Here is a 144,179-nt window from a genome sequence, read left to right as displayed (position 1 = left end):
GTCTACTGCCAGCCCTGCTTGGCAGACCCCCTAAAACCGGCCCGGTTGAGAACTGCTGGTGTAGAAGACCCCACCAACTTTCCAACAATCCCACCAGGCAGAAAAACAGCCTTTGCTTGCCTGGTAGGTTTAACAGCAAAAGAGCCTTCAGGAATTTATACGGGAGCAAGCCCAGGTCTGGCAACAACTCCCCCAAAGTCTGGCGAGTCCTGTGACAGGAAATGGAAACCAGGCACAGGAGATCAGACTCTGTAAAATGGGACCTGCGAACAACCCTGATCTGGTTTTGGTTACTCTTAAAGGAGCAGCGGTGAGACCTCATAGGGACAGAACAATGTGGGCCTTTCGACTGACACCCCATTTAACTGGGGAAGCACATATATGGCTCTTAGTGATTAGCGGGCAAGAGATTAGAACATGATTAAGGCAGCCATGCTGGATGAGGTGGGGCCTGTCCACAAAAGTACTGCCAGAAATGGAAAGTTGAAAGATGGATTGAGGATTATGCCTCTGTGCATTTGGATAGAAATTGAAAGATTGCGCCACTCACTGGTAAGGCCAGGTACTCAAACTGGTGGTGGGGGGGGAGATCATGGACTGCATGATTCTGGAAGTTTCTTCAGAGTTTCCCTGAGCATACCTGAGTATAGGTTATCCCAGAGGTAGGATCAAAACTGAATATGTACATGGGGACAATACATTTTGCCCAATGGCAGAGGTGACTCTGGAAATCAAGGGGAAGTTTAGGCAGAAACATGTAGGGGTAGTGGATGGATTGCCCCACTGCCTTCTCCTGGGCATGGACTGGGATCCCTTTCTGACAGGGACACCAAGGCATGTGTGGAGGCCCAGGAGGGTGGAAGTAAAACCTGCAGGGCCAGGTAAAGAGGAAATATATGTAAAGGGGCTGGAGGAACCTAGACACAAAAGTACAAGCCACAGAGAAGGTGAGGATGGAGAAGTCCCCTGAGAGACAAGAGGGAGGAGAAAGAAATCAAAAGTCAAGAGTAAAGGTGACTTAAGATCATCCATTAGGGTCAAACAGTCAGAGCCCTTACCACCAGGATCTCAGGAGCAGGCATCCTAGAACACTTTGGAGAGACTCAGAGCAGTCTGTGTTCATGGAAGAGGCTGGGGCACAGCATACCACCCCGTCACATAGAGGTATCTAAAATGGGCCTGCGCATAGGCCAACAGCATGAGCAGAATATACACTTGTGTCTGCAGCACCAGAATTCACATAGCTAGGTACCCATCCATCGGAACAAATTCAAGTTTTGTGGACAAAACTTAGGCACCCATGCTTGAAAACCTGACTCACTGTGGCCACCGCATAAGATCAGCCTTACTGAGTCAGTCCAATGGTTCATCTAGTCCAGTATACTGTCTTCCAACAGTGGTCAATGCCAGCTTCTTCAGAAGAAATGAACAGAACAGGGCAATCATGAAGTGATCCAATCTCTGTTGTCCAGTCTCAGCTTCTGGTGGTCAGAGGCCTAAGGACACCCAGAGCGTGGGGTTGCATCCTGACCATCTTGCCTAATAGCCGCTGATGGACCTGTCCTCCATGAACTTATCTAATTCTTTTTTTAAACCCAGTTATACTTTTGGCCTTCACACCATCCCTTGGCAATGAGTTCCACAGGTTGACCATGTGTTGTGTGAAGTTGTACTTTCTTATGTTTATTTTATACTCGCTGCCCATCCGTGAACAGAGTTTAGATCCTGGTTTCCTAGGAAAAGTCAGAGACATTATAAAACCAGGAAGTCTGTAATTTGAGCACCTTGTTGGCACGGAGTAAAGAAACACAACAATAATAGAAACTGTTGTGAGATTGGTGGGAAATGTACATTAATGGGCTACCAGATCTGAAGTCCACTGATGACTCAGGAATCTCTTAGTGTTAACTGGTGAGGGGCACAGAGTGGGTGCCGAGGGTGTGGTATGTACATTCTAGTTCACTAAAAGATTGCCATATGAGTCTCAAATAAAAGCTCATGTCACCAATATCATTGTGAAACACATCTACAGATGCAGTGTAAAGAGCCATGTCTATGCATTGAAAATTACATTCTTATGATCTGTGTCTAGGGACTAGTCACCAGGAAAGGTGAAAAAATGGTTTTCTTTCAGGCAAGAAATGTTTCTCCATCTGTTTGTTTACATGTAAATTAAGCATGTAGGGTTCACATTCGGTTCAGAAGGACTGTGAGAACTTCAAAGAAAGAAAAGTAACAGGAAGTAGGCAGGGGGTGGGGACCCAATTTTGGGGTACACCTCAAAGGTTTGCTCTAGTATATTTGGGCGACAAAGAAGACACCCTGGCATCTTTCACTTAGGAAGTAGATGGACAGCGAGACAGACAGCGGGTCGCTAACAGGCTTGGTTGAGAACGTTGAGTGAGAAACATCTTTAGACAGGTTAACCTGTTGGTTAAATTTAGTCTCTAGGAGCATGTTATGATTTCATTATACATGTAACCATTTTTGGCTTGCATTCTTACTCACTATCATTGGAATCTCTGTTCTTTGATCATCTCTGCTCTTGTTTGCACTATAAATATATCCAAGTGCTCTGTGTTTTGCACTATAGAGTACAAGTAATAAAGTATAGAGTCTAAAGTAGAAGTAATAAACTGGTGTGTACTGTTCCATTGGGAACAGCAGGCCTGGTAATTCTGTGAGTGTTCAGTGGATAAAGGTCTGGACACTATACGGAATGGTCAGAAGACTCGGGGGTTGGTGTGTGCCTATCATTAACCTGTACAAAGAGACTGGGGTCTGAGGAGGCCTGGATGGCAGTGCTTGTTTTGCCAGAGCCTGGTCATTTTAGGGAACTGACCCACAGCAGACACAGACAAGACTTCCTCACTCTAAGGGCAGGCGATGGTAAGGTGCCTCATAACCCTGGAAATTCCTGGGGAGTGTCACACAACTCTATTGGAATTCTCTTTGTTTCTCTGCATTCCTTCTAATTACCAGCAAGGGTTGCCCTCAGTATGTTGTTGGTCTTTTCGGAATAGGCTCCGGCTTCTTATCACTGGCAAAGGCATCTTTTGTCCTAAGGTTCGGCTGACCTGCTGCAGGAGAACAGGAAACAGCTCTGGGAGCAGCTCCTGCACAGCTTCGCTTGACTGCAGTGATGACACCACCTCAAAGATGGCACATGTTGCCTGAAAGGAGAGCATGGTAAAAAATGAGATCTCCTCCCAACACCATCACACCCTCTCTCCCCTTCTGATATCTGCTGTACTGAATTCTCACTTCTGCCAGTAACTTGAATGACTGCGAGCAACTCCCTTAACTCGTGGCTCAGTTTCCCACATCTATAAAAATGTGTATGACCTACCAAGGCATGTTGTGAGTCCTAAGGAATATTTGCAAAGCACTGTGAGAAACCTGGTTCAAAGACTTTCTAATTGCCAGATTTATTAAGTAAATCAGCCACGTACTCTAAACTTGCCCTATTTGTTCCACAGACAGCAGAGCTGGACTCAGGGAAACAATACATCAGAGGAGAAGTGCCCACACAGCAATATTCTACCACTCTTCTAGCTTTCCAGCAGCAGGATTGTCACAGGGCAGAGGAAAGCCTGAAAGGCGTGTCTGTCATCTAACTTACTGAGAGAGGTTCAGCAGCTGCCAAATGCCTGTCAGTTTCAGTCTCTGAGGTGACGCTTCCTTCTTGGCTTGTTGAAGTCTTTATTTTTTCTATTAGGACCTGTAGGACTTGAGTGGCAAGCAAGGGGTCTCTCCCCAGAGATCTCCACAGCTCAGTGGTGTCACTGCAATTTAATAGAAGTTACATGTGACCCCTGGACTCTTTTGTGGCTCAGATTGAATGCGTCCTATTTAAGTAAAGACCAAATGTTCTCCTTGCCTATGATGAGAAAGTTAGGAGTACTGTCCTCCTCTAATGCTCCTCGTGTATAAATATTGAGTTTCCCGTGACAGAACTAGGTTAAGTGACCTAGTCTTACTGCAGCCTAACCATTAATACTAGACTTCCGAAGGACAAGACACAGAGCGCCAACCTCAGTTCCTGTTTTCCCACTTCCCAGTAAATATGGACTCATGAGCATGTGGCTCCCAAAGATCCAGGGTTTGGAAGGCAAGTTGATGAAAGAAAAGCCACATTCCTACTAACTGGACATACAATTATGAGAATGAATATTCATGGCCATCCTAGGTCCCCTTCACAAAGGGTGTCCCGACCCTCTGTTTGCCAGAAGCTGGGACTGGGCAAGAAAGGATGGATCATTTGACATTTATCTGCTCTGTTCATTCCCTCTGGGGCACCTGGCACTGGCCACTGTCGGAAGACAGGATACTGGGCTAGATGGACCTTTGGTCTGACCCACTATGGCCGTTCGTATGGTCTTAGATTCCAGCACTGATAATTGATAACTCAGTTAGGGATCTTTAAATGAAATGATGGATCTGCTTCCAGTCCAGTTTTAAGTCCCAAGGACGGCAACTCTATTCTAGCAGCCACACCCTCACCGATACCAAGCGGTGGTCTGATGACAATATTGGCCCTATTCTTTGTAATCAGCCAGGGATTGGACTTGAAGCTGTCATGCTACCAGGAAATCAACAGCAACTGCTAATTTCCAAAGTGAGGTCAATTCAGGTGTCTAGAGAGCCAGGCCGGTTCCAGGCACCAGCCCAGCAAGCAGCTGCTTGGGGCGGCCAATGGTGAGGGGCGGCACGTCTGGGTCTTCGGTGGCAATTCGGCAGCTGGTCCCTCACTCCTTCTCGGAGCAAAGGACCAGCCACCGAAGACTGAAGCGGTGGTGGTAGAGCTGCACATTGCGATCGCAGTTTTTTTGTGTTTTTTTTCCTTTTTTGCTGCTTGGGGCAGCAAAAGCCCTGGAGCCAGCCCTGCTAGAGAAGTAGATGTTTCCAACAATACACTCCAGTTATACCAGTGAAGTTAGGTCTTTAGGATGTCAAAGCAGTTATGAATTAATGGAAACAGAATGACACTTAATTTCTCTCCACACCCCACCTTAATATGCTCTTGGACCTTCCTGGAGAAAGACCCAGGCTATTAACCATCAGGAATTATCCCAAAATGTCTGCTGCTTAAATAAAGCCCTACATCTCCCAGTAAAGCTGTGGGATCCATGTTTTACCAAGATGAATGCAATCGGTAGCGGTATATACCTGTCCATCGGCAGATGGTTGCTGAGTAGGCTGGAGATCACTGCCTCTAGGTGATGGTGAGCTAGAATAGACACTGCCTCCAGCAGGAATTGCCTCAAGCTGCCCTCCAAGATAGTAGCCATGTGGCTATATATTATATCCAGAATAGCTGGCACCTGGAAGGAACAAAACCAGAAAGAAATGTCCCTTTTTCTTTCTCTCCATTCATTCTACAGAATCAAAACCTTTATTTAGACATTTGCTGCTTTTTTAGAAATTCCTCAAGAAACAAATGTTCAGATATGTCTATGTAACTTTAACCCACAACAATTGCCCACACTTGGCTGTAAAAATTAACACTGACACACACATATACAGCGAAACCCCGCTATAACACGATGATCGGGGGTCCAAAAAATTGGATCGTGCTATATGCGGGGTCGCAGTATAGCGGGGTCTACCATTTCAAGCTGGTCAGTTTCAAGCTGGTCGATTTCTCTTGGGCAGAAAACTACTTTCATTTGCGAACTACCCACAGCAGTAACTGAAAGGGTGGAGCTCCAGCAGTGGGGGCTCTCAGCCATGCAGTGAGAGAGGGAAACACTTGGGGAGAGCAGGGGAGATGTTCAACAGGCAGAGGAAGAGCGAGGAGCAGCCGGGGAGCGAGTGGCTCTTCTCATCAAAAGGGTAAGCTGGGGCAGGTGGGAAGAGGCAGTGGGGAAGGCACATTCCATTTTTTGCTTTTTTTTTTTTTCTTCGGGGGCACTCCAGCCTCTCTCCCTTCACAAAGCCTCTCTCTCTCTTTGTTTTTTTTTCTCTTTTGCGCTTCCGCAGCACTCCAGCCGCGTAATTTATTTATTTAGTTTGCGCTTCCATGGTGCTCCAGATGCTTTTTTTTTTTTTTGGCCTTACAATCGCGTTATACCCGAATTCGCGTTATTGCGGGGTGCATTATAGAGGGGTCAGGGGCGGCTCTAGCCATTTCGCCGCCCCAAGCACGGTGGCACGCAGCGGGGGGTGCTCTGCTGGTTGCCGGTCCCGTGGCTCCGGTGGACCTCCCGCAGGCGACTGGCAGAGCGCCCCCTGCGGCATGCCTCCCCAAGCATGCGCTTGGCGTGCTGGGGCCTGGAGCCGCCCCTAAGCGGGGTTTCCCTGTACATACCAGGTAATTTAATGTGGTGGTGCCCAGCTATGCATTAAATAAACCAGCTGGCATGCACAAAAGAAGGCTTTGCTTGCCCAGATTTTGCAGGTGTGATTTAAGCAGCCAAATGCAACCATTTGCCTCGAAGGATGCACAGTTCATAAACAACCACAAGCACAAAATATGCAAGTGCTTTAAACACAGTGTGCAAATGCCTGGGACTATGAACAGGTGACGACCTCTCATATTCATTCCTAGCCCTTCACATCTTCAAAACACTGTGCAAACGTGGCAGTTCTGCTGCAAGGGTTCCCTGTCCTGAGGCCTTTCACCTGCCTTGATAGACGATTTGTGGAGTGCTCCTTTCATCTAGCCCTACCGCAGTGGGCTCCAGAATAAGGCATATAAATAGTGGATCCCAAAAACACTATAGTTTTCTCCCTCCCTTCTTCTATTCTTAAAGGGTGCGTCTACACACCAAAAAAATCCCTCAGCAGTGAGTTTCAGAGCTCAGGTCAACCTGGGCTTAAGGGGCTTGCACTATGTGGCTAAAAGTGTAGCTGTTCCTGCTCAGGCTGCAGCCCAGGCTCTGAAACCTGGCAAGAGGGTGGGTCTCAGAGCCCAGGCTCCAGACTCACTGGGAATGACTACAGGGCTATTTTTATCCAGGTAGCCCTTAGCCATGGGCCTCCTAAGAACTGGATGCCTCCAAGTGCCAGTCATTCTGTCTTCTTGTCTTTTCCCCAGAGTCTGTTTTTTCAAGCCTTTCTTGGCTGAATACTGTGGCAACAAGCCAGACAAATAAATAACCAACCATCTTCCTTTTCCCTTGGATTCTCTCTGTCTATTGCTATTGATTCTGCCATTGCCTAGTTTAGGGTGGGAACAGAGATGGAATCGACTCTATGTCCGAGGGGGAGAAACAGCAAGCTTTTTGTTCATTACACATGAGGGCAAAGATCTAAAAGCCTCGAGTTTAGGCAGAAAACCTCTCCAGTTTCCCGTTTTACCTGGTCCAGCATGGCATCTCCACACTCCTTCAGTATAACCTTCATCCACAGTTCAGCTGCCGTGGCACAGGTGGGGCTGGCAGACAGCATACCTTCCACTGTGGCCTCAATAAAGTCTGTGGCCTGTTCTGGGAAAAGTACTCACTAACAACCTGGGAACAAATCAAAAATAGGAGAGACTGCAATGATGTTTGGCTCCAGCACTTGTAAAAATGGAGGCCTAATATCTCTATGGAAAAAGATCTATGCATCAGCAAATTGCATCCGATGAAGTGGGTATTCACCCACGAAAGCTCATGCTCCAATACGTCTGTTAGTCTATAAGGTGCCACAGGACTCTCTGCTGCTTTTACAGATCCAGACTAACACAGCTACCCCTCTGATTAATTAACAATTTGTTAATTAGCCGCATGTCCAGCTAGCCATTTGGGATTAAAATTCTCTCCATAGTCTATATACTACATTTTTGTATTCTACAATAATGAGATCAGGTTTGAGGCAAAGCCTCTGTCACACAGTTAGCACAACATTGTACTGGATATGCAGGAGGTAAGTTTCCAGTTTGTATTCTCTTAGATACACTGCATCTTTATACAACATATAAAATTAAGTCAAGAGAGGCATGCACACAAATATAGGTTAAAGCAAACCCACAAGGTGACAGAATGAAGACTGGATGGGTTCTCAGCTTGATGTTCCACTAATACAGTCTATTCACATGGATAGCTGTATAGGTACATGTGTGTGCATCAGCGTGTGCATTTTCATGGGTGTGCAACATTCTGTAGCATCTGGATTTACATGGCATTCATAGTACACATCTATGAAAAGCATCTTGCTGGTTACTAGCAATGAATGCCCGCTCCACAGCTCGCTCCAAGTATGGAAAGGCATCATGAAAGCGTAAATGTAAAATGAACGGTGCCTGGTCACTAGAACATCCGCACAAGTTTTTTGAGTCAGTTACCCTGGCCATTTTGGAAGATGCCTGAAACAGAGCCTCGGGGTCTGGAGCTGCTGTTAGTTCTTCACGGAGACATCTCAGCTCCTCCTCCGCTGACCCCAGGTTCATGGGCTGGCCTGGAGTGGAGAAAAGGGGAAAAAGTACTGTAACGACTAATGAAACTGAACCTCTACTGCATGGATATTCATACAGGAGGATCCATGTGCTAGGCTGTTATCAGCATAGTGTAAAACCTTGGCCCCATCAAAGTCAATGGCAAAACTCCTGTTGACTATAATGGAGTCGGGATTACACCCTAAATGTCTAAAAGTTAACAGTAGTGGTATGTTATTGTGACTGATACAGGATTGAACAAGCACCGTATTCAGCTTGGAGCAGCTTTCTGGGGGTGTCTGGTTTCAGTAGCCTCTCTGCTCTCAGTATTTACATCTAATCTCACATTCAAGTACAACTCATGCAGGTAGATGGGAGGTTCCAATGTAGAGGTGAATCCCTCCACCAAACTCTCAGTGTAAAAGAGATGGGGCTGGACAAAACCTTCGGCAGGAAACCCAGGCTCATCCATCACTTCTAAACAATGCTGGGATTTCTATGTTGTACACTCAAAGACTGGAGTCCCTTATTCTGTTTCTGAATCACCAACACTGTTTTTTAGGACTGATTAATAATAATTAGAAATAGGGTGACCAGATGTTCCGATTTTATAGGGACAGTCCCGATTTTGGGGTCTTTTTCTTATATAGGCTCATATTACCCCCCACCCCCATCCTGCATGAGTTTCACATTTGCTGTCTGGTCTCCCTAATTGGAAATGGCCTTAAATGATAACCAAGATCTATCCCATTAGGTGAAAAGAATATCCTACTCCAGGGGTCGGCAACCTTTCAGAAGTGCTGTGCCGAGTCTTCATTTATTCACTCAAATTTAAGGTTTCGCGTGCCAGTAAGACAATTTAACATTTTGAGAAGGTCTCTTTCTAGAAGTCTATAATATATAACTAAACTATTGTTGTATGTAAAGTAAATAAGGCTTTTAAAATGTTTCAGAAGCTTCATTTAAAATTAAATTAAAATGCAGAGCCCCCCGGACTGGTGGCCAGCACCTGGGCAGTGTGAGTGCCACTGAAAATCAGCTTGAGTGCCACCTTCGGCCCCCGTGCCATAGATTGCCTACTCCTGTCCCACTCTTTCACAAAGGGGAAAATGGCCTACACTTACTCCAATAGCTTTGAATGCTCATGACAGAGGGCTGCTGCAAGAACTTTTTGTTTAAAGAATTATTCCAGGAAACCCCTCCAATACAGCCAGTGGCAGGGTAAAGAGAAGGAAAATGTTTAGTACCAAGGGCTTGTCTACATGGAGATAGTCAAGAAAGCTAATCCAAATTCATTTTCAAACTGCATTAGTTAAACTTCATTAAACACCTCTGGGGACACACTTATTTAGAATTAAAGGGGCCTTTTTCAGGTTAGTTTAATTCATGTAATTCACTAAAATTAAGAAGGGCCATTTTAATTCAGAATCAGAGCATCCACACGTGTTTAATGCCACTTTAAAATTTACACCTTTAGTTCATTTGGATTAACTCTCCTCAGTGTCCCTGTGTAGAGAAGCCCTAAGGAACTGAGCAGTTATCTACCTGGTGCAGACCATTTATTATTTGTACAGTTCCCAGAAGTGTGCTAGACTCTTTACACATCATAATCTTCTCTTCTAATGAGCTATTTACAAGATGCCCACCACTCTGTTATCTAAGTGCCAACAGACAGGACAGAAAGAACTAGACAGGCAGAAAAATGGACAATACAACAGTGAAAGAAGGTGAAGAATTACTTATACCTGCTAATGGTCTCCTCACCTTGTATACAGAGAAGGCAGCTGATACAGTCAACCACCCACTGACGAGATGTGGCCAGTGAATCACAGCTGTATGGTGCTATTGCTCCAATCAGAGATCCAAACTGATTAAAAGTTTCCTGAGTCTAATTAAAAAAGAATGAAGAATGAACGTTCTCCAGCTGTACTAGACTTCACTTGCCATCTTTATTGTTGATACCAGTCAGCTCTGTGTTTTGGGGGGACCAGGGCATAGTATCTAGCTTGTGTGACTCATGAAGGACACCCCCAACCCCCGTCTCTGTTTGAACCAAAACAGATCAGAGAAAAGGCTTGCAGAGAACAATGAAGGGTTTGGGAGACACACCTAGAGGCCTCCTGACAAGGGTGACAAGATTAAGACATCTCCATTTGCATACAGAATGAAGATCAGAGACAACTCCCCTAGCTTCAACTGCATTAAAGAAGGTATAGGGTATAGCATAAAGAATGAAGAACAGAGAACCGCACTGAACTCTGGGACCAGAAAGCAGGGACACACTGAATCATGGGAATCCCTGCTCCAGATGCTAATGAACCTATGCGTGCACACACCCAGCTCAGTAATTATCAGACCAATTCAAGTAATAAATCTTTGACTCATATCCCAAAATACTGAAGCAGCCTAGTTGCCTTGTGAGCTCCCTGGAAGAAAACAACACCCATAGCCAAGAGTGATCAGCTCCTATTGTCTAGCCTAAAGAAAACCCTTGAGCCATCAGTTTACCCATAAACAAATCTAGTGTTCTCCCTTGAACCATTGTATTTTCTCTACAAAACCCCTATGTATGCCCAGGTAAGGGTTCTGATGTATAGACCCAAACTCTGCATCATTTCCACTGGGATTCCATCTCCTGACTGATCGTGCTGGGGGCTCTGCCTGTCTCCAGCACTCAGGACCCTGAGCTACCACCATCACCTGGGAACCCCGACCAGTTCAAGCCTCATGGAGTGGGTGAGATCCATCTCTCTCTCTCGGTTTTCTTTCCTACCTCAGGTATTAACCTTTAAAATGTAGCTGTTACGTTTGTTTAGCCCTCCTTGTGTGGTTATCACTATGATTCAATCAATAACTGTTATGGTTCAGCTGGTTGCTTCTCTCTCTCTCTGAATTTTACTCTTTTGTGTTTTTAGCTTCCCCCATTTACTGTGCAGCGACGCTTCTAGTACCTAAGCTAAAGATCCCTGTAGTGCCCCAAAATACTGTGGGGTTTGCTCATCAAGTGGGTTACTACCAGTACAATTGTAATGTGAAAGTGTGATAGGAATGTGTTAAACTTGCGGCACATAAGTGGGGGCAGGGAGCAGCTGAAAGTGCTGCTGAACCCAGCCCACTGAACACAGGGACCTATGAGGGGATCAGCTGGGGAGTGCTGATTGACTTGCTCTGCTAGTGTGTGCGCATGTTCGTCTAGTTCTAGTTATTAGCCCTGGGGAACCTAGGACCTGCAGGAAAGCTCCATTGGGAGGGGACTTGTGGAAGGAAGGAGTAGAACACACAAGTGACATAAGCAACACATTAATAGAATTACAGAACCGCCCCTCCCCCGCACAGAAAAGTAACCCTAATTAATGAGCCTCCGTCTGGTAACATTGTGCCCCTGATTCCTGTTCTGACCTGGGTAACGCACATTGGAAAATATAATCCCAATTATACATACAAACAGATGGGGCCTAAATTAGCTGTTATCACTCAAAGAAGAGACCTCAGAGTCATTGTGTACAGTTCTCTGAAAGCATCTGCTCCACCTGCCGTCAAAAACGCTAACAACATGTTAGGAACCATTAGGAAGGGGATCGATAATAAGGCAGTAAATATGATTATGCCACTATAGAAATCTACAGGACCCCCACACCTTGAATACTGAGTGCAGTTTTGCTCATCTCATCTCAAAAAAGATATGTTAGAACTGGAAGAAATACAGAGAAGAGTAACAAAAATTATTAGGCGTATGGGACAACTTCTCGTACAAGGAGAGATTAAAAAGACAGGGACTTTTCAGCTAGGAAAAGAGACGACTAAGAGGGACTATGGTAGAGATCTATAAAATCATGACTGGTGTAGAGAAAGTCAATAAGGAAGTGTTATTTAGCCCTTCACATATCACAGGAACAAGGGGTCCCCCAATGAAATTAATAGGCAGCAGGTTTAAAACAAAAAAAAAGGAAGCATTTCTTCACACAATGCAGTCAACCTGTGGAACTCATTGCCACAGAGAGGTTGTGAAGGCCAAAAGTATAACTGGGTTCAAAAAAAATTAGATGAGTTCACGGAGCATAGGTCCATCTCTGGCTATTAGCTAACATGGTCAGGGATGCAACCCCATGATCTGGATGTCTCTAAACCTCTGACTGCCAGATGCTGGGGCTGAGACTGTCCAACAGGGGATGGTTCACTTGACAATTGCCTTGTTCTGTTCATTCCCTCTGATGCATCTGGCACCCACCACTGTCAGAAGACAGGATACTGGGTAGATGAACCATTCTTCTGGGGGATCCAGGATAGCCACTGTTATGGTTTATGTTCTTAGCTGATTACACAGAAATTCAGCTTTAGCATCCTGGGAGCATAAGAACCAAGAATGCATTTTTGTGACACTGGCAGACCAGTCAACCTGTGTATGACCCATAATAACTTAACAAGAGGCACTTCTACTGTATCAAGACAGTTCACTTGCATGTGAATTTCAAAGAGATGTATTAGACTAGCAATCATCAACTCATTCAAAAATGAACAATAGATGCTAAGTGTACTTGTCTGTGATTATCTATACCTGGTTAGAAGTTTCACAATGTAACTAAATTAGCTTGTGGATGCTAATTCCCTTTCATGGCTTAATTGCCTTAATTATGTGTGCAAGGTGTTCAGTTAACCTTAAAATCAACGATGTAAGACACTTCAGGAAACCAATCATTTCTACATTATCTTCAGCTTAACTTTCTGTTATAATGGAAGAATGGCTAATTACCTTATGTGAATGAATGTAACTAGTTTACTGGGTATGCACAGGAAATAGAAGATTATCTTCAAAGCAAAGTACAAGAGGCCATCTGCATTGGGGGAAGGGCCTTCTGTGACAATTTCTGTGAGGTAGGCTTGTCAGCCTGGTAGAATAGCTATAAAAGAGAAGGCTCGGGCCTGATCCTATCATCTCTAGTCTGCTTAAACGTTGAACAGGGACAGTGTAAGCCATAGGACAGAGATCTTCCAAATAATCATTTGGAAGAACCTGGGAAATGCCTGGAAAAACTAACAGACTTTACATCTAAGCTGCCTTTGGATTCTGATCTGTTGGGATGATTCCAGAGAGACTTTTACAAACCAGCAGTTTATTCCATCACTGTTGTGATCCTGAATTATGAACATTGAAAGTCACTTGTCTGGATATTGATCTTTTAACCATTTGTAACTCTCTTCTTTCTTTTAACAATAAATCTTAGATTTAGTTATTAAGGATTGGCTGACAGTGTGATATTTGGGGAAGACCTGAGATTCACATTGACCTGGGGATAAGCATCTGGTCCTTTATGATCAGTGAACCCCACATATGGTGAATCAGGTTTCCAGTAACCCCTCGCTATATTAGACATAGAATATCAGGGTTGGAAAGGACCTCAGGAGGTCATCTAGTCCAACCCCTGGCTCAAAGCAGGACCAATCCCCAGACAGATTTTTACCCCAGTTCCCTAAATGGCACCCTCAAGAATTGAACTCACAACCTGGGGTTTAGTAGGCCAATGCTCAAACCACTGAGCTATCCCTCCCCCCTCTTCCAAGATGTGGATGTTTACATGGGAGCCAAGGTCTGGAATACCAAAAGAAGACCATGTTTGGCATCTTGTTAACTAGGGTGGAAGCTCTTTTGTTGTTGACTTGGTGAATCTAATGATAGAATAAACCATCAGTTTGGGGGTTGTCTCCCTCTACTTCTTGCAGTCTGCCACACAGTGTGGTCACAGCATTGTTGTGTAAACCTCTCTCTTACGGAAGCAGAGGGATGTTCGTCACCTTGAGATCCCAGCTGCTGTCCTGGAAGAGTTTTTCATGCATTTGCGTTGAGTGTCAGTTCTGATGTAAGCAGGGAAGTCAGCTCAAGGAAGAGTATGGCTATACTCACTGTGCTATGAACTGTCTCTTGATAGATAGTCAGTAGCTGGGTGCTGGCCTGCAAGGCCCTCTCTCTCTCCCACTCCTTCCCTGAACTGAACCATGTCCTTAGGAGCTGTTGGTAGAGCAGAGGAATGGACAGAGTTAGTACCAGAAAATCCCTCCCAAAAGTTCCTCTTAAACAGGTTTAATTGTCACTAAAATCCCTCTCCAAAGCATCTGACCTCCATGTAGCAAAGGAATTACACCTATATCTAAGGGGCTCTTCCATTAGACAAGTCCCAGGGACCAGATTCACCTCTGGTGTACTGTAGCTCGATTGAAGCCAAAGGAGTTACACGAGAGATGAATCTGGGCCCGTGTATGTGATGTCTGCTGTAGACTGTCTGATGGGAGCTGTCTAGCACATTGCATGCTGTTTGATGTCTGCTGTTGTGGTCTGTTTCCTGGGCAACTTCTCCCACATTGAGTGGCAAAATGACAGAGAGGAGCATTTCTTTTTATTAATTTGAATAAGAGCAGAGAAGTTCCCCCAGCCAAGCTCCTTTTATAACCTCACTTTTATACTGAAGATGCATCAAACTCTCCACCCCTCAGCTCTTCACGATATTCTGTTCATATCTGAGGAACAGCAAGTCTGCTCTGAATGAGTTTCCATACACAGGGCTTAACTCAATATTCATGAATTCCTCTTAGAAGTCATCAGTTTCAACGGGTTCTCTTGGATTTGGCTACTGCAGTGGTGATTTTCTTGCCGCTCCAAGTAATGTCAACAACACTATAAGAACTTGGTGCCAATCCAGCCCTGGCATAAAATGGCACAGCTTCCGTGGATTTCAATGGGGCACATGCCCGCTTATCCCAGGAAGAATTTGGTGCTCTCTCCCTAAAATTCACTCCGTTGTGGAAAATTCCTCCACAACTGAAGCTTGACCCCCTAAATCTCTGACTCTTCCCTGCTGTAACACAAGAAACAATCTCCACCACGGTTCAATGGTCTACTCACTTCAAACATTTCCTGGAACCAGTCTGCGGTTGGTGCTTCCTCCAGCAATGTCTCCATTAGCTTGCAAAGGGCTTCAAAGGACCTCACGTAGATTGCCTGAAACCGGAAGAGAAGGAGTGAGGCTCAGTACAGATCATTTGTGTGTGGGGGCCGGGGAAAGCTAACCATAAACTTGCCAGGGAGGCCATGTGTGACTGCCATCACCCAGTGCCTGCGGGGCAGAAATACAGTGGATGGTGCCAGAGGAGAATTGTCGTCACGTACTTGTATATGCAGAGCATCCTTTGCTGTCTCACATTCCTCTTTCATCTTCTCCAAGGGAGGAAGGGGAAATAAACTTTTGAAGCACTGATCAAGCAGTTCACGGTTTTCCTCCATTGTCAGAGATGGTTTGAGTTTGCTGGCAGAAGAAAGATAGAGAGAAAAGTCATGCATTAGACTCAGTACCACCTCCAAGTGAAAGAAATGGGTCCAATGACTAGAGATTGTCCCAATCTAGAACCCCAAATGCGAACAACCCTTCACTTTGCACCTCTCTTAAGTATTGGCTCATCTAGAAGTAAAGCTAAAACATCAAGTCTCCTTTTTAGAGAAACCCACAAGCTTTCTTCCCCCTGCCAGCTAGCCAGACACCTCCCTCCCCATCTGAACCTCTGCTCCATTGTACTGCATGCCCCACCAACCTCCAATCTTGTGTCTTTCAAGCACAAACCCCCAAATGGACACATTCAAATCCTTAAGAATTAAAGTCCTGCTGGTGAGCAGCATGGGAGCCACACGGCCATGGCCAGAGGAGTCAGGGTGAATTGCCGCCGAAGACCCGGAGCAGAAGAAGCTCCGGGGGCCTGGGCCCCGTGAGAGTTTTCCAGGGCCTCCGGAGTGAAGGACCCCGCTCTAGGGGCCCTGAAAAAAACTCTCGTGGGGGCCTGGGGAAAATTGCCCCACTTGCCCCTCCCTCCCCCCGGGGAGGTCCTGGTGAGCCAAACCCTGCAGGCATTAAACTGCTCCCTACCTGACACTCATGAATTTACAAATAAGAAGGCATCACAGTGCCAGGAAATATGGCAGAAAATAGCCTACCTCAGATGTCCAATGGCAAGAATTGCCTTATAGCGAACTGGAGATGCCAGGGAATCCAGTGGTTCCTGTTTAATGAAGTCCTGAAATGCATGAAGGGGGACATCAAAAATGGGAAATGGATCTGAAAGGCAGAGAGGCCTTCCTCTCACACCCTGAAACAGGGCCATATGCCAGACCTGGAATAAACAGACGCCGTGCCCAGCAGGCTCTCTGCCTCAGCAATGGACCGTAGGGCCATCTGCAGGCTATACAGAGGACAGAAAGAGAACTCACAAGACACAAGCCATTCCTTCCAGTTACAGCCCACAATATGTCAGCATCCCTGCCAAGCTCAGAGTGGACCCAGCATTCTGGGTGCCATGCAGGTTGCTCATGAGACTGCAGTAGTACAGTCACAGCAAATGGATAAAATATCATCTCCCTGGAAAACCAGTCTCAATACATTACAACAAACTCTCTTGTACTTCAGTCCTCAAAGCTCCTAGTCACTCACCAGCATGTAGCCAAGGAGCTCCAGTTTGTAGGAGAATTCGAACTCCTGGGAGTCTCTGGTCTCCAAGATGGCACAGCTAATCTCCATGACATTGTGGATGAGGGTTAATTTTAGGTTCATGTCCTACATAATCCAGAAGGAGAAACAAGAGTATGTAGATGAGAAACAGAGAAAAGAACCAGAGTCCAGACGATAAAGATCAGGAATTAAATCTAGCCTCAGGGAAGGAGAGAGGTGTCCCCAGACCCCAGAAGGTAGAGGACTCTGGCTCTGCACCCACCTCAGAAGAAGAGAAAACCCAGGTTCATCAAATAAATCCAGGTCCACTTACACCAGAGCAGCCAGGACTCCTGCTTGATGTAGCAAGGAAACCAAGCTTTGTGCAATTTAAACAAGCAACTTGTGTATAGAAAACGCAAAAGCAGAGGGCAGATTATTTAGAATGTACCTTGTTCGCAACAGTGATGCCCAGCACCTGAAAAATGAAATGCAAAACAGCTATTAGCAATGTAGATAGTCCCACATAACACACAACCTCAAAATGTCCTGGCTGGTGACTATGGAGCAGAGAGAAATCACTATTGTTAAATCTTCCAAAAGGCAGGAAAGGTATCCAGAGGGGGAGTTTTCCAGAGGTCAATATCAGGGGCCATCCTCCGTAATATTTGCATTTGTGAACTACTGGAAGAGCTCAGTTTGGTTCAACTGTTTTTGGCAATGCCTAAGTGAGAGTCTCAGTTAGACAAGGCAGAACTGAATGGCAAAGTGACGTGAAGAGGTGGCACTGAGATGAGAGTCAGGACCAGCAGTCAGGCACCTGGGGAACAGAAATAACGGAGCACACAGACAAACAAGACGACAGATAAGAGGTAAGGGAAGTAGTGAGTCCAAGAAACAGCGTGACAGCAAATCAACTAAATACAGGCTAGCACTAGTCTCTCTTGGGTAGCAAAAGATAGAGCTAGATACACATCCATATGAGGGGAGTTAGAGTGTTATTCTGAATAGCCTGAGTGTCACTGCATCTGAATTACTGTGTAGCTGGGGTCTACAGAATTTCAGAAGACTATAGAAAAACCTAGAGAAAATACAAAGAAGAGCAACAAAAATGATACAACATGTGACAGCTCACACTCCGTCCATTACAGTTTTAAATTTGAGTTATGTGACACTTATCACGCAAAAGCTCTTACCTGACCACTGGCTCTGTAATGGAGAAGGATGTTCCCTGTGATGTCTGCCTCTACTCGGGAGAGAAGCTGATCTTTTGGAGCATGGACAGCCACGTTGCTGTAGGTCAGCATCAGGGTGCTGCGAGTCTTGCCTCTTCTCCCATGGTGGTAGTCCTAGACAATCAGAAAGTTCTTCTGATTCCTTTTGCTTTGGAATTCTGATCTGCTGCTGACCGAGGAATTCCTCACAGCAGCAATAGCAGCTTGCATTTGCAAAGCTCTTTTCAGCCAAAGATCTCAAACCACTTGCAAAAAGTATTTAAGCAATATAATAACGGTGAGGTGTGGAGATATTAGTATCTCCATCATTCCCACTAGGTAACTCTGACACACAGAGCCTAAAATGCTGAATCTACAGCAGTGAAGTACATGGGAGCTTAGTCATTGACACTGGTAGGTACAAGATCAGGCGCTAAATGTCTTGCCTAAGGCTGCACAATGAGTAAATGGCAGAGCCAGCAGTGGAAGCCCAGAGGCCTAGTCTCCTGCTCTAGCCTCTAGATCAGTGGTTTTCAACCAGGGCTACTTCTGTACCCCTGAGGGTCTGCAGAGGTCTTGCAGGGGGTTTATCATCAACTCATCTAGATATTTGCCTAGTTTTACAGCAGACTACAAAGAATGCAAGTACAATATTTATATTCCAGTGGATTTATTTTATAATTATATGGTAAAAATGAGAAAATAAGCAATTTTCAGTAATAATGTGCTATGATACTTTTTAATAATTTTATACCTGATTTTGTAAGTAGTTTTTAAGTGAGGTGAAATTTGGGGTACACAAGACAAATCAGACTCCTGAAAGGGGTACACTAATCTGGACAGGTTGAGAACCACTGCTCTAAATCACAGGTTCCATAATTGTCATCCGTAGCCCACTGATGGTCTACCTAAAGCAGGTTGGTTGGCCACATGTTGCTTGCAACCCCTCTTCATTTCCAGCCACTAACTTGGATTAAAAAAAAACACTAAAAATACCTTAAATGCTTTTCCATGCAAGCCACTGAGGTAGTTTCCACACATTGTGCATGGGAGGGGCGCTCAAGCCATGAGGTTTTTGATGATAAAAATCATTTGAGAGAACCCCAGCTCCAGAGTGTGCTCCTCTCTGCTTAACTGCAGGCATCACGTAGAACGCGCACACTGGGGGACAATGCGAGCTGAGCAGAGCAGACACTACCCCGGGGCTGCTGCCCCTGCTATAGAGGGAGAGGAAGTTGGAGAGAAGCCCCTGGCTCCTTTACCTTCAGGCGGCTGATGAGCCCAGAAATCTTCACCTTGCTCATTGCAGCCCCAAACTCCTGAAGTGCGTTCAGGGTGAGGTCCAAGTGGCTCTCAGCACAGAATGCGAGGATGGAAATGACTCCCTGTCACCCAAGAAAAATACTGGTTAGGATCTAACCCACGAGTCCCTTCCTTTCAGCTGAAGCGGTGTAGAGCGCCAGTCAGGCGTCAGACCCATGGGCAGCGGGAGCTGAGTGAAACAGCAATGAAGAGGATATGAAGCGAAATGGCATCTGTCCCAGGCCAGCTCAGAGCTGAGCCCCACAGGCAGCATTCAGAGATTACTTGGTAAAGTGGAGAGAAGGACAGAGTCCTCACCTGTCTCTCAGGGGCTTCCATATAATCTGTTGTTGTCAAAAATTTATGAAGCTGGGATTTAACGTGGCCCAGGTCCTGACAAACTGCTAAGGATGTTCCTAGCGCCTTATACAGGAATCTCTGAAAGAAAGAGACCGGCACTGAGATACCAGTAACAGAACGTGCCAGTCAGTACAGACCCAGCTCAGCAATACTCAGGAAAGAACAAGATAGCCAAGTCCAAGCACCCATACTGCAGAAACATCCCATCATCTAGCCCAGCCAGAGAACCAACAATGCAGCACAGACAAGCAGCCTGTCCAAGCAAATATTGGAAGGGCAGGGGGGCAAGAGAGCAGGGAACAAGTAAAAACAAATTTTATATGGAGAATAAAATATAAAGTAATGAAGCCTTGAGAGAAGCCTTATGCAGCCCCCCAATCAGAATTTCAAGGGAAATTAACTAGAAACTAAGCCTTAACAGAGAACAAACCTTCTCACGGGAGGGGCTGGTATAGCTGGCCATCTGCTGATTCAACTCAAGGCTTATCTGGCTGCTCCAGGCACTGTCGTCTATCATCGCCAGAGATGTTCTTAGGAACTGAGTGTAAAAGAAGAGTTAAAGCAGATAGTTAATTGCAAGAATTTGGGGGTTGTTGTGGGGGTTGTTTGTTTATTTGTTTGGTGTTTTTTTTTCTTCCTTGTTCTCTCTTGTAAACTCTCCAATATTCAGGTGTCATGGGAAGGTAATTCCCTGTTGAGAACTATAAACATCGACAGCCCAGACTTCCTCTGCTGTTGTTCTTTAACCTTTGTCTGATGATTCCTCTCAGTCCCCAAACCCAGATGGACAGTGAATTGGAGAATGAGATAGAGCCAAGACATCTGACCATTGAGGAGTGATTTTATAGTGGATGGAGGATGGGCCTAGTAAACTTTGAACAAAGGGCCCTGGACTATGAAGGACCAGGCACCTTCTCTGAAGTGCTATGGACCCTTTATGCCACCTCCTGAGGGTCTCCAGGGTTGTGAGGTACCTCACTACCACCTGCCCTTAGCATGGAGGAAGACTTCTCTGTGCTCTGCCAGCCACAGGAAATACAAGCACGCCCTTCTCACCCCATTCAGGTTCCACTATCCTTCTACAGATAAGCAATCGGTATGGTCCAACCGCCGAGCCCTCTCTGCAGCCCCACAATGTCCAGCCCCTGTTCCAGTGGACACTCACAGAATTCATAGGTTTGCTACACACCACCTTACCAGTTTCACCTCAGCTTCACTGCTCCATTTCACACACTTAGATACATTTATAGTGAAAACAAGCAGAGTTCAATTGACAAAGATCAGAGAGTTGAGAAGCAGCAAGTAAAATAAATGTAAACAAATGGTTACGTAAAAATAAAATCATAACACACTTCTAGAGCTTAAACTTAGATAACCAAACATTCCCCTGTCTCACAAAGGATAGCTCCCCCAAATCTTTCTCCCAGCATGAAACACCCAGACCAAAGGTCATCCTCCATTCATAAGACAAGCCAGCTGGCAGTTCGTCCAATAGGTGAAGGATACCTGGTGCCGGATACCTCTGGACCTCCAGATAGGGTTCCAAGCATCCATTGTCTTCATTTGTAAACAGGGTACCCCCTATTGTTTGTTTTTCTTGTATCAAATGTCCTCTGGAGACTTCACAATCACTTGATTAGAATTTTCCTCTATTGATTAGCATCCACTGTGAATAATTACTCAATCTACATACAGCCATTCAGGCAGATAAGCATCTCCTGCCTGAAATAAACTTGTTTATCATTTTCTGGTGACCAGCCCCAACTCAGACCTTAAAAGCATCAATTTCAGTATGGAACCATAACACCTTATCTATTATCCATCCAGTCACTGTGCAATGATTATGATGAGGCGTGTGGCACGGGTATCCAGTAAAGGCTTTACATCACACCCTTTGATTATATAGAGATCAGATCCAGGGAATCCTGGGAATCCTGTGGCCTCAGCCAGTTGGCACCCAAAGGACCCAGGGTCACACCCTCAACTCCCATTGAAGTCAGCCAGGGGTTAGTAACTCTCAGCACTTTGCTGTTTCAGGCCCAAATTTTGAACAGCAGCCAGGAAATATCAGAAACCTCACAAGAAAACCTAATCTTATTTGATTTTTTAGCCCAAAGAATTTCAGAGGAGGCTGGATCTGGAATGGGGAACTCTAGAGTGTAATCCAACCCCAAATGGAACTGCAAACCTTCTGGCGCGTATTTGTCACTAGGTCCCTTCCTTTCATTTTCAGCACTCGCCATCAAAGTGTTCCTTGTCTGGATTTACACGAGGCTGCAAAGAGCTCTTTCTGAGCAGAAAGGCTTCTCCCTGAGATACAGTCACCAAACCCTGTCTTGTCTCTTTTCCTTTTGGGGTTTCTCACAGCAAATTTTCTTTTGAGTGGCAAAGAGAAAAAAAGAATCCTTTCGATGTCCCTCAGTGGTGCATTAGCACCATGAGCATGCTGGTTTTCTGGTTAAGTTGTGTGTTGTTCCCAGTGGTAACGCAGAGTTATTTATAACTGGTTGAACAATGCTAAGTCCATTTCACAAAACAAGTGGAATTTTTTTGTTTTGTTGATTTTTCAACACACACATGAAAAGTGAAAGAAAAAATATTTTGCTTTTCAAAATCAAAAATGACCATTATTCAGTTCTTTGTTTTCCCCCTTTCCTTCCCTTTATCCCTCGTCCCCAGGCCTTTCCTCCCCTCTTCCACTTTGTGACTGAAAAAGCCGGGAGGGGGGTTAGGGGGGCAGGGGGAAGGAGACAAACAGGAAAGCAAATGAAAAAAACCCAAAAAATCAACTTCAGTTTAAAAAAACTGAACATTTTCCGGTTGGGTTGGGTTGTTTTGTTTTGTGAAAAAAAAAATTGAAAATGTCCCATGAAAATAAAAAAGGCCAGTTGTCACTGAACAAAATGAAATGGTTTGACCATCTCTGCTTATAATTAATAGTTTATCATTAATATTTTCCCCAGCTGATACATTTGGAGGGGGGAGGGAGGGCTGTGACAATACAGCTGAAAGCCATCTTTTACCTGAAGCAGCATGTGCTCCCACCGCGCATGGTCAGGAATTTTCTGTGTTTCCTATGAAGCAGGAGGCAAAACATGATGTCAGCTAGGTTAGCAAGAAGACTCGTCCCAGGAATCTCCTTTGCAATCAGTCCTTCAAAAACCCCTGCTCTGCCAAGCTGTAACATACCTGGGCTTTCAAAGCTAAATGGGACCTACGCCAACATTCTTTCCTGGACCAACAGAAAGTATCATATTATGTACCCTGCTGGCATTTTTATTCAGGGTCAGTCAACCCACCAGGAGTGAGATGCTGAGCACTCCCAATTCCTTTTGACTTTAATGGGAGCTGAGGGTACTTAACGTCTCAGAAAACTGTTCAGCACATCAGAAGACTGGGTTTAATGTGAATACAAACTTTTCCTGCATAATAAGGGATTCTGGACTTGATCCTAACTTGATGTAAATCGGTGTAGCTTCACTGAAGTGAATGGAATTATACTGATTTACATCAGCTGAGAATCTGCCCCTGTTTCTGAATGTCCAGCTCTAACCTACCCTTCTTTAATGTCGGCACAAGGCAGTACTGGGGACTCTGTACAGCAACAACAACTAGGGAAGATACAGCTCATTTTTTAAATCTTTTTTTGACTATCAAACCCACTTGAACATTGTGGGGTCCGACCTTCATCAGAAACCTATCGGGTTTGTGCTCCACGTAGGGTCTGTCATACTCCACAGAGACTACAATGGCACAGCCACGTCATTGGAGCTCTGCTGGCATAACCCCATAGTGTAGACGCAGCCTACACTGACTGAGGAGGTCAATAGATTCATACCACCGTAAAATTGCTGAAAGACATTATTAGGCCCACAATACCTAGAGTCTACATAGGGCACCCACTTGGCCAACCTAGCTTTTATGGCTCAGGTTTCCTTACAGAAAGAAAAACTCTGGGTTTTTAATTGAATCATCCTTGAAAGTAAACATGGGGGTTAATTTTCAGAAACATTCAGTTTGCAAAATCAGACTATATATGTAACCCCAAAATATTTCACTAACCTCCAGCTTCATGTGTAATTCACCTTCCCAAACATTAACCTAGCAAAGGTGTGGGGGGAACTGCTGTAAAATTTCCATTCAGCTGAAACCTTCCTGGCCTGATTCTGCCCGGATTGAATTGGCTTCAGTGGTTTAACTCTAGATTTACCGCAGTGGTTCACAGTTATCCAGATGAAGGAAAAGTGAGGGCCTAGAAGCCCAATTTCAATTCCCCGCTCTTCCCACATACTGCAACAGGAAGGGCACAACACATGTCGATACGAAGCTGCATTTTCTGGCTTCCCTTCTATGCTCCATGGACCGCACTCCTCCTAACTAGCACTTTACCTTCAATGTACTGCAGCAGAGATGGGATCTTTACTACCCACGTCTCACCCACTGCTGCATGGATATTTTGGTGCAGGGCCTGTAGTAACTGCAAGGCAGCACATCCGTGTCCTTCTCCTGCATAAGGGGACGAGGCTACTACCTGTCAGTGAGACAGAAAGAACAGGCTAAGTTTGGTCAGCACAATACCAGTTTGTTCCTGAAGGAGGGAATAGTTCAGACTCTCTCACTGTGGAGACCATACAATAGAGTTGTTGATTCTACTGCAGTGCCTTCCTGAAGAAGAAAGCATTCTAGCTAGTACGAAGATACAGAACAGTGCGTCTCAGGAGAGGGCAGAGACAGAGAGATCCAATCATACACATTCCTCAGCCTGTCTACAAGCATCTAGCTAGAAAACCCATTTTATAGTTAACTGTCCCACTTCACATTCCATGAAAACCTATTCTCATGGTCTACTCACCAGAAGTCGTGCCAGCAGCCCCTGGGGTGTAGGGAGTTTCACTAGGGAAAGAAAGAGAATATCATTAATTCTGCCAGACTTTCAGAGAGTCCTGCTGATGTTATTCACCTAGCCATTTCCAACATGTCCACCAATGTTGAATGCAGCTGATCATAATTTGCATTTCCATAGTGCTTTCAGTCTGAGCTTCTCAAAATGCTTTACAGACATGAATGAATTCCATCTCACAGCACCTCTATGAGGTTGGCATTAATTACTCCTTCATTTCACAAGTGGGGAAGCTGAGAGAGAAAGATCAGGTGATTTCCACAAGGTCACATCAGAATTTTGGTGGCAAGCTGGGAACAGAACCCACATTTCCTAGCTCCCTCCCATGGCCATGTTGTAATCACAAGACCATCCCTCATTTTAGCCTTCTCATTGCAGATGAGAGAACTGGAGCAGACTGAACCTGTTCATTGCATAGTGTGCCTGGAGAGAATAAATGAAAGAGTTCCTGTTATAAACCTGGTCCACCGTAGTCGAGGGAAGCAGCTTCTTCTCCTTCCTGCTGCTTTTTCTCAGCCAGCTCCCTAAGGCATCTGCAGAGAGGCTTCAAAGTACCAGTGTACTGAGCTGGCACCACATATTCGAGAAGCCTTGGCCATAACACCTGCAGAGAAGAGCAAGACTGTTCAGTACGCAGCTATTTCCATTCCCCCACCTCCAGTATCCTGCTGTCGGAATCCCTCCCTCTCATGTAGCTTCTCCTTTTATTCATCACTGACCCTTCCCTTACCTATCACCTCATCTCTCTCTCCCCATCATCTCACTCCACCTGTCCAATGCCCCCTCACTCTGTCTTTTAAATACTCTGCCTTCTTTGGTGAGCAATTTGGCTCTCACCCAGAGATGAATCCTCTTTCCCTGCATTAGAGCATTATGGAGCTATTTAGATGGCACCATCAACTCACCCAGAACTTTACAGACCTATATAAGGCACAGTCCCAGCCCCAGCATTTGTTCAAATCCAGGATCACCAAATCTAAATGTCAGAAGTATTCATGGGGGACCTAAGGGGCAGTTGCACTCAGACAGTGGAAAGAATGAAGAGAAGATCTCTGCAACATGATTCCTTCCAGTTCAGTTGCTTTCTATCTTTTCTCTAATGTGAGCCACTTACTCCGTGATGAAGGGGTCACATCCCTGACATGAATTTGACATGCTGTTCCTCCATTATGCTGACTGTGCAAAAAGCTTCCTTGTGGGGAGGTACAAGGAAAGTAAGGAAGAATGTCCCTATTTCAAGAAGCAGTAGCAGCAGGTCACTTACTTGGGTCATTCCAGTGACTGAGGTGTCCAGACATTGCAGGATGTCAGTGCACAGGGTTTGGATAGTGTTTTCTTCCGGAATAGCCTGGGTGAGAAATGTTGTACCCTGCTGTGAGACAGCTCTATAGAACTTATTAGCTAGTAGCAAGTCACTGGCTAGAGAATCAGTGTCCTTCTCTTACAAAGCTATCTTGAACATTGACCTATGCCTGCTTTTATATTGCACTGGAAGTGCACAAACATCTGAAGGGAAGAGAATAACGAAAACTCTTAACTGGTGGGTCAGATCCCAGGCTTAGGAAAACCCTAAAGTGAAGGGAATGATTCTCTGAACAGAAGAGTTTCCCCAACAGGGTTAATTTTCTTTAAATTTGAAAAACTGTTTCATCTTTTTATCTCAGAGGAAAAGCATTCAGACTATGCAGAACCAGGGGGATCCACTCTATTTGTTTTGATGCCCCAACCAGCTTGGTCATTTCATGTGTAGTGAGTGTGATTCTATCAACAGGCCTAATTCTGCTCTTACTTACTCCGGAGTAAATATTGATTGACTCTACTGATTTCAGTGTAAAGGAGAGCAAAACTGGCCCGAGGAGAACAAGCAGCCTTCCTTAAGATGGGGGGGGGGGGTGCGTGTGTGTGAAAAAAGGCCCTTGGAGAGTATTGCCACAAGCTCCAACTTTGTAGAAAAGGGGCCAGGCAGAGCTAAGATCTTCAACAACTTACTGTAAAGTTGAACTGTTTATGTTAATACAGATCATGGATCCAATCCTTACCAGTTTGCTGGTGGACACACTGAACTCCCTGAAAACATGTGCTACCATATCCCATGCTGCACAGTTCTCCACACTTTCTGAGCTGAGCAGCCTCCGGATGAAATGAAGAACTGCCTTCCTCACCTGAAAGGGTAGAGATGTCACACATGAGTTATTGTTATCCCTTCTGCCTGAGATAGGAGATAGGATATGAGAGTCCTTATGCTTTTGATTTGATCTCCTTGGCTTATAAACATGGATCCATTTAACACAGGCAGGAGAATGACATGCCTTCTCTAGTCTGCAGTCTCTCCTCTGGATCTGAATGAAAGCTCCACCCAGATGTCCATTCATCCCATATCATTGAAAAAAATTGAAATATTTCACTGCTCCACACACAATCTTACCGTAGCATTCTGATCACTGAAAGTGGATTTCACTGCCTTCACAATCAGCAACTTTTTCAGTCTTGTCTCGGGCACTGAAAGATAAGGAGAGGTGTACAGTACTTCTTTGTTCCACACACTCACTTTCCACATTGGAATGAATCCTGGTTTTCAAAAGGCCCTATTTAAGAATAGTCCCAAGCTTCTCTCATACACAGAATCAATGGGGAAAAGATAGGACCAGACTCTGGTCTCAGTTACACTAGTGTAAATCTAAAGTAATTCCAGTTCTATAAATAGTGCCATCATACTGCCATGATGGAAATAGTATAAAAGAATTAGATAGACTGAGGTCAATCTGTGTTTACACAGTATAACAACACAGAATCTAGTCTATAGTGCCTAATACTGACGATTATCGAGTCAGGGTATTATTTTATTTTTGATTATTGTTAATGTGCATTAGCCCCAAGTCAACTTCTGTATCTGAAGTTGAAAAATATCTTGGGCTACATTCAGCATAGTTGAACCTGTTGATTTCTAGGTGGCCATAGGGGGGTAACTTAGGGCAGCATTTGATCCCTTAGTGGATATCCAGGCCACTGGTGACTGTGTGTTATAGAGATTCTGTGTCCCATTCGCAGAGGCGATGAGTCTGTTACAGCCCTGACATGCCTACAAAACCTTGGTTCTTTAGCTCAATCTACAGTAGCTCATGCTTTTAGCTCTGGATCAGGGCTGGCTTTAGGCCGATTCCCCTGATTCTCCCGAATCAGGCTCCGTGCCTGAGAGGGCCCGCACATAACAGGACCCGCGCCCAGTGGCCTTTTAAATTTTTACTCACCCGGCAGCACTCTGGGTCTTGGCGGCACTTCAGCGGCGGGTCCTTCACTCGCTTTGGGTGTTGGCGGCACGTGAAGGACCCGCTGCTGAAGTTCCACCGAGACTCTGAGCAGTGAAGGACCCGCTGCGAAGTGCAGCCAAAGTCTCAGGGCACCGCCCGGTGAGTACAAGCCCACAAATCAGGCCCCGCACTTCCTAAAGCCAGCCCTGCCCTGGGCATCCCCAACTCAACCCTCAGCATGTCGGCCAAGAGGGCAGCTGGCACAGTTGCTCCTGTGTTACTTACAGTCAGCACCAACAATAGCTCTGAGCAGATTCAGAGATGCCACACGAACAGCCTCATTCTCAATCTTCAGCTGAGAGTGCAGAAAGGCTATCAGATCATCAGGAGAAGAACGGGCTGCAAGGCAAGAAATCACGTCCTCACTGACGACAGAACTCTTATTCTTACCATACCTTACAAAGGAAGTTACAAGGAAACCACTGTGTAACTCAGAGTCTCTTCCCCTTACCTAGCTGAACTATACAATAGACCAGCTCTGTGTGATTTTCCATGCTGAGCAGCTTAGCTTGAGAACAGAGCTGTGGGAAGAAGGGAAATGGTCAAAGAAAAAAAACTAATCAGAACCAATTGAAAAGAAAACGTTCAATTAATTTCGAAGCTTCCACTTCCTACTTGTCCAACTGGAGGTCTGAACCCCAGGTGGATGGTACTGAATGCGCAGCAAGAATCAAACACAATGTCCAATACATTAGATAAGAGAAGCTAAAGTGTTTTGAGCAGCAGAGCTCATCGAATCAAGACACAGCCACAGTGTTTACTGTACAACTCTAACTCCCCTGATAATCGACATGGTAAAATTGCTTTACAAACTGAGCTGGATATTAGCTAAGAAAATGAGACCTCTACCTGCTTACTCTTGAGCCTGCAGAAATCAGTAAGGCATGAGGCGGTCCCCAGGCTCTGCACTATCATTCCATATATTTTGATTGTTAATATGCTTCAGATCTGCTGTGCCTAAGCTCAAGGGATCCAAGCAAAACCACCCCTCACCTGGTTGTGCAGAGCACTGCAGATGGCTTGAAACTTCCCGTCAGGGAGAGGGATCTTATATTCACCCGAGACCTCCAAGAGCTGGCTCAGACTCTGCAACAGAGGATGAAAGTCAGATGGTGGCACACACAGGAGCAATATGTAGTGACTGAAGCAGATTCAGGGGATTCGTGGATTCCAAGGCCGGAACAGATTATTGCCATCATCTTGTCTGACCTCCGGTATAACACAGGCCACAGACCTTGCCCAGAATAATTCCCAGAGCAGAGCTTTTAGAAAAATATCCCAATCTCGATTTAAAAACTATCAGTGAGGGAGAATCTGCCTCAGCCCTTGGTAAATGGTTCTAATGGTTAATTATCTCGCCATTAAAAATGGATGCTGTATTTCCAGTCTGAATGTGTCTTGCTTCAGTTTCTAGCCATTGGATCAAGTTACACCTTTCTCTGCTAGACTGAAGAGCCCGTTATAAAACATGACTCCCTCATGTAAGATATTATAGACTGTCATGAAGTCACCCTGTCACAGGATAGGTCCACCCCGTCAGGTGGTACCAGGTTGTGGAGGAACTGAAGTAGATCTTGGGCGGCCCAGCTGGCCTAGTCTCCCTAGCCACCGCAGCAGTCCTGGCTCCTAGGGCAGCATAGCCTAATGGTTGGGATCAGCGCAGCAGCCCTTCGGTGAGGGTTCATGGCCCAACAGCCTGAGTCACTAGCGCTCCCCTTCTAGGTATGGCAGTGCGGCCTAGTGGCCAAAGTCATTAGAACCACCTTTTGTGGCAGGGAAGTGTTGCCTAGTGACCAGCCCTTCTCCACTGGCTCCTACCTATTCCAAAGGTCCCAGCACAGGGCCCTGTCTTGCTGTAGAGGTATCTGCCACCAAATCAGCGGGGATCCTTCCAAAACATGCCAAGTCAAAGCCCAGTGCCTCAACTGGATCAGTGCTTAGTCTACCTAGGCTACTTCCCACTCAGGGATTCTGTGGTCTCTCCTCCATCTCTGGCATTGGGTGGCTGGGGGTCGTTGGTTGCAGCCACAGTCCGGCTGGCCTCTGAATCCTGGAGCACTGGCAGTCTCTCTGCAGGAGCCTGCAATGCACCTCTGCTCCCTTCGGCAGCCATCCCAGACTGAGCTGAGTGGTTCTCTTTTATATCCTGGTTCCAGCTGAAGCATGCCCAGCAGAGATGAGGGGCCATGGCCTCCTCGGCCCACAAAGTAGGATTAACCCCTGCTGAACCAATGTGGGGTAGGTAAACCCCATCACACACCCTTTTACTTTCTGTTTGTTAAACTAAATAGATTGAGTTCCTTGATTCTACCACTGTAAGGCATGTTTTCTAATCCTTTAATCACTGTGGCTCTTCTCTCAATCTCCTCTCCAATTTATCAACACCCTTTTTGAGTTGTGGGCACTAGAACTGGACAAAGTATTCCAACAGTAGTCACACAAGTGCCAGATTTAGAAGTAAAACAACCACTGAACTCCTCCTTGAGATTCCCCTTTTTATGCTTTTCAGCTTTTTTGGACACAGCTTGAGTTCGTGTTCAGCTGATTATTCATCATGATCCCCACAATCTTTTTCAGAGTCACTGCTTCCCAGGACAGCATCCCCCATCATGTATGTATGGCCTAAATTCTTTGCGCCTAGATGCTCACATTTACATTCAGCCATATTTAAATGCACCTTTGTTTGCACCCAGTTTACCAAGTGATCTAGATCTCTCTGAATCTGTCCTCTCCATTTTTTACCACTTCCCAATTTTTATCTCATCTGCCAACTTTAGCAGGGAAGATTTTATGTCCTCTGCCAGGTTATTGATAAAAAAGGTGAAAATCAATTCCTTCCTGCATCTAAACACTTTTCTCCTTTGCTGCTTCAAGCTTCCAGAATGTCTCTGATGCCATCTACAGATTTTACTATATTGAAGCAGTTCTGTAGTGCCCTGATGCTATCAAACAAGTCCATGATGCATTGGTTCCCTCCAAATCATGGGTATTTCAACCCCAAAAGTGACCACATACTCTGTACCAGAAAGCTTCAACCAACAGAGATGGTGAGTAAATATCACTACCAAGAAGTTGTAAATGAACTCACGAGACAGCTATAACTGTGTAGCCCCACTGAAGACAGAATATGGCCCCTTACTTCTTGCTCATGTGGTACTCAGGGTCGATGAAATAGAGAGACAAGGGGAGTGAGTCAATATCTTTAATTAGATTATCTCACCCACCTTGGCGCTCTAATATCTTGGGACCAACATGGCTACAACAGCACTGCACAGAACGGGAGATGAAATAGACAGGCAATGCTTTTAGATCCATCTAGTTCCATAATCCAAAGCAATGACTCTCAAGCCTCCTTAGTATTAATTTTCAACCAATGACAGTTGTCTTGGTACTGACCAGAGACAACATATGGCAGCCCCTGCTCTGAGGAGCTTATGAACTAAAACAGAGACGCAGAGTTGACAGGATATACTGGGAAATCTCAAGGAGGGAGGATCTTTTTGGAGTGGGGGGGGTAGGTGTTTTGTTTTCTATCTCCTTATCATCCTCCCCAGGAAACAGAGGATGCTTTTCATAAGAGGCATTTACCTACAGATCTTGTTGCCTGGCTCACCATGTGTACAAACCCAGAGCTTGTGTGGATATTTATTTTCTAACAAGTCACTGTCTCAACCAGGAAACCCCACTGGCAGCAAATTCCTCATGCAGTTCATATATGCAGACACATAGACAGTTACCTTAAGGAGCGGTACCTCACCTTGGTGATGTGAAAAACATCAGTGTTCTCCTTATATTGCTCAAGGAGCCATGAGATCGGTTTAAATAGCTGATCTTGATGGCCTTCTTTGTGTAGCAGGAGGCTCATCATGGGACCAAGGGCTTTGATGATAGCCTGCTTGAGCTGCATAGATGAGACACAGAATTTATGTTCCTATGAATTCATTCAATATCATTCAATGGGCACACCTTTTCTACTTCCAATGAGTGCACCTTCCCTTGTTCCACTGTAGGAATGGGCCTATCAATATTTCCTGGTAAGAACCAGGACTCGTAGGGTTGGTTTTCAGGATTATATCCTAATGCACCTCACAACTATACCAGGTAAAATATTCCCCAGATTAATATGCATTCTAGGCCAACTCATCCCTGCTGGAACTCCACTGGGGCTGAATGGAGGAATTAATTTAGCCCACTATCCCGCGTTCATCTGCACGTTAGGTGCATAAAACCAGAATCCATGTACACTGCGTACAGACAGAATTTCCACGTTGTGGTGACATTATAAATGTTTGGATTTTAGATGTTTTACATGACACTCTGTTCCATCCAAAAGGACCTACCATTAAATGTCATCATCACAATGAGTGCCAGACACATAGAATTTAATGTTACAATTTCTGCTAAAGGTTTAGAAAGCCAGCAATTCTCACCTCCGGCTCCTCACAGGTCAGCCAGTTGCTGGTCACATGAGCATAAATAGGAAGAATTGGATCGCAGAATTGCGATGCATCCATTCTGCGGAATGAGCACTTTTCCCAGTTAGTGAAATAGAAATTTACTGCTCTTGACCATTTTCCAGAACTGCATGGAAGGAGAGAAGACAGGCAATGTGAAAAGGACATATTGGTAACAAGGAGAAGTTGCTTTATCAGTGAACACACCCAGGCCTAAAGTTTACTACAATTCCATGGCAGCTACTGCTTGGTTCAGGAATAGACGCTGAAATCCAACATCAATTTTGAGCTATTTCTCTTCCCCCACATTCCGTGTCTTGTTTCTCAAAAGGCTTTTTAATTTGCAGATCTCTCAATCTTATTTCAATTACCATCATTTGAAGACAAATCTTTTCTCCCTTCCTTGTTACCTCTTAATTAGAGCTGGTTGAAAAAGCAGTTTAAATTAAATTAAAAATCTTTACGGATAGTTGTTTTTTTCTTTCAAAATTGCAAAGTGTAAAATCATTTCTATTTTTCAAATATCTGAAAAATTCAGTCACCTCTTTAGATGCTCCAAAACACTGGGCACACTTCCTAATCAAAATTGTCATGGTCATTTTCAGGTTTGTTTTTCATCAAATTTGGGGGGAAAATTATGGAAAATATAATTAAAAATCAAAATATTTCAGCAAGCGCTCCTGTAAATGACTCGTGTCCTCTGCAGTTATTGTTTATTTAACCCTAACACTGTATGATTTCATCCTGAGTTACAGTTTGTCTGAAAGATGTTGAGTGCCCCTAACTGCCATTGGCTTTACTGGGATTTGAAGGTAGTGGGAGCACTTTGCCTAAAGGTAGGTGTATCTAGTGTCCTTGCTAAGAAGAATTAGGGCCCAATCCTGTTCTCTATGAAGTTGATGGCAAAATTCCCATTTACCTCAAAGGCACAGGATTAACCCCTTACTGAGCATCACCTGAAAAGCAAAGGAAGAGAGAAGTGGAGAGGAAGAGAAGACAGAGAAAGAGGGTGAAAGGAGATGATGATAAAGAAACTAAGGGGAGAGAATGGGTGAAGGAGTGGGAAATGGGATTTTTAAATGTACAGTATTGAAATCTGCTCCCTTCACCTCCTCCCCCAGGAGACTGCTGGCAGATGGGCAGCTTCAGCCTTTGTGTCTGTTTATTTTAAATTATATCCATGAGTCATAAAGGGCCTGAACTTACAAATGCTCAGCGCCTCCTGCAAAGTACAGCGCACTCTCAACTTCACTGAGTGCCATGGGAGCCAAGGAACACAGCACCTGGTGCAACCCAGGGCAGGGAGCACAGTGCAGGGCCTGTTTGCAAACTTGGTCAGTCACTTCAATTGTACCAAAACCCCCTAAGTATCCATATTGGGCACCTATAGCAAGTTCTGGCACTTACCACCACAAAATGCTTGTCTCATCCTGCTGTCGTTGACTAACTCCAGCATGCAGTCCATATCATACAGGGTCATTCTCACAAAACGGATACACTTAAGTGCTGCAGAGAAAGGCCAGAAGAGAAGGAAGACAGATAATCAGCTGCTCTCCGCCTTCTTAGAACACACTTAGAAACACTGTGGGGCAGGATGCTATGGGCTCCTGGGCCATTTTGCACTGTGTAAGCAGAGCAGGATGGCTTTACAGCAGCCATTGATACCCAGTGGGGGATTCACCCTGAAGAGGGGAATCCTCCACCAGTGCACAGCTGTGCCTGATGCCCAACTCACTCCCAGCGTAAGGGGAGAGCGCACTGGGGCCGGGTGGGAAGTGGGGTGAAGAAGAGCTCCACTGGACCTGATCTTCCACTCATTCCCATCCTTAAGGAACTTCAGTCAGGGGCAGAAGTTACAGCTTGCACCTCTGTCTGGATAGCTCATGATCTGGAAGCCAGAACTAGCAAGAGCAGTGAATCCTGTGTCTCTCCACACACACACACGCATGCACACACTCAAGCAGAGCTCTGTTTAGCTGTAATATTTTTAGGTAGAGAGTAATCCCTGTCCTTAAATGAAAGACAATAACTTTGAAACAAAAGATGGAAGTTACCATACCATAGGCTGATGACAGGTTGCCCAGTGTAACTAAAATAAACTCTTCCGGCAGGTTCAGATGACTCCGCAGCTCAGACATCACATCATTGAAATAGCAGCGTGCCAGCATCACCAAGGTGTTACTAGCTGCCACTTTAAGTTCATTTGTTACTTGCTAAAAAAAAAAAAAAAAAAAAAAAAAGAGAGAGAGCGAGAGAGACTGAGGTGACTGAAGCCGGCTGCACTAGCCAGAGTTGTTTAGATGAGTCAAGTCCTAATTTCTGTGCATAAGTTGTGAATGAACCCACCCAACTTTATGTGGATAGAGTCATTACTTATAAATATTCATTGAATCAAAACAATCTTCAGCCTTTGAGTTGCTTGCAAGCTGCTTGGTTAGACTATTCACTAGTAGCTCCTTGTGGTGGATGACTGGTCACCATAGTCACATGATATTTTGCCCCGCCCTTCCCTAAGGAGGTAGTAAGAGACAGACTGGGCAGCTTCAATGATATTCAGAGAGCTTTCCTGGAATAAACTGTCCCCCAAAAGGAGGCTGACTTCCTTTGGAACAAGAGAGGGATTTTTCCATGGGTTTTCCTGCTGCCAAACTAGATTCTAAATCCAATGCTGCTGGTTTTGGAGATAGCTCAGATTCTGTCTGTTTTAGGGCTTTATACTGCACTTATCGCTATAGTATCAGAGTACCTCCCACATAACATCAGTATAAAAAATGAAATCCCTAGTAGACTTTGGGAAAGATGTGCTCATTAAGAAACCATAGGCCTGTCTCTGTGTCTGATATCATGTGTCTCGGGTTATGATCCTGCAAAGCACTTAAGCACATGTGTAACTTTCACATGTGAGTTTTCCCATCTTATGCATGTGCACAGGTGCTGTCTAGGACCTGGGCTTTGGTCTGGAGGAAGGTGTGGGCCTCTAACAGAAGAATACATTTTCATTTCAGTATATAGTTTACTCTGCCCCCCCCCCCAAAAGAGAGTTTTAATTAGTTAAAGCTTTGGATCCTTTGATTAGTAGCTCAGGAGAACTAACTTACCCGAGTCTCTCTCATCTGCTCTGAGGCTAGGCTTATAATTTTGTACACTAGCCTTCTCTCTAGTCACCCGGTGTCCTGCTCCAACACATTCTAAAGGATATAGTAAATGTCTATTTTGTTTTGCTGGGGACAAACCAGAAAAGAGAACAAACAATTGGGAAAAGTTTTTCTTGATGACCACACAGTAATTTGACAAATAAGCCCCTGCCCTAAAGAGCTTCCAATCCAAACATGAAATGATTAGCCCAAGTCTTATCAGAACAGAGCAGGTCCGTGGCCAGGAAGAGAATCCATGTGTCCTGAGTCATTATCCAGAGTCCTATCCACTAGGCCACACTGACTCCTCAGCCAGCATGCTCACACAACTAATCCCTTGGCTTAACTGGTGTCAAACATGCCATGCCCTCCACAATCACCACATTAGCAGCACTTCAGAAGCAGCCGAACAATTGACATATTTTAATCTTCCTGCAGAGAAAAAAAGCCAGAAGAAGCCTCCTTCACTGCCCCCTTCTTGAGTTTCATTTATTGAAAACAAACAATAAAAAGGAGCCCCTTGCCCTTGCTCTAGCCAGTCCAGACAGAATTGGTAAATGTGTAATTACAAAATACCCAACTCCCGCAGTAAGTCCTCAACAGCTCCTAGGGGAAATTATCTCAGCAGTTAGATCTTCATTGACAGTCGCACACTCAAAGGTGTCTTTTATGAGGCCCATCAGTGTAGAAATTCACAGATGATACTAAATATGTGGGAGTTTAGTATCAGCTGGGACAGAAAAAAAATAAAGAGGGAAACAGAGAAATTAAAAACCTGAGCGAAGAACAAGATTATTTTCAGAAAACTGCAAACTAGCACATCTGGAAAGGAGGTAACTGACATAATGGGAGGAGAAAAGTGGGAAGCAACAAGCGCCCTGGGGGTGACAGTGAAAAAGCAAGTCACAGTGTCTATGCAAGGGGTGATGGCTACCACAAAGAGCCATGTGGGTTGGGTCTTTTCCACACAGGGATCATGGCACAAAGCAGGAAGACGACAGTTCCTCTGTTCATCTAAGGTGTGACTGTATCTGGATTATTGCATTTTCTAGCACCACATTCCCAGAGAGATCAACAAATTGGAAGTAATTCGTGGGAGAGCAAAAAAGAATGCAGGGGGGGTGGCAGAATTGACTTCTGAATAGAGCCCTGCAACCTGACCCAAATCCTATGGGACCTGACTACAGGCATCAGGCTCAGGTTGGATGAGAAAACAACTGACTCTCTTGGGCTCAGGTCAGCTCGGCTCTCCTCCTTTAGCCCATGGGATCGGCACAACAGGGGGCAGCGTCAGAGGATGAAGCCATTGCTGAACATTGTTGCCGCTGCACCGGCTCCATGAACAGGATGCGGTGGCAATATCCGGTTTGAGGGGAAGGGTTGGGACCAGGATGGAAAATTATTCAACCCTCTCAAGGTGAGGTGAGTGGGCTTGGGGCCAGTTCAGGTTGGGCTTCAAAACTGGGCCCGAGCAGACCTCTACTTCTGAAGACAGACTGAAAGAACTGTCTACGGCAGATGCGGCCAAAGGATGGCTATGAGGGAGACATGATAATACCATACAACTATGTGAAGCGCGTGAACATCAAGGAGGGAGAGGAATTTTTTAGTATAATACATTTAGGTAAAAGTAGGAGTAATGGGATTAAACTAAAAAAAAGACATACAGTTTAGACTTTAACAACAGGAAAAATGCCTCACCTGTGAGACAGGTCTATAAGGTTATGACATAGTCTTCCTAGGAAAATAGTGGAAGTTCAGTCATTAGGGGCTTTTAAAATTAGTTTAGCCAAACCAGTTGAAAATGGCCATTTGGAATGGTTCTGCATTCGCAGGGAAATGGACTGGATGATCCAATAGGTCTTTTCCATCTCTGTCTCCTGGGAGTCTCTAAATCTAGGTAACCTGCATGCCAAGGTCATAAAGCCCTTTGGAATGTTCAGAGCCAATCAGATCTCTCGATTAGCTAAACATTCCAGGGGTGCTGCTTGAAAAGGAGGCTTCTGCAAACTGCAACCAGAACACACAGCTCCACTGGGGAGAAGCTCCTTCCATTCATTTTTAAATGTCAGGAGGATTTGTTTAATTGAAAATTGTCACTGATAATTTATGAATACATAAGCACTACGTAATACAAGTAGCTCTGGATTAGGCAACAATTTTATTCTTTAAAACCAAGAGATTCATAATTAATCAAGTAATTCAAATAATTAAAGTACTAGGAGGCCAAGACAAGCAGTTCAGTTCTGCTCATAAGGGCTAGTGGGAGAGGGCAGACTGGGGGAGGGGCTGAATGGGAGTGGAGACCCAGGGTTACAGGGCAGGAGGGAGGTTCAGAGACACACAGTGATGGGGGAGGAGGTGCAGAGCTACACAGGGACAGAGGGTGGTTGGGTGGGGCACAGAGCCACATGGGGATGGGAGGAGTGGGTGTCTGAGCAGGGGTGGAGGAACACATGAACAGTGGGTGCAAGCACCCATGGGGGTGCAGGAACACATGGAGACAGGGGCAGATGTGCCTTACTGAATGGGAGAGGTTAGGAGTCAGCCAGGGTCTACATGGGGGGAGCTCCCTAACAATTCCTCCCCACCCCTCCCAAAAAAACCATTTCATACTTTTCCCACCCATACCCAGCAACCCTCCAAGTTCACACCCAGGCTTCTTCCCAGCAATTTACCTCCCTCTCCCTCAGCTCCTCCATTACCCTGACTCTACCAAGCCTTTGCACTGCAGCTGAGGGGTGACAGAAATATGGTTCTGTAGTGAGTTTAAATGAATTATTACTCAGAGTTCTGTATTAATATGCACAGTAAGGAATCTATTTGTCAAAAAACATTTCCTCAATCCTTTTTGTTGTCTGTATTGATACAGACATACTTGCTGACAGGGATTTTGAAATACATAATTTGAACTGGTGCAATTATATTGTATATTTGCAGAAATGTTAAAATACTGTGCACATCATTTTTATTTTTTTGTTGCAGAATTCTCCCAGTAGAAAATATATAGATAAGGTCCCTTCAGTGCTATAATCTCAATAATATGTCATCATAAGAAAGGAGTGTTGGTTAGGAATAAGAGCAGGGAATCAGTTCACTTGGGTTTTATTCACATTCTTTTACTAACTTGCTAAGTGGTGTTGAGCAAGTAACTTAATTCCCTGTGACAAATCATCTGTAAATGGGGATCGTGCTTACCATTCTCACAAGGGTGCTGTGAGTCTTAATTCACTAGTATTAGGTAAGTGCTTTGAGATTTTTGGATGAAGATGCTAAAGAAGGGCACAGTATTATTAAAAAAGATTATTGCTAGTCCTATAGTGTACTTTTACTATATACAACCCATGTACTCCACTGTGTGTAAAAGGACAATGCTCTCTTTATAGAGCATTATATCATCCTGATCTATAATAACAGCATTTTGCATGATGAGTTCATGCCTGAGGACAGAAAGATTAATACTGATGGTGCACCAGACCAAGTTCTGTACTGAATTACCCCCATGCATTCCCCCAGGAAGTCAGGCAGAATTTGGTGTGGACACATGGAAAGCAGATTTAATTTCCTGAAACTGCCCTACCTCATCCTGTTGCAGTTTCTCCAGCAGAACTCTCACAACACTAGCCAGCTTGGTCTTAGCTATAGAGGCAATCCTGAGGGCAATTTTGTTCTTATTTTGGTCAGCCATATGTGCCAGGAGGGAAACAACCTCATTATAAACACCTGAAATTAAATAAAAGGATTCAGTTGGTTACCATTGATGGTACAAATTGGTGCTGGCCTCTTTAATTCACTATCCAGTAAAGATTCTGCAGGTGCCTAAACACTGTGAGGAGAAGACAACCTGGGAATCATGTAAATTCTCTTCCTTCCTTCTGATGACCAGGTTTGTGTGCTGAAGGACCCAATGTGTTTGGGGGGAAATCATAATGAAGAAAATTTGCTCCTTTCAGTAGATCCCGTGTAAAATAATCTTCCTTTCCCTCTTTACTATCAATTGATGAGGTTTGATAGCATACAGAATAATACTTTATGGCCCAAATTTTCAAAACTGGTTGCCTAAACTTAAGCTCCTAAATCCATATTAAGGCACCTACACCCTGATTCAGCATCCTAATCACATGCTTAACTCTAAGCCAACAAAGAGACCTAAAGTTAAGCACATGCTTTAAGAGTTTTGCTTAGTCAGGGCCTCATTTTCAAAAATCCTGAGCACCCAGATAACAAGTTTTTGGGTTCAGTGTAAGGCTACTAGGTGAAATTTAATGATTTGTGAAATCCAGGAAGTCAGACTAGATGATCTAATGGTCCCTTCTGGCCTTAAACTCTATGAAACTATGAAATAGCTGATGTATTAAAAAATCAGGATTTTATCTCCCATGTATCTCTTAGCTGTGGGCAGAAATTCTCCAGGAGCCTTAATATTTAACAAGAAATCTGAAATGCCATATGTATCTGTCTCCATGGTAACAGCATTCCAAAGCATGAAGGAGGAACTGACAAGATTTCCCCTTCCTGGAAAGACTGCTTGAGGTTAGGTGATTGCCCATCCTTTATGCAAATTGCATCCTTCAGTTCTAACACCCAGATGCAAACTGAATCCTAACTGTAACCTACACTGCCCATCTAGCTGCAGTAGTGATAGTGTGGGATTAGGAGCACTAGTGTTGCTAAGAAGTGTGACCCCCATGCTTTCTTATCCTGCATTTAAGATATTAGCAGAGCTTCATTTAGACAGCCAGAAGAGAAGTCCCTCTGCATTTTTTGTTCTAGTTTCCCCCATCTCTGAGGATTCCACAGCTAGATCTTGGCTCCATGGATGCAGAAGACACAAAATGATAATAAACATAATAAACATAAAACACCTGGGACAAAAGTAGGGAGACCTTCCCCATAACATTCAATACAAACTGAGATTCTCAGGAAAGTTTCCAGCTCCAGAGGCTGTAGGCCAAGTCCTGAACTGGTGTAAATCAACACAGCTACAAGGAAGACAACTGGTTTACATCAGCTGAGGTTCTGGTCATAGAAATGGAGAACATTACAACTAATCTATCTGTATGTCTATGCTTTCTGAATGTGTGTGTGAATATAGACTGGATCTAGAAAATACAGTGCTGACCCTTACCTCTCTCGGTTACCTCCTGCTCAGTCACAAATTTATTCATGTTTTAGTCTTTTCAACACTTCCTCCAGTCCTTTCTCCAAAGAGCTCCTGTACTGATAGGCAGCTGGCCTCTCAATCTGTCATGGCCAGGATAGCCAGTTCAGATTATGCAAGCACTATTATGACATCAATGTGACTGTGGCATACCACATAATCTCCTGCTGACCAGGTATGTGCTGTAATTACATGGACAAGATCCTCAAAGGTATTTAGGCTCCTAACTCACACTGAAATCAGTAGCTCTTAGGAACCTAAATACATTTCAATATCTGGGCCCATACATGTAAGCAGTTCAATAGGAGGCTACATTTGCTCCAGTGTAGAATTTCTCATTCTCTCAACATCATTTTGAATTTTGGTTTGGTCCCTCTCTGTTTACCACACTTTCCAATATTGGTTTTACCTGAAAATCTGCTCCTGGTTGAATTTATATAAAATAAAAGCACCAAACAAAGAAAGAGAAGAAACTGCCTTGGAGAATGCACAGTGACCCTTGAGTGTGGTTGGTTGGTTTCCTTTGCTTTTTAATTTGGTTGATCAAAAAGCCTGATGAAACCTTATTGAACTGTATTACAAATATTGATTTTATATTATTTTACAATGAATTGAAATGTATACTTAATTTCCATGTCCTGCCAAACAAATCAACTACATTAATTTTTATTGTGTTTGATACAGTGTGGTGTCATATGTAGGGCCATATGTAGAGCCAACTCTTGATTTTGGAAGTTATGTTGCCTTTAAAGCATTCAGAGTGATGACACACTTTGCAGTAAACCATATGGAAAAAGAATTCCAATTACATTTGTCCCTTGCTATGTATAACTGATTTTGTGCCTTACCCTTTCTGATTTTATCCTTACACGTATATGCTATTCTTTTCTATTCCTCCTTAGTAAGTCGTCCGTTTCACATTTTGTAGGATTTCTTTTTGAATTTCAGCTCATTAAAAAACTTACTATTCTTCCTATCTTTCCTTTGGATTGGCAGTTGTGCCTTTAATATTGTCTCCATGAGAAACTGCCAGCTTCCCTGAACTCCTTTATGCCTTAGATATTTTCCTTATGGGTGGCTACCTACCAATTCTCTGAGTATATTGAAATGTGCTTTTGGTAGTCCTTCTTCAGTCATTCTCACTCCTTCCTTTCCTTAGAATCATGAAATCTATCATTCATGATCACTTTCACCCAAATCACCTTCACATTCACAACCAGCTCCTCCCTGTTGGTCAGAATCAAGTCTAAAATGGTTGTCCCTCAGGTTACTACCTCCATTTTCTGAAACAAAGCATTGTCCCCAGTACATTCCAGGAACTTACTGGATAATTTTGTTTTTTGCCATATTTCTTTCTTAACAGCTGTCTAGGTAGGTAAAATCCCCCATTATTATCATCAGGATTTGTGTTTTGAATATTTCTGGGTTTTGTTCTAGAAATGCTTCATCTCCCTCCTCTTCCTGATTTGGTGGTCTGTAATAGACCCCTACCAGGACATCACCCCTGTTTTTTCCCTATTATCTTTACTCAGAGACTTTCAACTGGTCTGCTTCTCACTTCCTTCTGGACCTCAGAACAAGTGTACAATGCAATACGTCCTCTCTTTTTTTTCCTGCCTGTCCTTCCTGACTAAGCTATAATGGGAGGGAGGGAGGAATAGCTCAGTGGTTTGAGCATTGGCCTGCTAAACCCGAGGGTTGTGAGCTCAATCCTTGAGGGAGCCACTTAAGGATCTGGGGCAACAATTGGTCCTGCTAGTGAAGGCAGGGGGCTGGACTCCATGACCTTTCAAGGTCCCTTCCAGTTCTAGGAGATTGGTATATCTCCAATTATTACCTTTACCCTCTATACCAATATTCCAGTCATGAGATTTAGCCCATCAAGTATCTGTGATGCCAGTTAAGCTCAGTTATGACTTATGTACTAAAACTCCCAGATTTTACTGTTTATTCCTCATTATTATTACTCCTTCCATTTGTGTATAGACAGCTAAGATGTTAAGCAGATACCCCCATGGATTTCCCTTTTGTTACTCCTATAATTCTACTACAATTTTCCACATCTGCTTTTCCCCAAACATCTAGTCCTCTATTAAGGTCACCTTTTTTTACCTGGTGCCTTTTTTGACCTGCCCCCTCTGAACTTAGTTTTAAGCTCTTCTCATAAGGTTGGTGAGTCAGTGCACAAACAGGAAGCCATTCTGTAAGAAGCTAAGGGCATGGTCAGCACAGAGAATTTGCCTGTCTCTGTCCTTATGTTATGCACTCCTCACTATCTACACCTGGCTCCATAAACTTCGGCCTTTCAAGAATGCAGCATTGTGTAGGAGCATGGGTAATTGTAATAACGCTTGTTCATTGCAGCTGTTAACATCAGGGCAAGGCATCCACATATAAATCCACTACACATGAACCAGTGATAGGAAGAGTGTTCATGCATGTAATGCCACAGAACAAATTAAGATCAATAACAGAACAACATTATGTGTGGCAAAGCCATGACAAACACTGTGCAGGCATCAAGGAGCTCAGAAATTAGCACATCATCACCCGAACACTGCCTCAGCTTGACTTAGATCTTGGGCAACAGTAGACCCTCAAAAGGAGGCCACAGCTTTACACCCATGGTCACTGTGGTGTTAATTGGCTGCATTTTACAAGAGCTGGATCATAGGTTGACTCTGAGTGTGTTTACAGGGGGCCAGGTTTGAACAACACAAGCCTTGTGCGTGCACACACACACACACACACACACACACACACACACAGTGTTCTGCAGCAGTGCAAGTTGAGCTGCAGCAATGAGCAGTGGGATACTGCCCGTAGCAGGTCTTGGGCTTGTAATTCATATACTTCTCTCACTAATGAGGATCAACAGGTCAATCCATATTGATTGCAGTTTGACAAGACACCATCACTTCAACACATTACAGTCAGAGAGGATGATAAATATTCCATTTATACACATTATGTACAAGGCCCAAAATGTCTGAGGATGCAAGAAAACAAGGGTGGTAAATACAGAAAATGCATTACTGCAAAAATAGCCAGCAGATTAACTCCTGCTAACAAGAAGCTTCTGTACAATGTACAGTAAGATACTGGGCTTAACCCATCTCAGTGCTAGGTTGAATTAAAGTTAGTCAAAGTTTTGTCTGAGTAGGGTATGAGGCCCAGATCCTCAAAGGTAATTAGACTCCTAACTTCTGCTGAAACCAATGGGAGCTAGGAGCCTAAGTACCTCTTAGGATCTGAGCAAGGACTGTAGAATTTACCCAATAACAACAACAATAATAATTTGCATTTCTAGAGAGATTTTCTTCTTCAACACATTTTACAAAAACGTTTTCTAGCTCTCTGCTTCAAATAAAAGCCATTATTAACAGACAATTCTATTTTTCTGTCACAGCACAGACAAATAGGAGAGTGAAGGTAACACAATTTATTAAAGGGAATTTAAGCAGGTTTTTTATGGAAAAAAATTAAAGATCCAGCACTCTATAGATGACTCCGCTTAGCTGTGTGCCTTATGGCTGAAAGCAGAATTCCAAGAACATTACTGCGCTTTTTGAAATAGTTTCTCAATAAATGACAACTCAAAATATCTGCTTCCACCTAGTGGTGTGGATTTGCATAACGTCTTATTTATAGTCCGTTTTTAAAGATATCTTTGCCTAAAGGATAAAATACATCAGAATCTACTGAGACAATTCACGCTTCTGCACAAAGCCGCAACAGCACTAAGAATGTATCTACTTGTTAGCAAATAGGATCACTGGGGAAAAGGATAATCTCAGAAAGAGTCTTTTTCTCCTTCACTGTATTCTATATAGGTTTTTATCCTGTTATCGTCAATGCAGTATCTGAGCAGCTTCCCCTAGTACATTAATGATATGACTAACATCTGTCATGGTAATATCTTTTATTAGACTAACTTCTGTCGGTGAAAGAACTGCAGAGTTCTTCAGGTCCTTGAAGGATTATTTCTTTCACCAACAGAAGTTGGTCCAACAGAAGATATTACCTCAGCTAGAGTGACCAGATGTCCTAATTTTATAGAGACGGTTCAGATATTTGGGGTTTAGGTGCCTATCAATCCCATCCCACTCCCATCCCGATTTTTCATACTTACTATCTGGTCACCCTATACCTCACCCACCTTGCCTCTCTAATATCCTAGGAATGACCCAGCTACAACAGGATTGCAAATAACATTTATCATGTCCAGTTCATTCTCTCTCATCCTCTTCTCATGGGGAGAATTGTGTGTGCAGTTTTGTTTTGGTAGGGCTTTGATTTTTGGTTTGTTTGGGGGTCAGGTTATGTGTACACATTTCTCTGTATTTATATTAGGGAAGCCAGGTTGAAGTGGAAAAGAACTGCAAGAGATGCTGTTTTTCGACCTTGTGTTAGCTAAGACTAGAATGCAGACTGTAGCAGAAATTGCTGAGAAAAAGGAAGATCTCAGAAAGGAAGATGTATAAACAAAATGCAGTTGTTGATCATTACTGTATGGAACAAAAGGTATAAATACTTGCCTTCCTTGTTTATCTTTTGGGATCCCTGCCGTTGTGCACTCTCCCACTTGCAATAATGCTTGAGAATGAACTGCCTCTGACATGTTGCAACCAACCTAAGAGTGAAGACTGCGTTATTCTTCCACACCTAAAAACCATGGGCTGAATGAAGATACTGGATTTATGGCTTATTGCAATAATTTATAACCCCCCTCCCCCTCCCTGCCACCTTTCCTCCCTTTGACTAGAGGGGCATTAACAGACCGCTTCACCTTGAATGCTCCCTTGAAATATGTGTTCACTACTTGTGCAACGATCTGTTCCATCCTTTAACAAGAGTGATGTTAGAAGCTGTAATTTACCCTAAATAGCTTTTACCATGACTTTTACACTCTCTGCACAAGTTATGGGTTTACCTTCACCTGGGCTCACAGTAAAAGCATTTACATAAAAGGCGGAAATGTTGGGGTAAATTTGGATACACACAGAGAACTGCTTAGAATCAAACAAAATATCAACATTATTACAAACTGGATAGATTTTATCCCCATCTTTGCTGTTGAGGGGAGCTGGCTGTCCAGGATGATACAGTTCCTGTTGTTCCTTTATTCTCATGAGTTGGAGCTTCAGTCTGTCCACTTTTGCCTTAGCTTCTAGTTCCTGCAATCGAATATCTGCCATTCTTTGTTCATGTTCAAAACACAGGTGTTGTATTTCAGAAGCTTCTCCTTCCATATCAGCTTTTTTTTTTGCTTTTGTTCAAGTTCTAGCTGCTGGTTTCTCACTGCAAGTAGTTTTGCCAGGTGGACCCAGCAGCAATAAGGGCCAGGTTCAGTATCTAGAAGTTCCTTTTCAATAATACAACACAAAACCGGCTCGAGCCCTCACCCAGTGACCTGGGGCAATTACACACCACCCCCTGGGTGCCTCTAAGAGGCAATACTTCCCCTCTCACAAGCACAGAGTCTGAGGGTAACAAAAAGCTTTTAATAAAAGAAGGGAATTAACTCAGCATTAATTTGGGAAAACACCACAACTAGGGTTCATAAACACAAGCCATGAGCAAAAGACCCACCCTCAAGTAAGTTGGGCAGTGGCCTTTTCCCCTCAGGGTCTTAAGTCCAGCAATCCAAAAGTCCCTTTAATGTGCCCATCCCTTCTCCATACCCCATTCATAGTTGCTGTCCTTGGCCAGCGTAGCCCCACAGTTCAGAGGTTCATCCGCAGAGTTAACCTCCCATCCTGTGTGGAAGGCAGGGGTGGGTAAGGAGGCACCTGAAATGCCACACTGCTCCAACACTTGCTCATTGCCCCAATGGTTGATTGCCATGTATCGGCAGGGCTCTGCTCTGACCCTCTCCACCACCAATTATCCTGGCCTCTTGCCACACCTCTCCACCAGCTGCCCTGGTAGCTCCTTGCCATGCTTCTCTGCCAGCTGCCCACTCACCAAGAGGTCTTCAAGCCCCTCTCCCACAGCTCTCAGTGACTTCAGCTGTTAGTGTGAGAGCCTCATTGCTGGTACACACTAGGCAGTCTCTTACAATAGAGATGCTGTTCTAAAGTATGTCTAATGCTTTGACCAAGGTATCAATGACTTCAGTTCTGTAGCATATAACAAAACCCACAATTGAGTCTAAATTAGCTTTTATTACACATGGGTCAAATGACATCTAGAACCCTTAAACACAATAAGCCCATTCACCCTACTCCCATTGGTCTTTGGAACCCATGTCCCCTGCCTAGTGAATGTTATTCAGTTGAGGGTGAGTCCCTCCACTGGGAGATACCAGGTACAGTTTTGCTGCCCTTGGTTCACACAACAAGGGTAACAGCCCTTTATTACTCCTGCCCCAATAACAAGGAGACTGGGGATCCAACACCAGCTAGAAGTGATCATTTGGGCAAGCAATCCCATCACACCGAGCACCTAGGCAGGGTGGGTATGTCCATGCAAACGAGATCAGCTTCTGAAGTCTTTTTCCATAGCTCACCACTAGATGTCAGGGGAGAGCTCATTCAGACTCTGCTTACATCTGTAAATACATCAAAACACAAACATTATCTCTCCACATGTCTTTGGAGGGTTATTTATTTTGCAGGATGTTTAACCCTTTCTTGGCGTGCATCACAATCCCCACGGCACTTTACCCAGCATGCCTTGTCAGACTCTAACTCCCATGAATCTCTCTAGATTAGAACTCCCAGAATCCCTCTACGCAAGCAGGAATGGGGCAGAGCTGGACCTGAAGCCTCTCTTAAAGGGCCACCCAGCATAACATGAGCTGCTCCCATTTGCAGTAGATTTGCTGGTCATTTGTAGCTGGGAGCTGTGAATCAGTCCTTATGCTGAATCCCATGGCATCTATCTTAGGGTTACCATCTGTCTGGTTTTTACCTGGACAATTTGGTTTTTGGCTTCTCTGTCGGGGGCTATTAAGGGTTGTCAGGTGACTGGTTTTTGGGACCTGGCAACCCTAAATGGCACCCAACCCAAATACCTGGTTACTGCAGGGCAGGGGGAGGCACCAGGTCATTAACTGTGACCAGCCCCTGCTCAGCCAGCACCAGCTCCTGCTCAGCTGGGCAGCCTCCTATCTGCAGACGGGCTCCTTGAGAGGATCCAGCGTGCGATGGGGGGCGGGGGAAGGGAGGGAGAGGAGAAAGTGATAGGGATGGGGCCTTGGGGAAGAGGCAGGGCAGGGGGCTTTGCCATAGGGGTTCAGTTATCAGCAATTAGAAAGGTGGCAACCCTAACAGCATCCTTCAGGCTGGAGTGCAACGTCACAACAACACAAAGCTAAACAGTAGAGGGCAAGGAAGATATAAGAATCCCTAGTGCTTCTATAGTGCTGTTCATCCGTGGATCTCAAAACACTTTGCAAGGAGGGCAGTATCATCATCCCCATTTGACAGATGGGTAAACTGAGGCACTGGGAAGTGGAAATGACTTGCCCCAGGTCCCCCAGCAGGTTAGTAACAGAGCTGGGGATCAAACTCAGATGTCCCGAGCCTCAAGCCAGTACTTGGTCCACTAGCCCACCCTGCCCCCTTCACACATTGCTCAGTTCTGTAGGTTTGGTGCCCACTCCCCTCTGGGGGGTTCTGCTGAGCAGTGGTTGCCCTGAAGCATTTCAGATGAACACTTAGGGGTGAGCTTTGATGGTTTAATTAGCACTGAAGCAATTAAAAACCCTTCAGAGTGATCCATTTTTAAAGAAACACGAACAGAAAACCGTTTTGTTACCAATTCTCAGGTAGCTGGTTTGTCTGCCCAGGCTGTCAAAGCCCTATTTGGGGTCTTTAAGTAGGACGTAAGCAGCCTGGTACTGTCCCCCTGCAGTCCTCTAAAGGGACCAATCCGGTGTCACACTGGGCCACACTGGTGGTGTGCAGGGGATGGAAATTGCCCCTGCCCTGGGTAGGGGGAATCACAGATTGGTGTGGAGCTGGCGTCAGAGCCCTGCACCCGCCTGACTTCCAGCCCCTGGTGTAAGGGATGGATCAGGGGCTTGGCTGGAGCATGCTGCACCATGGTTATTCCCTGCTTTCCAGAGTCAGCAGAGAGGACGTTAGAGCAGCCCGAAGGCTGCTCTGACTGTTGCCAGGAGCCCAGGTTCCAGGCATCCCAGGGGAGACTTCGAGCAGGGCCCATGGCGCCTGTAAGCAGCCCAAAATTGTGGGCTGTGCAGGAAGCTCTGAGATGACAATGCTGCACTTTGGCTGCTAACCTGCTTTCCTCCACCAGTCCAGACGCTGTCCATCTTTCGGTGTCTGGGGAGCTGGCCGCTGTGAAGGAGTCTCACAGTAAAATGCAAGAGGAGATCACGGTGTTACAGAAAAAAGTAGGTGAGGAGCACAGTGCCAGCTGCTGTGCCCATGCGAGGGCTGCAATTAGAGGGAGGTGGCAGCAGACATGGGCCCACAGGGCCAGATGCTCAAGGGAGCTCAGCACACGGCAGCTCCCATTGCAGGATTCTCTGTTGTTCTCAGTGGGACCTGCAGGGCAGGGGATTCTTTAAGCCAATCTCAGGCCCACCAAGGCTGTTGGCTACAACCATCCCCTGTGGATCGCTCTCCATATGTCTACATGAGACCTTGGAGGGTTTGTAAGAACAGGCTGGACAAACACCCATCAGGGCTGGGTTCAGTTTCCTTGGTCCTGGCACTGGAGGAGGGGCTAGGTGACCTCTCGGGGTCCCTTCCAGCCCCATATTTCTAGGACTCCCTGTGGAGTTTTTGCCATTTCTCTTGGGAGGGAATTGCTGGGATGTTTTCAAGCGATCAGCCGGACAAACCTACCGTGGCTCCACCCTCAGCCCCTGTATCTTCCCCCGCCACTAGGGCATGTTTCCGCCAGGCCACAATCCCCTAATCCCCACAGGAGCGCCGGCCCCACACCCCCCCTTCAGATCTTTTATTGCTCAGGAGTGAGAGCTGGACTGAGACCACCCCCACTCATCAGCCAGGAACAGCCTTCAGTTCCTGCTGGATTTGAGATGGTGACACATCTATGGCATTTAAGCTCCTCCCCCAGCATTTCACACTCTTCAATGTTGTTATCCCGCTAGCGCCCTCAGGGCTAGGGCTATTGTTCAGTTGGGGGAACTGAGGCATAGAGAAAGATGCAGGGACTTGACCAGGGCCACACAGGGAGTCAGTAGCAGATCTGGGACTTGAACCTGAGTCTTCTGAGTCCTAAGCCAGTGCCCTGCCCACCAGTCCATCCTTCCTGGCACTGGTAGAGTACGTGGCCTGTCCCCCACCCATTCACCCCCTTAGTCTGCTCTTGTCTATTGCAGGCGTTCTTGGTGAAGAACTGCACGATGTCCTGGTTATCCTGGCTGGGGCTGAGTGACCAGAAAGTGGAAAATCAATGGCTCTGGGTGGATGGCTCCCCTCTGAAACTCAGGTGTGTGGGGTAAAAGGCTCCATGCCCCCCTACCCACCCCTTGCTCCCCGCTGTGGTCTCCATGGGGTTTTGCTCTTCTTCACAGCTTCTGGAGCACCAGGGAGCCCAATGACTCCAGCAACGAGGACTGTGGCACCATGGCGATCGACGGGCGCTGGAACAACATAAACTGCTACAGGACCGACTACTGGGTCTGCGAAAAGCCCTGATTCTGCTAGAGCCTGGCTCAGCCGCCACCCCGCACCCTTCCTGAACCACAGGCTGACCCGTGGGACCAGGCCCTGCCTCCTCCAGATCAACAGTCTCCCCAAGCTGTGTTCTCTTGGTGATGCTACCTGTCACACAGCTCTTTCTGGGAGCTAGGAGTTGATATTTCTGCAGTGTGTCCTAGTGGGTAGGGCATCAGGCTGGAGCACAGCAGACCGGGGTTACATTAATAATAATACATGGAGATATACCAATCTCATAGAGCTGGAAGGGACCCTGAAAGGTCATCGAGTCCAGCCCCCTGCCTTCACTAGGAGGACCAAATGCTGGTTTTGCCCCAGATCCCTAAGTGGCTCCCTCAAGGGCTGAACTCACAATGCTGGGTTTAGCAAGCCAAGGCTCAAACCACTGAGCCATCCCCAACATTTACATTAAATGTAAAATTAATTACATTAAATGTCTTTTAAATTCAAATTAAATGCAGTTTTATTTTTTTAAATAAACCTACTTAAATTTACATTTCAAATTGACAACCTATTGTGACAGTCAGCAGCGACCCCCTAACAGCTAGTAGCCTTATAATAGCTGGCAACCATTAAGGGAAATTGGACACCTCATGGACACAGTAGCCTGAATTTTTGAACTGTCTTTCCTTATCGGTCTTGAGGCAGTTGAAGCTGGTCCTAAGCCGGTTTTTGCAGAGCAGATTGCAGAAGTGCAGGGTCTGCTAACCACCAATCAAATGCTAACACGACCGAAGCCTGTGTGTGAGTCTGTATAAAAGATTCCTAGTTTTTATATGGAATAGAGTTTTTTTGTACCAAGGTACAAAACTCTTCTTTCTTCTGCAGAATAAAGCAACCTTTCCTTATCCCTGTCTGGCTGCCACTGGCTCTCAGCTAAGCGGACCCGACACTATTATGACATTGATGTGACTGTGACATCACATATGCTGCTGTAATTACATGAACTCTCTTCCTGTGCTGGAAAGGACTATGGTCAAGATCCTCAAAGGTATTTAGGCTCCTAACTCACATTCAAATCAATAGATGTTAGGAACCTAAATACATTTCAATATCTGGGCCCATACATGTAAGCAGTCCAATAGGTGGCTAAATTTGCTCCAGTGTAGAATTCTCATTCTCTCTAAATCATTTTCAATTTTGGTTCGGTCCCTCTCTCAGTTTGCCACACTCTTCAATATTGGTTTTATCTGAAAATCTGCTCCTGGTTGAATTTATATAAAATAAAAGCACCGAACAAAGAAAGAGAAGAAACTGACTCGGAGAATGCACAGTGACACTTGAGTGTGGTTGGTTGGTTGGTTTCCTTTGCTTTATAATTCGGTTGATCAAAAAACCTGATGAAACCTTATTGAACTGTATTACAAATATTGATTTTTATATTGTTTTACAATGAATTGAAATTTATACTTCATTTTCCTGTCCTGCCAAACACATCAACTAAATTAATGTTTATTGATGACAGTCTTTGCAGTAAACCATATGGAAAAAGAATTCCAATTACCTTTGTCCCTTGCTATGTATAACTTATTTTGTGCCTTACCCTTTCTGATTTTGTCCTTGCACGTATATACTATTCTTTTGTACTCCTCGTTAGTAATTCCATCTTTTGAATGATTTTTCTTTGATTTTCAGGTCATTAAAAAACTTCTGATGGAGTCATATGGGCCTCTTACTATTCTTCCTATCTTCTCTTTGCATTTTATCTTTACTCAGAGACTTTCTGCTGGTCTGCTTCTCACCTCCTTCTGGACCTCAGAACCAGTGTACAATGCAATACTTCCTCTCTTTTTTTTTTCCTGCCTGTCCTTCCTGAACAAGCTATAGCCCTCTATACCAATATTCCAGTCATGAGATTTAGCTCAGCAAGTATCTGTGATGCCAGTTAAGCTCAGTTATGACTTATGTATTAAAACTCCCAGTTCTTACTGTTTATTCCCCATTATTATTACTCCTCACAGAATATCAGGGTTGGAAGGGACCTCAGGAGGTCATCTAGTCCAACCCCCTGCTCAAAGCAGGACCAACCCCAACTAAATCATCCCAGCCAGGGCTTTGTCAAGCCTGACCTTAAAAACCTCTAAGGAAGGAGATTCCACCACCTCCCTAGGTAACCCATTCCAGAGCTTCACCACTCTCTGAGAGAAAAAGTTTTTCCTAATATCCAACCTATAGACATTGTGAGAAAGTTCCTCCTCTACTTTGGTGGGCCCTGCGCTTATTGGCAGATTTGCTCACCTCAGTGATCTTCCCCACAGTCTGGGTCAACTCCTCCTATGTCTGATCAGGAGTTGGGAGGTTTGGGGGGAACCCAGGCCCACCCTCTACTCCTGATTCCAGCCCAGGGCCCTGTGGATTGCAGCTGTCTATAGTGCCTCCTGTAACAGCTGCATGACAGCTACAACTCCCTGGGCTACTTCCCCATGGCCTCCTCCAAACACTTTCTTTCTCCTCACCACAGGACCTTCCTCCTGGTGTCTGATAACGCTTGTACTCCTTAGTCCTCCAGCAGCAGCACCCTCTCACTCTCAGCTCCTTGTGCCTCTTGCTCTGAGCTCCTCACACGCACTTCCTCTCCTCTGGCTCCCCCCTGCCTGACTGGAGTGAGCTCCTTTTTAAACCCAGGTGCCCTGATTAGCCTGCCTTGATTGGCTGCAGGTGATCTAATCAGCCTGTCTGCCTGAATTGGTTCTAGCAGGTTCCTGATTACTGATGGGTCTGCCCAGTTCCCCAGGTTACACGGCATCGGCTCCTCAGCATTGGGACACTGTGCAGCTACATGTCCCCACTCCCCGCAGGCATAACATCTGTATGGGGCCTTAGGCATACGCCGGTCTCTTGGTTTGGGCAATCTAACATCATGATCCTCTTCTCTTTCAGTCCTCCAACTCTTTGTGGCTTCTGGTGAGCCTTCAGCCCCTCTCTTTTTCCACCTGGGCCCTCCTGGTGGCCTAGTCACCCGAGCTCTAGAGCTTGGTCCTGCTAGTTTAACCCGGGGTGCCTCTTCCTTAACTGGTCGGGTCAGCTCCCTCGCTGTCCTTTTCCTCTCTACCAGTGTAACAACCTCATGATAGGTGGAGGGTTCGTTCTGGCTTATCCAGGCACGAAGGTCTGGCAGTAGTCCCCTCATGTATCGGTCGATGACCAGAACCTCTAGTATCTCTTCCAGACTCTAGGACTCCGTTCGCAACCACTTTCATGCGAGATGGATGAGGTCATAAAATTGGGACCTCGGGGTTTTGTTTTCCTGGTACCTCCACTCATGATATCGCTGGGCCCGCACTGCGGTCATTACCCCAGATCTGGCCAGGATCTCTGGTTTCAATCTCTGCCGCCCGTAGGACTGACTCAGGGTCCCTATCACACACAGCTGCTCTAACATGGTCAGGCACAATGTCTAGGAACTGTTCCAAAGTTATCAAATCCAGCAGTTTTTCAAAACTCCCTTGTGCCTTTGCTCCCATAACCCACTTTTTAACAAAACCCATCAGCTTATGAGCACATTCTACAAAAGTACAATCCTTAGACATTTTAAACTCTCTAAATTTAACTCTGTAAGATTCAGGAGTAACCTTGAACCGCCTTAACACAGAATCTTTAAACCGCTCATAATCTAAGGCTTCTTGTTCCCTCAATTCATTAAATACCTCCCTGGTTTTTCCAGTCAGTCTGGTCAGCAGGACAGGCATTCGCTGACCTTCTGGGATCTGGTACAGATTGCAGAGGCATTCAAAGGTAGACAAAAACTCCTCTATATCCTCAGTATCACTGTAAATGGGACACATCCTTTCCCAGTTTTTCTCATGGTGGTGGGGAAGTGGAGTACCAGGGGGCGATGATTTTCTCCGCTCTTCCATTACTTGGAGCTGAAGTTTGACCGTCTCCTGTTCTATCTTGTGAGTCTCCTGTTCAGCAGCCAGCAGCTCCAGACGCCCCTTACGAGCTCTCTCTTCTCTCTCATCAGCCTCCTTCTTTCTCTCATCAGCCTCCTTCTTTCTTTTATCAGCTTCTTTCTCTCTCTCATCAGCCTCCTTCTTTCTTTTATCAGCTTCTTTCTCTAGTTTAGCTATTTTTTGCTTCTCAAGCAATCGAAGATCTGCTAGATTCCGTTCATGCTCAAGTTGCAGTTTACTTGTCGTCTTTTGCCCTCTAATTTTTTCTGCATCTTCTGTATCCTCAGGTAAGGGCTGCGCTCTTGCCCCCTGATCACTGGCCATTAACAGATTTCTGAGTTCTTGATTTGTTGCTTTCTTTCTAAAGCTTATCCCCTTTTCTGAACACAAATTTTCCAGGGCTTTTTTGCCAAGTCCCCCATATACTCTTTGCTCAGCCATTGCAGCAGCTCTTTAACCAGTCAAACTCTCAAAACCAAAATTCAGATTTGGATAGTGTGGGGTTATGACCCAAAGCTTAATTGACGTGATTCTGTGGATCCAAGCACGACTACGCCACTATGACAGTGCTGGTTCTGGCGGGACCCCACTGAGAGTGCCAATTCAGGACCAATTGCTTAAACAGGGTAGTTACAGCCCAAGGCTGGGGTTCTTCTACCTCTAAGGCAAACCAAACCAGCCAAACAAAGAGGACTTTGGTCTCACCCCACTGGTTAATCACAAAGGGGGAAGGATAACTCAGTGGTTTGAGCATTGATCTGCTAAAGCCAAGCTTGTGAGTTCAATTCTTGAAGGGGGCTATTTGGGGAACTGGGGTAAAAAATCCAGGGATTGGTCCTGCTTTGAACAGCAGGTTGGACTAGATGACATCCTGAGGTCCCTTCTAACCCTGTGATTCTAAGTCACAAACAATTTCCTTAGACACTCCAGTATCACCACTCATTCTGGGGATGCATGGTTAATGAAAACCAACACCCCAATAAAAGAAAACAGTTCTCTTGATCCCAAAGAATCAAGCCCCAGACCCAAGTCAATATACAAATCATGCTGTTGGCCAATCCTTTAGAATCTAAAGGTTTATTCATACAAGCAAAAAGATGAGAGCTAGAATTGGTTAAATGGAATCAATTACATACAGGAATGGAAAAGTTCTTAGTTCAGGCTTGTAGCAGTGATGGAGTAAACTGCAGATTCAAATCAAGTCTCTGGAGTACATCCCCCACATGGATGGGTCATCAGTCCTTTGTTCAGAGCTTCAGTTTGTAGCAATGTCCCTCCAGAGGTAAGAAGCAGGATTGAAGACAAGATGGAGATGAGGCATCAGCCTTTTATAGGCTTTTCCCAGGTGTAAGAACACTTCTTTGTTCTTACTGTGGAAAATTACAGCAAAATGGAGTCTGGAGTCACATGGGCAAGTTCCTGCATACTTTGCTGAGTTACAAGGCATATCTGCCTTCTCTCAATTGGTCAACTGTATAGCTGATGGCCCTTAATGGGCCATCAAGCAGGCTAGGCAGAGCTAACACCAACTTGTCTGGGATGTTTCCCAGAAGCACAGCACAAGTATGAAATACAGACAGTACAGAGCCAGTACTCATCACTTGAACTACAAAATGATACATACATATAGACACCATAATGATAACCAGCAACCCATAACCTGGTCTTCGACACCTTATATGACCCCCTTTTACATAAGATTTGGTGCCACAACAGGACCTTGGTTGCAACCATGTTCTATATGGTCCCAGATTATATCAATAATGTCACACCAGGATTTCACTCCAGTTGCCTGGAAGGAATTCTCCATTCTGTGTCCTATGGAGGTTACTCCCTATTCTCTCTTTGCAGCTCACTGTGGTTGTTCTGTGAATTAGCTGCTGGTTGTGTTGTTCTTGTATTGCAGGTGTGGAAGCAGGGAAAGAAAGAGAGTGTTTAAGTGCAGGCATTTAAGTGTCAGAGACGGAACAACTATTGAGCTAAGTCTTAGCCTAATATCGTGAGACCTGTAGAAGCAGGGCTCACGTCAGAAGCGAGTGGAAAACAGCAGAATAGTCAGTGTGACCTAGCCTTGAGATGACAATGTTTTGAATAGAGCAAGTGAGAAAATACTGGAATAGATAGCAAATAATGTAAATAAAATTTAAATGTTTTTAATTAATGCACATCACAAAGAGGTATAAATGCTTGTGTGATTTTGCTTGTACTTTGGAGAAACTGAGGCAGAGATGCTCTCTGCCAGCTGTATTCTTCGCCTGCAATTGCTTGAATAAAGCTGTCTCTGATTTGTTGCCTCCAGCCTGAGAGTGGAGTTTTGTTTCTTCCACATGGGATATATGTATTCAAAACCAGTAGAGGGAATTTACAATTCTGTACTTACACACAATAAACACAAACTGAGAATATTCTTAATTTGTTAAAACTTAAGCTCTCTTTCCATGCAGCAGGAAAGTGAACATTTACTTCTCCCTAGATGATGCCGGACAGTAGTGCAACTTGTGCATTTTACAGTTGCACCTCTTACTGTAATATAAAATTCACCTGTTATCACTATAGGTCTCAGTGAGAACATGCACAACTGGTAAGTTGTGACTCTTACTGATGCATGTTGTCTCCATGTTTAGCACTTCAACATGCAAGTTTTACACTAAGAGAGCACACTTTTGCTGGAAAAAATACAAGACATGCTTTGCTGCCAACTTCCACCTAGGATATGCAACATCTATACTGGTGCATACCTGTTTAACTGGAATATGCATGCTAATGCAAGCTGATTACTGTAGCATTTAATATTTGCACTAGTACAGATCCTGCTCAGAAATATGCAAAACCTTTCTTGGTCAAATGAGTCCTGTACTAGTTATGAGGTTTTTAGGCTTCCAATTGGATTTCTTAGTTCCACAAATCTTTTAACTAATATAAGAACCTAAATTCAATATTGTCTACTCTTAATCAAAAAGGCAATATCTTCTACTTTATTTAAAAACAAACGCTTGAATGATGTTAATGTTATAAAAGGTGTCTGTCAGGATCTGCTGCATGCTTAAAGTGTTTGAGGAGATGAATATCTAATGAATGAATAACTTACTGTGACTATTAAATCACTGTAGGTGATTGACATCATGAGGGTGAATGTGGACAAGGTTTTGGAACGAGAGCTGAAGCTGTCAGAGTTGGATGATGCACTGCGTGCGGAATTTGAGACCAATGCTACCAAGCTGAAAAAAAGTATTGGTGGAAGAACTGTAAGGTAACCATGACTTGAGTATTTCCAATGCAAATTAATGTGACTAAGAACTATAAGTTGTTGAATACTCCATAAAGGGGAAGAAATCCAAATAACTTTGGCCAATTTCTGCAGCGTTTACTCATGGTGAATAGTATTTAAGATTACAACATCTGGTCCTTAATGAGCATCTGGATAAGTGAAGTAGATGAACTTTCCAAAAGTTGGGTGTCCTGGCCAAGTTCCTTTACACAAAACATTCTCCAGGACAGAAATGTGGCTAAGGAGAAATGAATGTACTAGTTGAAGGTGTTGGAGATCTAGGAGGAAGAAATTCAGTGGTATGGATTGAATGACGACAACACATACAACAGCACAAAGAACCTTTAGTCTCTGACAGTCACGTGTGCTAATTACAGGAAGGCCTGGAAGCCTACTCTTTATTTGCTGAGAAGCCAAGACAGAGTGGAAAACATTAATTTGTAAGGCAGGGGAGCAGTAGCTGAGTCTAGAGAAGAAGCTTTTGCCCTCTTTTAAAAATATCTAAGTGAGCTGTTTGTACTAAATTATGTGCTTTTTTTAACAGAAATGAGCAGTATTGATAGCATTTGTTCTCATTATCATCATCAGTGGTAAGTGTTTAGCTAAAGCACTATTTTGTCAGTAGGACTAGCGAACACGGGGCATAAGCTGTAAAAAGAAGTTATTAACGTAACACACTCTGGTTGTGACTGCTAGTATGTAGGTCATAATATTCAAAAGTTGAGGTTCACACACCCTCTTCTATTAGGGGGAGGGATAGCTCAGTGGTTTGAGCATTGGCCTGCTAAACCTAGGGTTGTGAATTTAATCCTTGAGGAGGCCACTCAGGGATCTGGGGCAAAAATTGGTCCTGCTAGTGAAGGCAGGGGGCTGGACTCAATGACCTTTCAAGGTCCCTTCCAGTTTTAGGAGATTGGTATAGCTCCAATTATTACCTTTTAATCCCCAAATGGGTACTCCAGCCAATCAGAGTCCCCTTGCTGTCTTCCAGCCCAGAAGTCAGGCAAAACAAAGAACAAAAAAAGTAGGGAAGCTTCATATGAGACTCTTTCTCCAATCCTCAATAGTTCCCAGATAGCAAGGTAGTTAGGCCAGGTCTACATTGTAAACTTATCCCTGCATGCTATTGATAGAACTATGTGTGAAAAATCCACACCTGTGAGCAACGCAGTTACACCTACCTAACCCCTACTGTAGACAGCGCTATGTGGCCAGGAGAGCTTTTCCCCTCAACATAGCTACTGTCTCTCATGGAGGTGCATAAACTATGCCAATGGGAGAAGCTGTCCCATCAGGGTAGTATTGTCTTCACTGAAGCACTACAGCAGTCCAGCTGCACTGGTGCCACTGCAGGTCTACACTTAAAACCCTGCCCTTAGACTCAGTTCAGGCAAGAGCCTTGATCTGACAAGCCTCATTTGAGTGCAGGAAACACCACTGACTTCATGCACTAGCTTCCCTGCTGGAGCAGAAGCCTGGGAGAGGAGGAGGACAGGCAGTTCTCAAGGATTCATCACCGGTGAACAAGCTGTTTAAACAGAAGTGTATTGCAGTAGAAGCTGTAAGAGAAAAGACATTCATGCTCCCTTGTTTGATATCCAGATTTCACTTGTCCCAATTTCTGAATGTTGGCAGATGTACCCGTATGTATACAACAGCCACAAGCCCATCATTTTAACTGGTAACAGACCTGTAAATACAAATGCAAGTGGAGATGTTTCTGGTGAGTGCAAGCAGGGCCGGCTCCAGGTTTTCTACTGCCCCAAGTGGCGGGGGGGTGGGGAAAGCCAATCGGCGGCACTTCGGCGGCAGTTCAATAGTGCTGCTCCATTCTTCGGCAGCACTTTGGCAACGGGTCCTTCACTCCCTCTCTTCCTCTTTGGCGGCACTTCGGCGGCAGCTCCAAGAGGAAAAGTGGGACTGAGGGACCCGCCGCCAAATTCCTGCCAAAGACCTGGACTTGCGGCCCCAACAGTGGACGAAGTGCCGCCCCTTTGTATTAGCCGTCCCAAGCACCTGCTTCCTTAGCTGGTGCCTGGAGCCAGCCCTGGGTGTAAGGAAGACTGGATTCATATTCTGGTCATAGCAGAGCCAGGGAGCTTATGACTAGTTACACTGCTTGGTGTTCAGCTGTTTGAATTTGTGATGTAGCTGTTAACAAGCTTTCCAGCAGAATTAATTTACTCTCCAGCTCTGACAGCATATTCATTTCTCATCTTTGGGCCTGTTTGTAACACAATCTACAGCAATTAATTGTGATGCTACAAACAGAATTGTGACCATAGGTGAGAAATACCCAGGACATAAATTCTAAAAGCCAATCCCGTGCAAGAATGAAACTATGGTAAAACAAACACAGGAAATGATTTAGAATTTCCTTTTGTTGAATATGTTGAGTGTTCCGTAGCTTAAGTCTTTAAGTTGCAGAATTGTTTTATGCCTCTTTGATGTGGGGCAAGAGGACTGTTGCTTTTCCAGTCCTTATTTTTCTGTTATAGTCTGGAGTGTATCCTCATGAATTACAAGAAGAAATGCAAACCAGTGGAAGCCATCTCTCTCCTTCAAACCTGCTGTATTCTCAAGCTCTCACCTACTGATGTATAAAGCAAAATGATTTGGATTAGTCATGTGATAACTTTCTCTCATTTATAGGAAATGTGCCTTTATTTAAAAGTTACACTCCTAATTTAAAAACACTAATAAGCACAGGCCACACCTTGCACAGTGCCTTGGTAATCTTAAGTATGAGCTGGTGAAGAGGATTTCATGTTTGCATTTCAGAATCTAGAAGCAATGTATTATTGCCAGTGACTACTGCGTTCTAGATAAATTTGAAGAGTATGTTTGGGTATCTGTCCTCTTCGCTGTCTCCTTCATGCCCCAATTTAAAGGTGTCTCTTCTGACACACTACTAAGGGATGGGAACCAAATCTTAAATTTGTGCCTTCTTGGAAGAAACTCTTAACACATCTGCCATTTGAACAGACTTTGCCTGCCTTGCCTTACTCCATTAATGCCTTCTGACTAGTTGTGGAAGAACCTGCCACCCTTTATGAATATGCATTTAAATTCTATTATTGAAGTTCTAAATATTGGAGCACTGAACCGTTAGTGCTGCCTTGTGGTATTTCTGATTAAACACTTCTCTAGAAGGTGTTTACATTCTCTTCAAAAGACACTTTTTGGTGTCAGTTTAATCTGAAAGAGTATCTTTAAAAATGTTTAGTGTTTGTAATGTAGACACTTACCAAAGTTGGTTTTGTTTGGGTTTTTTGTCTTTCGCCAAAAAGTAGTTCAGTGAAAACTTTTCTCTGTAAGCCAGCAAGATGTTTCCAGTGTAGAATCAGTGCCAAAGGTAGTTTAAAAATGTATATATATTTATATGTAATCTGTTTGCATTACTTCACAAATTGTCTTCCCTCTAAACTAGTCCTCTGAGTGAGTGTTCCCTTAGGACTTCAGGAAAGGCTGGTAACAAATGTTGTTGCCTCTTCCCTCTTCTCGACAAACTTTTTCGGTATGGCTGACTACTCTCCATGAGGAGGGAAAGAAATAAGTTGGTGTTTCACCCAGAGTCACCACTGTGTGTACCCTCTAATCTGTCTGTTTCTAATTTCTTTCCAGTCCTTGTTTCTACTTCCTCTGTATAGTTTTTCCTTTCTCTTGTCTCTTTTTTCCTCCCTTACTTTGCTCTGTTGGCTTATAATTAACTATCTGAGGTCTTGCCTGTTTCTTTGAGGATGAAGAGGGAGAGAAAGGCAAGGATTTCTTTGCCTGCTGAAGTAATTTCTGTTTTATCTTCATCACTGCAGTGACTTCTTTGAATGTACAAAGTCTCTTAGAAAAATAACTCGACTGTATAAATGCACCATGGACCAGTAACAAAGCTAACAGTACAAAAATGTAATCTTATTTACTCACAATTAAGAATTTTTTTATTATTATGTTTATGCTGCAGCTTTTAAAGAAATATCAACTCTCTGTACTAGTTCCTACGCTGTCAGAGGTTTCTAAGTGTATGTCACCAGGGAGGTGTGTGTCCCTGCACTGTGTTGTTGGCCTTTGTAACTTTTAATAAAGCAGCTGTTGAAACTACCATGTGTTCCTCAGCGTGTGTGTGTGTTGGGGGGGGGGCTGTTAGGAAGAAAGGCCTCTGCTGCCTTGCGCTGCTGGGGAGGCGGCTGCACCTCCTGGGCGGGCGTTGAGGGCAGAGTGGCCCATGGATGGTTGCCGCGCTGGGCCAGGCTGTAGCCCCAGATCCCCACCCTGGGTGATGGGTGGGGGGAGGGCAGGGGGAGCTGGGTGCTGAGGCGGCGGCTCGAGCCCCAGCCAGTAGGTGGTTCCGTCTCTAGATTTAGCCCCTCAGGGGGTTGGGGGTGGCTGCGTGCGTGTGTTCCCTCTGTGTGCTGTCCCAGCTCTGTGCACACAGCTGACACAGCAGATCTCGAGAAAACCCCCAATGACCACAGACTCTAGTAAGAAACGAAGGCACGTCGGCCAGGTTAATTGTCGAAGAAAAACACAGTCTCCAGCTCCCCGGCATAGAAGTCCAAGGTGCTGCTGAGGTGTGGCTAGCTAGTACTTATGTGCTCCCTGACAATGGACTCAGCTCAGTCAGTGGTGGGACTTTCCACTGCCCCCGAGGCTGGCCAAAGACACTGCCCCAGGGATGCATTCTTATACACCGGTACAAACATGTTACACATCACTCCTGACGTATTGAGGTGCAACCCCTCTACCTAGCAAGGTACAACCCTTCTACGTAGTAAGGTGCCGCCTCTCACTTTGTACATGTTGATTCGAACAAAACAACTCTCCATCATATTACCCTTTTGGCCCTGTCATTGGGATGGGTCAACCTGTTCCTTGTTATCTGTGAGGAGTATACAAGTATGCAAATGTTCTGATAACTGGTGTCTCTTTTCGCAGCATCAGCCCTTTTCTTGCCAGCTTCTGAGAACAGGGCCTGCCTCTGGCTCACAGCTTAACTTTGCTTTATGTTAGTAAAGTCTTGACCATTACTTTAGTTCAAGCCTTAGGCCTCATACTGGGCCTCTGATAAGGGTTTATCTTTCAGGACCTCCTCTTACTACAGGGGCTCCCTGACAGCCGCTCTGCCCCGCCGCACTCGTATTGCCCTATGGAAATGCGGGGGGGGGGCGCCCAGGGCCCAATGGGAGGCAGCTGTGTGGTGAGTCGGAGGCCGAGCCTGCTTACTGTGGGGCTGTGTGAGGCTCTCAGGAAGGGGGAGAGAGACCCCGCTAGTGGCTTGACCCTGGGGAGTGATGGGGGAGCCCGAGCTCTAGGGGTTCTACCTAAAGAACCACAGGGCTGAGGGCAAGAGCTGTAACTCTCTGGCCTTCGGGGAGCTCAATAAGCCCTCCTACAAGCTGGGGTGCAGGTGAGGGGTTGCAGTGGCTCTATAACAACCACCCCCGGGCAAAATGAGACATGGACTTACATTCACCCTGTACTGAATTGCAGCCACTTCTGGGGTGAAGGGCAGTAGCTGCATAACAACACACAGCAAAACTGCACAGGGATTGCCTGCCCAGTGCTGAAATGCAGATATCTCTGGGGTGGAGCGCAGCAGCAGTGTAGTAACACAGCAACACTATACAGGGATCACTCACCTGGTACTGAAATGCAGACATCTATGAATGGAGCACAGCTGATGTGCAACAGCTGCAGCGGCACAGCAGCCAGCAAACAGAGCTGTAAACAGGGGAGTTTCACTGGGAGTTCTGTTGGAGGAGCAGGTATTTGTATTTTTGTATTTTGTGTAGTTTGTATGTGTGGAGGCTGCTAGGGGCAGGGTGCTGGGAGAGAAGCTGAGCCCTGCTTAGGGGGCAGGGCTTATCTGCCTAGGGGTCCTATAAAGGTAGCCAGCCAGTCAGGCAGCGGCATAGACAGCTGCAGCAGCACAGCAGCCAGCAAACAGCTGTAAACAGGGGAGTTTCACTGGGAGTTTACAGGGGAGACCTAGACCGTGGCAGAAGAACCAACAGGTTAGTGAAGGGTGGGGGTGGCGGTCTGCCAGTGTTCTGGTGCCTGTTGGGGGTTTGTTTTGGTTTTTGTTTCTTTGACTAACAGGTTTTCAGTGGGAAGGCTATGACCGATACAGAGGCAGCAGTTAAAGTCACAATGAGGATGACCAGATGTAGAAGTTGCGGCATGTACATGATCCTGGAGCGCTTACCTGAAAAGAGTTTCATCTGCATGAAGTGCTGCCTGATAGAGCAGATGGAAGAAAAGATCTGAGGACTGGAGGTGCAGGTGGAAACTCTGGTCGAGTCTAGAAGGGGGTTCGAGCAGATAATGGAGCAAAGATATGAGGCGGCTGAAGGGATACTCTCAGACTTGCAGATGGAAGCAGGGCCAAAGAATTCTGAGGGGAGACTGCTGGGTGAGGAAAGTGGATGATGGAAGCATGTAACTAAGAACCAGGCAGAGGAAAAGATGGGCCAGTGAAGGAGAAATAAAGCTCAAGAACAGGTTTGCGGAGTTGGAAAATGAAGAAGGGACACAGCAGGTGGTCACTGAAGGTGAGAGGGCAAGGAAAAAGAGAAGAGCAGCTAGCCCTACAGGAAGAGGGGAAGAGTCAATGGAGACAACACCAAATATGAGCCCCAGGAGATTACAGGATGGGTTGCGGAGGATTGCAAGGGTGAACAGGAATCGAGAGGACTTGCGGCCAGTGGGAGCAGGGGATAGACCAGAGAATCATACTGTCACCAGGAAAAGGCAGGTCTGCGTGATTGGGGACTCCTTACTGAGAAGAATAGACAGGCCTGTAACTAGAGCTGATCCGGAGAACAGAAGGGTGTGCTGTCTGCCGGGTGCTAAGATACGGGATGTGGACCTGAGGCTGAAAAGGATCTTAAAGGGAGCGGGAAAGAATCTGTTGATTATCCTTCATGTGGGAACGAATGATACGGCTAGGTTCTTGCTGGAATGTATCAAGGGAGACTATGCCAGGCTGGGGAAGACGCTTAAGGAAATCGAGGCTCAGGTGATCTTCAGTGGGATTCTGCCTGTTCCTAGAGAAGGGCAACAAAGGTGTGACAAGATTATGGCAATCAATAGATGGCTCAGGCAGTGGTGCTATAAGGAGGGCTTTGGGATGTACGGCCACTGGGAAGCATTCATGGACAGAGGACTGTTCTCTCGGGATGGACTTCACCTGAGTAAGGAGGGAAATAGACTTCTAGGATGGAGGGTCGCCCAACTGATTAAGAGAGCTTTAAACTAGGAATTTGGGGGGGATGGTTGGGAGATGTCCAGGTGATCTCCACGCCGGAATTTAACACCGAGAGGGAAGAAAACAAAGTAAGAGAGGATACAGCCACGAGCAGAAGAATGGACATAAGGAGGAAGGGTAGTGTAGATACCAGTCTAATAGGTGATACTGGTGGTAGAATGTCTGTGCCTAACCGGATAAAGAATGTCAGTGAAGCCAAACGGCAAAAATTAAGCTGTTTGTACACTAATGCGAGGAGCCTAGGAAACAAAATGGAGGAACTAGAGCTACTGGTGCAGGAAGTGAAACCGGATATTATAGGGATAACAGAAACATGGTGGAATAGTAGTCATGACTGGAGTACAGGTATTGAAGGCTATGTGCTGTTTAGGAAAGACAGAAATAAAGGCAAAGGTGGTGGAGTAGCATTGTATATCAATGATGAGGTTAACTGTAAAGAAATAAGAAGGGATGGAATGGATAAGACAGAGTCTGTCTGGGCAAAAATCACATTGGGAAAGAAAGCTACTAGATCCTCCCCTGAGATAGTGCTTGGGGTTTGCTACAGACTGCCGGGATCTGATTTGGAGACGGATAGAGACCTCTTTAATGTTTTTCATGAAGTAAACACTAATGGGAATTGTGTGATCATGGGGGACTTTAACTTCCCAGATATAGACTGGAGGACAAGTGCTAGTAGTAGTAATAGGACTCAGATTTTTCTGGATGTGGTAGCTGATGGATTTCTTCATCAAGTAGTTGAAGAGCCAACAAGGGGGGATGCCATTTTAGATTTGGTTTTGGTGAGTAGTGAGGACCTCATAGAAGAAATGGTTGTAGGGGACAACCTGGGTTCGAGTGATCATGAGTTAATTCAGTTCAAACTAGATGGAAGGATAAACAAAAATACATCTTGGACTAGGGTTTTTGATTTCAAAAGGGCTAACTTTAAAGAATTAAGGAAATTAGTTAGGCAAGTGGATTGGACTGAAGAACTTACTTCAAGTCAAAGTTGCAGAAACTATCAGAAGCCTGCATCCCAACAAAGGGGAAAAAAATCATAGGCAGGAGTTGTAGACCCAGCTGGATGAGCAAGCATCTCAGAGAGGTGATTAAGAAAAAGCAGAAAGCCTACAGGGAGTGGAAGATGGGCGGGATTAGCAGGGAAAGCTACCTTATTGAGGTCAGAACATGTAGGGATGAAGTGAGACAGGCTAAAAGCCATGTAGAGTTGAACCTTGCAAAGGGAATTAAAACTAATAGTAAAAGTTTCTATAGCCATATCAATAAGAAGAAAACAAAGAAAGAAGTGGGACCGCTAAACACTGAGGATGGAGTGGAGGTTAAAGATAATCTAGGCATGGCCCAATATCTAAATAAATACTTTGCCTCGGTCTTTAATAAGGCTAATGAGGAGCTTAGGGATAATGGAAGGATGACAATTGGGAATGAGGATATGAAGGTGTGACATTATGAGTGTGATATAATATCTCATTGAAAGGTGACAGGGCCAGAAAGAGTTAATTAACTCATAGACTGACCTGACCCATGGGTGAACCTTGAGGACTGGTTAGGAAGATATGTAAATGACTAGAGCTTTGAAATGCAAGTCTGCATTGTTAGAGGTAGAAGGGGAGATGTTTGCTCAGGTCTTGTGATGTTAGCAAACAAGTCTCGTCTATTGCTATAGTTTTAATTCAAAGATAAAAAAGAAATATTAACATTTATAATGATACTTGAGTAAAATAGTATTATTGTCTATGTGTCTCTTTGAAGGTTGTGCTAACCTGTATCTGAACTGTTTAATGGATAAATTACTCTGTGCTAATTGCCAGGAGATTTGGGAGAAGGAGTTAAGCCTATTGTTTTCTCAGGCCCAAAGGCTGCTGGAAATGTATAAGAAGCCTGGGACACGATCCTTCTTCATCTCAGATCTGCTTTGGGTTTCAAGAGGGGGAAACCTTAAGCCACAAGGATTGAGATCCCCAGTCATTGACTGGAGCCACCCTGAATATGGAAATTGGACTGTAACCTATGGACTATTTCTAAAAGAACTTTTGGCAACTACAAGCTCATCTCTACTGTGTATCTGAACCTCAAGAATTGAATTCAAGTCTGTATGTATATTGATCTTTTAACCAACACTCTCTCTCTTTTCTTTTTTAATAAATTTTAGCTTAGTTAATAAGAATTGGCTATAGCGTGTATTTTGGGTAAGATCTAAGTTATAATTGGACATGGATATGTGGCTGATCCTTTGGGATTGGAAGAACCTTTTCTTTTATATGATGAAGTAAGATTCTCAGGAATCATCATCATATCTGACAGGTGTGTCTGGATGGAGGCCTGAGGCTGGGTACTTAAAGGGAACTGCGTGGTTTGGACTTCTAAGTGACCAGTGAGGTACTGTAGAAGCTGTTTTGTGCTGGCTGGTAAATCTAAGTATTGGAATAACCACCAGTGTTTGGGGTTTGTCTGCCCCGTTTGGTTTGCAGTTCACCCTAATTGAGTGACCTCAGCTGGCTCCCACGGACAGCACCGTCACAGAAGGTAGATATTACCACATCCGAGGTAGAAGCCAAACTCAAACAGCTTAATGGGACTAAATCGGAGGACCCAGATAATCTTCATCCAAGAATATTAAAGGAACTGGCACATGAAATTGCAAGCCCATTAGCAAGAATTTTTAATGAATCAGTAAACTCAGGGGTTATACCGTACGACTGGAGAATTGCTAACATAGTTCCTATTTTTAAGAAAGGGAAAAAAAGTGATCCGAGTAACTATAGGCCTGTTAGTTTGACATCTGTAGTATGTAAGGTCTTGGAAAAAATTTTGACGGAGAGGGTAGTTAAGGACATTGAGGTCAATGGTAATTGGGACAAAATACAACATGGTTTCACAAAAGGTAGATCGTGCCAAACCAACCTGATCTCCTTCTTTGAGAAAGTAACAGATTTTTTAGACAAAGGAAATGCAGTGGATCTAATTTACCTCAATTTCAGTAAGGCATTTGACATGGTTCTACATGGGGAATTATTAGCTAAATTGGAAAAGATGGGGATAAATATGAAAATTGAAAGATGGATAAGGAACTGGTTAAAGGGGAGTCTACAACGGGTCATACTGAAAGGTGAACTGTCAGGCTGGAAGGAGGTTACTAGTGGAGTTCCTCAGGGATCAGTTTTGGGACCAATTTTATTTAACTGTTTTATTACTGACCTCAGCACAAAAAGTGGAAATGTGCTAATAAAGTTTGCGGGTGACACAAAGCTGGGAGGTATTGCTAACACAGAGAAGGACCGGGCTATCATACAGGAAGATCTGGATGACCTTGTAAACTGGAGTAATAGTAATAGAATGAAATTTAATAGTGAAAAGTGCAAGGTCATGCATTTAGGGATTAATATCAAGAATTTTAGTTATAAATTGGGGACACATCAGTTGGAAGTAACAGAGGAGGAGAAGGACCTCGGAGTATTGGTTGATCACAGGATGACTATGAGCCGCCAATGTGATATGGCCGTGAAAAAAGCTAATGCGGTTTTAGGATGCATCAGGTGAGGTATTTCCAGCAAAGATAAGGAGGTGTTAGTACCGTTATACAAGGCACTGGTGAGACCTCATCTGGAATACTGTGTGCAGTTCTGGTCATGGGCGGCAGGTTATATATTTGTGTGGGGCCCGGGCCCCAGCAATATTCAGGGCTGGGCGCCCTGCTCCAGCAATAGTTGGAGCTGGGTCTCTTCCCGCCCCCTGGTCCTGCCTGGATCGGCCCCGGCCACCGCAGGTCTCCCCCCGCCGCCGCGACCCTGCCTGGAGCAGGTCCCAGCCCCCGCCTGCCACCCCCCCTCCGCGTGTTCCCCCCCCTCCGCCGCGTTGTGTTGCGTCCCTGCCTGACAGAACGCAGCGCGCTGCTGCCCGGAGGGCTCCCAGCAGATTTGCTGTCTGCTGCCGCAGGGTCCTAGTGCCTGCCCTCCGCCAGTACTGGCAAGGCAGGCTGCCCTTACCCTGAGCCTCTCCAACCCCAAACCCTCAGCCCCAGCCAGAGCCCTCATTCCCCCCGCACCCTAATCCTCTGCCCCAGCCCTGAGCGTCCCCACATCATGAACCCCTCATCTACAGCCCTCACCCCACACTCCAAACCTCTGCCCTAGCCCTGAGCCCCCTCCTGCATCATGAACCCCTCATCCACAGCCCTCACCCCACAGCCCAACCCTCTTCCCTAGCCCTGAGCCCCCTCGCATCATGAACCCCTCATCCACAGCCCTCACCCCACAGCCCAACCCTCTTCCCTAGCCCTGAGCCCCCTCCTGCATCATGTACCCCTCATCCTCAGCCCCACAGTCCTCACCCTGCACTCCCTCCTATCCCCAAACTCCCTCCCCCTTCCCACACACCCCTTCCCAACCCCAAACTCCATCCCAAAGCCTGCACACCCACCCCCTGCCCCAGCCCAGAGCCTGCACCCAGCACCCTTCCTGCACCCTAATCCCCAGCCCAGGATCTGCACCCCAGACCTCCCCCGCAGAGCCCCCTCCCAGAGCCTTAGGCAGGTGGGGGCGGAGTTGGGGGGAGGTTCTGGGCCCCACCAAAATTTTTACAAACTTGCCACCCATGTACTAGGGAGCAGGGAGATGGGGCTGGAGGCCTGGATAAGGGCTTAGGGGCTCTTTTATATACACAGAGAAGGAGGGAATTTATTCTCCACTTTAGACAAACTGTTCTGTCTACAAGCAACATGCAGGAAAAGCTTCCTTAACCGGGGGAAGCAGACGGCTCACTGCTCTATACAAAGTCCCAATATATGGTGGTGCTGCTGTTATTCCTGCCCCTCTGGCTGTGCTCATGCAAGGGCAGGACTAGTGCCCAACCTGAGTGAGCTCAGCATTAGTTCCTTCCCCAAAATAGACCCAGCCTGTCTGGCTGGAGCTCCAACACCTTCAGTGGAATCAAAACCAAGCAACCGTCCTTACTGCTGTGACTTTACCCAGCAGAACAAGGCTGATCCTGTGCATCAGCCCGTAGTGCAATGATTCATTAGGAAAGATCAAATATGAAGCACAGGTACATTCTATAGGTCTCTGGGAAGCCCTGCTAGACTGGATCCTCACCACACCTTGGCTAGAAAGCTGGCTAAAGCTTTCTATGACCAGCTGCTCTATTTGGGCATGTTAAGGGTGGTTACCACACACTTGGAATAAGTCCTTCTGCTTTAACTCACCCTCAACCAATCCAATGTACACAAACACCTCTGAATTCATCTCCAGTGTGTGTTTATCAATGCTGTGACCTTCAGGCACTGAGCTAAGCCATTCCCCCTTCCTCTCAAGTATCCTTCTCAGAAAACCTCATCTCACAAGATTAATGTACTAGAAAATCTAATCAGATACAGGTGCACACACTTCCATGGTGACCTGCCCATACAGTGACAAGACCAATTGCAGGTTTTGTCTGTGAAATGTTCCAGTACCTGTCCAATGATTCCAGGTGGAGAGTCCACATGTAGCAGGATACCTACTTTCCAGCATCTGGAAATGGTCTATTATTCCATAAAACAGCCAGCCAGCCCACAGTGATGACTGTAGCAAAAGCTGATGAGCCATTGTTTTTCCAAGTACCAATTTCCCATCCATGCACCTCTGCATTAAAAAAAAAAAAAAGCAGAGGACTGCCAACAATGCATCCTCTACTCCCTAGACACATGCACCAAACAGGTTTTATTGTGAAATTGGTACAATATCCTGGGCTGGCTGGCTTTTTAAATGTGGGAGGTGATTAAGCATCTGGTTATACCCAACAGGTTTGGTTAAAAAGGAGTCCAAAAGAGGAGTGTTTTGAAGGCAAAACGCAAACTTCACTGCTGCTCTAAGTACATCCACTTAATGGGGCATTTTTAAAGTATAGTACTGGCTTGAAAAATCGAGGATATTAGACAGTTCCCTTTACTCTGACCTGCTACTTAGGTGTATTTGTTTGTTATCTTTCTGCTTACTTTACTGACCAAACTATTTCTGTTAGCACTGCAAAGCCAGCACAGCTGAGAGTGAGAGCTGGCTTGTGTACAGCCAGATTAGTCAAACTGAGTTCCAGGTGCAGAATTTCTAATTCTTGGCATGCACAAGCCAGCGTGACTTTCAGATTCTTACTTGGATTCTAAGCTCTTTGGGGAAGGGACTGTCTTTTTGTTCTGTTTGTACAGCCCTTAGCACCATGAGATCCTGGTTGTAACAATATAAATAATATCACCATGAATTTGCAGGCCTAACAGCTGGGGAAACCACATTTCTTGGGAATTAATCACATCTCTCTCAGCTCCCTTCCCCCATAGCATAGTGTATTATGATTTTCAGATTTTTCTTAAATGAGAGTATTACAATCAGACTGTTAGACATTATGCTTTTGAAACGTATTCATCACTCAACACTTCAGAGTTACAGTTTGACCTGCTAGCTCAAAATACAGTGATAAAAATAAAAGGTGCGAAAACTACAGAAATAAGCTTCACACCAAGCCCCCATTTATGTGGAGTGTATTTTGCACTGCAAATAACTGCGCCCACGATGCTGCATCCTCAGTTCATTCATGCTTTTGCCTGGCAATTTACAGCTGGTATCAAGTAACGGGTGTACTTCAATGGGGATCTCCTGCAAAGTGGAGGCCTGCTTTTTTTAAAACTGGCCAATTCCTACTCAAAGCGTTTTAAACCCTAATAATGCTATTTTGTGCTTCTCCATCACCTTTCATCTGAGGATGCTTCATAAGTTACATGTTGATCTTCTCAGATAGCTAGTAATACTTAGCTTGCAGGGTGAGTATTACTGTCCCTCCAGTCTATAGATGGGGAAACTGAGGCACAGAGAGCTTAAGTAACTTGCCCAAGATCAAGGAGACAGTCTCTGTAGCTGGTGGGGCTCACACTGGAAACAGATGCCCACATCACAGAAGCTCTGTCAGATACTCAGAAGTAAAAGACCATAACCCCCCCCCCCTAACGTTTAAACTAATGGCCACTTGAAAGAGAGCAAGATATTGCAAGAGAATTCCTTTGAAGCCTCAGGCATCCCCAGAAGAGGACAGCTTTATGGCCAGGACGTCACAGCTACAGTTTGACAAGGGGACCAAGACAAACGCTCAGTGGGTCACACTTCCTTCCAGTTAGTGCTTGCTGCTGTCTAAGGGGTAAAAGATTTTCAAGTAAGTACAGGGCGAGTACATGAAACTCCCTCCATAAGATCCAAATGGCATGGAATACAATGAGGCGGTTTAATAATAGTTACCCTGAACTCCATGCTTTGGGGAATAAACAGAACAGAGCAATTATGGAGTGATCCACCCCTCTCTTCCACGCCCAGCTTCTAGCAGTCACGGGTTTAGAGTCACCTAAAGCAAGGGGGTAACATCTTGGCTAATAGCTATTGATGGATCTATCCTCCACGAACGTATCCAATTCTTGCTTAAACCCAGTTACGCTTTTGGTCACCACAACACCGCAAGTCAATGAGATCCACAGGTTAGTTGTGCACTGTGTGACAAAGTACCTCCTTCTGTTTGTATGAAACCTGCTGCCTATTAGTTTTATCAGGTGACCCCCTGGTTTTTGTATAATGTGAAACGGGAAATAATGCTTCTCTATTCACTTTTTCTACAACAATCATGATTTTATAGGACTCTATCGTAACCCCCTTAGTCATCTTTTTAGTCTCTCCTTGTATGGAAGCCATTCCAGACCCTTGATCATTTTTGCTTCTCTTTTCTGAACCTTTTCCAGTTCCCACAACCTGACATCAGTTTCAGAGACCCCCATCCCCTCCACTGGCATGATGTGTAGCTGACAGGAAAGTAGGACAGCCATGCAGCAAAGGGCTGAGATAGGGCATTCACAGTAGGGCATGGAGCTGAAGCCCAGGGTCAGACTCTGGGAGGGGTGTAAGCAGTGATGAGCTGCCAAAATCTTAACAACGGGTTCCCTATAAAAAGTTCTGATTTAACAACGGGTTCCCTATAAAAAGTTCTGATTTAAGGGATGTGCGACAGCATGTATTTTTTGTACCAATAGGGTTACCATACGTCCATATTTTCCCAGGAGGTGATTAAGAACCAAAAAGCCTGACATGTCCAGGAAAATACAGATGTATTTTAACCCTACCTAAAGTTCTTTTTTAAAAAGATGGGGCTGAACTAGAAATGAGCTCCGTTTCACATGTGTGGGTGGTGATCAGGGACAGTCTCAATTTTTGGGTCTTTTTCTTATATAGGCTCCTATTACCCCTCACCCTCGTCCCGATTTTTCACACTTGCTGTCTGGTCACTCTAGGGTGTGCACATGTGTGGGTCCCAGCTGCTCCCTGCCCCCCCCCCATTAAAGCAGGTGTGCAGGGTTACTGCCCTGGGAACTGCAGGGCACCAGTGGATGTGGGGCTGGCTGCAGATAGGGGCGTGGGGCAAGGCTAGCTGGAGGCAGGGAGTGACACGGGCTGGCTGTGGGCAGGTGATGCAGACGGGCGGGCTGCAGGTGGCTGTGGGCAGGGGGTGGCTGCGGGCGGCTGCGGGCAGAGGCTGGCTGCGGGCAGGGGGTGGCTGTGGCAGGGGCTGCGGGCAGAGGGTGGCTGCGGGCAGAGGGTGGCTGTGGCAGGGGCTGCGGGCAGAGGGTGGCTGCGGGCAGAGGGTGGCTGTGGCAAGGGCTGGCTGCGGGCAGAGGGCGGCTGTGGGCAGGGGCTGGCTGCGGGTGGCTGTGGGCAGGGGTGGGGCAGAGGGCGGCTGTGGGCAGAGGCTGGCTGTGGGTGGCTGTGGGCTGTGGGTGGCTGGGGGCAGGGGCTGGCTGGGGGCAGGGCTGGCTGCAGCCACAGGGCGGCTGCGGGCAGGGGCTGGCTGTGGGTGGCTGTGGGCAGGGGTGGGGCAGGGGCGGCTGTGGGAAGGGCTGGCTGCAGGCAGGGGGGTGGCTGGGGGCAGGGGGTGGCTGGGGGCAGGGGCTGGCAGGGGCTGGCTGGGGGCAGGGGCTGGCTGGGGGTGGCTGGGGGCAGGGGGTGGCAGGGTGCAGGGGCTGGCTGGCTGGCTGGTGGCAGGGGCTGGCAGGGGCTGGCTGGTGGCAGGGGCTGGCTGGGGCTGGCAGGGGGCAGGGGGTGGCTGGGGGCAGGGGGTGGGGGCAGGGGCTGGCTGGGGGCAGCTGGGGGCATGGGCTGGCTGGGGGCAGGGGCTGGCTGGGGGTGGCTGGTTAACCATTGCCAAGTTAGCCAGGTCACAGATGAATTACACCTACTCCAATCTCTCAAGACACCCCCCCACACCAATATTCCATATAACCCTCCTGAAACATTATACCGAGAATTTTTTTCTACACAAGACTCAGCTGCCTCCCACACCAATGCACATACAAGGCCACGAGGAATACGTCGTCCATGAAATCTTGGATGTTAAGAGATTGTGGCATAAACTTCTTTACCTAATTGACTGGGAAGGCTTTGGCCCTGAAGAGCATATGTGGGAGCCAGGAGAACTGTTCACACACCTCCCCTAATAGAAGCCTTCTAGAGGAACCGCCCTGTTGGGAATATTTTGCTAGCTTGGCAGCTGGTAGTGTGGGAAGTTAAGATGTTTAGGTTTTTAGGATGGGTTAATTAGGCTTTGAGCTTTGTTTTGAGAAGTTGGCCTTGGCTAGTTCTATGAAGTCACAGCTGCGGGTGTGTTAATTTTGTTAACCAATTAGCAACTGCTTGCTTGCCTGCTTCAAGAGTATAAAGATGTATGCGGGAGAGAAATAAATGACTTTGCTGCCAATCAAACTGACTGAAGAGCTTTGTTCATATACGCCTGCGATGCAACACCGCCCCAAACCTATGGTGCCTGGGTCTGTGGGTGGGGATCTGTGTGGTAACCTTCTCCTATTCTCTACCCGTCAGCTCATAGACAGCAGCTGGGACTGGAGCCCATGATGTCCAACTGTGCTTAGGCTATGGCTGGGAGAGATCCAAGGCTCCTGATTGGGCCATAGTCCCTGTGATAAATGGGTGGGGAGTAGCTCCCGTTTGTGGACACCCAACCAGCCAGTTAGCTATTGAATCCCTCTTGGTGGCTGTTCTCTACTTGCTTTACCTGTAAAGGGTTAAAAAGTCTGACTGCGTGCACAGGTAAAGGGAAGTGAGTGGCACCTGACCAAAAGAGCCAATGGGAGGGTTAGAACTTTTTAAAATTGAGGGAAAAAATTCCCTGTATCTGTCTGTGGTTGTTCTCCGAGGGAGGGGACAGAACAGACACAAGGCTGAGACTATGCTGTAAAAAGCTTTTTGCCAGGTATGGAAATCATCAGATCATACCTAAAACTCTTCATTTGAAACCCCAGATATGTAAGTAGATCAGAAAATGTCTAGAAAGACGGGATTAGGTTTATTCCTGTTTATTTCTTATTTGCTTGTGGACTCCTCTGTGCTTGCCCCAAATGCTTTTGTTTTGCTTGTAACTTTTAAGCTGGACCTCAGGAAGATTATTCCTGCTGTTTAATTTCTGTAAGTGGTTTTTTAAAATAGCAAAAACCTAAGCTCCAGATGTTTTCTTTTTTTTGTTTTTTAATAAAATTTACCTTTTTTAAGAACAAGATTGGATTTTTGGTGTCCTAAAAGTTTTGTGCACGTTGTTTAATTAGCTGGTGGCAACAGCTGATTTCCTTTGTTTTCTTTCTCAGCAATTCCCCAGAGGGGGGTGAAAGGGCTTGAGGGTACCCCACAGGAAGGAATTCCCAAGTGCGCCTTCCTGGGCTCTAAAAAGTGGGGGGTTGCACTTGGGTGGTGGCAGCGGCTATCATCCAAGGTCAGAGAGAAACTGTGACCTTGGGAGTTTAGTACCAGCCTGGAGTGGCCAGTATTAATTTTTAGAATCCTTGCAGGCCCCCACCTTCTGCCCTCGGAGTGCAAAAGTGGGGAATCAGCCTTGACAGTCCCTATTTAAGCGAGTGGAGGAAATACAAAATTGTCTGTACAACTGGACTTCCTGCTGCCATGGACTGCTGTTCCTGCTTTCTCATCCTGACCTCCTGCTATCCTGTCTTGGCCTGACTCTTGGTAAAAACAACAAGGAGTCCGGTGGCACCTTCAAGACTAACAGATTTATTTGGGCATAAGCTTTCATGGCTAAAAAACCTCACTTCTTCAGATGCATCTTGGCAAGTGGCTTTTGATTCACTGCTCTCCGATTTGTCTCTCAGTTCTGAACTCTTGGCATTCCACTCTGGGTTTGGCTGCCCCTACTTCTTTCTCTGTGGGTCCAAGGGCAGGTTTCACATTTGGCATGTATAGGGTCAATGGCTCAACCCCAGAGGGGAGCTGTTCTGCCAGTGACTCAATTTAATTCTCACCTTCTGGTGGAAGAATCAAGGGCTGCCAGCTGGACTAACTCAGCCGTCAGCAAAGATTTTGGAGGTGACCCAGGCGAGGGCCCTGCCAGCTCAGTCACTGGCACTAGCCCATCCCAGTTGCTCAAAATGAAGGAGTGCCTCCAAGAGAGGAATAATGGAAAAACTTGCTGAAAGGTAAAGTTTCTTCCTGACCTTTCTCAGTTAGTGACTGAAGCACAAAACTTGATATCTAGTGTGTTGGTTCCATTTTGGGTAGGGAGTGGGGTCTAGTGGGCTAAAGGAAGGGGGGGGAATCAGTACTCCTGGTTTTTCACCCTGACTGTGGGAAGGGAGGGAGGTCTAGTCACAGGGCAGATGAAGATTCAGGACTCCTGGGTTCTTTTCCCAGCTCTTGAAGGGGAGTAGGGTCTAGTGGGTTACAGCAGGGCCATCAATAGCAGTCAGGACTCATGGGCTGTATTCCCAACACTGGGGAAAATGTTGAGATTTGTTTTGAAAGCACAAAGAACCTCGCTGGAAAACCACAAAACATTTCCCCCACATTCATTACGTCTCCAGTGGCTTATGTTTTTGCCATCCCCAATCTCACACAACACAGAGATTGCTTTGCAGGTATCAGGTTTTATGGCAATTGAGGATCACAGAGACAAACAGACAGTGGGCAAATGTTGAAAAAACAATGACGAGAGCAACGAGAAATTACAGTTAATTGCAATGAATGAGGATTATCCATTATCAGACTCAATACACAATACAAGAGGAGTGAAATTGATGGATATTTCTCAATGAAAGGAAAGGTTTTTAGACAGCCACTATTTGGCAGAAGGCAATACAACATGGGGAAAGAGTGAGTATACTGAAAAACTGGCACTGGAAGCAGCAGAGGGTGGGGGTGGGGAAGGGGCGGCTGTACTGTATAATGGGCACTAGGGGGCACTGAGGCTGAGGGGTGGAAACACCTAAACAATTTGACCAGTGCCCAGAGGCGGGTGAGGAGCCGGGTGCTGTGGCTGGCGTCGGAGGGACAGAGCAGGGTTAGAGGAAGTAACAGGCCCTACTTATTCTCCAAATAGAACACAGGGAGCCGATTCCAGCAGCCGATGACAATGTGCCGGGAATTCTTTTTCTCAGCGTAAGAGTCAGTGTCGGGTTTATATCTGCAGGTGGTGAAAGTGAAGTGAAAAATGCTCTTGCGTAGGCCATTTGAAACGTGCATTCCGCCCACAGAGCAGACACGCTTGATAGATCGCATGGGTGCATGGATGAAGGTGTTGGTTAATGTCCCATATATTCCCCGTCTCCACATCATCTTATCGCAGTACTTGATGGGGAAGTCAACTGAACTTCGTGGGAAATCCACATGGTACTTTCTGAATCTGTTTTTCAGACGGGTCCATGGTGTCCCACTAGCCAGAGCCAGGCAGGCGGCCAGCAGGATGAGGGGCAGCAGTAACCGTAGGTGGGGTCTTCTCATGGCCATGGCTGTGTCTGTTGCTGGATCGACCTGAAGTAAGGAGACAGTGCAAGGTGGGGATCTGCCTCCACCATGGAACACCTCCTGGGCCCAACCTCGTCCCCTCCCACTCCACTCTGCCCAAAATCCCCACCCCTCCTGATATCCCTGTCCACACCACTTTGCCCAGAGTCCATCCCATTGTCCCAGCCCCATGGTGCTGGGGCTTCTCAGAACCTGGCACATCTGGGGCTCCATTGTGCCAGGTGCTGCCCTGGCTCCCATGGTGATCGGGGCCTGCTCCTCTAACCCACTGCTCCCCATTCCCTTCCCAGAGCCATGTTAGAGCCCAGGTGTCCAGAGTCTCAGACTGTGACCACTATGGGCCTCCCGCCCTTGTGCCAGATGTTGCACAGACCCCAACTCACATCAGCCCCCACCTCCTCTAACCCACTGTTCCCCACCCAGACGAGAAGAGGGAACCCAGGAGTCCTGACTCCCAGACTCTCTGCTCTAACCACTAGAACTTGCTGTCTCCAAGAAACAAACCCTGTATTTGCAACCCCATGCAATAGTGTTCTCTCCTCTCTCTGCGCTAGGGGAATCTCCTGCAGCTTACCCAAGTCCTTGTTGCTTTACTGCTGTCAGATCAATTGATCGCAGCATCTGCAGAGCCAAACCTCACCCTGATCCTCCTGCCCACCATGGAGTGTGTTATATAGAGCCCTGCCCGATCTGGAGGTGGATTAGTAGGAAGGGAAACCTAGTAAATAACTGGGTCATCATAATTTCCTGATATCTGGCAATTAAAAGCAGTAGCCCAACAGGCCGTGGGTGGGTGAGGAACAAACAGCACCAGTCCTGCTAGAGACGTGAGCTCAAGGTGTGTCTACTCAGCAAGGGAAGGTGCAATTGTAGCATAGGTAGGTGTATCCCTGTCAGCTTTAAGCTAGCTACTGTGGGGAACAATATCAGGTGGTACAGATGTAATCGTGGACTAGGTGCTCTGGTACCAGCCCACCAGGGACTTTGGGTACCTACCCTGGTTGCCAGACAGTGCTGTAGTCCAGGCAACGTGTCCTCGCTGCTATTGTTACCCAAGCTAGCTAGATTAAAGCTAGCGTAGCAACGCCCACCCGGGCTACAATCACACCTTCATTTGCTGAGCAGATGCATCCTGAGTCCTGATCCACTGGCCCTTGCTAATTCAGTCCTAGCCTAGAAACTCACAGCTCTTCTGGTGCCCCCAAAGCCTGACCACAGCCCTTGCCATCCCAGCTCTGGGCTCTGTGGCAGTCATTGAGATGGAATATACGGGCCCAGAGAATCAAAGATGTTAGCATGACATTGTCACTGCCTAAGAACAAGCAGTGTTAAACGGGGTTTGGTATTGAGAGCCGTCAGCCTACTCAGTCCCATGGCAAACACACAATTAACAGTCCTTTCCCTCTTGCATTGAAGGTACAGAAAAGGACAAACAGCTCGAACCTTTGAAAGGTAAAGCATTAAAGCTTTTATTTTAACTGTGTCCCTGTTTACCAGGCAGGATCTTAAAACAGTCCTTGAGTGACAGCACTGAAATTAAAGCAAAGCAGGTCACCAAACTCCTGAGGCAATTTCACACAGTACCTGGCTGGTTTCAGCTCTGAGAAGGGTTGAAGGTGGTTGTAAGTCCTCTCCGGTGTGCCTTGTTACATCTGCCCCCAAATCTAGTTTAAAATGAACAGTCTTTCCAATCATATTCTATTCCTTCCTCCAGCCTGGCTCTGTCTCATTACGCAGGATTGATCTCCGAAAAAATGTCTCGTGACTCTCAGTGGTCACTCTATGTCCTGCTTTCGTCCGGCAGAAAATGGCAAAATGTTCTACTTTTGTTAATTTACTACATTTGGCTCCTTTAGCTGGGCAGTCACCTCTTGAACCATGATCTTTCCCACATCTTGCATCTAACTGACAAAATGTTCTCTTTTGCCTGGGCTTGCCCCACGTTGCCTTTGGGGATTTATTGCAATTGGTTTTTGCAGTTGTGCTATATCCCCTCGTGGGACTCTGTTGCAAGTCACTTTCTCTGTGTTTCTGCTTGGCAGCCACTGGTCTCTGTTTTGATTTTTATCATCTCCACTTGTCCTGCTATTTCTATTGCTGCATGAAGGATTCAATACCACTTATTTTGCAGTGTCTCTGACAGCTCTCATCTAAAACACCAATCACTACTCTGTCTCTACTGTGCTCTTCCTTTTTGTCTTCATAATCACAGGTTTCTGCCACGCCATACAAGCCTCGTATACAAGATTCTTAGACATAGGGACGTGCTGCTAAAAACAAACTCGGCCATAAACCACATTACACCATGGTATAAAAAGCTCATCAAACTTAGCCAGTCTCACATAATTTTCTTGTGGCTCTCCTCTTCAAAGGCAAAGGATTTCAAGATATGTTCAGCTCCCCTGCCCATGGCATAGACTAGGGAACTCACTTGCACCTCCCCACTCTTCTTGTGTAGTTTAGTTGCAAAGCAAAAATGTGCAAACTACTCCTTACATGCATGTGAGTCCGATGGTCTGTCAAAGCAGAAGCACAATGGGACATGAAACTTTGGCACTTGGATTAAATTCTGACATTTCTATTCAATGTTCTCTTCTGATGCTTTGTCAGGTTAGTCACACTGAGGCAGAGGCAAAATGGATGCCAGTAATGACCAAAACTTTATTGCAAAAAGGAATGTCTCCAATGCTTGGTGAAGATGTGCTGCTCTATTCTTTGCTAAGTGCCACCTATTGCCTAAACTTAATAATGCATCTTAAGCTTTCCATCACAGGTCCTGCTTGCAAGCCAGGGGCTCTTGAGGGAAGTGTGCAATCAGGGTCTTCAGCACTCAGTCTGCAGAGAGCCCTCCTAGAGCAATTGGGGTGAATTGTGCCTTTTGAAGCAGCCTGGTTTATATCTCTCTGTTTTGGTGTTCTTCAGTGTTAGGACTCTGGATTCTAAGAAGTAAAGTCATGTTCTATTTCAGACTTCCAGCAAGAGTGTTGTATGTTCTTGATCTAACTTCTCTGTGCCTATCCGTGAACATAGCAGACAGAAAGCAAAATCCTCTGCAATTTCTTTAATTAACCTGACCAACCAAGAATATATGGCTGAAGTGTTTAATGCCTATTTTGCTTCAATCTTCACTAAAAAGGTTAATGGTAACTGGATACGCCACAGAGATAATATTAACAAGGAGGAAAGAAAACAAGCCGAAATACAGAAAAAAAGAGGCTCAAGAATATTTAGATGAGTAAGATGTACTCAAATTTTCTGAGCCAGATGAAATTCATCCTTGGGTACTTAAGGAACTAGCTGAAGCAATCTCAGAACTGATAGCAATTATCATCAAGAGCTCATGGAGAATGGGTGAGGTGCCAGGGAAATGGAAAAGAGGAACAAAAAAGACCCAGTAACTTACACACCAGTCATCCTAACTTTTCTACCTAGAAAGATACTGCAAGAAATTATAAAACAATTAATTTGCAAGCACCTAAAGGATAATAGGGATAGAAGGAATAGCTAGCATCAATTCATAAAGAAGAAATCATTCCAAGACAGCCTAATATACTTATTTTACAGACTTACTATCCTAGTTGATGGGGGGAAGCAGTAGACATGAGAGACCTTGATTTTTTGACACAGTCCCATGTGACAAGATCATAAGCAAGCAGGATCAATAGGGTTCAAAAAAGAACTATTGTGAGTCATTTTAAGACTCAAAGGTCAAAAATAACTATTTGGTCATGGAGGAGAAGCCCAAAAGTGGCTATTAGCCAGGACTGGCAGAGACGCAACCCCATGCTAAAAAGAGGTAATATGATTCTGGGTTTATTAGCAGGAGTGTGATATGTAATTGTCCTGCTCTGCTCAGCACTGGTGAGTCCTCAGCTAGAGTGCCGTGTTCAGTTCTGAGCAGGGGCGGCTCCAGGCCCCAGCACGCCAAGCGCGTGCTTGAGGCGGCATGCCACGGGGGGCGCTCTGCCACTCGCAGGGAGGGCGGCAGATGGCTCCGGTGGACCTCCCGCAGGTGTCCCTGCGGAGGGTGCGCTGGTCCCGCGGCTTCGGTGGAGCATCCGCAGGCACGTCTGCGGGAGGTCCACCGGAGCCATGGAACCGACAACTGGCAGAGTGCCCCCTGTGGCATGCCGCCGTGCTTGGGGCAGCGAAATGGCTAGAGCCGCCCCTGGTTCTGAGCCCCAGACGTTAGGAAATTGGAGAGAATCCAGAGGAAAGCAACAAAAATGATAAAAGGTTTAGAAAAACTTACCCATGAGGAAAAGTTAAAGAAACTGGGCAGGTTTAATCTTGAGAAAATAAGACAGAGGGGGGAACGTGACAGTAGTGTTCAACTGTATTAAGGGCTCTTCTAAAGAGGACTGATTAATTGTTCTTTGTCTCCACTGACGGTAGGACATGATGTAAGGGGCTACATCTTCAGCAAGGGAGATTTAGGTTAGATATTAGGAAAACCTTTCTAACCATAAGGGTGGTTAAACTCTGGAACAGGCTTCCAAGGGAGATTGTGGAATCCCCATCTCTGGAGGTTTTTAATGTCTTGATGACTTCTTCAGGTCCCTTCCAGCCCGGTAGTTCTATGATCTAATGGTTCTTTCTGGACTTAAACTCTAGGAATGAATTACCTTCTTTCCTTTCTTTCCCCTATTTACTTCCTTCTTTTGTGGCCATTAATGTCTTGTAAATAAATCAAAAACCTCCAGGACACACTCAGGAATTTCCATTGTGGGCAGTACTGACCCCAATTCCCCAGTGTGTGAGACAACTGGGTTTGACATATCTCACAGCCATCTTTGTGCGCCTAACCCCCATGGGCTGGAAGCAAAGACACCAGGTCCTTGTTGACGAAATTGTTCTGCATGTTGCTTTTGCTTTTTCCAGGTGGCCTCTTACTTCTCCCTTGATCTGATGACCCCTCTGCAGCAAATCCGAGGTGGTTTAATTAGGAGAGGTCATAGCTAGCTGTAGGTAGAACAGGTGTGGTAGCCACAGTTGGCAGAGAAGGGTTTTTTCCCAGGGGAGTGTAGTAGTCATTGTATGCAAACTCTGAGTAGGGTAACAGAGAGGACCAATAATCTTGAAGTTAGTTAACATAATAGCATAGGTATTTCCCAAAAAACTGGCTGGTGCTTACTGTCTGGACATTGAACTGAGGATGGGAGGCAGAGGAGAGGTGCAGCTGGACCCACAGAAGACATCAGACCTCATGCTAGAATTGAGTGTAAATTGTGACCCTCGATCGGAGCTGATGCGGTGCGGAAGGCCATGGAGATGAACCACCTGGTGAACACTTCTTGGAACAAGAGGCTTTTAGTTCATTAGGTTAGGTCTTTGCAATTAGAGAGCATATTTTTATTTTTGGCTATTTGTTACTTTTTCTACCTTTATTCCTTTTACTTGGTACCACTTAAATGATGTCCTTTTGTTAATAAACATGATTTATGTTTCCTATAACCCAACTCAGTGCTGTGTTTGAAAGGAAGGGGGTTATTAAATTCATAAACTGTAATATACTGACTCCAGAAAATAGCAGCTAATCTATTGTCTTCTGCAACTATAGAGTGGTAGAAGCTGTGCTTTGCAGTGAAATATCTCTAAGGAGCTCAAGGGATGGAGCTGGTTCATGATCACCTGCTGGCCAAGCTTTGGGCTGGGAGATCCTTGAGGGTTTTGCTGGTTAGGAATTCAGACTGGTGGGGCAGGCAGCTGACACGCAGTCTAGTCTCCAGCACACCTGACTCTCGATGAGGCAGAGGAGAAACTGCGGCTTTCAGCTCCGGGTACCCAAGCAGCATGTTACGTCTGTTAATTTGGATTATTATTGATTGAATAAAAACTCACTGATTTGTATGTTTATTGTGAAATTGACATTTACCAACACTTAGCAGTAAAAATCTCTGTCCTATTCTAACTATGAGTCAACCTTGTAGTGCAGCTGAAAAAACAAGGTAATATCTTCTGGGGTGTATAAACAGGAACGTCATATGTAGGACACAGAAGGGAATTGTCCCATTCTACGTGGCATTAGTAAGGACTCAGCTGGAGTATTGTATTCAGTTCTGGGTGCAAAACTTTAGGAAAGGTGGATAAATTAGAGACCCTTAAAAGAGGAGCAACAAAAATGATCAAAGGGCTAGAAAACCTGACCTATGAGGAAAGGTTAAAAAATTTGGGCATGGTTTGTCTATAGAAAAGAATATCACGGGGTGTACCTGATAATGGTCTTCAACTATGCTAAGGGTGGTTATAATGAGGACGTGGATCAATAGTTCTCCATGTCCACTGAAGGCAGAACAAGAAGTAATGGGTTTAATTTTAAATTAGATATTAGGAAAACACTTTCTAAAGTATAAGGGCACATAAGCTCTGGAATAGCCTTCCATACAAGGTTGTGGAATCCCCATGACTGGAAGCTTTTAATATTTTGATGACCTCTTGAGCACCCTTCCAGTGTGAAAGGAAGTGTTACTTGGAGCCTTAGGGTGGTTTGAACTCACAACACCTCAATTACCAAATCTGTATTGAACCCACTGAACTGCTCCACAACAATTCCATCCCTTGACTCTGCTCTAAGCTGGATCTAGCCCATGTGCTTAGTGCTGGAAAGCAATACTCTGGAGGGAACCTTCAAGCTAACACCTCAGTGCCCAGAGAGCTGTAGCACTGGAGAATGAACCCAGAAGTGCTGGCTTCCAGTTCCCCGTCCTGAAAGCACTACACTCAGTCCCCTCTGAGACTCAGGAATATAAGCCAGAAGTCCTGATTCCCAGTCCCCTTGCTGTGACCTACTAGTTCTGGCAATCTGGTGGTGTGAGGTCAACTCTCACTGGAGGAGGGAGATCTACTGGAGGCTGGCTACTAACCTCGCTTCCTGTATTGAAACTACAGCATCCCAAGGGGTTTGTGTGCTCTGAATGTCACCTTCAAATCACCAAAGCCATGTAGATGCCCAGTTTCTCCCTAACTTTCATGGCATCCAGTTCCTTTAGACACCTTGCGGGAGGCTGTGGGTCAGGACTGAGGGACACTGGCAGAACTGTGTGGGGTGGGGAGCTGGTGTAATAATCTAGCCTACACATTTACCTGAATTTTAAGCTCAACTGTGAAAAGGAAAAGTTGACACATAACAATAAACACACATAACAATAAACATTGTTTGAAAAAGATGCAAGCATGAGACAGAGACTGAATTATTCCAAACAAACAGGTCCCCCCTGATATCACTCAAGGCCCGTGTCAGGATCATGTCTGGTAAACAAGAGAAGCAGGGGACTGGAAATAAATGAATCAGAACTGGTGTGTGGAGAATAAGGGATAACTGGTGACCAAAACAAAGAGGGGAGGAGCTATTCCACTCATTACTCGCTTTGCATTGCTTTAAAAAGGACGAGTTTGCGAGAAACAAAATGGAGAATAAAGAACTGACTGAGCAAAAGGGAAGGAGTCGGCTTTACCATCCTGGCTGCCACCTGGCCATCTCCTGAGAGCACGGGATCCAGCATGACACCACGGGGCCTCCTTCATCCCAGTCCCAAGAGGTGTGCAGCCCAAAGAGAGAGGGACCCAAACAACATGGACACTTCCTCCAACCCTGGCTGAAAACCAGCCACCAACATGGATGGGCGAGTTTTGTCTTCCAACCCCCATGGGCCTTTTTCCATCCCCCATTATTTTTTCTCCACCTAAAGGGAAAAGAGAAAAATTAAAATTAAAGCCTTAATACTTTACCTTTCAAAGTTTTGAGCTGTTTTCCCTTTGTTTCTGTGCCTTTAATGAAAGGTGGAAAGGATCGTTAACAGCGTGTTTGTCATGAGACTGAGGAGGGCTCTGGATACCGAACTATGAACACGGTTTAACATTGCTTAATCCTGGACAGTGACAGGGTCATGTTAACACCATTGACTCTTCGGGCCCATATATTCCATCTCAATGACTACAACCGATCCCAGGGCTGGGACAGCAGGGGCTGTGGGTCAGGACTGGGGCCACTGGCAGAGCTGTGAGTTTCTAGACTAGGGCTGGATTAGGAAGGCACCAGTGGGTTAGGACTCGGGGTCCATCTACACAGCAAATGAAGGTGTGGTTGTAGCATGGTTCAGTGTCTCTATGTGAGCGTTAATCTAGCTAGCATGGGAAACAACAGCAGTGGGGACATGGTGGCCTAGACTTCAGCCCAGGCTGACAATGAGAGGCGATACTCTCTGTTTCTGGTGGGCTGGCACTGGGGTAGCAATCCCAGGGTGATGTCTGTGCTGCCTGCTATCGCCACCCACAATAGCTAGATTACAGATGGCATATCTACACCTACTCTCACTATAATTGCACCTGCACTTGCTGGGGAGACACACCCTCAGATGTTTCCGTGCAGCCCACTTCTCTATTATGACACATTCGAATACTTCCCCGCCCAGGCCCTGCCTGCTAAGTCACTGTCTTTAATGGCCAGATATCGGAAAATCATGTGAATGCAATTGCATACTGGATTTTCCCTTCCCACTTCTTCCACTCCATGTCCTGCTAGGCTCTTGTTCCAAGATGGAAAGGAGGATCAGAGTGAGGTTCAGCTCATCAGAGGCTGGGATCCATAACTCCGATAACCGCAGAGAAAGAAGGACTTGGGTGAGTTGCAGAAGATTCTACCAGTCGGGACGGGGGAGAGAACAGTGTCACATGGTGTTGCTGCTGCAGGGATTGTTTCTGGGAGGAAGCAGGAGCTAGTGGTTAGAGCAGAGAGGATGGGAGTCAGGACTCCTGGGTTCACTCTCCATCTCTGGGTGGGGAATAATAGGTTGAAGGATGCGGGGGCTGATTTCTGTGGGGGTCTTTGTGGATCTCTTGGTGTGTCAGGGGGTGTGAAGCACCCAACAGGATGGGGCAGGAGTAATGGGACGGGTTCTGGGCAGAGTGGGGTAGGCAGGGATATTGAGAGGGGTAGGGCTTTGGGGATAGAGTGGTGTGCAAGGGGATCATGGGAGCATCAATAGAGGCAGAGTGGTTGGGAGCAGAAGCAGTTTGGGTCCAGGAGGTTCCATGGAAGTGGCAGATCCTCACCCCGTGCTGTCTCCATTCATCTCCCCCCACTCTCCACTGCAGGTTGATCCAGTGAGAGACAAGGCCATGGTTCTGAGGGGACCCTGCCCCGTGCTCCTCCTGCCACTCATCCTGCTGGCTGCCTGCCTGGCCCTGGCAAACGGGACGCCATGGGTAGAACTGAACAAAATATTCCAGAAGCATCATGTAGACTATCCATGGACCACAGTTCCCAACCCCAGTGCCTACTGTAGCACAGCGATGAGGAGAAGTGGAATATACTGGACATCGGTAAACACTTTCATCCACTCATATCCCGTCTGCTCTATGAGCAGGATAAACACTACAGACCGCCTAGGCAGGAGCAACTCTTTCTTCACCATCACCACCTGCAAATATAACCCATTGATCCACTCCTACACTGGGACATATATTTCCCAGATAATTACCATCGGCTGCTGGAATTGGCTCCCTGTGTACTACAAGCAGTAGATGGAGGGTTCAGCCTGGACCTGCAGGGGACCCTGCTGCTTCCTCTAACTCTGATCTGTCCCTTCCACACCAGCCCCGACACCCAACTCCTCACCTGCTTCTCAACACTGGTCTGATTGTTCAGGTGTTTCCACCCTTCACACTCTGATGCCCCTAGTGCCCATTATACAGTATAGCTGCCCCTTCCCTGCTCTGTAGGCCTCAGACCTGATCAACCCCTGCCATATTAAACCAGCCTTGGTTGAAACTCAGGAAGTTTACCACTAAAATTAAAAGAAAGAGAATGTTCTTCTGCTGATAAAGCACCTGCACCTCAGGAATGTCCCTAACGAGAGTTATAACCACCAAGTTGTAAAGACGTTGGAAAATTAGGGAGGGTACAGAAAGAGACTTGACAAATGATAAAATAAGCTCTGACCAGCATTTTACGCTGACCATCTGGACAAAGAGAGAGGGTCCCAACTCAGTTACAATTTGGGCATGAACGATCAAATGTAAAGAACTTGGGCAGGAAGGAGGACACATAGGTGCCATTATGTAATTGATTAAAGATTGTTATTTAGGAGTGTGAGATAATGTGATAGGTTTAGTAAATTTGAAGACGGTAGCTAGTTTTACCTATATAATGTGAATGAAAAATAATGCTCTTTGGGAATCATTTCCGGACTGCAGTGCAACATCATTCTGCTAGAACTCTGACCCCTCTGCATGACCGTGACGTGTAGAGGTATCGCCGGGAACCCCCAGATGAATGGGTCCTGACTGGCCATCGGGTGAAATATGTCTGTATAGTGGGAGTGGTGAGCATAAGAGATTTGCTTGGTATATGTATTCTGTGTGTGTTGCTAATAAATAAGATGTTTAGAGCGCAGCTGTGTAAGGCGTCCCACAGACCTGTAGAGCCCTGAGCCACGAGGGAAAGGGCAGGTTCTTAAATTAACCAGGTTTCTTCCTGAGCCCCATGGGCAAGGACAGGTGCCGTACACCCTGAGCCCTCGGTAGGGAAAGGGTTGGGGTTCTTTAAATTGACCAGGTCGCTCCTTGAGCTCTCAGTAGGGTCTGGGCAGGGTGCCCTAAAATGAGCAGGTATCAGACTGGTGAAGAATATGGGCAACCTAGGTCATTTGGACTGAACTGTTTGAGCCGTTAACAGCAGTTGGACAGAATTTTTGTGCCTCTTCAGTCAAGAAGGACTGCAGCCTGCTTGACAAAATAAACACTCCAGGGAACAGGGAGAGTGGGAAACTTAATCTGAAATGCCAGGAGGGGTGGAAATTGGCAGAGGAACGGACCGTCCTTGCAAAGTGGGTAGCAGACCGAGGTCCATGCCCATAGAAAGGTGACTCTTTTGAAGGGAAAAATGCATTGGAACATGCATGTATAGGGTTTGAAGCATATTGCAATAATATGAAGTCTAAATTGAATAAAAGGTCTGTAAAAACTGTGGCTGCATGGGCACTATGGAAAGTGTCTTGCAATGTCTCAAGGTTAGTAATATCTCAGGAGAACCAGTGAGGAGACTGTGAGTTGAAATTGGGTATGTTAACGTATACCTTGAATCAGTATGAAGCCTCACAATGTGCCTCTGCAGTGTCCTCTCTCCAAAGTGCTGCTGCATTAAAGGAAAAGGGAGGGGAGTGTGAACAATGGAAGAGAAAGGCAGAAGGATTAAGTGAGGAGATAGGGATATTACGCTTAAAATCGAGAGAGGCACAGGCAGCTGTCAGAACGATCCTGCAGGAAAAACAGAATTGGTCCCAAGCAAGCAGTGATCACTCTGCCTGCCTGCCACAGATTGCAGAGTTGAAATAGAAGCTGGGAGTCGAGCAGGGAATGGTGGCTGCTATACAGGGGGAGAGGGTAAGAGAGTCCCAGTACAGTATGGGTGTGTATAGGGAAAAGGGGAAGACTGGCAGTTGGAGCAACCCCGAGCAGCAAGACGCTGAAAGGCCTGAACCCCCCTCCCACCTGGTGCTTTCTCAGTAGGGCCCTATAACCCCTTTTGACAGGGATTGCAAGCACTCGAGCTAGACATGCCGCATCCCGTGGCCCGCACTGTAAGTAAAACGATGTGAAGATGGAGCCAGCCCCTACAGCTGCAGACCCCAGCGCACAAAGACAGGTTCGGGAAGAGGTACCCATTACAACAGAGCTGAACCCGGAGCAAATCTGAGCAGCTGCCCAGAGTCTGGGACCCTTAACTTGGGACCCGTCCCTGGACTGGATGGCAATGGCTATGCAGAGACCTGGGTGGAGGGTATTAGATTATAGAGCAGTGTCACAGACTTATACCAACTTCTCAGACTGGGCTGTGGTAGCCAATGCCACTGAGCACATATGGGACCAAATGGACAGGTGGAACTGGATCAAGGAGGTGATGAAAGTTGTAATATGTGCAAAGCATTTGGAGGAGTTGTTTTATTTAACCAAACGGGGCCCCAGAGAATCTCCTGAGCTGTACTTTACCAAAAAAGAGATATTCGCTCTAGCGCAGGGGCTGCCCAACCCCCAGGAGATGCAGGTGGTGGATTTAATGTACTACGTTTTACAGTTGGTGGGGGGGGGGGTTAAATTATAGGATGAAGGTGATTTTAGGATCCATTGATATTGCCCAAGATTATATCGAAATAAAACAGGTGATTTTTGGTGCCAGTGCTATTTTCCAAGAAGGCCCAGGATGGGGGAAGGTGGGGGGAGAAAACAAGGATAAAAGGTTGGAACCACTTCAGGCAGCGGCCAATAAAGGACCACCCAGTTACCAAGGGGACAGAGACAAGGGCGGGGATGTGTATAGAGGGATTAGAGGATGGGGGAAAGGAGGAGTAGCTGGATATAGATGGGCTAGAGCTGGAAATTACTCAACCCAAAATAGAGGCTACGGCTTGGAGCGGGCCAGAGATGAGCTACGGGCTGAAGCATGGAGGAAGCTGATGAGGGCAGGAGAGCTATGGAGGAAATGGGACAAGAAGCCTACAAGCGAACTGTTACAGCAGCTCTCGCAGATGGAAAGGCAGGAGGAATTAGCCAGAGGAGCCCCTTGGAATCCAGGTAGCCCTGTGCTGGAGCCAGTATCGTCGGCACCTACCCTGTCCCCTAGCGATGCCCATCTCCTCGGGCCCATTCCCCTGTGGTAATAACACAACTGCATTAGGATAAATGGGAGCATCCAATTGTAGCAGCTATCAGGAGAACTGGGAAACAAACTTGCCCCACTATGTTAATTGACACTGATGCTTCGGTGTGTATATTAAGGGAGCAGTGGCTACCTGAAGATGCCATGGGAACAGAGAAGGTAACACAGCTTGTATCATATACTGGAGAAAGGGTAGAAGCCCCAGTCACCCAAGGCCAATTTTAACTAAGATTTTGGGGCCGAAGTTTTGGATAGAATCTTTTATTCAAAAGGTGGAGATACTAGAAATAGGGGGAAAGGAGGATGGGAAATTGGGGGTGCTTTACCTGGTAAAAGGAAATAATATTGTGGATTTAACTAATGGACTGTTCTGGGAAACTGAGGAAAAATGGATCAGTCTCCCTACAGGGGCCATAATAAATGCAATCCATCTGTGTGCTGCCCCAATGGAGATAAGGGAGTAAAGAACTTTCCCCAGGCAGGGCCAGTAATAAATTGGAATGTGGGAAAACTGTCGCTGAAGTGCTGATTAGGGGGCCTGACACCATCCCCCCACCCCGCCCGCAGCATCAGTACAAGTATCCCCAGGAGGCAGAGGAAGGGATTAAAGACACTATAGGAAGCCTACTAAGGCAAGGGGTCATTGGGCAAATGCCTCTATTTGACCAGTGTTAAAGCGGGATGGGAAAACTTGGAGAATGATGGTGGATTTTAGAGCATTAAAAGAAGTCACCCCTGCAACTGTGCCAGTGGTAGCAAAATAGAAGGAGGCAGTTGCTGCTGTAGCAGCAGGGTCTCAGTGGTTTTCAGTAATAGATTTGGCTAATGCTTTCTTTGCTATTCCACTTCATCCAGAATCCTGGTATAAATTTGCTTTTACTTACCCAGGTCAGCAGTTTTGTTTCACCCTAGTACCCCAAGGTTTTCATACTGCTTCGGCCATCTGCCACTCGCATGTGTTTGAAATGTGGGAAAAATTCAGTTCAGAGGATCAGAAGAGGGTGATTTCTGATGTGGATGACATACTGGTGTATAGTAGTAGCAAAAAGGAGGTTGGAAAAACTACCGAAAAGGTGCTACCGATTATTCAGAACACCGGCTTTAAGGCCAGCAGAGCCAAGGCTCAACCAGTGCAACAGGAGGTATTTATTAAAAGCTGGGGGAGCAAACAACTGTGCATATCTCTCTATCAGTGTTATAGAGGGTTGTGGTGGGGCAGCTGCCCCACCCCCATGTGAGAGGGGGCTAGATTAGGACAGAGTGGCTGCACAGGCCAGAAGCCAATGAGAAAAGGACTTGCTGGGGGCCAATCAGAGCCAAGATTAGAGCCAGCCAATGAAGGCTAGGCTACGCCCTATATAAAGGCTGCATAAGAGAGGAGCAGGTAGTTTCTCCCAGACCTTCAGAGGGGAAGGTCTGTCTCCTGAGTGAGGAGACCAGCACCTGGAACAGCGCAGTGCTGGGCAGGTTCAGGGGAGCAGAAGGTCTAGCCCGGTGTCTGCCAGGCTGCAGACCCTGAGGGACGGGCCTAGCCAGTGCGAAGGGGAAGAGGCCCCAGGAGAGAGGCACACAAGGGGAGAGAAAAAGGGCAGGAAGGCTGCCACCAAAGTCCCTCTACACTGGGTTGGGACCCAGTGTAGAGGGAAGGCCTGGGTCCCCCTGCTTCCCCATTGCATGAACACTCAGCCAGTGGATGTGGTGAGAGTGGACTGCATCAGACCCTTGACACTAGGGGTTAGACTTTGGGGGTGTGGTTGACCACAGTGGCTGGGGTGCAGAGAAGGACTGCTGATAACACCAGACCCCTGGAAGTGGGTGAGACCAGAGCAGTGGGCACTGCCAGAGGGCAGTGTCCTGAAGAAGATGCCACTGAGCGGGAAGCAACACAGGACCAGACAACAACAAGGAGCAGAGGACAGATGGCACACCACCAGTGGGAGGTGCCATGGTGGTGAGTCCCAACCCCTCTACAAGGGCGAACAATTTATGAGTTTACCCTGAATAAGCTTTGTACATGGTAAAATGGATTTATTTGAGTTTAGACCCCATTGGGAGTTGGGCATCTGAGTGTTAAAAACAGGAACACTTCTGTGAGCTGCTTTCAGGTAGACCTGCAGCTTTGGGGAAAGTAATTCAGACTCTAGGTCTGTGTTGGAGCTTACGGGTGTCTCTTGCTCAGCAAGACAGGGTGCTGGGGTCCCGAGCTGGCAGGGAAAGCAAGGGTAGAAATAGTCTTGGCACATCAGGCGGCAGCTCCCAAGGAGGTTTCTGTGTTCCAACCCGTCACACAGGGCACCCCCAGTCTTCAGGGTTAGTGGAATGTACTAACTGCACCTAAAGGAAGCACCACGGAAAATGGTAAAATATAATGGAAAGAGTTGAGATGAAAGACTCCCAGTAATTCTTGTGGCCTTAAGATCAGCTCCAATGAGCCATGGATATACCCCCTTCATGGCCATGATGGGAAGAAATATGAGGGGCCCATAAGAGTTGTGGCTGGGTACAGAAATCCCAGACAAATGACAGCCAGAGTGCTGACCAACCAGTGGATACAGGACTCATCCATGCAACTGGTAGAGATCCATAGAGCTATTGCTACACAATTAGGCTTGAATATACAAAAGAATGGGAAAAGGGAGATCAATGGTTCACAGAAAAGGATTATTCATTGGTCATGAAATGGGAAGGCCCATTGAGAATTGTGGAGAAAGCAAGCCTGTTAGTGTATCAGTTAGCAAGTTGGTCCAGGAAACAAAAGCAATCTTGGGCAAAATGGCTTCATTCTTCACAGCTTAAGACAAGGAAAGGAAATTAACTATCATTTGATCTAATACAGGGGAAAGAAAATGTTTAATTTGTTTTTTAGAATTTTCAGGAGGTACTGGCACCAGTCTACAGAGCAACCTGAGCATCATGGTGGAGAAGCTGCTGCTGGGACTTTGTGTGTGTGTCTGTTTCATGTTACATGTTGTTTGTCCTGTAGTCAATCCTGTTAGTTGGCCTGCCAGGTATGGAGAAATGATTTCTGGATGATGGTACAATGCTGGATTAACCCCTTAGTATTTAATCATACCAGCTGCTTCTTGTGTTGGGAACAGGAGTTTGCTCATTACTATAATCTAACGGCCCATGGGCTATCACCAGAAGCCCCTTCTCAATCCAAATTGTCTTTAATTACTGGATATTTTAACATTGTGATGGGAAATTGTACATGACCTGATGCCACAATATATGAGATCAAACTGATAAAAACCACTTCCATGAAGTGGAAACAAGGAGCGGTCAATCATAGACTTTAAAATCAGAAGGGACCATTATGATTGTCTAGTCTGACCTCCTGCACAACGCAGGCCACAGAATCTCACCCACCCACTCCTGTATCAAACCTGTGTCTGAGCCACTGAAATCCTCAAATCATGGTTTAAAGACTTCAAGATGCAGAGAATCTTCCAGCAAGTGACCCGTCCCCCACACTGCAAAGGAAGGCAATAAACCTCCAGGGCCTCTGCCAATCTGCCCTGGAGGAAAATTCCTTCCCGATCCCAAATATGGTGATCAGCTAAACCCCGAGCATGTGGGCAAGACTCACCAGCCAGACACCCAGGAAAGAGTTCTCTGTAGTAACTTAGATCCCATCCCATCACAAACCATTGGGCATATTTACTGTTAATAGTCAAAGATCAATTAATTGCCAAAATTAGGCTATCCCATCATACCATCCCCTCCATAAACTTATCAAGCTTAGTCTTGAAGCCAGATATGTCTTTTGCCTCCACTGCTCCCCTTGGAAGGCTGTTCCAGAATTTCACTCCTCTGATGGTTAGAAACCTTCCTCTAATTTCAAGTCTAAACTTCCTGATGGCCAGCTATATCCATTTGTCCTTGTGTCCACATTGGTACTGAGCTTAAATAATTCATCTCCCACCCTGTTATTTATTCCTATGATATATTTATAGACAGCAATCATTCCAGTGCTTCACCACTCTCTGAGTGAAAACGTTTTTCCTAATATCCAACCTAAACCTCCCCCACTGCAACTTGAGACCATTACTCCTTGTTCTGTCATCAGGTACTACTGAGAACAGTCTAGATCCATCCTCTTTGGAACCCCCTTTCAGTTAGTTGAAGGCTGCTATCAAATCCCCCCTCATTCTTCTCTTCTGCAGACTAAGCAATCCCAGTTCCCTCAGCCTCTCCTCATAAGTCAGGGGCTCCAGCCCCCTAATCATTTTGTTGCCCTCCACTGGAATCTTTTCAGTTTTTCCACATCCTTCTTGTAGTGTGGGGCCCAAAACTGGACACAGTACTCCAGATGAGGCCTCACCAGTGTCGAATAGAGGAATAACTGGGAAATATCCAGTAATTTTACCCATCTGGTATTGTATATCCAGTCAGATAATGGATAATGGATAACAAGTGTCAAGGTTCCTCCCCCACTCTGAACTTTAGGGTACAGATGTGGGGACCTGCATGGACACTTCTAAGCTTAATTACAAGCTTAGATCTGGTAACACTGCCACCAGCCAGAATTGCAGTGTCTGGCACACTCCCTGTCCCCCCAAAACTTTCCCCTCCCTGGGTTGCCTTGAGGCTTTTCCACCAAGTCCCTGGTGATACCGATCCAACCCCTTGGATCTTAACACAAGGAGAAATTAACCATTCCCCCCTCCTTTCCTCCACCAACTCCTGGTGAGTCCAGACCCAATTCCCTGGGATCTTAAAACAAGAAAGAAAAAATCAATCAGGTTCTTAAAAAGAAAGCTTTTAATTAAAGAAAGAAAGGTAAAAATTATCTCTGTAAAATCAGGATGGAAAATACTTTACAGGGTAATCAGATTCTTATGACCCAAAGGAACTCCCCTCTAGCCTTAGGATCAAAGTTACAGCAAACAGAGGTAAAATCCTCTCAGCAAAAAGGAACATTTACAATTTGAGAAAACAAAAATAAGACTAACATGCCTTGTCTGGCTATTACTTACAAGTTTGAAACATGAAAGACTGATTCAGAAAGATTTGGAGAGCCTGGATTGATGTCTGGTCCCTCTCAGTCCCGAGAACGAACAACCCCCAAAACAAAGAGCACAAAACAAAGACTTCCCCCCACCAAGATTTGAAAGTATCTTGTCCCCTTATTGGTCCTCTGGTCAGGTGTCAGCCAGGTTTACTGAGCTTCTTAACCCTTTACAGGTAAAAGAGACATTAACCCTTAACTATCTGTTTATGACAACAAGCCTTGTGGATAGGGGGGAAGTGGTAGACATGGTATATCTTGACTTTAGTAAAGCTTTTGATACTGTCTCGCATGACCTTCTCATAAAAAAAACTACGGAAATGCAGCCTAAAAGGAATTTCTATAAGGTGGGTGCAAAACTAGTTGGAAAACCATTCCCAGAGAGTAGTTATCAGTGCTTCACAGTGATGCTGGAAGGGCATAACGTGTGGGGTACCCCAGGGATCAGTTCTTGGTCCAGTTCTGTTCAATATCTTCATCAATGATTTAGATGATGTAGAGAGTACACTTATAAAGTTTGCGGACAATACCAAGCTGAGAGGGGTTGCAAGTGCTTTGAAGGGTAGGATTAAAATTCAAAATGATCTGGACAAACTGGAGAAATGACCTGAAGTAAATAGGATGAAATTCAATAAGGACAAATGCAAACTGCTCCACTTAGGAAGGAACATATACAAAATGGGAAATGACTGCCTAGGAAGGAGTACTGTAGAAAGGGATCTCGGGGTCATAGTGGACCACAAGCGAAATATGAGTAAACAGTGTAACGCTGTTGCAAAAAAAGTGAACATCCTAACAGTCAGGGTGGTTCAGCACTGGAATAAATTTCCTAGGGAGGTTGTAGAATCTCCATCACCGGGGAATTTTAAGAGCAAGTAAGACAAACACCTGTCAGGGATGGTCTAGATAATACTTAGTTCTGCCATGACTGCAAAGGACTGAACTAGGTGACCTCTCAAGGTCCTTTCCAGTCCCACGATTCTATGATAAGCTTCATTCATCACAACTAACTATTATTTGTGTTTATTCTCTTCATCCTTTTTGAACTCCCCCCACCCCCACATTTTTTGCCATTCTATGTGCTCCCTTAACTCCATAAAATGTGACACCTGCAAAGCAATAACTGGCTTGTAGTGTTACATTGGGGATAGCAAGAACATAAGGAACTGAACACTTGGGGAATGTGCTGGAAATGTGTTGTGGTTTTCCAGGGAAGGTCTGCATGCTTTCAAGCCCAGTCTCAACCTTTGCCACAGGTTTTGGAACAGAACCCAGGAGTGCTGATGTCCACCTCTGGCTCTGCTCTAACACAGTAGACTCCCCTTCCCGCAGAGTGCTCTAAAAAGAACGCAGAAGTGTTGACTCTCAACCTACCCTGTTCTAACCTTGTGGACCCCATTCCCCTCTCAGACTCAGGGGCAGAACCTAGGAGTCCTGATTCCCAGCCTTTCTTGCTCTAATCCACTAGACCCCTCTCCCCTCCCAAAATTAAAACTGACACAACAGATATAAACCTTCATGCTTCAGGGCAGGAGCCTTTCACTTACTGAGGAAGGTAAGAAAGAAACTTTTTCTCTGAGCAAATTTTTCCATAATACGTTTTGGGGGGATTCCTTCCTCTTAATCAACTGGGATGAGCTAGTGTCAGAGGCTGATCTCCATGGATGCTGGTCTGTGCCATGTCAAAAATCATTGCTAGCAGCAGGATCACTGCAGCTGGCACACCCATGGTCCTCGACAAGAGGAACAAAAGTAAACTGTGTCATTATTAAAACTAGTCTTCTCTGAAGTTTGAGCCATTGACCAGACACGAGGTGAGAAACCTACCCTAAGCCCACAGAGGAAGAAGTAGGGGTGAGAGTTCTCGGCAGGGTAGCTGAGCAGTTTAAGGTGGCTGCTGTAGGCTTTAGTGTTTTTAGGGACATGGATTCCAGTCCCTCCCCTGCCAACTCCCGACCCCACTAGCCACTCACAGACCATTGTATGAAGGGGACGAGGGTTGAATGTAGAGTTTGAGAGAAAGGTGTCCCCCATAAAGCAGGACTCTCTAATGAACCCCAACTCCTGATGTCTTTTGACCCTCCTCACTGTCTAATTTACTCCATCTCTGCCAGCTCACTGACACATCCAAACTAGCATCCCTTCCAGGACTTACTAAATCACTCAGACTCTGGAATCCTCTTCCCAAAATCCTGCAGGGTTTTTTTTAAACTATCTGACCAGAACAAGCAATAAACAATGACCTAGCTGTCTTTTATTTGCAATGGCTGTCTCTGGCAGGTTGGGAATAGACTAACAGTTGTCTTTTGGTACTGCATCTGTACATTTCAGAGTTTGCTCTTTTCATGGTTCATCCTCTGGAGCAAACAGAAGCCATCAATGGTTTCTGCTGAACTCCACATGCTCTGTCTCAATAGTGAATGATCTGGACAATGGATTCTTTTCTTTTGTAACACCTGGAGTTCTCCATTCAGTTTGACACAAACATGGTCCCTTTTAGGGGTGGATTCTTTCCCAGGGCTAGGACATCCTGAGTTGCCTTCCCATTATGGGTGAGGCTGGGCTGTAGCTACTCTGTAGCTAGTCTCCTAGTAGAATCAAAATTAGCTCTGCTATTCAACAGTGGAGAGGATGCAATTGGTGTTTTAAGCTTACATACAGGGCCTACACCACCAGGTACAGACACCAACACCACCTGCCCCCACCTTCTCTTCAGTCACTGGGTTTTGGAACCCATGTCCCTTGTCTAGCAAGTGCTACTTAGTTGATGGTGAGACCCTCTGTCATAAAACAGTTTCATAGTCCTTCATTCACATAATCAGGGTAACAACACTTCATTCCTCCTGCCCCAATAATAGAGAAATTGGGGATCCCACAGCTGTCAAAGTAACCATCTTGGTCTGCCGTGGGCTCATGCTAGGCAGGGTGGGTGTGCCTATGCAAACAAGATCAGCCCCTCAAGTTCTGTTCCACACTCACCATAATTCACCACCAGATGTCAGGGTAGAGCTCATCCTGACTCTGCTTACAGTTACTTTGCAATTACATCCTCTGTCGATAATTTTCCTATGTCTTCTGGGATTCCCGTCTCACCCTTCCTACACTCATCCTCAGTCCAACAGGCAGACAGGTCAACCAGATTTTAGAGCAACACCTAGATGTTATATCGACCGCCATCAAGCTGATTGCTCCTCACTATTACCCTACACAGAGTTGCATACAATAACTACTACACTTCCATGAGAAGAAGCCCCATCTTTGCCAGCTTTGGGTACCACCCCTGATTCCACCTAAGTTACCAATAACCTTGCCTAAGTCAGCTGCCTCAGACCTGGTGCTGAGAATTCAGTAAATCAAGAGAGAAGTAAGAAGCCACCTGGAAAAAGAAAAAGCCAATTACAAGTCACATGCAGGCCAACATTGTCAACCAGTCCGAACCTATTCAGTCGGACAATAAACGTGGCTCTCAGTGGAGCATCTCCACTTAAACAGATCCTCACGTAAATTGGACTTCTAGTTCCTTAGTGAATCCATTGCCAAGTTAGCCAGGTCATAGTTGAATTACACCTATCCCAATCTCTCAAGACACCCCCCCACCCCAATATTCCATATAACCCTCCTGAAACCCTTATACCGAGAATTTTTTTCTACACAAGACTCAGCTGCCTCCCACACCAGTGCACATACAAGACCACGAGGAATATGTCATCCATGAAATCTTGGATGTTAAGAGATTGTGGCGTAAACTTCTTTACCTAATTGACTGGGAAGGCTTTGGCCCTGAAGAGCATATGTGGGAGCCAGGAGAACTGTTCACACACCTCCCCTAATAGTAGCCTTCTAGAGGAACCGCCCCAAACCTATGGTGCCTGGGTCTGTGGGTGGGGATCTGTGTGGTAACCTTCTCCTATTCTCTACCCGTCAGCTCATAGACAGCAGCTGGGACTGGAGCCCATGATGTCCAACTGTGCTTAGGCTATGGCTGGGAGAGATCCAAGGCTCCTGATTGGGCCATAGTCCCTGTGATAAATGGGTGGGGAGTAGCTCCCATTTGTGGACACCCAGCCAGCAAGTTAGCTATTGAATCCCTCTTGGTGGCTGTTCTCTACTTGCTTTACCTGTAAAGGGTTAAAAAGTCTGACTGCATGCACAGGTAAAGGGAAGTGAGTGGCACCTGACCAAAAGAGCCAATGGGAGGGTTAGAACTTTTTAAAATTGAGGGAAAAAATTCCCTGTATCTGTCTGTGGTTGTTCTCCGAGAGAGGGGACAGAGCAGAAACAAGGCTGAGACTATGCTGTAAAAAGCTTTTTGCCAGGTATGGAAATCATCAGATCATACCTAAAAGTCTTCATTTGAAACCCCAGATATGTAAGTAGATCAGAAAATGTCTAGAAAGACGTGATTAGGTTTATCCCTGTTTATTTCTTATTTGCTTGTGGACTCCTCTGTGCTAACCCCAAATGCTTTTGTTTTGCTTGTAACTTTTAAGCTGGACCTCAGGAAGATTATTCTTGCTGTTTAATTTCTGTAAGTGTTTTTTAAAACTAGCAAAAACCTAAGTTCCAGATGTTTTTTCTTTCTTTTGTTTTTAATAAAATTTACCTTTTTTAAGAACAAAATTGGATTTTTGGTGTCCTAAAAGTTTTGTGTACATGTTGTTTAATTAGCTGGTGGCAACAGCTGATTTCCTTTGTTTTCTTTCTCAGCAATTCCCCAGAGGGGGGTGAAAGGGCTTGAGGGTACCCCACAGGAAGGAATTCCCAAGTGCGCCTTCCTGGGCTCTAAAAAGTGGGGGGTTGCACTTGGGTGGTGGCAGCGGCTATCATCCAAGGTCAGAGAGAAACTGTGACCTTGGGAGTCTAATACCAGCCTGGAGTGGCCAGTATTAATTTTTAGAATCCTTGCAGGCCCCCACCTTCTGCCCTCGGAGTGCAAAAGTGGGGAATCAGCCTTGACATTCCCTATTTAAGTGAGTGGAGGAAATACAAAATTGTCTGTACAACTGGACTTCCTGCTGCCATGGACTGCTGTTCCTGCTTTCTCATCCTGACCTCCTGCTATCCTGTCTTGGCCTGACTCTTGGTAAAAACAACAAGGAGTCCGGTGGCACCTTCAAGACTAACAGATTTTTTTGGGCATAAGCTTTTGTGGCTAAAAAACCTCACTTCTTCAGATGCATCTTGGCAAGTGGCTTTTGATTCCCTGCTCTCCGATTTTGTCTCTCAGTTCTGAACTCTTGGCATTCCACTCTGGGTTTGGCTGCCCCTACTTCTTTCTCTGTGGGTCCAAGGGCAGGTTTCACATTTGGCATGTATAGGGTCAATGGCTCAACCCCAGAGGGGAGCTGTTCTGCCAGTGACTCAATTTAATTCTTACCTTCTGGTGGAAGAATCAAGAGCTGCCAGCTGGACTAACTCAGCCGTCAGCAAAGATTTTGGAGGTGACACAGGCGAGGGCCCTGCCAGCTCAGTCACTGGCACTAGCCCATCCCAGTTGCTCAAAAGGAAGGAGTGCCTCCAAGAGAGGAATAATGGAAAAACTTGCTGAAAGGTAAAGTTTCTTCCTGACCTTTCTCAGTTAGTGACTGGCTCGTGCCCTGAAGCACAAAACTTGATATCTAGTGTGTTGGTTCCATTTTGGGTAGGGAGTGGGGTCTAGTGGGCTAAAGGAAAGGGGGGGAATCAGTACTCCTGGTTTTTAACCCTAACTGTGGGAAGGGAGGGAGGTCCAGTCACAGGGCAGATGAAGATTCAGGACTCCTGGGTTCTTTTCCCAGCTCTTGAAGGGGACTAGGGTCTAGTGGGTTACAGCAGGGCCATCAAAAGCAGTCAGGACTCATGGGCTGTATTCCCAACACTAGGGAAAATGTTGAGATTTGTTTTGAAAGCACAAAGAACCTCGCTGGAAAACCACAAAACATTTCCCGCACATTCATTATGTCTCCAGTGGCTTATGTTTTTGCCATCCCCAATCTCACACAACACAGAGATTGCTTTGCAGGTATCAGGTTTTATGGCAATTGAGGATCACAGAGATAAGCAGATAGTGAGCAAATGTTGAAAAAACAATGACGAGAGCAACGAGCAATGAGAAATTACAGTTAATTGCAATGAATGAGGATTATCCATTATCAGACTCAATACACAGTACAAGAAGAGTGAAATTGATGGATATTTCTCAATGAAAGGAAAGGTTTTTAGACAGCCACTATTTGGCAGAAGGCAATACAACATGGGGAAAGAGTGAGTATACTGAAAAACTGGCACTGGAAGCAGCAGAGGGTGGGGGCGGGGAAGTGATGCCCATACTGTATAATGGGCGCTAGGGGGAGCAGAGGGTGGGGGCGGGGAAGGGGCGGCTATACTGTATAATGGGCACTAGGGGGCACTGAGGCTGAGGGGTGGAAACACCTAAACAATCTGTGCTCAGAGGCGGGTGAGGAGCCGGGTGCTGTGGCTAGCATGGGAGGGACAGAGCAGGGTTAGAGGAAGTAAGAGGCCCTACATCTACTCCAAATAGAACACAGGGAGCAGATTCCAGCAGCCGATGACAATGTGCCGGGAATAGTTTTCCTTAGTGTAAGAGTTAGTGTATGGGTTATATCTGCAGGTGGTGACAGTGAAGTGAAAAATGCTCTTGCGTAGGCCATTTGAAACGTGTATTCCGCCCACAGAGCAGACACGCGTGATAGATCGCATGGGTGCATGGATGAAGGTGTTGATTAATGTCCCATCTATTCTCCGTCTCCACATCATATTATCGCAGTAGTTGTCGAGGAAGCCAGCTGAACTTTGTGGGAAATCCACGTGGTGCCTCCTGAATCTGTTTTCCAGATAGGCCCATGGTGTCCCACTAGCCAGACCCAGGCAGGCGGCCAGCAGGACGAGGGGCAGCAGTAACCGTAGATGGGGTCTTCTCATGGCCATGGCCGTGTCCGTTTCTGGATCGACCTGAAGTAAGGAAACAGTGCAGGGTGGGGATCTGCCTCCACCATGGAACACCTCCTGGGCCCAACCTCGTCCCCTCCCATTCCACTCTGCCCAAAATCCCCACCCCTCCTGATATCCCTGTCCACACCACTTTGCCCAGAGTCCATCCCATTGTCCCAGCCCCATGGGCTTGGGGCTTCTCAGAACCTAGCACATCTGGGGCTCCATTGTGCCAGGTGCTGCCCTGGCTCCCACGGTGATCGGGGCCTGCTCCTCTAACCCACTGCTCCCCATTCCCCTCCCAGAGCCACGTTAGAGCCCAGGTGTCCAGAGTCTCAGACTGTGACCACTATGGGCCTCCCGCCCTTGTGCCAGCTGTTGCACAGATCCCAACTGACATCAGCCCCCACCTCCCTTAACCCACTGTTCCCTACCCAGAAGTGAAGAGTGAACCCAGGAGTCCTGACTCCCAGACTCTCTGCTCTAACCACTAGAACTTGCTGTCTCCAAGAAACAAACCCTGTATTTGCAACCCCATGCAATAGTGTTCTCTCCTCTCTCTGTGCTAGGGGAATCTCCTGCAGCTTACCCAAGTCCTTGTTGCTTTACTGCTGTCAGATCAATTGATCCCAGCATCTGCAGAGCCAAACCTCACCCTGATCCTCCTGCCCACCATGGAGTGTGTTATATAGAGCCCTGCCCGATCTGGAGGTGGATTAGTAGGAAGGGAAACCTAGTAAATAACTGGGTCATCATAATTTCCTGATATCTGGCAATTAAAAGCAGTAGCCCAACAGGCCGTGGGTGGGTGAGGAACAAACAGCACCAGTCCTGCTAGAGACGTGAGCTCAAGGTGTGTCTACTCAGCAAGGGAAGGTGCAATTGTAGCATAGGTAGGTGTATCCCTGTCAGCTTTAAGCTAGCTACTGTGGGGAACAATATCAGGTGGTACAGATGTAATCGTGGACTAGGTGCTCTGGTACCAGCCCACCAGGGACTTTGGGTACCTACCCTGGTTGCCAGACAGTGCTGTAGTCCAGGCAATCCGTCCTCTCTGCTATTGTTACCCAAGCTAGCTAGATTAAAGCTAGCGTAGCAACGCCCACCCGGGCTACAATCACAACTTCATTTGCTGAGCAGATGCATCCTGAGTCCTGATCCACCGGCCCTTGCTAATTCAGTCCTAGCCTAGAAACTCACAGCTCTTCCGTTGCCCCCCAAGCCCGACCACAGCCCCTGCCATCCCAGCCCTGGGCTCTGTGGCAGTCATTGAGATGGAATATATGGGCCCAGAGAATCAATGATGTTAGTATGACATTGTCACTGCCTAAGAACAAGCAGTGTTAAATGCGGTTTGAGGTTTGGTATTGAGAGCCGTCAGCCTACTCAGTCCCATGGCAAACACACAGTTAACAGTCCTTTCCCCCTTGCATTGAAGGTACAGAAAAGGACAAACAGCTCAAACCTTTGAAAGGTAAAGCATTAAAGCTTTTATTTTAACTGTGTCCCTGTTTACCAGGCAGGATCTTAAAACAGTCTTTGAGTGACAGCATTGACATTAAAGCAAAGCAGGTCACCAAACTCCTGAGGCAATTTCACACAGTATCTGGCTGGTTTCAGCTCTGAGAGGGGTTGAAGGTGGTTGTAAGTCCTCTCCGGTGTGCCTTGTTACATCTGCCCCCAAATCTAGTTTAAAATTAACAGTCTTTCCAATAATATTCTATTCCTTCCTCCAGCCTGGCTCTGTCTCATTACACAGGATTGATCTCCGAAAAAATGTCTTGTGACTCTCAGTGGTCACTCACTTGCACCTCCCCACTCTTCTCGTGTAGTTTAGTTGCAAAGCAAAAATGTGCAAACTACTCCTTACATGCATGTGAGTCTGATGGTCTGTCAAAGCAGAAGCACAATGGGACATGAAACTTTGGCACTTGGATTAAATTCTGACATTTCTAGTCGATTTTCTCTTCTGATGCTTTGTCAGGTTAGTTACATAGAGACAGAGGCAAAATGGATGCCAGTAATGACCAAAACTTTATTGCAAAAAGGAATGTCTCCAATGCTTGGTGAAGATGTGCTGCTCTATTCTTTGCTAAGTGCCACCTATTGCCTAAACTTAATAATGCAGCTTAAGCTTTCCATCACAGGTCCTGCTTGCAAGCCAAGGGCTCTTGAGGGAAGTGTGCAATGAAGGTCTTCAGCACTCAGTCTGCAGAGAGCCCTCCTAGAGCAATTGGGGTGAATTGTGCCTTTTGAAGCAGCCTGGTTTATATCTCTCTGTTTTGGTGTTCTTCAGTGTTAGGACTCTGGATTCTAAGAAGTAAAGTCATGTTCTATTTCAGACTTCCAGCAAGAGTGTTGTATGTTCTTGATCTAACTTCTCTGTGCCTATTCATGAACATAGCAGACAGAAAGCAAAATCCTCCTGCAATTTCTTTAATTAACCTGACCAACCAAGAATATATGGCTGAAGTGTTTAATGCCTATTTTGCTTCAATCTTCACTAAAAAGGTTAATGGTAACTGGATACTCCACAGAGATAACATTAACAAGGAGGAAAGAAAACAAGCCGAAATACAGAAAAAAAGAGGTTCAAGAATATTTAGTATGAGTAAGATGTACTCAAATTTTCTGAGCCAGATGCAATTCATCCTTGGGTACTTAAGGAACTAGCTGAAGCAATCTCAGAACTGATAGCAATTATCATCAAGAGCTCATGGAGAACGGGTGAGGTCCCAGGGAAATGGAAAAGAGGAACAAAAAAGACCCAGTAACTTACACACCAGTCATACTAACTTTTCTACCTAGAAAGATACTGCAAGAAATTATTAAACAATTAATTTGCAAGCACCTAAAGGATAATAGGGATAGAAATCATAAAATTCATAAAAAAGAAATCATTCCAAGACAGCCTAATATACTTATTTTACAGACTTACTATCTGAGGGTACATCTACACCCCAGGATTATTCCAATTTTACAGAAACCGGTTTTGTAAAACAGATTGTATAAAGTCGAGTGCACGCGGCCACACTAAGCATATTAATTCGGCGGTGTGCGTCCATGTACCGAGGCTAGCGTCGATTTCCAGAGCGTTGCACTGTGGGTAGCTATCTCATAGCTATCCCATAGTTCCCGCTGTCTCCCCAACCCATTGGAATTCTGGGTTGAGATCCCAGTGCCTGATGGGGCAAAAAACGTTGTCGCGGGTGCTTCTGGGTACAGCCTCACCCCTCCTTCCGTGAAAGCAGCAGCAGCCAACCGTTTTGCGCCTTTTTTCCTGGGTGAACTGTGCAGACGCCATAGCACAGCAAGCATGGACCCTGCTGAGCTCAAGACAGCAATCATGGACATTTTAAAAACCTCGCACATTCTCGTGCACTCAATGCTGAACCGGGACCTGCAAAGCCAGGCGAGGAGGCGGCGGCTACGGCAGCGCGGCGACGAGAGTGATGTGAACATGGACACAGAATTCTGTCAAACTGTGGGCCCCTGCACTTTGGAGATCCTGCTGGTAATGGGGCAGGTTCTAGCCATTGAACGCCAATTTTGGGCCCAGGAAACAAGCACAGACTGGTGGGACCACATAGTTTTGCAGGTGTGGGACGATTCGCAGTGGCTGCGAAACTTTCGCATGCAGAAGGGCACTTTCATGGAACTTTGTGACTTGCTTTCCCCTGCCCTGAAGCACCAGAATACCAAGATGAGAGCAGCCCTCACAGTGGAGAAGCGAGTGGCAATAGCCCTCTGGAAGCTTGCAACGCCAGACAGCTACTGGTCAGTCGGGAATCAATTTGGAGTGGGCAAATCTACTGTGGGGGCTGCTGTGATGCAAGTAGCCAAAGCAATCACTAAGCTGCTGCTACGAAAGGTTGTGGCTCTGGGAAATTTGCAGGTCATAGTGGATGGCTTTGCTGCAATGGGATTCTCTAACTGTGGTGGGGCGATAGATGGAACCCATATCCCTATCTTGGCACCGGAGCACCAGGGCACCCAGTACATAAACCACAAGGGATACTTTTCAATGGTGCTGCAAGCACTGGTGGTTCACAAGGGACGTTTCACCAACATCCACGTGGGATGGCCAGGAAGGGTTCATGACTCTCGCGTCTTCAGGAACACTACTCTGTTTAAACGGCTGCAGCAAGGGAATTACTTCGCAGACCAGAAAATAACAGTTGGGGATGTTGAAATGCCTGTCGTTATCCTGGGGGACCCAGCTTACCCCTTGATGCCATGGCTCACGAAGCCATACACAGGCAGCCTGGACAGTAGTCAGGAGCTGTTCAACTACAGGCTGAGCAAGTGCAGAATGGTGGTAGAATGTGCATTTGGCCGTTTAAAGGCGCGCCGGCGCACATTACTGACTCGCTCAGACCTCAGCCAAACCAATGTCCCCATTGTTATTGCTGCTTGCTGTGTGCTCCACAATCTCTGTGAGAGTAAGGGGGAGACCTTTATGGCGGGGTGGGAGGCTGAGGCAAATCACCTGGCCGCTGATTACGCACAGCCAGACACCAGGGAGATTAGAAGAGCACACCAGGAAGCGGTGCGCATTAGAGAAGCTTTGAAAACCAGTTTTATCACTGGCCAGGGTACAGTCTGACTGTTGTGTTTCTTTCTCCTTGATGAAACCCTCCCCCCCTTGATTGACTCATTCACTGTAAGACACCACCACCACCCTTTGATCACTGCTTGCTTTCTAAGGAAATAAAGTCACTCTCATAAAAATCATGTATTCTTTATTACTTAATTATAAAAAGAGGGAGAGAACTGACAAGGCAGCCTGGGTGCGGTTTCGGAGTAGAATAGTAGGGAAGTAAAAGGCCACTATAAAAATTTCATAATTTCATAATAATGAGAGCCTTTTGGTTGGGCTGTCCACTGGGGTGGAGTGGGCGGGTGCACGGAGCCTACCCCCACGAGTTCTTACTCGTCTGGCGGGTGAGGAGGCAAAGGAACATGGTGAGGGAAGAGGGTGGTTATACAGGGGCTGCAGCGGCACTCTGTGATCCTGCTGCCATTCCTGAAGCTCCACCAGATGCCAGAGCATGTCAGTTTGATCACGCAGCAGCCGCAGAGTTGCATCCTGCCTCCTCTTATCTTCCTGTCACCACCTGTCCTCACATTCGTCCCGCCTGTTCTCACGGTCACTGGCATCTTTCCTGTACTTTGATACCACGTCCTTCCACTCATTCAGATGCGCTCTTTCATTGCGGGTCACTTCCATTATTTCCGAAAACATTTCTTCTCGTGTCTTTTTTTTCCGCCGCCTTATCTGAGATAGCCTTCGGGATGGAGTAGGGATGCTTGAAAAATTTGCAGCTGCATGAGGGAGGGAAAAAAGGGAGAGAAGTATTTAAAAAGATACATTTTAGACAACAATGGTCATACTCTTTCACGGTGAACAACACTATTCACCTTACATAGCACATGTGTTTTCACTACAAGGTCGCATTTTGCTTCTTAAATGAGTGCCTGCGGCTTTGGTGTTACAGATCACAGACGCAGATCCGGGCATCAGAATTCTGCTTGCATGCGGCCATGGTAAGCCATTGTCTTTCGTCTTCTGCAGCCTTCATCTATCCAGCGCCCTCCTTTCCCAAATAGCAAGCAAAGCCCATTGAGTGCTGCTTCTTTCCTGTTAACATGCAGCAGCAGAAACCACCCCGTGGCTGGTATCATGGAAGATCACTGCTAAACACCCCCCTTTCCACCACCACCCCCAACCGCATAGCTGGTAGCAGGAAAGATCCCTGCTAGCCAAACGTGGAAAAAAGCAGCGCCAATCGCCCCCCCTCCTTGCCCCCGCTTGGCTACCTGCAGGGAAGGATTTCTTTTAAGCAACAGGCAAACAGCCCAGTAGGAATGGCCATCTCTGTACCCTTACTTAAATTCCTGAATTTCAATCAGGTTACCATGAACGATATCACTCTCCTGAGGATAACACAGTGAGATAAAGAACTGATGTTGCTTGAATGCCAGCAATCACCGGGACCATACGCAGCTAGGCTTTGTCATGCAATGATACCAGATTACTTGCTACATGCATGGCGTGGTCAAGTGTCCTACCATGGAGGACGGAATAAAGCAGTGCTGCCCAGAAACCTTCTGCAAAGGCTTTTGGAGTACCTCCAGGACAGCTTTATGGAGATGTCCCTGGAGGATTTCCGCTCCATCCCCAGACATGTTAACAGACTTTTCCAGTAACTGTACTGGCCGCGAATGCATCCCAAGTCCTCAGGCCAAATTAATCATTAAAAAACGCTTGCTTTTAAAACATGTCTTATATTTACAAGGTACACTCACCAGAGGTCCCTTCCATGGCTTCATTGTCTGGGATAGTTGCTTGGGAGGCTGGGAGGGTAATTCCGTCAGGGTGAGAAAAAGCTCCTGGCTGTTGGGGAGAACGGAGTGCTGTGTGCTCTCTACAAACTCGTCCTCCTCTTCCTCCTCATCTTCCCCGTCCGAAGAATCCTCAACCATAGCTGCGATTACTACCTCCACCTCGGAATCCACAGACAGGGGTAGGGTAGTGGTGGCGGACCCCCCTAGAATTGCATGCAGCTCAGCGTAGAAGCGGCATGTTTTCAGCCCTGACCCGGACCTTCCGTCTGCTTCTTTGGTTTTCTGGTAGGCTTGTCTGAGCTCTTTAACTTTCACACAGCACTGTACTGAGTCCTGGTGTGGCCTCTCTGCATCATGGCCTTGGAAATTTTTTCAAATGTTTTTCCATTTTGTCTTTTGGAACGTAGTTCTGTTAGCACGGAATCCTCTCCCCATATAGCGATCAGATCCAGTACCTCCCGTGCGGTCCATGCTGGAGCTCTTTTTTGATTCTCAGGAGACTGCATTGTTATCTGTGCTGATGAGCTCTCCACCCTGGCCAAACAGGAAATGAAATTCAAAAGTTCGCGGGGCTTTTCCTGTCTACCTGGCCAGTGCATCCGAGTTCAGATTGGTGTCCAGAGCAGTCATAATGGTGCACTGTGGGATACCACCTGGAGGCCAATACCGTTGATTTGCGGCCACACTAACCCTAATCCAATATGGTAATACCGATTTCAGCGCTACTCCTCTCATCGGGGAGGAGTACAGAAACCGGTTTAAAGAGCCCTTTATATCGATATAAAAGGCCTCGTTGCGTGGACGGGTGCAGCGTTAAATCGGTTTTACGCTGCTAAAATCAGTTTAAATGCGTAGTGTAGACCAGGCCCTAGTTGATGGGGGGAAGCAGTAGACATGAGAGATCTTGATTTTTTGACACAGTCCCATGTGACAGGATCATAAGCAAGCAGGATCAATAGGGTTCAAAAAAGAACTATTGTGAGTCATTTTAAGACTCAAAGGTCAAAAATAACTATTTGGTCATAGAGGATAAGCCCCAAAGTGGCTATTAGCCAGGATTGGCGGAGACGCAACCCCATGCTAAAAAGAGGTAATATGATTCTGGGTTTATTAGCAGGAGTGTGATATGTAATTGTCCTGCTCTGCTCAGCACTAGTGAGTCCTCAGCTAGAGTGCCGTGTTCAGTTCTGAGCAGGGGCGGCTCCAGGCCCCAGCACACCAAGCGTGTGCTTGGGGCGGCATGCCACGGGGGGCGCTCTGCCGGTTGCCGGGAGACGGCAGGTGGCTCTGGTGGACCTCCTGCAGGCGTCTCTGCGGAGGGTCCACTGGTCCCACGGCTTCGGTGGAGCATCTGCAGGCACGTCTGTGGGAGTTCCACTGGAGCCGCGGGACCAGCAACCGGCAGAGCGCCCCCTGCGGCATGCCGCCGTGCTTGGGGCAGTAAAATGGCTAGAGATGCCTCTGGTTCTGAGCCCCAGATGTTAGGAAATTGGAGAGAATCCAGAGGAAAGCAACAAAAATGATAAAAGGTTTAGAAAAACTTACCCATGAGGAAAAGTTAAAGAAACTGGGCAGGTTTAATCTTGAGAAAATAAGACAGAGGGGGGAACGTGACAGTAGTCTTCAACTATGTTAAGGGCTCTTATAAAGAGGACTGATTAATTGTTCTTTGTCTCCACTGAAGATAGGACATGATGTAAGGGGCTACATCTTCAGCAAGGGAGATTTAGGTTAGATATTAGGAAAACCTTTCTAACCATAAGGGTGGTTAAGCTCTGGAACAGGCTTCCAAAGGAGATTGTGGAATCCCCATCTCTGGAGGTTTTTAATGCCTTGATGACTTCTTCAGGTCTCTTCCAGCCCGGTAGTTCTATGATCTAATGGTCCTTTCTGGACTTAAACTCTAGGAATGAATTATCTTCCTTCCTTTCTTTCCCCTATTTACTTCCTTCTTTTGTGGCCATTAATGTCTTGTAAATAAATCAAAAACCTCCAGGACACACTCAGGAATTTCCATTGTGGGTAGTACTGCCCCCAATTCCCCAGTGTGTGAGACAACTGGATTTGACATATCTCACAGCCATCTTTGTGCGCCTAACCCCCATGGGCTGGAAGCAAGGACACCATGTAGAAATAATCTGCCCATGGCTCAGACAGACAGAAGAAAAACAGCTGCAAGTTGCTGACTGAGATAGATAAAGTGAAAGGACAGATTCATGAGAAGAGGGATGGGGTAAGAATGGAAAATTTACCTTGATTCTGCTTTTTTGTGGTTGTAAGTTTTTTTTTTTCCTGAAGCTGCTTTCATAGAATCATAGACTCAAAGAAAATTACGGTTGGAAGAGACCTCAGGAGGTCATTTTGTCCAACCCCCTGCTCAAAGCAGGACCAACCCCAACTAAATCATCCCAGCCAGGTAAGCAGCTTTGCAGATAAGTAGAATAATGAATTATGATTGGCTGTTGCTAGATAAATTGTTACCCTATTAGGGGTTATTATGTGCTGTGTCCGGAGAAACCCTGTAAGAGTTTAGTGAGAAAGTGTGCTTTAGAGAAGTTTGGGTTTTCTATGAGCCAGGAGTCACTGACATAAAAACTCTCCAGCAGCAAGGCGGAAGTCTGGGCACCAGAAACCTGTTGCTGTCATTCGACACCACCTCAGACTTTGGGTAACTACATTTATTTGGGGTACTCTAGATAGACCCATTCCTATTTTAGATGTTTGCTTTGTACGCAATAAAAACAAGGATTTGGGGGTGGAAGCACTCTTGTGTACCAATCATTTATCAGATAGAAATGCTGTGTCCCACCACTGATTTATTTCCTGACGCCACCCGGAAAACAAAGACTAGTTACCATAGCTTTGGGTTCCGGTAACCCCAGGTAGCACCATGCATGGGGGTTTTCTGCTGAAGGAAGGGGGTTCAGTAGGGAGTGCTTTAACCTCATAATCTATGCTGGGCCCCATGTAGCATTAGGGGGTGCTGGTTGCAGGGAGCAGGGTGGGGATGCAGTTGGGGGTATGCTCCCCTTGTGCTGCAGTGAGAGGTGTGCAACTGGACTGCACTTGGAACCAGACGGTGTTTGTTGAGCATCTACAGCTCCTCCAAGGATGATAGAGTTTGAGGACCTTTGCTCCAGTCCCACCTTTCTTCTACCTCCTCGTGTCCCATGGACTTTGAGGAAGGTAACTGATCTCGGGAGGACACTGTGCATAACCCCTGAGAGCTGGATCCGAGCCCATGTGTTCAAGAAAGTGTACCTTGCCTTGTGCAGATCTCTCCAATCCAACTGCAAGTCACTGGTGGATGACAGTGAGAAAGAAACTGTTACTAAAAGCCCCAGGGAGATGTGAACTCACAATGCCTTGTTTATACGTCCAGCAGTGTTCCCGAGACCCACAATTCTACACCTTCCCTCTGCTGTCAGATGTATCTAGCCTATGTCCCCGGAATTGTCAACAGTATTATAGAGGGAACCTTCAAACTGAAACTTCATTCCACAGACAGCCGTAACACTGGAGATAGAACCCAGGAGTCCCACTTCCCAGCCCCAGCTCACTAGACCTCACTCTCCTTCCAGAGCCACCATTAGAACCCAGGAGTCCTGACTCCAGATCCCCACCAGAAGCGAGAAGCTGAGGAATTAACATTTAAAATTGATGAAAGTGATGGATAGTGACAGGGACCAGTGTGACCTGCTAGGCGAAACTAGGACATTATCTAGTTCAGAAGGCTTGACAGTCTGAATTTGCATGGTAATAACACCTGGTGGCCTCATCCCCAGCTCAGAGCCTCCATCCATCATACCTGTTGAGAATGCTCATGACAATAACAAAGTCTCATGTTCCTGTAGCAGCTGCCAGCCTTCAGAGACTCCCACAATGGGAAGGTCACAAAAATAAGTAGAAAAATATGGGTGTGTGTCTGGGATAGATAGATGGATAGAGACAAAGAGACATGAGTGTGCAGGGGGATGGATGGATGAAGAGTGAGCAGTTTTTGTACCAATTTCCAGTACAACCCTCCTGTGGATTCAGGTGTACTACTATAACCATGCTTCACACCAGTGTAGCTTAATCCTCACTATTGATGGCAACTAGCCATAACAGTATAACGAACCTTTTAATTGATATTCATTGTCAAAAATGAAAAACGCCAAACTCTTGCTTTTGAGAATCACATCTTTCCTCACCTCAGGTTTGGATTTGTGTGTGAGTCTGTGTTGTGTGTGTTTGAATCCCTTACTTATGTGAGTCTTCATATCTCATGTTATGGTTCTTGTGTGTATGTTTGTGTTGTGTGGGTATGTGCCTTTTCCTTGAATGCCTTTGGCATATCTCCTCTTCCTCCCTGTGAGTGTTAGTATCTTTTGATGGGGGTGTTTGCGTTTTCTGTGGTTCTGGCTTTTGCTTCTGTCAGTCAGAGCCTTATCTGTCTCCTATGTTGTTTCCCATGTGAGTTTGTGTCTTGCGTGTTTACCTGAGTATATTTCTCCAAGTGTTTCTCCCCACGTACCACTTTCCTTCCCTTGCTTACAGCCGTTGGAGGAGCAAGGAAAAACTCCAACCCAACCCTCGAAGACTCCTGTCCTGGCTTCAGTCCCAAGAGGAAATAATTTACATCCCTCATCTGAAAATCTCTCTCTCTCTCTAACTCTCTTTCTCTCTCTGTTTGTCCTTCAACATCTCTCTCCTTCATAGCTGGCCAAGACTGTACATGTTGTAACATTGCTGTAACTCTGTGACCAAAGAGGCAATTAAAAGCAATGCTCTCAACACCCCAGGCTAGTACAAGTTGCCAAGTCTCAGAGGGGCTGGTAAGATCGTGGGCCAGGCCTGGGTTTCTGTGAGACTGCGAGGGAGCGTTACACCAGATACAGAAGCTGCATTTTGTCTCTTTGCCGTTCTTCTCTTTCCCCTATTGCGTATGTGTCTGTCGTGTTTTGTATTCTAGGAAAAAAGATTGGAGTGTAACAACAACATCAGCTCCAGCCAATTGCAACTAACTGCTTCTTTGTGCCTCAAAAGAACAGTTATTATTACCATCTTTAATACTGTTTGAGAGACTGTCAGACAAGCATGGGTTCTGTTTAAAAAAATCTCCCAACTAAAGGGGAAAAGAACAAGGGATGTCATGAAAGCCTGAATACTTTACATGTCTAAGCAGTTTGTCCTTTCCTGTATCTTTAATGAAAGATGGAAAGGATTTTTAATGGTGTGTTTGCCATGGGACTAGGCAGGCCTAGGGCTCTGGATACCAAACCCTGAACTTTGTTTAACATTGTTAAATCCTGGACAGTGACAGGGTCACATTCATACCATCAGAGGGGCAGCCGTGTTAGTCTGTATCCACAAAAGAACAAGGAGTCTGGTGGCACCTTAAAGACTAACAGATTTATTTGGGCATAAGCTTTCATGGGTAAAAAACCCACTTCTTCAGATGCATGGAGTGAAAATTACAGATACAGGCATAAATATACTGGCACGTGAAGAGAAGGGAGTTACTTTACAAGTGGAGAACCAGGGTTGACAAGGCCAATTCAGTCAGGGTGGATATGGTTTACACCCAATAATTGAGGAGGAGGTGTCAATACCAAGAGAGGGAACATTGCTTTTGTAGTGAGCCAGCCACTCCCAGTCCCTATTCAAGTCCAAATTAATGGTGTTAAGTCTGCAGATGAATTGTAGCTCTGCAGTTTCTCTTTGAAATCTGTTTTTGAAGGTTTTGTTGTTGTTGTTGACAGATGGCTAATTTAAAATCTGTTATTAAATGTCCAGGAAGATTGAAGTGTTCTCCTGCTGACTTTTGTAAGTTACTATTCCTGATTTGTGTCCATTTATTCTTTTAGGTAGAGACTGTCTGGTTTGGCCAATGTGCATGGAAGAGGGGCATTGCTGGCACATGATGGCATATATCACATTAGTAGATGTTCAGGTGAATGAGCCCCTGATGGTGTGGCTGATGTGGTTGGGTCCTATGATGGTGTCGCTAGAGTAGATATGGGGACAGAGTAGGCAACGGGGTTTGTTACAGGGATTGGTTCCTGGGTTAGTGTTTCTGTGGTGTGGTGTGTAATTGCTGGTGAGTATTTCCTTCAGGTTGGGCGGCTGTCTGTAAGAGAGGACTGGCCCACCTCCCAAGGCCTGTGAGAGTGAGGGATCATTTTCCAGGATAGGTTGTAGATCATTGATGATGTGCTGGAGAGGTTTTAGCTTGGGGCTGTATGTGATGGCCAGTGGTGTTCTGTTATTTTCCTTGTTGAGCCTGTCCTGTAGTAGATGACTTCCTGAGGAAGCTACAATCAAGCGCGGCTCTAGGAATTCCGCCACCCCAAGCACGGCGGCACACTGCGGGGGGCGCGCTGGCGGTCACCGTTCCCGCGGCTCTGGTGGACCTCTTGCAGACGTGCCTGCGGAGGGTCCGCTGGTCCCGCGGCTCCGGTGGAGCATCTGCAGGCATACCTGCGGGAGGTCCACCGGAGCCGCGGGACCAGCAGACCCTCCGCAGTCATGCCTGCGGGAGGTCCACTGGAGCCGCCTGCCGCCCTCCTGGCAAAATGCCGCCTCAAGCGCGCGCTTGGCGCGCTGGGGTCTGGAGCCGGCCCTGGCTACAATGCATTGGTGATCTTCCTGAAAGCACCATCCTGGCCACCATGGGTGTAGAAGCTCTTTACACCAATATTCCACACGAGGATGGACTATTAGTGTCAGGAACAGTATTCCTGATGAGGCCACGGCACACCTGATGGCCGAGCTTTGTAACTTTGTCCTCACCCACAACTATTTCAGATTTGGGGACAACTTATACCTTCAAGTCAGCAGCACTGCTATGGGCACCAACATGGCCCCACAGTATGCCAACATTTTTATGGCTGACTTAGAACAATGCTTCCTCAGCTCTTGTCCCCTAGCACCCTTCCTCTACTTGCACTACATCAATGACATCTTCACCATCTGGACCCATGGGAAGGAGGCCCTTGAGGAATTTCACCAGGATTTCAACAATTTCCACCCCACCATTAACCTCAGCCTGGACCAGTCCACACAAGAGATACACTTCCTGGACACTACAGTGCAAACAAGGAAGGGGGAGAGATAGCTCAGTGGTTTCACCATTGGCCTCCTAAACCCAGAGTTGTGAGTTCAATCTTTGAGGGGGTCATTTAGGGATCTGGGGCAAAAATCTGTCAGGAGATTGGTCCTGCTTTGAGCAGGGGGTTGGACTAGGTGACCTTCTGAAGTCCCTTCCAACTCTGATATTCTATGATAGTCACATAAACACCACCCTATACAGGAAACCTACGGACCACCATACTTACCTGCATTCCTCCAGCTTCCATCCAGGACACATTACACAATCCATTGTCTACAGCCAAGCCCAAAGATACAACCACATTTGCTCCAATCCCTCAGACAGAAACAAACACCTACAGCAAACAAAGGTGTGATTCCAGCATGGGTGGGCATTGCTATGCTAGCTTTAATCTAGCTAGCCCAGGAAACAACAGCAATGGGGACACATTGGCCCGGACTGCAGCACAGAGAGCAACCAGAGCAGTTACCCTGTGGTGCAGTCTGTGCCAAATGCTATTAGTACCTACACTAGCTGGATTAAAGCTGGCAGGGATACACCTACCTGTGCTAAAATCACATCTTCACTTGCTGGATAGACACACCCTAAGATGTTTCCGTAGAGCCCAGGTGCCTAGCAGGACATGTGTTGTTTGTTCCCTACCCTGCTGGGCCACTGATTCTAATTGCCTGATATCAGGAAATCATGCTGACTCAATTTTTTAATTGGACTTCTCCTCCCACTCCAACACATCTCTGTCCGGCTGGACTCTATATAACATGCTCCGAGACAGGACGGAGGACCAGGGTGAGGTTCAGCTCAGCAGAGGCTGGGACCAATTGCTTCGATGACAGCAAAAACACAAGGACTTGGGTAAGTTGCAGGAGATTCCAGTAGCCAGGAGAGAGATGAGAACAGTGTCACATGGGACTGCAATTGCAGGGATTGTTTCTGGGAGAACATTAGAAAATGGCCATATAAAGACCAATGGTTTATTTAGCCCAGTATCCTCTCTCCCAAAAATGGCCAATGGCCAGTGCTTCAGAGATAATGAACAGAAAAGGGCAATTATTGAGTGATTCATCCCCTGTCAAGCAGTCCAGCATCTGGCAGTGAGAGGCTTAGGGACACCCAAAGCATGGGGTTGCATCTCTGCCCATCCTGGCTAATAGACATTGATGGACCTATCCTCCATGAATTTATCTATTTTTTTTCTGAACCTGGTTATACTTTTGGCCTACACAACATCCTCTGGCAATGAGTTCCACAGCTTCTCTGTGCATTGTGTGAAGAAGTACTTCCTTATGTTTGTTTTAAACCTGCTGCCTATTAATTTCATTGGGTGACCTCTGGATCTTGTAAATAACACTTCCTTATTCACTTTCTCCACAGAAGTCATGACTTTATAGACCTCTATCATATCCCTCCTTTGTTGTGTCTTTTCCAAGCAGAACAGTCCGAGTCTTTTTAATCTCTCCTCATTTGGAAGCTGTTCCATACTCATCATTAATTTTGTTGCCCTTCTCTGTACCTTTTCCAATTCTAATATATTTATTTTTGAGATGGGGAGACAAGAACTGCAGACAGTATTCAAAGCATGGGAACATCATGGATTTATATAACAGGATATGATATTTAACGCCTTACTATCTATCCCTTTCCTGATGGTTCCTTACATTAGAATCATAGGACTGGAAGGGACCTTCAGAGGTCATCTAGTCCAGTACCCTGCACTCATGACAGGACTAAGTGTTATCTAGACCATTTCTGAGAGGTGTTTGTCTAACCTGCTCTTAAAAATCTCCAATTATGGAAATTCTACAACTTCCCTAGGCAATTTATTCCAGTATTTAATCACTATGACAGTTAGGAAGTTTTTTCTAATGCCAATCTACTCCTCCCTTGCGGCAGTTTAAGCCCATTGCTTCTTGTCCTATCCTCAGAGGTTAAGAAGAACAATTTTTCTCTCTCCTCCTTGTAACAACCTTTTACATACTTGAAAACTGTTATCATGTCCTCTCCGTCTTCTCTTTTCCAGACTAAATAAATCCATTTTTTCCCCAATTTTCCCTCATAGGTCATGTTTTCTAGACCTTTAATCATTTTTGTTGCTTTTCTCTGGACTCTCTCCAATTTGTCCACATCCTTCCTGAAATGTGGTGCCCAGAACTGGACAAAATACTCTAGTTGAGGCCTAATCAGCATGGAGTAGAGCGGAAGAATTACTTCTCGTGTCTTGCTTACAACATTCCTGCTAATACATCCCAGAAGGATGTTTGCTTTTTTTGCAACAGCGTTATACTGTTGACTCATATTTAGCTTGTGGTCCACTATGACCTTCAGTTCCTTTCTACAGTATTCCTTCCTAGGCAGTCATCTTCCCTGGGCCTTTCTTCCTTCTCAACAGCACAGGGGCTGCCTGACAGGAGGTGGGACAATTCTACAGTGTCCCGGAAAGCCTCATCAACATACCTCTCTGCCTCTCTTAGTTCCTCCAGTTCCGCCACCCTGGCCTCCAAAGTCCGTACGTGGTCTCTGAGGGCCAGGAGCTCCTTGCACCGACTGCACACATATGCCACCCACCGACAGGGCAGGTAATCATACATGTTACACTCAGTGCAATAAACTGGATAGTCCCCACTCTGCTGCTGGGCTTCTGCCTGCATTGTCTCCTAGTTAATGGAAGGGTGGTTTAAAGCAAGAAGTTTTGAATGTAGTTTGGTTTATAGGTTTTAAGGAGACTAAAGGAGCACAGATAGAACCGACAAGGGACCCGCACTCCCTTCCCACTCCCCTTCCCAACTCCCTTTCCAAACTCCCTTGTGAAACTCCCTGTTAGCAGCCCCTGGTCGCTTGTGCGCGGCTTTATAAAGCCCTGGCCTGAGTGAACGCCCCACCCACTGATTAAGGCTCAGCCAATTACCAGAGTCTTCGAGCTTTCAAACCTTCCTTTGAAGCTCACAGCCTCCAACTGCCAGCCACAGCACATGGTCCTTCAAACAAACAACCAAACAAACAGACTGACAAACACAAGCTCAGCACACAGCAAGTAACCCCCAAACACAAACAAACACACGCTACAGACAGTCACTTACCCCACAGATGCTGTATTTGCTTCTCCTTCACCTGGAGAACTCCCTTGCGAAACTCCCTGTTAGCAGCCCCTGGTCACAAAGCTCCTTGGTCACTTGACATCCCAAGAGATGTCTGGACCAGAGAGAGGGACCCAGCCAGGGCTGGTGCGAGGATATTTTGCGCCGTAGGCAAAACTTCCACCTTCCACCCTCCCCCCCCAACCACCTCCCCTCCCCCCGGACCATCGCTTATTATAAACATATTTAATAAAAATAAAAATAATAAAAATAAAAAATAAAAATAAATGAATAACCTGACAGTGTTGACATTGTTATTGTTTCCACTTTGCACAACATAGACTGGATCTTAAAATAAATCACAGAAATTATACACAATACACTGTTACTTCCTTCCTTCGTTCTTTCATATCAAAATCTACATTTTATTCTACCTTTATAATATCCAATTATTGTTATTAATAAAATTTATAAAATTAGAGCCTTGCATGGTGTCAAGTATCGGGGGGAAGCCATGTTAGTCTATATCCACAAAAACAGCAAGGAGTCCGCCAGCAACTACACATCACACCACAGAAACCAATTCCTGTAGCAAACCTCATTGTCTACTCTGTCCCCAGATCTACTCTGGTGACACCATCAGAGGACCCAACCACATCAGCTGCACCATCAAGGGCTCATTCACCTGTACGTCTACTAATGTGATATATGCCATCATGTGCCAGCAATGCCCCTCTGCCAGATACATTGGCCAAACCAGACAGTCCCTACGTAAAAGAATAAATGGATACAAATCAGACATCAGGAATAGTAACATACAAAAGCCAGCAGGTGAACACTTCAATCTCCCTGGACATTCTATAACAGATTTAAAAGTCACTATTCTTGAACAAAAAAACTTCAGAAACAGACTTCAAAGAGAAACCGCAGAACTAAAGTTCATTTGCAAATTTAACACCATTAATTTGGGCTTGAATAGGGACTGGGAGTGGCTGGCTCATTACGGAAGCAGCTTTGCCTCTCCTAGAATTGACACCTCCTCATCAATTATTGGGAGTGGACCACATCCACCCTGATTGAATTGGCCTTCAACATTGATTCTTCACTTGTGAGGTAACTCCCTTCTCTTAATGTGTCATTATATAATGCCTGCATCTGTAACTTTCACTCCATGCATCTGAAGAAGTTTTTACCCAGGAAAGCTTATGCCTAAATAAATCTGTTAGTCTTTAAGGTGCCACCGGTCTCTTTGTTGTTTTTATAAAATTAGAATGGCAGATACTCCATCATACTCATGGATTGGGTTTGGGAAAGGAAGCAGACTGGGTTCAGGTCAGTGGGGGATTGGGTTTGGATGGGGAGTGCAAGGGGAGCAGAACAGGTTCAGTCACTGGGAGGATCAGGTTTGGCTAGGGAGTGCAAGGGGAGCGGACCGTGTTCAGTCAGTGACAGTGACAGTTCGAGTTTGGCCAGGAATTGGGTTTGATAGGGAAGAGAAGCAGACTTGGTTCGGTCAGTCGAGGTTCAGGTTTGGCTGGGGAGTGCAAGGGGAGCAGACCGGGTTCGGTCAGTGACAGTGACAGTGATGGTTCAAGTTTGGCTGGGAATTGAGTTTGATAGGGAAGGGAAGCCGACTGGGTTTGGGTCAGTGGGGGATTGGGTTAGGTGGGGAAGGGAAGCAGACTGGGTTCAATCAAAGAGGGAATCAGGTTTGATAGGGGAGGTGTCATAAACAGATAGTTAAGGGTTAATGTCTCTTTTACCTGTAAAGGGTTAAGAAGCTCGGTAAACCTGGTTGACACCTGACCAGAGGACCAATGACGGGACAAGATACTTTCAAATCTTGTTGGAGGGAAGTCTTTGTGTGTTTCTTTGTTTTGGTTGTTGTTCGCTCTTGGGGCTAAGAGGGACCAGACGTGCAACCAAGTTTCTCCAATCTTTCTGAAACAGTTTCTCATGTGCAAGATAGTAAGTACTAGCTAGAAGATGGATTAGTCTTTTGTTTGTTTTCTTTATTGCAAATGTGTATTTTGCTGGAAGGATATTTTACCTCTGTTTGCTGTAACTTGTACTTATGCTAGGGGGGAGGGAGTCCCTCTAGTCTGTATAGCTGAATACTCTGTAAGCATTTCCATCCTGATTTTACAGAGATAATTTTTACCTTTTCTTTTTCTTTAATTAAAAGCTTTCTTTTTAAGAACCTGATTGATTTTTTTCCCTTGGTTGAGACCCCAGGGGATTAGTCTGACTCACCAGGGACTGGTGGGGGGGAAAAGGAGGAGGGGTGGTTAATTTCTCCTTGTGTTAAGACCCAAGGGGTTTGGGTCTTGGGTTCCCCAGGGAAGGTTTGGGGGGAATTGAAAGTGTACCAAACACTATATTTTTTTTAGTGGCAGCGCTATCAGATCTAAGCTAGGAATTAAGCTTAGAAGCGTACATGCAGGTCCCCACCTTTTGGACGCTAAAGTTAAAAGTGGGAATACTACCATGACATGGTTGGCAGTGGTTGGGATTTTTTAAGAATCAAAAGCCAGTGAGATTTTTTTGTTCTCTCCTTCTAAGGCTAGGAAAGCAGGCTAGAGGGGATTGTTTTAAAAACCAAAGCAAGGGAGGTTTTTTTTCTCCTTTCTGGCTGTTCGGAAGGCAGCCTGAGGGCAGAGGTGTTAAGTTTTTCTAACAAGGCTTTGTTAGAAAGGATTTCCAGCTAGGCTTAGCTGGAGGGTAATTACAGTTTGCAAAAGACAAGTCACAAACCAGTTTTTCTGGTGTCTTCTCAGTCAGAAAAGTCCAGTTAAAAGCTGTGAGTCAGCAAACACCAGCAAAGGGCATTTGCAAGTGAAGTGTTTTTTTTTCTAATTCATTCGGGCATAAAAAGTGTTAGAAAGTCTCTGTAACAAGCAGCCCTGAGCTGAAGCATCCCAGTTCGGTGAACTGCAAAGGGGTGTGGCCAGCACAAGAAAGCAGGAACAATGAGTTCCAAGGAAGCCCTTAAACAGGAGCAGGCAAGGCTAGAAGCAACAGAGAGAGACAACGAACATAAGAGACGGATGGACCTAATTAATGCAGAAATAGCTAGGGACGGAGCGGCCCACAAAAGAGAAGAACAAGCCAAAGAGGCTGCCCACAAGAGAGAGATAGAGAAGCAACAAAAAGAACTAGAAATAAAAGAAAAAGAGTTGGAAATCCAGAGGCAGGCCCTGGAATTAGCAAAGGCTAAGCCAGATGTTCCAGCCAACCCTAACAACCCTTCTCCAGGTACTGTTTCCCATCCCAGGAAATTTCCCACCTACAAGGCAGATGATGACACTGAGGCCTTCTTGGAAAATTTTGAAAGGACCTGCCATGGGTACAATATCCCTGCAGACCAGTACATGATAGAGCTGAGGCCACAGCTCAGTGGACCCTTAGCAGAGGTGGCGGCTGAAATGCCTAAGGAACACATGAACGATTATAAACTGTTTCAATCAAAGGCCAGAATCAGAATGAGGCTAACACCTGAGCATGCCCGTCAGCGGTTCATAGCCCTAAGGTGGAAACCAGACGTGTCATTCCCCAGACACGCCTACTACATTGGAAAGAATTGGGATGCCTGGATATCAGGAACAAAGGTTAAAACTCTAGAAGAGCTGTCCCTCCTGATGCAAATGGAACAGTTCTTAGAGGGTGTTCCTGAGGAAATAGAAAGGTACATCCTAGATGGGAAACCCAAAACTGTAACCGAGGCAGGGGAGATTGGAGCCAAATGGGTGGAAGTAGCAGAAAAGGAAAAAGCTACTAACAAGGGAAGGAATATCAGAGGGGGCAAACCGAAAATAAACCATACCACCGGGGGCCACCCAAGACCCCACCTACAACCCAAGGAAAGCCCCAGACTACCTATTGTCCCACCTCACCAGTCTCCAGCAACTCACCTCGGCTCAGAGACCAGTCAGCTGGGTGATGTTTTAAATGTAATGAACTGGGACATATAAAGGCCCACTGCCCCAAGAACCCCAACCGAGTACAGTTCATTACACCACCATCACACCAAAGATCCCCAGGCCCAGATACCTCTCAAATACCCCCGGAGCAAAGGGAAACCTTGAGAGTGTGTGGAAAGAAGGTTATCGCATGGAGAGACACCAGGGCACAAGTGTCAGTTATCCACCAGTCTTTAGTGGACTCCAAATTCATCAACCCAGAGGCCCAAGTAACAATTTACCCATTCATGTCAAAATGGATTGGGTTTGGGATGGTTAATTTCTCCTTGTGTTAAGATCCAAGGAGTTTGGATCTGTGTTCCCCAGGGAAGGTTTGGGGGGAATGGAAAGTGCGGACTGGGTTCGGTCAGTTGGGGTTCAGTTTTGGTTGGGGAGTGCAAGGGGAGCAGACCGGGTTTGGGTGTGGAGGGGCACAATCTGGGTTTGGTTGGGGGATGACGGGCGGGGTAGGATTCAAAGAGTGAAGTGGGCCCTCTCCTCTCCAGTCCCTGGCGTGCAGCAGCAGAGAGCCAAGTGCAATTGCAACAGGGCAATGGGAGCGTGTCTCCTGCTTTGCCTTCACGAGTCCGTCCTGCACAGGCAGAACTGTGAGGCGGAGAGTGCGCGGCCCTCACACCAAAGCAGGGTCGGGATGGTAGAAAGCTGGGGCACAGGGAGGTGGGTTAAAGCGGCTTAGCCGCCCGTCCATGCGAGAGAGCCCGCAGAGCTGCCAGCTGTGGCCTCCCTCCCTTCTCCCCACCGGGAGCATCAGAGCCTCTGCCTGCAAATCCTGCAGCCCGCTCACCGAGCACGCCATGCAAGCCAGCCCCAGCTGCACCACACTGAGAGCACAGATCTGCCCCAGCAGGGGTCTTACACTTCCCCCCCCCCCCCCGCAAGCTGTTCCACTCTCCTTCTGGCTGCTGTGCAATCTACAAGACAGAGGAGCTACTACTGTGTAAATGTGCCTATCAACACAGCAATCAAATCAAAGGACTTGGCTGACTTTCTAAAGGCAAGAGAGCTGCGATCTGCACCCAGCATCTTGATTGGCAGCGGCGCCCCCAAATCTTGGCGCCCTAGTTTGCCTAGTGGTTGCACCAGCCCTGGACCCAGCTGACAAGGCCACTTCCACCAGCTCTGGCTATATCCCAACCAACACTGGGGATGGGAGACTTTGTCCCCCCTGCCCCCTGCTCCCCCCCACACACACACTCTGTGGCCTTTTTTCCTTCCCAATTTATTTTTCCTCTTTCCTACTCCTCTCCTTTTTCCTTCTGTTTAATAGAAGTGTTAGCCAAGAGCTGGCCAAGACTAGATTTTTCGCAATACTACTGTGGCCATGTGACCAAAGAGGCTGTTAAACACAATGCCCTGAACACCCCAGGCTTGTACAAGCTACCAAGTCTCAGAGCAGCTGGTAAGATTGTGTGCCCCAGGCCTGGGTTTCTCCAGCACTGAGGCTGCGAGGGAGAGTCACACCAGAGACAGAAGCTGCATTGTCTCTCTTTGCCGTTCTTCTCTTTCCCCTCTCGTGTGTGTCTGGTGCATTTTGTCTTCTAGGAAAGAGGTTTGGAGCGTAGCAATAGCGGCAACAATGGCAGCTGCAGCCACTAACTTCTTCTCTTTGTCCCCAGAGGAGAGTTATTAACATCTTTGATACCATTTATGAAACTGTCACACGGGGAGTTGTGGAAACTCTCCCCAGCTAACAGGAAAGGGAACAAGGGATGCAGTTAAAATAAAAGCCTTAGTACTTTACAATTCAAATGCCTGGGCTGCTGTCCCTGCTTTTCTGTATCTTTAATAAGAGGTTAAAGGGATTGTTAATGGTGTGTTTGCCATGGGACTCAGCAAGCTGAGGGCTCTGGATACCGAACTCCCTTTAACACTGTTTCATCCTGGAGAGTGACAGGGCCAGGTTAACACCATTGATACTTTGGGTCTATATATTCCACCTAAATTACTGCGACAGAGCTGGGATTGCAGGCATGTGTGGGTGCAGACTGAGGGGCACCGGCAGAGCGATGAGTTTCTAGGTTGGGCCTGGATTGGGAAGGTGTCAATGGGTCAGGACTCAGGGTCCATCTACACAGCAAACGAAGGTGTGATTGCAGCACAGGTGGGTATCCCTACGCTAGCGTTAATCTACCTAGCATGGGAAATAACTGCAGTGGGAACACGTTGGCATGGTCCACAGCACAGGGTGGCAACCAGAGTAGGTATGAGGGTCCCTGGAAGGCTGGCACTCGGGCAGCTACTCCGGGGTGAAATCTATGTCACCTGATATTGCTACGCACACTAGTTAGGTTAAAGATGGCATGGCCCACACTACAACTGCACCTTCGCTTGCTGCGGAGACACACGCTGAGATGTTTTTGTGGAGCTCAGATCTCTGGCAGAACATGTGCTGCTCGTTCCCCACCCACACCCTGCCCGCTGGTCCACTGCTTTTAATTGCCAGATATCAGGAAATCATGTTTACCCAATAGCTTACTGGATTTTCCCTCCCACTCCTATCCTTCTATATCTGGCTGGGCTCTATATAACCTGCTACAGGACAGAACGGAGAATCAAGGTGAGGTTCAGCTCAGGAGAAGCTGGAATCCATCGCTCTGAGAACAGGGAAAAACAAGGACTTGAGTAAGTTGCAGAAGTTTCCACAGGTCTGGACAGAGGAGAGAACAGTGTCACATGGGGCTGCAACCACAGGGTTTGCTTTTGGAAGGCAGCATGAGCTAGTGCGGTGATAGACTTGCAGCTCGTGAGCTGCACATGACTCTTTGATGTGTCTCCTGAGGCTCTTTGTAGCAAATGATATTAAAGCACCGTGTGATTTAATTAGTAACCAGTCTCAGTTATTAACCAATCAAGATGTTTCTACTTTTAACCAATTAAGCTCTCAGCTTGCACTGTCATTTTTATTAACTTATTTGCTGTGAGAATTATATATATATATATATATATATGTATATATGTATATAACAGGCATCTATCTATCTATCTATCTATCTATCTATCTATCTATCTATCATCTAAACTAAATATTTGCCTGTCACACTGTATAAATCTGACTAGTACTATTTGGGTAATGTCAATTGTTAATTTGGCTCCTCAGCTACTGAGGTCTGAGTATCACTGTTCTAGTGGTTACAGCATGGGGGCTGGGAGTCAGGACTCCTGGGTTCACTTTCCAGCTCTGGGTGGACAACAGAGGGTTAGACGAGGCGGGAGATGATTTAAGTTGGAGTCTGTGCAGCAGCTGGCACAAGAGGCAGGGTTCCCCCGGTCACAGTTCGAGACACCAAACACCTGGGTTCTGTCCCTGGCTCTGGGAGGGGACTGGGGAGCAGTGGGTTAGAGGAGCAGGCCCCGATCTCAGTGGGGGTCAGGGCAGCACCTGGCACAATGGAGCCCCTGATGAGCCAGGTTCTGAGACAGCCTCAGCCAACGGGGCTGGAAGAATGGGAGGGGCTCTGGGCAGAGTGGGGCTGGCGGTGGATATCAGGAGGGGTGGGGTTTGGGTGCAGAGAGGGGTGGGATGGGACGAGGTCGTGTCCAGGAGGTGCTATGGAGGAGGCAGATCCCCACCCCATACTGTCTCCATCCATCCCCGTCTCCCCACTGCAGGTTGATCTAGTGACAGACACAGCCATGGCTGTGAGGGGACCCCACCCTGCGCTCCTGCTGCCCCTTGTCCTGCTGATAGCCTGCCTGGCTTTGGACAGTGGGCGGTCATGTACCCCACGATTCAAAACATTCTTGTGGGAGCATGTGGACTATCTACGGACCTCATTCTCCAAGCACAATGCCTACTGCACATCGAGGATGCTCAGATTGAATTTATTCAAGAAGCCCCTCAACACCTTCATCCATATACCCATCGAAGCTATCAAGAGCGTCTGCCGTGTGCACGGGACACACTTCCCTCCTGACCTACGCAAGAGCAAATATTTCTTCGCAGTCACCACCTGCAGATATAACAAGCTTCTTTATGGCCTGCACTTGTACAATGGGACATTCTATCGCCGGCAAATTGTCATCCGCTGCTGCCATGCGTTCCCTGTTTACTATCATGAGTAGATGTAGGGCCCAGGCTGGGCGTGGAGGGCAGGTTGGGGACACTGCTTCTTCCTCTAACCCCCTCTCCCACACCGCTATGGCACCTGGCGCCTCAGCCACCTCCGAACACCCACCCATTACCCACCCCCACCCTCTCCTGTCCCTCGTGCCCATCCCCTATCCTCTCTACAGCCACCAGTGCCCACTCCCCACCCTCTGCTGCCCCTAGTGCCCATTATACAGTATTACTGCTCCATACTTATCTTGTACTCCCTGCTGCAATATAGTGGCCATCTTAAAAACAGTCATTTGATTAAAAAATATCCATCAATTTCACCCTTCTGGTATTGTGCATTCAATCAAATAAAGAGGAATCCTGATATTCAGCATGGTTAAGGGTTACTGGACATTATTCTCTTCATTTTTCAATATTTTACCCCATCTGCAATTCCCTGTGCTCCCTAAACTCCACAAAGCCTGATACCTGCAAAGCGATCACTGTCTGGTTGTGTGACACTGGGGATAGCAAGAACAGAAGCCATAAAACAGTTAAGGAGTGCACTGGAATTTTTTTCTGGTTTTCAGAGACTCCCGGAACAGGATGGGCATAAATATAAGTAAATAGAGAGAGGTGGGTCTGTGGGGATTGATGGATGGAGAGAGAGAAATGAGTGTGTATGAGGATGGATGGAGAGAGAGACAGAGAGCAGTTTTTGTACCACTTTCCAGTGCAATCCCTAGTCTGGATTCAGTTATAACAGTAGAATCATGGTTCACACCTGTATGGGGTAATCCTCTCTGTGGTTGGCAACTAGCCCTAGTCATAGCAACACTTTTTTAGTAGTATTTATTGCCAAAAATGGGAAAACCCAAATTCATTTTTGTCATCTTTCCCGACCTTGTGTTTCTTTGTGGGGCTGGGTTGTGGGTGTTTGACTCCCTTGCTTAAGTCAATCTTGTTTGTATCATGTTATGTTTCTTGTGTGTATGTTTCTGTTTTGTGGGTGTGAGCCTCTTGCATGTCTCCTCTTCCTCCTCATGGGTGTTTGTATCTTTTGTTGGGAACATTTGTCTCTTGTGTGTCATTTCTGTCTCCAGGGTTGCTTCTTGTGTTTGTTTGTGTCCTGTGAATCCCTTGGTACATTCCTCTGAGTGTCTCTTTCCACATACCCGCCTTCCTTCCCTTGCCTGGAGCCAATGGGAGAGGAAGCTAAATTGCAACCCACTGCAGCCTGTTTCTTCCAAAACTCCAGACCCGTCTTAGGTGCTAAGAGAAAATAAAATAAATTACATCACTCATTTCTCAATCTCTTTCTCTCTCAGTTTGTCCTTCCCCATCTCTCTCTCTTTTCATTGCTGAAATTTGAAGAACACATTTCTGCCCAATGGGAGGTCTTCTTCCTTCAGAGAATCACTCTTATTCTGCAGGGAAAGAATAATGTAGCTGTTAGGTGCCACAATGCACAATGTTATCACACGTCACCCTTTGTCATGCTGTTCCACTGACCACTGCAGCTGTGCTGCTCAGGGATCAGAGCACTAATTGCCACAATCCAGAGTGGTGAGTGAAAGTCAGGTTGGGGCCATTTTAAATTTGTCCTCGGAAAGTTTGATCTACCTCAAGCTGGCTACAATCCGTGCTTCCGGTACTGACAGCACTGCAGCCCAACAGGTGCGTGTCCTCTGACTACCACTTTCAAGTCACCCAAGCAATTAGGACGCTCAGGTCCTCAGTAATTTTCATGAGTTCTGGGACCTTCAGGTGCCTTACATTTGGCTGCAGGTTGAAGTGGGACGGGGGGAGGAGGGGGAGCTGTTGTAATAACTGGGCCTATGAGTTTACCCAAATTTTAAGATCAACTGGAAAGTGTAAAAATTGATGAAATCTCCAATCACACATAGCAATAAATGTTAATTGGGAAAGATACAAACGTGAGACAGAGACTGAATTAGTCCAAACAGACAGGCCCCCTGATTGCACTTAAAACCTGCATAAAGATGATCCCTGGTAAACAAGAGAAGCTTGGGACCAGAAATCAATGGATCAAAATTCATGTGTGGGAAATTAGGCCAAACTGGAGACTTCTATAATAAAGGGAGGGGTATTCCAGTCATCACTTCCTTTGGGGGTCCTCAAAAAGGGGTGGGGAGTTTGGGAGAAAAATTTACAGAGGAAAGGAAGCAAACACAAATTTTTCTGACTGCACTCAGGGGAAGGAGCGAGGATTATCATCATGGCTGCACCCTGGTATCTCCTGGGAACACAGTATGCAGCATGACACCCTGGGCCTCCTTCATCCTAATCCCAAGAGACGGGGACCCTGCTGACATGGCCACTTCCACCAGCTCTGGCTAAATTGCAGCCACCCCTTTGGATGGGAGAGTTTGCCTCCCCACCCCACCATGTGCCTTTTTCCTTCCCATCTTATTTTTCCCATTTCCTGCCCCTCTCCCTCCTTCTGTCTAAGAAAAATCTGTTCTAGCCGGCCAAGACTGGATATTTCAGAGCACTGCTGTGGCCCTGTGATCAAAGAGCAGCTAGAAGCAATGCCCTGCACACCCCCAGGCTAGTTCAAGTTGCCGAGTCTCAGAGCGGCTGGTAAGATTGTGTTCCGTGTCTGTTTCTCCAGCTGCGAGGCTGCGAGGGAGAGTCACACCAGAGACAGAAGCTGCATTTTCTCTCTTTGTCATTCCTCTCCTTCCCCTCTCATGCGTGTGTCTGTCGGGTTTTGTCTTCTAGGAGACAGGATTGGACTGTAACAACGACAGCTCCAGCCCATCACAACTAACTTCTTCCCTTTGTCCCCAAAGGACAGTTATTACCATCTTCAATACCATTTATAAGACTGTCACCCAGGGAAGCGTCCATCTAAAAACTCTCATGTAACCAGGAAGAAAACAATGGATGCTGTTAAAATAAAAGCCTTTATACTTTACATTTCCAATGTTTGAGTTGTTTTTCCTTCTTTTCTATCTTTAATGAGAGGTGGAAAAGATTGTTAAAGGTGCGTTTGCCATGGGACTGAGCAGGCCGAGGGCTCTGGAAACCGAATCCCAAACCTTGTTTAACATTGTTGAATCTTGGACAGTGACAGGGCCAGGTTAACACCACTGAATCTTTGAGTCGATATATTCCACCTAATTTACTGCAACAGAGCCCAGGGCTGGGACAGCAGCGGCTGTGGGTCAGGATTGGGGGGTACCAGCAGAGCTGTGAGTTTCTAGGCTAGGACTGGACTGGGAAGGTGCCAATGGGTCAGGACGCATGGTCAGTCTATACAGCAAACGAAGGTGTGGTTACAGCATAGGTGGGTTAACCTAGTAGGGTTAACCTAGCTAGCACGGGAAACAACAGCCATGGGGACTTGCTGGCTTGGACTTCAGCACAGGCTGGCAAGCAGAGTAAATACCCAGGGTCCCTGGTGGGCTGGCATGGGGACAGCTTCCCCGGGGCAAAGTCCTGGTATTATTACCCCCACTAGCTAGGTTAAATCTGGCATGACTAAATCTACCAGCACTACAATCACACCTTTGCTTGCTGGGAAGATGCTCCTTAGATGTTTCTGTGGAGCCCAGGTCTCTGGCAGGACAGCTGCTGCTTCTTCCCTGCTCACGCCCAGCCTTCCAGGCCACTGCTTTTAAATGCCAGATACAGGGAAATCGTGCTTACACAATGGCTTCCTGGATTTCCCCTCCCACTGCTCCACCTCCCCGTCCACTGGGCTCTATATAACCCGCTCCGAGACGGGCCGGAGGATCAGGGTGAGGTTCAGCTCAGCAGAGGCTGGGATCCATCGCTCCGATGACAGCGAAGGAACAAGGGCTTGGGTAAGTTGTAGGAGATTCCTCCAGCATGGAGAGAGGAGAGAACAGTGTTACATGGGGCTGAAACTGCAGGGTTTATTTGTGGAAGGCAATGTGAGCTAGTGGTTAGAGCAGAGGTGTCAGGACTCCAGGGTTCAATCTCCACCTCTGGGTGGAGAACAGTGGGTTAGAGGAGGCCAGTATCTGGGAATCCCCCAGCACAATGGGGCTGTGACAATGGGAGGGGCTTTGGGAAGAGTAGGGCTGGCAGGAATATTAGGAGGGGTGGGGCTTTGGGGGCAGAGTGGGGTGGGAGGGGTTTGGGCCCAGGAAATGCCATGGAGAAGGCAGATCCCCACCCTGTGGCATCTCTATCCATCTCCACCCCTCTTCCCACCACAGGTCGATCCAGGGACAGGCACGGCCCTGGTTCCAAGGGGACCCAACCCCATGCTCTTGCTGTCCCTTGTCCTTCTAGACGCCGAGCTGGCCATGTCCAACAGGCAGCCATGTGTCACACAGAGCAGAATATTCAATATGCCCCAGGTGGACTATCCCCAGCCCCAGAGCCTACTGCAACATGATGATGAACAAACAAGGAATTTATGGGAAGAGTCTCAATACCTTCACCCATGCGCCAATCCCAATTGTCAACATCTGCTTTGGGGGAGAGATACCCATCGCGGGTGAGCTGCACAGGAGCAAAGCTGTCTTCCCCGCCACCCAATGCCAATACAACCAACCGATACACGCTTAACCAAGACACCGATGTCCTGGAAAATTGTCATTTGCTGCTGTAAAGGGCTCCCTGTGCTCCTTGTGGAGTAGATGTAGGGCCCAGCTTAGACAGGCAGGGGACCCTGCTGCTTCCTCTGACCATGCTCTGTCCCTCCCACACGACCCACGGCACCCGGCTCCTCACCCGCCTCTGAACACTGGTCACATTATCTGGGTTTTTGCACCCCCCCACCCTCTGCTGCCCCTAGTGCCCATTATACAGTACAGCCGCCCCTTCCCCACCCCCACCCTCTGCTGCCCCTAGTGCCCACGACACCGTACAGCCGCCCCGCCCCCACCCCACCCTCTGCTGCTGCCTAGTGCCCATTATACAGTACAGCCCCCTCCCCACCCCACCCTCTGCTGCCCCTAGTGCCCATTATACAGTACAGCCACCCCTTCCCCACCCCCAGCCCCACCCCACCCTCTGCTGCCCCACTGCCCATTATACAGTATAGCCGCCCCTTCCCCACCCCACCCTCTGCTGCCCCTAGTGCCCATTATACATTATAGCTGCCCCTTCCCAGCCCCCACCCTCTGCTGCCCCTAGTGCCCATTATACAGTATAGCCGCCCCTTTTCCGCCCCCCTCTGCTGCCCCCTAGTGACCATTATACAGTATAGCCGCCCCTTCCCTTTCCCTCACTTTACTATTTTGTTCTCCTTGCTGCCATATAGGAGCCATCTACAACCAATCCTTTTAGAAATATTCAGTTTCACAGTTTTGGTATTTTCTTGTTAGTCTCATAATGGAGAATCCTCATATTCAACATTATTAAGCGTTATTAGTCATTATTTTCTTGTAAAAAATATTTCCCCCTGTCTGCATAGCAATTCCTGGCTTGTTGTGACACACTGGGGAGAAGAAGAACATAAGCCTTTGAACACTGAAGGACCGTGCTGGACATGTGTTGTGTTTTCCCAGTGAGGCTGTCTTGTGATTTAAGGGCCACTAACAACCTGTTCCCTAGTTTTGGTATTAGAATCCTGGAGTTCTGACTGCTACTGTTGGCGCTGTTCTAACCACTAAACCCATTTCCCCGCCAAGATCCAGGGGGGAAAACAGGAGTCCTGAGTTTTCACTTGCCCTGTTCTAATCCAGTGGACCCCAGTCCTTAACCAGGTTAGGGTTAGAAACCAGGAGTCCTTATTCCCAGCCTTCCTTGAGCTAAACCACTAGGCCCCACTCCCTTCCCAAAATTGGTACTGACACATAGTTATAAATTGTCATGCTTCAGGGCCTGAGCCGTTCACTAACTGAGGAAAGTCAGGAACAAACTTTCTCTCTGAGCAAGTTTGTTTTTGTAATTCTTGTTTTGCAGCATTCCTTCCTCTGAAGCCAGCTGAAGGCTGGATCAGTCCAGGTGCCACCCCCTGATCCCTGCACAAGAGGAAGAGAATGAAACAGAGTCATTGTCAAAGTGGGGCTCTTGTGGGGTTTGAACCAATAATTGCATACGTGCTAGGTGAGAAACCCACCCTTAGACTAACAAAGAAAGTAGCAGTGCTGGGTAGTGCAGTGTTGTCACATTTCACCCCTTTCATGCTGGCCCACTGGCCACTGCAGTTCTGCTGTGGAGGGGTCAGAGGCTGAGCACTAATCTTCACCATCAAGCATCGTGAGTTGAAGTCTGGTTGGGGTAATTTCTAATTTCTGCTGGCAGAATTTGATCCAGGTGAAGCTGGCTACTATCCTCTCTTCCTATACTGACAGCTCTGCAGCCCAAGCGGTCCATGTGCTCCAACTTCCTCTTTCAAGTCACCCAAGCAATTAGGACACCCAGTTTCTCACTAATTTTCATGGCATCCAGGTCCTTAAGGTGCCTTACATTTGGCTGGGGTCTGAGGATCACTGGCAGAACTGTGGAGGTTTGGGAGCTATTGTAATAACTAGGCCTACAACCGTACCTGAATTTTAAGGTCAACCGTACAGTAAAATTTGACAAAATCTCCAATTACAAATAGCAATAAATGTTGATGGGGAAAGGTGCACAAGTGAAACTGAGACGGAATTAGTCCAAACAGATAGACCCCTGTTATCACTCAAAGCCTGTATTAAGATCATGCCTGATAAACAAGAAAAATGTGGAACCGGAAATCAACAGGCCAGAACTGGTGTGACGGAAATTAGGCTTCACTGGAAATTAAGTCTAACTCTGAGGACTCCCTAAACTTTTGTGCTCAAAAAAAGGGGAGTTTGGGTTAAAAACTGACAGAGGAGGGGAAGTGAACGCAACACTTCCTGACCGAACAAAGGGGAAAGAGTGAGCATTATCACCATGGCTGCCATCCCGGCTACTTCCTGGGAGCACAGGATCCAGTACGACATCCCTGGGCACCTTCTTCCTAATCCCAAGACACGTCCTCACCAGGCCAGAGAGAGACCCAGCTGATATGGGATGGGGGAGTTTGCCTCCCCACTGCTCCGTGGGTTCTTTTTCCATATTTTTACTGTTATCTACCTTTTTCTTTTCATCTAATAAGTGTTTGGTTTAGCCGGCCAAGACTGGATATTTCACAGCCTGGTTGTAAGCCTGTGATCAAAGAGGCCGTTCGAAGCAATGCCCTGAACACCTCGGGCTAGTACAAATTGCCGAGTTTCAGAGCGGTTGATAAGATCGTGTGCCAAGCCTAGGTTTCTCCAGCACTGAGGTTGCGTGGGAGAATCACACTAGAGACAGATGCTGCATTTTTCCAATTTGCCATTCTTTTCTTTCCCTCTTGTGTGTGTGTCTGTCTCATATTTGTCTTCTACGAAACAGGACTGGACTGTAAATATAACAGCTACAACAGCTCCAGCCCATCTCAGCTAAAAGCTTCTCTTTGTCCCCATGGGACAGTTATTACCATCTTTAATACCATTTCTGGGACTGTCACACAGACGGGTTTCCTTCAGAAACCTCTCCCCAACTACAGGGAAAGGGAATAAGGGAAGTAGTTAAAATAAAAGCCATAATACTTTACAGTTCAAAGGTTTGAGCTGCTTTCCCTGCTTTTCTGTATCTTTAATGAAAAGTGGAAAGAGCTGTTAACAGTGTATTTGCCATGGGACGGAGCAGGCTGAGGGCTCTGGATACCGAACCCTGAACCCTGTTTAACATTGTTTAATCTTGAACAGTGACAGGGTCACAGTCACACCGTTAACTCTCTGGGTCTATATATTCCATCTAAATTACTGCAACATGGCTGAGACAGCAGAGTCTATAGTCAGGGCCGGTGCAACCATTTAGGCGACCTAAACGGTCGCCTAGGGCACTGGCATTTGGGGGGCGCCATTTTCTTTGGCAGCGACAATGGCGTCTGGATCTTCGGCCGCCCTGGTCACCGCCGGCATTTAGGCGGAGGGAGCTGGGGCAGAGGAGCATGGGGAGGGCCACCTGCAGCAAGTAAGGGGCGGGGGTACACAGGGGAACTGCCCGCCCCAGCGCACCCCTGCCCTGCTTCGTCCCAAGCTGATTGGGGCCGCAAGCCTGGGAGGCAGGAGAAGTGAAGCAGCGACGGCGTGCTCGGGGTGCTTGTGCGCGGAGCAGGGGTGAGCTGGGGCAGAGGGAGGGGTGCCTCCCGGCGGAGGGTGCGGGGAGGGGAGCTGCCGCAAGGAGGGTGCCTCAGGGCGGGGGGAGGAGCTGCCACGGGAGGGGGCACCTCAGGGCGGGGGTGCAGGGGGGGCGCAAGGTGGAAGTTTCGCCTAGGGCACGCAACCTCCTTGCACCGGCCCTGGCTGTAGTTCAGGACTGGGGGGCACTGGCAGAGCTGTGAGTTTCCAGGCTAGAACTGGATTAGGAAGGGGTCTGGACTCTGGGTCCATCTGCACAGCAAATGAAGGTGTGATTACAGGAAAGGTGGGCGTTCCTCCCCTGGCTTTAATTTAGCTAGCCCGAGTAACAACAGCAGTGGAGACATGGTGGCCTGGACGGCAGCACAGGCTGGAGACCAGAGTTTGTAACAAAGTCCCTGGAGGGCTTGTTCTGGTGCAGCTACCCCAAGGTAAAGTCTGTGCCACTTGCTACACCCACCGCTTGCTTGGTAGACACACCCTGAGATGTTTCTGTGGAGCCCAGGTCTCTAGCAGGACATGTGCTGTTTGTTCCTCACCCACGCACGCCCTGCCTGCTGAGCCGCTGATTTTACTTGCCAGATGTTAGAAAATCGTTCTTATCCAATAGCTTACTGGATGTCCCCTCCCATTCCTCCCGCTCCATGTCTGGCTGGGCTCTATATAACGAGGATATGGGTGAGTTTCAGCTCAGAAGAGGCTGGGATCCATCACTCTGATGACAGCAAAGGAACAAGGACTTGGGTAAGTAGCAGGACATTCCACCAGCCTGGAGAGAGCACAGAAAAGTGTCACACTGGGTTACAACTGCTGGGTTTATTTTTGGGAGGCAGCATGATCTAGTTCAGGGGTCTCAAACTCAAATGACCACGAGAGCCACATGAGGACTAGTACATTGGCCCAAGGGCCACATTGCTGACACCTTCCCCCCCACCCTTGGCCCCGGCCCCACTCCACCCCTTCCATGAAGCCCCGCCCTTGCCCCACCTCTTCCCACACCTTCCCTGCCCCCATTCCAACCCCTTCCCTGAAATTTCCATTGGCCAGGAATGGGGAACCGCGGTGATAGACTTGCAGCTCGCAAGCCGCACGTGACTCTTTAATGTGTCTCCTGCGGCTCTTTGTAGCAGATGATATTAAAGCACCATGTGATTTAATTAGTAACCAATCTCAGTTATTAACAAATCAAGATGTTTTTACTGTTAACCAATTAAGTTATCAGCTTGCACTAAGTCATTTTTATTAACTTACTTGCTGTTTAAATCTGAGTGGTACTATTTGGGTAACATCAGTCGCTAATTTGGCTCCTCAGCTACTGACGTCTGACTATCACTGTTCTAGTGGTTACAGCATGGGGGCTTGGAGTCAGGACTCCTGGGTTCACTCTCCACCTCTGGGTGGACAACAGAGGGTTAGAGGAGGCGAGAGATGATTTAAGTTGGAGTGTGTGCAGCAGCTAGCACAAGGGGCAAGGTTCCGCCCGTCACAGTTCGAGACACCAAACACCTGGGTTAGCAGCGAAGAATCCTGTGGCACCTTATAGACTAACAGACATTTTAGAGCATGAGCTTTCGTGGGTGAATACCCACTTCGTCGGATGCAAGACACCTGGGTTCTGTCATAGAATCATAGAATCTCAGGGTTGGAAGGGACCTCAGGAGGTCATCTAGTCCAACCCCCTGGCTCTGGGAGGGGAATGGGGAGCAGTGGGTTAGAGGAGCAGGCCCCGATCTCGGTGAGGGGTCAGGGCAACACCTGGAACAATGGAGCCCCTGATGAGCCAGGTTCTGAGACAGCCTCAGCCAATGGGGCTGGAAGAATGGGAGGGGCTCTGGGCAGAGTGGGGCTGGCAGTGGATATCAGGAGGGGTGGGGTTTGGGAGCAGAGAGGGGTGGGATGGGACAAGGTTGAGCCAGGAGGTGCTATGGAGGAGGCAGATCTCCACCCCATACTGTCTCCATCCATCCCCTTCTCCCCACTGCAGGTTGATCTCGTGATAGACACGGCCATGGCTATGAGGGGACCCCACCCCTTGCTCCTGCTGCCCCTTGTCCTGCTGATAGCCTGCCTGGCCCTGGCCAGTGGGCAGTCATGTGTCACGCAGAACAGACTGTTCATTAAGCACCATGTGAACAATCCACGGACCCCAGCCCCCAATCCCAGAGCCTACTGCAGCATGATGATGAGGAGACGGGGAATCTATGGGAAGCTGATCAACACCTTCATCCACGCGTCCATCCCGTCCATCAACAATGTCTGCTTTGGGGGCGGGACACCCTTCCCGAGTGGTCTACGCTGGAGCAACCGTTCCTTTGCCATCACCGTCTGCAGATACAACTCGTTGACCCGCTCCTATACCGGGACATACCTTTCCTCGAGAATTCTCATCCGCTGCTGCCAGGGGCGCCCCGTGTACTATGAGGAGCGGATTTTACTTCCACCCAGGATATAGAGGGCAGCCACAGGACCCTGCTATTTCCCCTAAGCCCGGTCTGTCACTTACACACCGGTCACGGCACCCGGCTCCTCACCAGCCTCTGAACACTGATCAGATTGTTTAGGCGTTTCCATTCCTCAGCCTAGTCTATACAATAGAACCTCACCCCTGAGCCTCTGCTGCCCCTAGGGCCCATTAAACAGTGTAGCCACTAATTCCCCACCCCCACCCTCTGCTGCCCCCTAAGGTCCATTATACAGTATAGCCGCCCCTTCCCCGCCCCCACCCTCTGCTGCCCCCTAGTGCCCATTATACAGTATAGCCGCCCCTTCCCCATCTGATCCTCTGCTGCCCCTAGTGCCCATTATAGAGTATAGCTGCCCCTTCCTCCCCCTCCCCCTCTTTTTCCCCTAGTGCCTATTACACAATATCACCACTCCTTACTTATCTTGTACTTCCTGCTGCCATCTAATGGCCATCTCAAAAACATTTGTTTAAATAAGAAATATCCACAAATTGACACTTCTGGTATTGTGCATTAAGTCTAACAATGAAGAATCCTCATATTCATCATGGTTAAGTGTTACTGGATACTTCAATATTTTGCCCCTTTCTGCAGTTCCCTGTGCTCCCTAAACTCCATAAAGCCTGATACCTGCAAAGCGATCACTGGCTTGTGTTACATTGATGATAGCAAGAACATTCACCCACTGAACACTTAAGGAGTGTGCTGGAAATGTGTTGTCATATTCAAAGGCTCCTGGAACAAGACAGGCACAAATATAAATAGATAGTGAGAGATGGATGTGTCAGGATAGATGGATGGAGAGAGAGAAATGAATGTGTCTGAAAATGGATGGATAGAGAGAAAGCAATTTTATACCAATTTGCCATGCAGCCCCCAGTCTGGATTCAGCTGTACCAGTAGAACCACGGATCACACCAGTTTGTTTTAATCTTCAATATTGACAGCCACTAGCCATAGTAGTATCAGCACCTTTCTAGTGGTATTCATTGCTAAAAAAGGAAAAACCCAAACTCTTGCTTTTGTGAATCACATCTTTCCTTACCTCATGTTTGGATTTCTACGTGGCTATGGGTTATGGCTGTTTGAATCCCTTGGTTTAATGAATCTTGGGTGTCTCAAGTTATGTTTCTTGTGTGTATGTTTCTGTTTTGTGGGTGTGAGCCCCTTGCATGTCTCGTCTTCCTCCTCATGGGTGTTTGCATCTTTTGTTGGAAGCATTTGTCATTTGTGTGAATCATAGAATCATAGAATCTCAGGGTTGGAAGGGACCTCAGGAGGTCATCTAGTCCAACCCCCTGCTCAAAGCAGGACCAAACCCAACTAAATCATCCCAGCCAGGGCTTTGTCAAGCCTGACCTTAAAAACCTCTAAGGAAGGAGATTCCACCATCTCCCTAGGTAACCCATTCCAGTTCTTCACCACCCTACTAGTGAAAAAGTTTTTCCTAATATCCAGCCTAAACCTCCCCCTCTGCAACTTGAGACCATTACTCCTTGTTCTGTCATCTTCTACCACTGAGAACAGTCTAGATCCATCCTCTTTGGAACCCCCTTTCAGGTAGTTGAAAGCAGCTATCAAATCCCCCCTCATTCTTCTCTTCTGCAGACTAAACAATCCCAGTTCCCTCAGCCTCTCCTCATAAGTCATGTGCTCCAGCCCCCTAATCATTTTTGTTGCCCTCCGTGTGGTTGCGCTTTTTGCTTTTGTTAGTCAGAACCTTGGATTGTGTCCGGGATTGTTTCTTGTGTGTGTTTGTGTGTCCTGTGAATACTTCGGTACATTGCTCCATGTGTCTCTTTCCACATACCGCCTTCCTTCCCTTGCCTAGACCCAATGGGGGACGAGGCCAAATCTCCAGCCCAACACAACCTGTTCCCTCCAAAACTCCAGAGCCATCTTTGGTCCTAAGAGAAAATAATTGACATCACTCATTTATCAATCTCTCTCTCTCTCTCTCTCTCTCTCTCTCTCTCTCTCTCTCAATTTGTCCTTCCCCATCTCCCTTCCCTTCTTTCATTATTAAAATTCCAAGATCACATTTCTGCCCCTCAGAAATAGGGCAGACTCCCAATGGAATCCACAGGATTTCTTCCTTCAGAGAATTGCTCTGATCCTTCAGGGAAAAAATAACGTATCCTTTAGATGCCACAATGTGCAATGTTGTTCCACTGACAACTGCAGTTCTGTTGCTCTGTAGTCTGAGCACTAATTGTCACACTCTGGTGCTGTGAGTGAAAGTCAGGTTGGGGCCATTTTTAATTTGTCCTGAGAGAGTTTGATCTACCAGAAGCTGCCAAATCTCTTCTCTTCCTGTACTGACAGCACTGCAGCTGAAGGGGTTTGTGTGCACTGACTGCCAACTTCAAATCACCCAGCTGATTAGGATGCCCAGTTCCTCACTCATTTTCATGAGGGCAGGTGCTTTACGGGGGACTGAGGGGCACCCGCAGAGTTATAGGGTGCGGGGGAACTGTTTTAATAACTGGACCTACAAGTTTACCCGAATTTTAAGGTCACCTGGAAAGAGTAAAAATTGATGAAATCTCTAGTTACATATAAATATAAATGTTGATTGGGAAAAATGCAAAAGAGAGACAGAGACTGAGACTGAGACTGAATTTGTCCAGACAAACAGGCCTCCATCTATCACTCAAGGTCTGTATTAAGATCAGGCCTGGTAAACAAAAGACGTGTCGGACCAGAAATCAGTGGATCAAAAGGACACTGGATACCAAACTCCAAAACCTTCTTTAACACTGTTGAATTTTGGACAGTGACAAGGTCACATTAACACCATTGACTCTATCAGGGATTTAAACCCAGAACCTCACACACTGGCTGTAAGCCTGGGAGCCAGTGTTACCTCTGCGTTCTCTCTCCTCTCTGGCAAGTCTCTCTGTGGTTAGGTGGCCCTTGCTCACTGCCACCTGCTTCCTCCTGGCAGACTGTCTTAGGGTGTCTCTGCCCTGGGGTGCTAATGAGGCTGAGAGAACTTAGCTCACTTCAGGAAAGTGTGTTCATAGTTACACAGTGGCAGGGCTGGGATGTGGGCAGCCTGTCCTCAGGGTTAGCGTCAGGCAAGGGCTGAGGTCCAGAAGCCACTTACCAGGAATCAGACTGGGTTTGAGTGCCAGGATATCAGAATCAAGAGACAAACCGAAGGGGCAGGAACCAAGAGGCAGCTACCAAGAATCAAGGTACCAGGAGGTCAGGACTAGGCGACAGGACCAGCCGTCCTTTTGTAGAGACAATTGCCTGTTTCCTCCTCTGTCTTCAAAGGGGGCTGCTCACAAATCAGAAGCCTTGGATCTCTCCCAATCAGAGCGTAGGGGTGGGACTCGTGCCCCAATTGGGATTCTTGGAGCCCAGTCCCAGCTGCTGTTTGCAAGATGCAGGGTGGAGGATTGGTGTATGATGACTCCCAGGATCCATCCCCTGCCCATGGACCTGGGTTCCAGAGCCGCAGAACCTTATATATGGATAATAAGAACATGCGGAATGGCATTCAAAAGTATGCAAAAGTGATCTAATTTCTCCTTGCTCCACCACTAAGTTATAGTGCTTAGCGATAAACCACCGCACTGGCAACTTCTCCCAGAACTTCCACTAGGTGGTGCTCTGGCATCTTCCTGTGAGGTAGCTAAAGCCAGGCATCCTGCATTTCCAGGCTAGATGTCCCCAGGTCTATTCCATTGTGGCAACCCTTATTCATCTCTGCTGGCCATTAGCCCACCACAATATATGTGAACAACACACAGCAACCTCAGTAGATGGAGAGATACAATAAACAGACTCAGGTACCTTTTTGTGTGGAGGGGAAGATGTTTGCAGATCGAGAGACGAATTGGGATACAACCAGGAGTTGGGGTGGACCAAGCTTTGAGAGCTGTAGGAGGGATGCTAGTTTTTTGGGGCAGCTCTCAGACCACATACCAATATAATTCCAGAATCCACAATTGGAACATTATTTTAAGATTACGTATTTAGCCATTAAGACATTATTGAGGTTAAGAAGTAATAAAATGAAATAGGAGAACAGCTCATTTTATCAAGGCAGGGGTGCCTCCAGAAAAGCCCCTACCCCTCCTGACTCAAGAAGGGGACTCTGGCAGGGGCTGTGTCTTGGGAACCCCTTAATGACCCCAAATTTGGACTCCTAATAGAACCCCAGGCCCACACCAGGCACACAATATTTCAAAGCAATCTAAGTACATGTATGGATTTTAGAGCACTTAGAAGAGTTCAGGTTTAAATAGAAAGCTGGACTTACCTGAACGATAGCAGAGTTGTCATTCTGTTGTAATTAATCAATCTAGCTCATCTGAAGAATTTGGAGTGGTCTGGTCTTACAGTGTCTTGGTCCATGCATTCCCTGGGTAAGCAAATCCTATCAGGGTGACACTGCTGCCACGCAGAGTTCTGTGTTTACAGTTATGAATTGTTCCTCTCCAGATCTACAAGCTAGCTGCTGAACCTGATTATTAAAGGAGCTGACCTGTTCTGAGCACCAGCCTTGCCCTGACCCTAGGCTTTTCCATGGCATGTGGGTGAGAGAGATACATAAATCCTGCACATCAGGACACCAGAAACAAACTCACAGCCAGTTTTCAATTGCAGTAAAATCTTCTATTGCAGCCAGAGCAGCAAATTTCCCTTTGAACCAAACCCCAGCAGGAATACCAAGGGAAGTATAGAAACCTCAATATTGAGACCAAAATGGTTATCAATAAAATTATGGGTTACTTAGAATGTTTAGTCATAACAAATTTGTCTGCAGCTTTATTGAATTTGGGATATTCACAATTATTTTTATCCATGATGCATGGAGAATATAATAACCTACATGCTTATGTTTTTGGTTGTTTGGGTTAATTAAAGAAATTGCAGGAGGATTTCACTTTCTATCTTAGACGTTAGATACACAGATACGTTAGATAAGGGACATACAATATTCTTGATGAAAAGTTGCTGTGGTACACAACTTCACATATTAGAATCCAGAATCCTAACACACAAGAACATAAAAGCAGAGAGAAACAAAGCAGGCTGCTCCCCGAGGCACAACTCACCCCATCTTACTCTAGGATGGGTCTCTGCAGACTGACTGTGCTGAAGACCCAGATAGCTTTCCCCCAGAGCCCTTTGCCTGCAAGCAGGAAAGCTTAAGCTGCATATGAATTTCAGTCACTAGGTGGCTGTCGCAGAGTGATTACCTGCTCTTGCCCTATGGGGCTTGAAACAGCCCAGGAGAGGGCTGTGGCTGGAGCAAGAAGCCTGGGCTGATTGGAGGAAAGTAGGCTCAGCTGGGCTATGCCCCAATCAGGCCCAGCTGGCCCCTATAAAAGGCTGTGAGCCAGAGGCCCAGGCAGGCTCCCTCTGCCTGTAGAGGGAGAAGGGCCTGGCTGCAAGGTGCCAAGAAGGGAACCTAGAGTGGAGCAGGGCTGGGGAAAGGCCTAGGGAGCCGGGGAACTCCGGCCTAGGAAAGCCCCAGGCTGAAGGCCTAGTAAGGTCCATTAGGTACTGGGTTGCAGGGGGCAGCCCATGGGTAGGCAGAGGCAGCAGGTCCGAACCCCCTTTGCCTATGATGAGTGGCTTACACTGCAGTCCACTCCAGTGAGCGGGGGGCTAGATGGGGACTGGCAGTAGCTGAACACTGAGGCGAAGTGGTGATAGTGGGTGGGGGTTCCCCCAGGAGGGGGAGACCCTGAGGCTGTGAGGGGTTACTGCCAGGGGGCAGCACCCCAGGTAAATGGGGCACCAGGGTCCTGGGAGGGACACGGGGCCACAGGTAAGGTGGATCACCAGCCTGCAGAGGGCGCTCCAGAGGCTGGAGAGCTAATTCCCAGAAGAAACCAGCAGGAGGCGCCACAGGGGTGAGTCCAGATGCTTACAGTGGCACTGTGCAAAGAATACCACAGCACATATTTACCAAGTGCTGGAGACAGTCTACATTCCTTATTGCAATTAAGTTGTGGTTGTTGCTGGCATCCATTTTGCCTCTTTCTGTGTGTGACAAAAAAAACCACCCCAGAAATGTCAGAATTTCATCAAAATGCCAAAGTTTCATGCCTCAGAGAGCTTCAGCTTTGACAGACCACAGACATGCCTGAATGGAAGGAGCAGTTTGCACATTTCCCCATTGCAACTAAACTCCATGAGGAGCATGGGAAGGTGCAAGTTAGTCCAGGAGTCTATGCCATGGGCAGGGAAGCTGAACATATCTTTGAATCCCTTGCCTTTGGATAGGAGAGCCACAAGAACAATTTTGCTGTGGGGCTGGATAAGTTTGATGAGCAATTTATACCTCAGTGTAATGTGGTTTGTGACCGAGTGTGTTTTTCCCAGCACAGCCTAATGCCTGGGGAGTCTGGCGCAAAACTGATTTTGAAGACAAAAAGGAAGAGCACATTAGAGACAGAGTAGTGATGAGCATTTTCGAAAGAGCTGTCAGAGGAGCTGCAAATGAAGAGGGACTGAACCCTCAGACAACAATAGAAACGGCAAGACAATTGGAGATGATTAAAAAACAAAATAGAGACCAATGACTGCCAAAATGAAACACATCTGAAGTGACGTACAGAGTCACATTAGGAGATACAGCACAGCTTCAAAACCCAATTGCAGTAAATCCCACAAGGCAATATGGGGTAAGCCCCAGGCAGAAGAGAACGCTTTTCCAACTAGATGCGCCAAATGTCTAATGCAGAAAATGTGAACATTTTGATGCTGTCTGACACACAAAGGCAGTACAGGAGGTGACCACTGAGAGTCAAGATCCACACAAATTTGTATATTCCCATTTTTCTCTATAACAGGTACCACTGGAGTGCATCATGCAGTTTGCTTAGAGATTTTCTCAATAACTCCATTCTTTTCCATTCTCTTTAACT

The 144,179-nt window shown here is 46.5% G+C and overlaps 3 protein-coding genes and 4 long non-coding RNA genes across 7 annotated transcripts in view; 3 read left to right on the top strand and 4 right to left on the bottom strand.

Moving 5' to 3' along the window:
• The window catches only part of LOC120381196, a 5,041-nt gene extending 1,355 nt beyond the window's left edge, over positions 1 to 3,686 (bottom strand). The window contains exons 1-2 of the long non-coding RNA XR_005587968.1: positions 3,623 to 3,686; positions 2,980 to 3,173 (exon numbers count right to left, since the gene is read on the bottom strand). This is a non-coding gene — a long non-coding RNA (uncharacterized LOC120381196). The remainder of the gene's footprint in view (positions 1 to 2,979; positions 3,174 to 3,622) is intronic.
• Positions 3,687 to 7,429: 3,743 nt separating this feature from the next.
• On the bottom strand, positions 7,430 to 10,184 carry LOC120381201. Its single transcript, XR_005587973.1, has 3 exons — positions 10,124 to 10,184; positions 8,270 to 8,382; positions 7,430 to 7,454 (listed from the first exon to the last, which is right to left on the bottom strand). It is a non-coding gene; the product is annotated as an uncharacterized LOC120381201 (long non-coding RNA).
• Positions 10,185 to 35,555: 25,371 nt separating this feature from the next.
• LOC120381197 lies at positions 35,556 to 40,765 on the bottom strand. Its single transcript, XR_005587969.1, has 3 exons — positions 40,625 to 40,765; positions 39,077 to 39,219; positions 35,556 to 35,583 (listed from the first exon to the last, which is right to left on the bottom strand). It is a non-coding gene; the product is annotated as an uncharacterized LOC120381197 (long non-coding RNA).
• A 22,675-nt stretch (positions 40,766 to 63,440) lies between these two features.
• LOC120381204 lies at positions 63,441 to 79,005 on the top strand. The gene is made up of 3 exons (XR_005587976.1): positions 63,441 to 63,485; positions 77,452 to 77,591; positions 78,979 to 79,005. It is a non-coding gene; the product is annotated as an uncharacterized LOC120381204 (long non-coding RNA).
• A 22,730-nt stretch (positions 79,006 to 101,735) lies between these two features.
• On the bottom strand, positions 101,736 to 102,155 carry LOC120380049 (ribonuclease-like). Its single transcript, XM_039497552.1, has one exon. It carries the CDS (start codon positions 102,153 to 102,155, stop codon positions 101,736 to 101,738), a length of 420 nt encoding a protein of 139 aa, XP_039353486.1.
• A 24,031-nt stretch (positions 102,156 to 126,186) lies between these two features.
• On the top strand, positions 126,187 to 126,898 carry LOC120381187 (ribonuclease-like). The gene has a single exon (XM_039499335.1). It carries the CDS (start codon positions 126,200 to 126,202, stop codon positions 126,710 to 126,712), a length of 513 nt encoding a protein of 170 aa, XP_039355269.1. The 5' UTR covers positions 126,187 to 126,199; the 3' UTR covers positions 126,713 to 126,898.
• Positions 126,899 to 136,748: 9,850 nt separating this feature from the next.
• Positions 136,749 to 137,276, top strand: LOC120380048 (ribonuclease-like). Its single transcript, XM_039497551.1, has one exon. The coding sequence runs from the start codon at positions 136,749 to 136,751 to the stop codon at positions 137,274 to 137,276; it is 528 nt and encodes a 175-aa protein (XP_039353485.1).
• The last annotated feature ends 6,903 nt before the right edge of the window (positions 137,277 to 144,179 follow it).

This window comes from Mauremys reevesii, linkage group 13, assembly GCF_016161935.1.
Source record: "Mauremys reevesii isolate NIE-2019 linkage group 13, ASM1616193v1, whole genome shotgun sequence".
NCBI classification, from domain to species: Eukaryota; Metazoa; Chordata; order Testudines; family Geoemydidae; genus Mauremys; species Mauremys reevesii.
This window is presented reverse-complemented; position numbering and strand designations above follow the sequence as displayed.

Bases quoted from the DNA above. Each gene is read 5' to 3' on its own strand.
- LOC120380049 (XM_039497552.1), bottom strand. From the start codon at position 102,155: ATGGCCATGAGAAGACCCCATCTACGGTTACTGCTGCCCCTCGTCCTG.
- LOC120381187 (XM_039499335.1), top strand. From the start codon at position 126,200: ATGGAGGAGGCAGATCCCCACCCCATACTGTCTCCATCCATCCCCGTC.
- LOC120380048 (XM_039497551.1), top strand. From the start codon at position 136,749: ATGGAGGAGGCAGATCTCCACCCCATACTGTCTCCATCCATCCCCTTC.